The sequence below is a fragment of the Homo sapiens genome, chromosome 1, assembly GCF_000001405.40.
Source record: "Homo sapiens chromosome 1, GRCh38.p14 Primary Assembly".
NCBI lineage: Eukaryota > Metazoa > Chordata > Mammalia > Primates > Hominidae > Homo > Homo sapiens.
In genome coordinates, this window is record NC_000001.11 from 27767202 (window position 1) to 27886981 (window position 119780).

Genomic DNA, 119780 nt, shown 5'->3' on the forward strand with positions numbered 1-119780 from the left:
GTGTGTCTCTGTGTGTGTGTATAAAATTGGCATACACAAAAATAACCCTCAGTGCACAATGAGTTTTGACAAGTATATGCAGCTGTGTAATCACCACCATAATCAAGACATGGAACATATTCATCAACCCCAAAAGTTCCCTTGAGTCCTTTGGTGCCCTTCCCTCCACACCAGCCTTTATGCAACCACTAATCTGATTTATATTCCTATAGCTTTGCCTTTTCAAGAATGTCATGTAGCCAGGTGCGGTGGCTCACGCCTATAATCCCAGCACTTTGGGAGGCCAAGGTGGGCGGATCACGTGAGGCCAGGAGTTGAAGACCAGCCTGACCAACATGGCGAAACCCCATCTCTACTAAAAATACAAAATGAGCCAGGCATGGTGGCACATGCCTGTAATCCCAGCTACTCGGGAGGCTGAGGCAGGAGAATCGCTTGAGCTTGGGAGGCAGAGGTTGCCGTGAGCCGAGATTATGCCATTGCACTCCAGCCTGGGCGACAAGAGTGAAACTCCATCTCAAAAAAAAAAGAGAATGTCATATAAATAAAATCATATAGGATATGGCCTTTTACGTCTGACTTTTTTCACTTAGCGTATGTGTTTGAGATTCATCCGTGTTTTTGCATGTCTCAGTAATTTATTCCATGTCTCAGTAGTTTCTTTTTATAGCTGAATAGTTTTCCACTGTATGGATGTACCACAGTTTATCTCTTCAGCAGTTGATGGACACTTGAGCTGCTTCCAGTTTTTGGTTATTACGAATAAAGCTGCCGTAAACATTTGCATACAGGTCTTTTAATAGAAATGTGTTTTTATTATTCTTGGGTAAATATATAGCAGTGGAGCTGCTGAATTGCTGGGTTGTATGGTAAATTTATTCTTAACTGTATACGAGACTGTAAAACTATTTTCCAAAGTGACTGTACCATTTTGCATCCCCACCAGCAATATATGATGAGTGCTAATTTTAATACAGTATTATTTGCAACCTAAGTGAATTTCCCCATTAACTCCTCCCTACCAGTCCCCAGGAAGCTCACCATACTGATAGTAATAGTGATACTTCATGATCTTGGCTTATTGCAACCTCTGCCTCCCGGGTGCAAGCCATCCTCCCACCTCAGCCTCCCGAGTAGCTGGGATTACAGGCCTGTGCCACCATGCCCAGCTAATTTTTGTATTTTTTGTAGAGACAGGGTTTCACCATGTTGTCCAGGGTAGTCTTGATCTCCTGAGCTCAAGTGATCCATCCTTTTGGCCTCCCAAAGTGCTGGGATTGCAGACATGAGCCACTGCACTTGGCCCTATTCTGACTTTTAATAACATAGATTTAATTTGGCCAGTTTTGAACTTAATAAAGATGAAATGATACAGATTGTACTCATTTTATGTCTAGCTTCCTCTTCTCCTTTTTTTTTTTTTTTTTTTTTTTTTTTTTAAGAGACAGGGTCTCGCTGTGTCGCCCAGGCTGGAGTGCAGTGGTGCAATCATAGCTCACTGCAGCCTTGACCTCCTGGCCTCAAGGATCCTCTCACCTTGATCTCTCAGGTAGCTAGGACTACAGGTGTGCACCACTGTGCCTAGCTAATTTGTGTCTGGCTTCTTTAGCTATGCATTGTTGGGAAGAGGTCACCTATGTTGTTCACACAGCAGTAGGCCATTTATTTTTGTGCTTTATAATATCTGTTTATACAAACCTCTGTTGATGGATATTCGAGTTGTTTACAGTTTGGAACTAGTAAAAATAAATACTGCTATGAACTTCATAATAACACCAAATTGGAAACAATGCAAACATCCATCAATAAGAGAATGGATAATCAAACTGTAAGTATATTTATATGAGGAAATACTAATGAGTAATAAAAAAAGACCAAACTACTGATATATGTGACATCATGGATAAATCTCAAAAACATTGTGTTAATTGAAAAAAGCCAAACACTAAAGAATATATAAAGTATGAAGTCCAAGAGCAGACAAAGCTAATCTGTAGTGACAAAAATCAGAAAGTAAAGTCCAGGTGCAGTGTGGCTCATGCCTGTAATCCCAGCACTTTGAGAGGCTGAGCCAGGCGGATCATTTGAGAGGCCGAGGCGGGTGGATCATTCGAGACCAGCCTGACTAACATGGTGAAACCCTGTCTCCACTAAAAATACAAAACAAATTAGCTGGACATGGTGGCGCATGCCCATATTCACAGCTACTTGGGAGGATGAGGCAGGAGAATTGCTTGAATCACGAGGTGGAGGTTGCAGTGAGCCAAGATCGTGCCACTGCACTCCAGCCTGGGCGACAGAGTGAGACTCCATCTCAAAAAAAAAAAAAAATCAGTAAGTAACTTCCAGTGATGAGGGAAATGGATTAAAAAGGAGCATAAGTCAAGGAAACTTTCTGGGGTGATGATAAAAATGTTTTATCTCTTGATTTGGGTGTGGCAGTTACATGGATGTGTACAAGTGTCAAAATCCATTGAGCTGAACACTTACTATCTGTGCATTCGATTGTATATCAATTATAACTCAATAAAAATTAAATGTAAGGGCTGGGTGTCATAGCTCACTCCTGTAATCCCAGCACTTTGGGAGGCCGAGGTGGGTGAATTGCTTGAGCCCAGGAGTTTGAGACCAGCCTGGGCAACATGGCAAGACCACATCTCAACAAAAAAATACAAAAATTAGCCAGGTGTGGTGGTGCGTGCCTGTAGTCCCAGCTACTTGGAGGCCTGAGGTAGGAAGATGGCTTGAGCCAGGGAGATTGAGGCTGCAGTGAGTCGAGATCACGCCACTGCACTCCAGCCTGTCTCCGAAAAAAAAAAACAAAAAGTAAATAAGTATAGAAAAATGCTGCTTGGTCCTAAAAATGCTCCTATGAACTATACCTGATTTTTGGAACACGCATAGTTGGGTATATAGTTAGGAGTAGAATTGCTGGGTCAGAAGGTGCATGGGAATCCTGGCTCTGTCACTTAACAGCTGTATGACATTAGGCAAGTACCCAGAATCTCTAGTTTCTTTATCCGTACCAAGGAGCTAATATCGCCTTGATGGGTGCAAACCCATGAAGACTACTTTCGTTAATTAACAAAAGTATGTAGAGCTGAGAGACATTTTCTCTAAAGCCATAGATTTTTAGAAAATTTGTTGCTCAAATTATCAGTAAGAATGGAATATATCACTCTTACCTGGAGGATCAGTTACTTTGATGCAGAAGAGCAGCCTCAATTTCTAACGCAGGTGCAGAGCTTCAGATAAGGGGTTTCCAGACACAACATTCCACATTTATCTTGGCATCATGGTTTCCAAGGAAACAGGATCTTGTTAGCTGGGGCCTGATGATAATCCCTTTACACATAGCCTGGTGTGTTTGGGGGCTATCAAAACACTGCTTCTTTAAAAATTTATCTACATTTCTTTCCCCCAAATCCTGGAATAACTCACTGTCTTCCTGTGTTTTGTGACATGCTCCATGATTCTTTTGGTGTGCAGTTTCCCTTGCAGCAGCAAGTTAATAAACTTAACTTTGTCTGACTACAGGTGGTCTTTATCAGATGGGCTTTATCTTGGAGATTACTGATAACGTACACAAAATGTGTTCATACTGCCTGGCACCTAACAGGCATTTAAGCAATGATAAAATTATTATTTTTATTATTCATGTGTTAATTCAATAAATGTTTGTTTGACATCCAGTATTTGCAAGGCACAGATTTACTGCTATGAGAGATGCTCACTGCAACCTCTGCCTCCCTGGCTTAAGCTACACTCCTGCCTCAGCCTCCCGAGTAGCTGGGACTACAGGCTCAGGCCACTATGCCCAGCTAATTTTTGTATTTTTGGTAGAGATAGGGTTTTGCCATTTTGCCCAGGCTGGTCTCGAACTCCTGAGCTCAAGCAATGATCAGCCTGCCTCAGCCTCCCAAAGTGCTGGAATTCCAGTTGTGAGCCACCGCGCCCAGCCTAAAAACCACTTTTATTTTACATGGAGAAAGAAAACAATATTTTTAATTCCTAAAAGAAAAATATCTTTACTGAACTTCACTTTAAATAGTGTCAAATGTAAATGAAAAAAATCATCAGTACTATTATATAGGTAAAAAAGTGCAATTTACATGACTTGCTTAAGATTTGACATAAAACTACAGATTCTAAGAAACGGTAAGGTTTTATAATAATAACCAAAACAGGCTGGGTGCGGTGGCTCACGCCTGTAATCCCAACACTTTGGGAAGCCGAGGCGGGTGGATCACCTGAGGTCAGGAGTTCGAGACCAGCCTGGCCAACATGGTCAAACCCCATCTCTACTAAAAATACAAAAAGTACCCGGGCGTGGTGGTACACGCCTGTAATCCCAGCTACTCGGGAGGCTGAGGCAGGAGAATCGCTTGAACCCAGGAGGCGGAGGTTGCATTGAGCCGAGATTGCGCCATTGCACTCCAGCCTGGGCAACAGAGCAAGATTCTGTCTCAAAAATAAAATAAAATAAAATAACCAAAATAAGAGTCCCCAAATGTCATCCGTCTCTTTCTAGAGACAGGGAAAAAAAATGCTCTCATAAATTCTCCAACGAAAAATAGAGATAGTCACCCTTAAAAAATCCTAAGGCTGGTGGGTGGATTGCTTGAGCCCAGGAGTTTGAGACCAGCCTGGACAACATGGCCAAACCCCAACACTACAAAAAATATAAAAATTAGCTGGGCGTGGTGGCGCACGCCTGTAATCCTAGCTACTCAGAGGTTAGGTGGTAGGACCTCCTGAGCCCAGGAGAAGGAGGATGCAGTGAGCAGAGATCGCGCCACTGCACTCCAACCTGCGTGACAGAGCGGGACCCTGTCTCAAAAAAAATAAAATAAAGAAAAAATCCTAAGGCCATATACAGGCTCATTCACTTTGGGTCTCCTTTCATCCAGGCAAGCAGCTTTCTGTCTTTGCATTTTCCAAAGACTACAAAGCAGGCTGGGGTGGGGTGGGGTGGGGTGTAGAACACAGGAAACGCAGCCAGTTCCCCTTCACTTCTCACTATCTTGATCTCCTCCCAAACCAAAATCCTATGTCTTTCCTTTTAACATAGGCTTACAAAAATGCAGTTTTCTGTGGGAACATTGAGGTCATGCATTCCAAATTACTTAAGGGAACGATTTTTAAATTTTAGGAATCTAGTTCTCCAAGATATCCCGGCTTGGGATATAGATGAACGAGCTATTTGGGAGAGATTTAGACGAGAATGAATTTTAGAGAAGTAGCGAGGTGAGGAGAGAGTCAGCTTAGCGTTTGGGTTTTGCAGTCAAATTTCAGCAAGGCGAACTAACCTCGCTGGTCTTAATTTTCTCATCGGTAAGAGGGAAAATAATAATGCTTACTTTGATGAATTACTTTACTTCAACATTTAAAAAACCGACTCTCCGTTATCTATTCTAATGATAAAAATATAGATAGAGCATCGTCCCCTGCTGTGAAAAATCTTATGAACAAGTGAATTGCGGTGAGGATTCACATAGTATGTGCTCAATAAACATTATTTTATTGTTTAGATTAGAAGAGGGGTGGAGGGAGAAATGAAAGTGGTTTGGAAACCCCAAACACTACCAAAGCCCTGGGGATGGAAGTAGAGAGGAATTTCGGGTTACGATTTGGTTCCGGGTCTGAGTTTCAACGTTGAATTCTCCCATATTTGGGCCTGAATTCTCAGAACAGAATAGGATGTAAGGGCTGAGATCATCTGGTACAGTTTTATGCAAATCGAAAATTCTTGCCTCTTGTCACTGTGCCCTGGCGAGAAACAACACCTCCACCCAAGCTCATCCAATCTCAGCCCCAACTAGGTGACGTCATCTCCCCGCCCTGCATCCCCAAGCCTCGGGGAGTCCTGTCTCTAAGCTACAGTCCCAGCTCCAGTCCCAGCTCCAGTCCCAGCGGCGCCTGCGCACTTTGGACCGGGGCGGGGAGGACGCGTGCGCGCCGCGTGAGGGCGGGGCTAGTGCGCACGCAGCCTTAGCTCCTTCCCCGCCCTTGCTCTTCCCAGTTTCTCCGTCAGCCTGCGGGTCCCGGCTGGCGGCTGCTTCCGGTAGGAGAGCGGTGTAGAGCGAGCAGGTCTCAGCTCCTCGTCATGTCATACGGTCCCTTAGACATGTACCGGAACCCGGGGCCCTCGGGGCCCCAGCTCCGGGACTTCAGCAGCATCATCCAGACGTGCAGCGGCAACATCCAGCGGATCAGCCAAGCCAGTGAGCCGGGGTACCGAGCTGGGGGGCGGGAGCTGTCCCGGGGACAGGCCTGGGTGAGGCTGCCGGGACGCAGGGCCCGGCTGGGGCTACGGCCGAGGCCACACCTGGGGCTGTCTCGGGCTGTCCACCCTGGGGGCGGTGGGCTGCCATCCCCCAATCTGTCAGGCCCGGGTTGCCCGAGGGTCCCCGGCCCCAGCTGAAGCTTGAGCTGCTTCTCTGGAGTTCTGCCCCCACGGTGCTGGGACCAAAACAGCCGACTTGACAGCCCGAGGGTGGGAAGGGGAGTGTGTGTCACCTCGAGAGCTGTGAGTGCGTTGACTTGGCGCAGTGGTCAGCCGAGTTTCTCCTGTCACCCACCTTCCTCCCCACCCACCTCGCTTTCCTCTTAGACCAGTTTGGATGGGGTTGTTTACTGATTTAGCCTTTAGGTTTACATTCTGCTCAGCCCCTGGCTCCTCGGAAATCAGCAACTTTCAATTAAGGGAAGTGGAGAGTGCATGTGTTTGGGTGACTTCATACACAGTTCTTCCTGTAATGAATTCGGAAATCAGACACAATGACTGGTATTTGAAAGGTGGGATGACTTCATTTTAATAAAGAGAATTCACCAACAGCATTTCAATTTACATTATTTTGTCTTTTGTAACAAATAATTGGGGTGTATTTTTGGATTTCAGGCAGATGAGGCTTTTGTTTTCCTTCCCTACTTAGCTGCTCTTGAACAAATCTGGTACACAGGGAAGCTAAGACACTTAGCCACAACCACATAGCAAGTAAGGCATGGTAGAGTTGTTGGTGGAATTCAGAATGCTATTGCTTGTCTTAAAACTCCCTCCTCCCCATTAGGGTCTGAGTGAAACTGTAGCTGAATGAGTCAAATACAGGGTGTTTCTTGTGCTTGAAAATCATCTTGGAGCCTTATAAACAGGAGATCAGCAGCAGCTTTACTTGGAAAGAATGGTGGTCATCATCCTTGTTGTTTATTATTGTTTTGTGAGCTTGGCGTACTCTGTTAATAGGTAGAACTAGTTAGTCCTGAATTACAATTATATTCTATATTTTAAAGAGTGTCACTTTGCTTTCGTTTTTAAACTTTTAAAAATTTTTCTTTTTTGTAGAGATGAAGTCTTGCTATGTTGGCCAGGCTGGTCTCAAACCCCTGGGCACAAGCACTTCTCCCACTTTAGCCTCCCAAAGTGCTGGGATTACAGGCGTGAGCCACTGTGCCTAGCCTAATTTTTTTGATTTAAAATATTTTTAATTTATTTTTTCGAGACAGAGTCTACTTCTGTCACCCAGGCAGAATGCAGTGATCTGAGTGAAGTGGTACAATCCTAGCTCACTATAACCTTGAATTCCTGATCAGCTTGCTGAGTAGCAAGGACTACAAGGATGCATCTACCGTGCCAGGCTAATTTTTAAATTTTTTGTAGGGATGGGGTCTCACTATGTTGCCCAGGCTCACTTTGCTTTTAAATCTAAATGTATATTGTAGAATTTGAGAAGTAGAAAGTTTCTGATCAAAAGGGATTGAGACTCTGGAAGTGAAAGGAAGAATATGTGGCCTGTTAAAATCCAGAAGTAAAAAAAATTAATATGACCACTGGTTAGAAAGTATAGTACTGTTTGTTCCAGTTTCCTTTTGTGAAGGAGCTGTAATACAGGTTAGATCAGAAAATTCTAGTTCAAGGCTGAAATTTTCTTGTTGAAGCTAAATCTAATTTTAATATCTATTTGCGAAATATTCATTCAACATGTATCCATCTATCCATCTTCGTGTGTATTTTATATATATATAAAACCAGAATACTCCCAAAGGTAGATCCGACATACAGTTTTAAATTTAAATTTAAATTTTTATTTTGAGACAGGGTCTCACTCTGTCACCCAGGCTGGTATGCAGTGGCATGATCTCAGCTCACTGCAGCCTCAACCTCCCTGGCTCAAGCAGTCCTCCTGCCTCAGCCCTACAAGTAGCTGGGACTACAGGTGTGCACCACCACGCCCGGCTAATTTTTATATTTTTTGTAGAGATGGAGTTTCACCATGTTGTCCAGTCTGGTCTTGAACTCCTGTGCTCAAGTGATCCACCCACCTTGGCCTCCGAATAGGCCAGGATTACAGGCATGAATCATCATGCCTGGCCTTCAACATATATTTATTTGAGTATGTAGTAAGTATAAGAACTGGCATGGATCTTTCAACAGGGAACCTGCAGAGTTCATAACCAAAATATAAAGTTGAAAGGGATTGGTGCTATAGAAGACATATAAATAACATGCAGGTATTCTGGGAAGAGAGAGATTGTTTTTAATTGAGAAGGCATTATGGCATTTGAGTTATGTCTGGAAAGAGGATGGAAAGATTTGGACCTTCGAAGGTAAAGAGGAGAAGAGCATTCCAGGAGGGAATAAAATGAACAGGCATCATAGTGGGGAAGCATAGAGTATATCTAGAAGAGTAATTTAATTTGGCTAGAGTGGTGGATTCCAGAAAGTAGTGGGAAAAAAGGATTGAAAGGTAAATTGTGGCCCAAACATGAAGGATGTTAAATGCTAAGCTAAGGGGCTTGGATTTAGTTATTTAGGAAAGTGCGAATTGAATTCAAAGGGAGAGACTGGAATCAGAGATACCAGTTAGGGCTGTGAAAATGAAAAGAAAGGAAAGGATAGGAGAGGTTTCCTTGGTGATAGAATTGGTAAGATTTAGCTATTGATTGGGCATTGGGCCTCAGGGGATCATTTAAGTCAACTGTTAGTAATATTAATAGCTAACATTTGAGTACATACTGTGTTCCAGGCAGTATGAAAAGTGCTTTACATACATTATCTTATTTTATAACAACTCTGAAGCACCAGTATCATTTCCATGTTATGTATTAGGAAACAAACTAAGAAAGGTTAAATAGTTGCCCTGCTAACAAATGACAATATCTGAATTTGAAACTAGGTCTCTTATGACCAGCAATTTGTCTTTTTATTACTTTTTATTAATATTACAGTTCTGGGCTGTGCTCAGTGGCTCACACCTGTAATCCCAGCACTTTAGGAGGCCAAAGAGGGAGGATTACTTGAGGCCAGGAGTTTGACACTAGCCTGGACAACATAGTGAGACCCCATCTCTACAAAAAAAAAGTTAAAAATTAGCCAGACATGGTAGCATGTGCCTGTAGTCCTAGCTACTCAGGAGGCTGAGGCTGGAGAATCTCTTGAGCCCAGGAGTTGGAGGCTGCAGTGAGCTGTGATTATGCCACTGTACTGCAGCCTGGGTGGCAGATCAATACTTTGTCTCTAAATAAATAAATTAAAAATAAATAAATCAATAACAGTGCTATAGCAGTTAACACTTCAGGTTTACAAGTATGCAAATAACTTGTTTTTTCACTCTCCAGAGGACACTCTGTGGGGGAAATACCTGAAGCCGTGGTGCTTTCTCTTCTCGTGGTGTGTTCATCTCCTCTGCCAGATTGTTAGCTCCTTTGAGTCAAGGGACATGACTTATTCATCTTTATATTTCCAGTACTTATCTCAGTCCCAAACATATGAAAGATTCATTGATCCACTATGCAACAAATATTCCTGGAGCACCTGCTGTGTGCTGGGGTGAAGCAGAACAAGAGATAAAATCCCTCCCCTGATTGTGTGTATATGTGTGTTTCTGTGTGCGGGGGGAGTATGTATACACACATACGTACATACACATATAAATAATGTCAAGTAATAATAAATGCTATGAAGAAAAAGCAGGGTAAGTGGGTAGAGAGTCAGGGAAGAGGGAGGGTGGGTGCATTATTTTAGTTGATCAAGGAAGGCATCTCTGAGGAGCTGACATTTGAGTGAGTAGACATGTGAATGAAATGAGCAAGAGCTGTGTGAGTAGCTGGGAAAGGCATTCTAGGTAGAGGGCAAGAGCAAGGACTTTGATGTGTTCAAAGAAGAGCAAGGAGGCTAGTTTGGCTGGAGTACCGTTAGAAAAGGGAGGCAGAATAGGAAAAGAGGCCAGAGAGGTAACCAGGGATCACATTATATAGGATCTTGATGCATAATAAATTGTATCAAATTGATTTGAATGAATGAGGCATTTCTACCATTTTGGAACTCTTCCTGCCTCTTTCCCCTTGTACTGTGTAGTACATACCATATCCTATGACCCTAGGCAGTGTGAGTTGAGATTCTTCCAGGCCGGACACGGTGACTCACGCCTGTAATCCCAGCACTTTGGGAGGCTGAGGCAGGCGGATCACAAGGTCAGGAGTTTGAGACCAGCCTGGCCAATATGGTGAAACCCTGTCTTTACTAAAAATACAAAAAAATTAGCCAGGCGTGATGGTGCACGCCTGTAATCCCAGCTACTTGGGAGGCTGAGGCAGGAGAATTGCTTGAATCCGGGAGGCGGAGGTTGCGGTGAGCCGAGATTGCGCCACTGCACTCTGGCCTGGATGACAGAGCGAGACTCAGTCTCAAAAAAAAAAGAAAAAAGAAAGAAATTCTTCCTTTGGAATTGTTTGGTGAGAAATGGGAAATCTGAAATTGATGGGATGACGTTGCATCTACTCAGTTATCAAGCTAGTGCCTATCCCCAAACCTCTCCAAGAGGCCAGCACACCCAAATATACCCTTAGAATATGAGCTCTCAGACATATATATTACCCACACACCCATACAGCCCTGCAAGGACTTGTACCCATTAAAAGTCTGAGAGCATAGTTATTCTTTTTTCTAAACTGTTCAGCCACAGATGTGGGGTTGGAATTGCTGAGCACATCAGCCTGAGATAAGGCAGCTCACTGCGTGGGTTGTTACAGGTACAGCTAAGGTTGACTGCCTGGTACAAGTGGTGATTATCAGTATGTGTTGGGTACAGAAGAAAAATATTTGACTTACTGTGGAACAAAGTGTCTGGGCAAGTATTGCTGAGGCAGATATAGCTGAAAACCTATTAGCCTCAAAGTTAACTCTGAAGGGATTAAAGAACAGCATTTCTGACTGGGCGAGGTGTCTCACGCCTGTAATCCCAGCACTTTGGGAGGCCGAGGCGATCGGATCACCTGAGGTCAGGCATTCGAGACCAGCCTGGCCAACATGGCGAAACCCTGCCTCTACTAAAAATCAAAAAGTAAGCCGGGTGTGATGGCAGGCGACTGTAGTCCTAGCTGCTCGGGAGGCTGAGGTAGGAGAATCGCCTGAACTGGGGAGGTGCAGGTTGCAGTAAACCAAGACCAAGATCGCTCCACTGCACTCCAGCCTGGGCAACAGAGCGAGATTCCATCTCAGGAAAAAAAAAAAAAAAAGAACAGCATTTCTGTTCTTTATGTTGCTAATTGATGTGATCTTGTTTACTAACAAAATAAGAAGAGTGGAGGTCTCACTCTGTCACCCAGGCTGGAATGCAGTGTGCAATCGTAGTCCACTGTAACCTCAAACTCTTGGGCTTTAGCGATCCTCTTACTTGAGTCTCCCAAATAGCTAGGACTACAGGCATATGCCACTGCGCCTGGCAAGTTGTAAAAGTTTTTTAGAGACGGGGGTCTCGCTGTGTTGCCCAGGCTGGTCTTGAATTCCTGACCTCAAACCATCCTCCCACCTCAGTCTCCCAAAGCAAGAAGAGTTGAACATTTAAAATTGATTATTATGAAATCCTTGGGGTTCCACTTTCAAAGTTATTTTCATGTTTGCCCCTTATTTTTTATGTTTCTTTGCTATCCTCTTAAGTATTCATCAGCTCAACATCTGTATTTCAACAGCATATTCATAGTGTCTCTGATTATGGTCTTGCCCCATTCTAGTTTATACTGATGGTGCTATCAGCACTATGTCTAAAGTCCTGTTTTTATTATACTGCTCACTTCCTCAAGAGCCTAAAGTGGCTCTCTGTTGTCTATTGAATCAGATGGTTTTTTTTGTTTTTGTTTTTTTTTGTTTTTTTTTGAGCCAAGTCTCACTCTGTCGCCCAGGCTGGAGTGCCATGGCGCAATCTTGGCTCACTGTAACATCCACCTCCTGGGTTCAAGCAGTTCTCCTGCCTCAGCCTCCCGAGTTGCTGGGATTACAGGACCTGCCACCACGCCCAGCTAATTTTTGTATTTTTATAGAGACAGGGTTTCACCATGTTAGCCAGGCTGGTCTCGAACTCCTGACCTCAGATGATCCACCTGCCTCGGCCTCCGAAAGTGCTGGGATTACAGGCATGAGCCACCGTGCCTGGCCTGAATCAGATCTTAATATTTCACCTTGCTTTCACTCCCTGCGATCTTAACCCAAATTAGCCATATTTTCTACTCTTCCTTACTCTTTGCTAGGAAGGCTATTTTCTTTATGTTTCTCAACTCTATCTTTCAGTTTATATTTTGCTCATTTGGTTCCTCCTTTTTTTTTTTAGAGAAAGAGAGTTTCGCTGTTGTTAACAGCCCAGGCTGCAATGCAGTGGTGCGATCTCGGCTCACCACAACCTCTGCCTCCCAGGTTCAAGCGATCCTCCAGCCTCAGCCTCCCGAGTAGCTGGGATTACAGGCGTGTACCACCACGCCCGGCTAATTTTGTATTTTTAGTAGACACAGGGTTTCTCCATGTTGGTCAGGCTAGTCTTGAACTCCTGACCTCAGGTGATCCGCCCGCCTTGGCCTCCCAAAGTGCTGGGATTACAAGCATGAGTCACTGCGTCCGCCCTTTGGTTCCTCCTTTTTTTAGTATCTTTTCTCTCCCTACCTCATTGGCTATCTAAATTATACAAATCCTCTCAGTTGTGCATAAGTCCTGCTGATAGCAATTAAGTTTTTCTTTGCTTGTTTTTTTTTTTTTTTTTTGAGACGGAGTCTTGCTCTGTTTCCCAGGCTGGAGTGCAGTGGGGCGATCAGGCTCATTGCAACTTCCGCCTCCCAGATTCAAGCAATTCTCCTGCCTCAGCCTCCCCAGTAGCTGGGATTACAGGCGTGCACCACATGCCCGACTAATTTTTGTATTTTTAGTAGAGACAGGGTTTCACCATGTTGGCCAGGCTGGTCTTGAACTCCTGACCTCAGGTGATCTGCCTGCCTTGCCCTCCCAGAGTGCTGGGATTACAGGCGCCCAGCCTTCCTTTGCTTTTGAAAGACAAAGTGAAGTCAGAAAGATCATGGACTCTCCGGGGTCAGCAGATCTGTGACTGAATCCCTCCCCTTCCATGTATTAACCTCGAGCAGGTTATTTTCCCTGCCGTGTGTAACCCCATTTATAAAATGAGTGAAATTATTAAAAGGGGATGTTTGAGGCTGGGCACAGTGGCTCACACCTGTAATCCCAGCACTTGGGGAGGCTGAGGCGAGTGGATCTCTTGAGCTCAGAAATTTGAGACCAGCCTGGGCAACTTGGCGAAACCCTGGCTCTACCAAAAATACAAAAATTAGCTGGGTGTGGTGGCACACACCTGTAGTCCCAGCTACTTGGGAGGCTGAGATGGGCAAATCGCTGATCGCTTGAGCCTGGGAAGCAGAGGTAGCAGTGAGCCGAGATCACGTCACTGCACTCCAGTCTGGGTGACAGAGTGAGACCCTGTCTCAAAAAAAAAAAGGGGGGATGTTTGAAAGTGTCTGGTATACTGCCTGCCTGGCACATAGCAGGCGTTCAATAAATGGTGACATTATTATTATTTTTATTATTTTGAGATGGAGTCTTGCTCTGTCACTCAGGCTGGAGTACAGTGGCGCAATCTCAGCTCACTGCAACCTCTGCCTCCCGGGGTTAAGCAATTCTCATGCCTCAGCCTCCTGAGTAGCTGGGATTACAGGCTCATGCCACCACGCCCAGCTAATTTTTGTATTTTTAGTAGAGACAGGGTTTCACCATGTTGACCAAGCTGGTCTCGAACTCCTGACGTCAGGCGATTTGCCCACTGCAGCCTCCCAAAGTGCTGGGATTATAGGTGTGAGCCACCACGACCAGCCCCAGTGGTGACATTATTAATACTTGTTGAATCCCTTGCCCTGCAATAGTTTAATAGTTAGGTAGGCAGGCTCAGGAGTCATATTGCCAGGATTTGAATCCTAGATCTGCTTCTTACTAGCTGTGTAAACACATTGCTTTACCTATTTCTCAGTTTCCTTATTGTTAAAATGGAGTTAATAATACCTATTTCATAGGGTTGTGATGATTAAATGAGATAATTCATCTACAGTCCCTGCTACATAGTAAGTGCTTAAGAAATGTTAGCTCTCATTTTGGTGTATTTCCTTTGAATTTATAATACAAGCAATTTTCCCTCACAGTTTAGCACGCACTTATATTATATATTCTTTAATTAATTCAAGCTTTTTGATATTGTCACCCCAAGCAGAGAGATCACTGTTAGTTTTGTGGAGACCATGCATTATACATTTGTCTTTAGTCACAGTGCCTGGAACAACAATGCATATATAGTTGGCATTCAATATGTACTTAATTGATTTTATTACTGCTAAGTACATTTTTCTTGGTCTTGAGTTTGATAATAATAGCTATCTTTAATTGAGTGCTTTTATGTGCCATTGTTCTAAATTTAGCTTCGTATCATCTCATTTCATCCTCACAACAACCATATGAAGATTCTCTTATTCTCATTTTTAAGGCAAAGAAACTAAGGCATAGAGGAGTGGAGCCTTTTACTCAAGATCACTTTGCTTGGAAGTAGCGGGACCACGACAAGCATAGGCATAAGCAGTGGTTTTTTGTTTTTTGTTGTTTTGAGAAAGGGTCTTGCTCTGTCACCCAGGATGTGCCAGTAGTACAGTGGTACCGTCATAGGTCACTGCAACCTTGAACTCAAGGGATCCCCCCACCTCCACCTTCCGAGTAGCTAGGACTACAGGCACGCACCACCACGTCCAAGTAATTTTTTAATTTTTTGTAGAGACGGGCTCACTTTGTTGCCCAGGCTGGTGTCAAACTCCTGGGTTCAAGTGATCCTCCCACCTTGGCCTCCCAAAGTGCTGGGGTTACAAACTTGAACCACCATGCCTGGCCATATAGGCGGTCTTAATTCAGAGCTATGCTCTTAACCATTGCATATTCTGAAACTGGTATGGTTAAAGGAAAATTATACCTTTGATATTTAGTATCCATTTTCACTTTAGTCTAGAACTTTACTGTTATGGTACAGTGGCTATTTTTTAAAGTCAGGTTGATGGACACGGTGACTCACACCTGTAATTCCAGCACTTTGGGAGGGCAGGGTGGGCAGATCGCCTCAGGTCAGGAGTTCGAGACCAGCCTCGCTAACATGGTGAAACCCTGTTTACTAAAAATATACAAATTAGCCCGGCATGGTGGTGGGCACCTGTAATCCCAGCTACTTGGGAAGCTGAGACAGGAGAATCACTTGAACCCAGGAGGTGGAGGTTGCAGTGAGCTGAGACCGTGCCATTGCACTCCAACCTGGGCAAAGAGAGCAAAGCTCTGTCTCAAAAAAATGAAACATTTTTTAAAAAAGGTAATTTTCATTGTAGTGATATAAAAACAGAATGTAAACCTAATTTTCAGAGTAAAACACTGAGATGACTTCATTTTCATAATCACCACATAGGCTATCATTTTCTCATTTGGTGTAAATAATGTTTTTTTGTTGTTGAATTTGTTTAAAATACTGACTTAGAGCATTCGATCCTGTCAAATGAAGAGAAATCTTTTTCCCACCTCTGATGATAGTTACTTTCAATATAATTTGACTTTGATTTGACTTTGCTTTGGATGAAGGTTCATTTGGAGATTCAGATTCTGCCGATATCAGCTTAAAGTACAAAAAGAATTTTCAGTTTAGAGTAGTTCCTAGTGTGGATGTTAGCTGTAATGTATAACAAATTGATTTGCTTCATACTCTTTTAAAAGTTTTAGCCAGGATATGCTTTTTTAAAATGAGAGGTCAGCGATAGGAGAAATTGAGTCCTAGTTGTTTGTTTTTTGTTTTTGTTTTTGTTTTTTTGAGATGGAGTCGCGCTCTGTTGCCGAGGCTGGAGTGCAGTGGCACGATCTCAGCTTACTGCAACCTCCGCTCCCGGGTTCAAGCAATTCTTCTGCCTCAGCCTTCTGAGTAGCTGAGACTATAGGCATGTGCCATCATGCCTGGCTAATTTTTGTATTTTTAGTAGAGATGGGGTTTCTCCATGTTGGCCAGCCTTGTCTCAAAACTCCTGACCTCAGGTGATCCACCCACCTTGGCCTACCATAGTGCTGGGATTACAGGTGTGAGCCACCACGCCCAGCTGAGTCCTAGTTTTAAAAAGAACAAAATTGCTTACACAGAACTGAAGGACTTGTCTTTACCTTTGGCCTAGTCATCTGGTTTCTAGGATTATGTAACATTTCATAGGAAATACCCAATTATTTTCCTTCAAAAAGTTGTAGCACATCAGTCTAACATAAAACCTTCATTTAGTAGAATGCTTGGAAAAGGAGTTTTCTCATTAACCAAGTTAGCCAGAAGATTCAACTCATCCTGGTAAAAATATTTCCAAAAAGCATCACTTGGCCAAGCGTGGTGGCTCATGCCTATAATCCCAGCACTTTGGGAGGCTGAGGCAGGCAGATCATCTGAGGTCGGGAGTTTGAGACCAGGCTGACCAACATGGAGAAACCCCATCTCTACTAAAAATAGAAAAAATTAGCCGGGCATGGTGGCACATGCCTATAATCTCAGCTACTCGGGAGGCTGAGGCAGGAGAATCGCTTGAACCTGGGAGGCAGAGGTTGCGGTGAGCTGAGATCACACCATTGCACTCCAGCCTGGGCAACAAGAGCGAAACTCTGTCTCAAAAAAAAAAAAGTGTCACTTTACTTTTTAAATTTTTATTCATTTGTCTATTTATTTTGAGACAGAGTCTTGCTCTGTTGCTTAGGCTGGAGTGCAGTGGCATGATCATAGCTCACTGCAGCCTCAAACTTCTGGGCTTGAGCGATCCTCTTCTCTCAGCCTCTTGAGTAGCCAGGACTACAAGCATGCGCCACCATGCTTGGCTAATTTTTAAATTTTTTGTAGAGGCAGTTTTCACTATGTTGCCCAGGCTGGTCTTGAACCCCTGACCTCAAGTGATCTGCCCACCTTGGCCTCCCAAATTGTTGGGATTGTAGGTGTGAGCCACTGTGCCTGGCCTCACTTTTCTTTTTGATATTTTAAGTATGCTCAAGGGCAAATAAATGTATCTGTAAACACGTTATTCCTTTGTGTGCTTTAGGTTTACTGAAAGATACATCTCTTAGATGTAAAATACATGAGTCATTGAGTTACTAGTTTTGAACAAATCCCTGATGTTGGTGATTATAGAGGGCAATATACAAAAAGTCCTGCTTCTCTGGGTTCCAGTAAACTACGACACTGTTGTCCTTATGATTTGAGTTTTAGGGTATCTGATACCTGAGTCTTGCTGGAAACTTTAAAGAAAATATCTTAATATTTAGGAATTTAGAAAGTGTTAAGGCTTAGATTAATTCTGGTGCTTAGCTAGCAAATGACCCTATAATATTCCCAACACCCCCACTTCCTCAACCCCTCCCTATCTTTCCACCCCCCAAATTTAGGTCATCCCAACAAAGGAAATCAGAAAAGTCTAGATGAAGAAGAGTTCTCCACTGAGAATATGCAGAGAACAGCTGATTATTAATTGATTTTTTCATATTCTATAAAATTCCCATAGCTCTGTAGCTTATTTAATAAATTTTGATAGATGATTAATAACTTGATACTTTGGCATACTTCTAAAGTTTCTAAGGAATGCTCTACTTTTTAAAGACACTCAATAAGAAAAGACCTATTTCCTTGACTTTTTTTGTCAGATCTACGTTTACATGTTATCATATATTCAACCATTTTCTGGATGGGTGTGTGTGTGTTGGGAGGAGTTATACATACACAAAAATGAGTAGAATGCAGTCCCTGCCTTCTAGAGGGATATAGTCAGTCCAGTCCTGTTTGTACCTTGCATTTATGAAGTTAAGAAAGTCACAGGTGGAACCTTTCTAAGCCAAACTTTCGGGTTGCAAAAGTACTCCTTGGTTACACAGCATAATTCTTTGACTGGAGCTATTTCACTGTTATTGAATTTTGGAATTGAGCAGTGGTGGGAGTACTTAGAGATCATTTAGTTCTTACATAGTTGTAAGGATTTAATGAGATAAAATAAAAACCTTACACAAATAGTTTAAGTATTCAGTAAATGTCAGTGAAATCTGAATATCATCTATAATTGGTGAAAAAGAGACCCAGTCAAATGAAATGACTTGCTTAGTGCCCTGCATCTAGTTAGTCGTCAAGTCTGGCTTAGATTTCAGGCCTCATTATTCCTAGCTTATATTCTTCATTCATATCTTCTGCCTCAAAGAGCTTGCCAGAATGGAAAAGGGAGGCTAACTCAATTAATCAGTAATTGATTATGTATCACCTGGGTGCCTGGCACTCTGCTGAACTCTAGTGAGTACAGAGGAGTGTTCCCATAGGTGCCAGGGAGCTGGAGAAGGGAGCAGGTTAGAGGAAGGACATCAGCCTATCTGGAGCAGAGACCTATTAACTTAGGTATCAGATAAGTAGGGTGGGGCTAAGTGGAACACTGGGAAATCTAGGCCTGCCCTGTGTGACTACATTCTTTTTCCTGTAAGAGTCAGCCTTTTGAGAGACTGTAATGTGGCACATTCCACTGCAGTTAGCCCTGGGTTTAAATTCTGGTTGTAATGACACTCTGTTCAAAACCTACCAGTGATTTCCCACTTCATTAAAATTCAAAGTCCTCATAATTGTTTGCAAGGCCCTATACAATCTGGGTCCCTACTACCTCCTTGGCCACCTCTCTGCTGTCTCTTGCTCACTCTGCTCTAGCCACCCTGGCCTCCATCACATCAAGTACCCTTGCTTTGGGGACTTTGTACTGATTACTCTCTTCTCCTAGAATGCTTCTCCCCAAGATAGCTGTGTGGCTTGATCTTTCACTTTGGATCTCAGCTCAGTGTCACCTTATCAGAGAGGTCTCTCTGACCACTCTATATAACTAGTATCCTCTGCCCACCACTGTCACTTCAGCTCTTAACTGAATTTATTTCTTTTTATACTCTGACCACTCTGTATAACTAGTATCCTCTGCCCACCGCTGTCACCTCAGCTTTTACCTGAATTTATTTCTCTTTATACCATTTTTCACTACCTGATATGTTTATTGTCTATCTCTTTTCCTTAGAAGACTCTCGAAGGCAAGTGTCTTCTAGGACATGGAATAGTGTAGAGTAGATACTCTACTCTGAATGAATGAATGAATGAATGAGTTCTGTAACTCTCAGGAGCCTCATTGTGCTCATATGCAACAATGGAATAATAATACTTACTTAAAGGATTGTTGGAGTCAAATAAGTTAATGCTTGTCAAGCCCAGTGTCTAGTACCTCATAGTAGATGCTCAGTAAATGAAAATTCATGCCCTCTTTCATAAATTATTTTTATGGCTGTCCAGTTAATAGCTTTAGTTGTATCCTGATTCCCATTTGACTTAGATAAGAAGGACATACCACATGTTAGTGATGAAGAAAAGTGGTTGTCACACATAATGCTATCTTAGCAGAATGCAGTAATTATAGTGCTTATAATTGGAACCATGGAACCACTGAGCTATAGTGGTTCCTCACTTAGTAGAATAGATATCTTTTAGAGAAGTCTTGTCAAAAGGCAAAATTTGAATTAAGTGAATCCTATATTTCTGTTATAAAACTGGAATCACATTTTTGTTAGGAAAATATGGTCTCAAAATAAGATGAAATCATAATCTGAAGTGCTACCAGCCTATATATACTTGACTCGGGAAATGTTTGCTTTGTATCCCCAACAATGCAGTAATTTTGGCTAGGGAGAAATAACGTGTACTTACTACTAAGGACTGAGTTGTTCCATTTCTGTTTAGGAATAGAAGCACCCAGCAATAAGTTAGAAGATTTTTGCCTAATCGTTGCTTCTTATCAGATTTAGGGACTACTGGCCGGGTGCAGTGGCTCAACCCTGCAATCCCAGCACTTTGGGAGGCCGAGGCGGGTGGATTACCTGAGGTCAGGAGTTTGAGACCAGCCTGACCAACATGGTGAAACCCCATCTCTACTAAAAATACAAAAATTAGCCAGGCGTGGTGGCACACGCCTGTAATCCCAGCTACTCGGGAGGCTGAGGCAGGAGAATTGGTTGAGCCTGGGAGTCGGAGGTTGCAGTGAGCCGAGATCATGCCACTGCACTCCAGCCTGGCCGACAGAGTGAGACTCTGTATCAAAAAAAAAAAAGATTTAGGGACTATTAGCATGTCATTGGTATTGTAAGGTAACTGGTACTCAATACATTTTAGCTTACTTTTTTACTGATCTTGGTGACCAAATTAGGGACAAGATTATGACTGTGTCCCCCAAATATTGTTATTTTAAAGAGTACCATTACCAAAAAGTAAATTTGGAACAATTAATTTTTAAATTTCAAAATTCTAATAAGTGAAGGTTCTTTCTTGTTGGACATGGGAGCATTATATGTATACTGTTTCTATAATATTCACAAATTATACAATATACATTGGTCTCCTCATTTTCTTCCACTGAACTAGTCATTTAGCAGGCTGGTGTTTCACAAGTGAAACTGGCATTAATCCAGAGAGGATAGAAAGGGCTCTCACAAAGAAAGCTGAATGGCTGGAAGAGCCTTATACTTATTGTGTTATGTGATTTCTTGAAGTTCTGTTGAAACTTGATGGTAAGTGTGTTACTTCTGGGCAATGAGTACTCTATTCATATGTTCTGTACTCCAGCTACTTGTAATAGAAGACAGTGAATGCTCTTGGAAAACAAGCAAGCAAACAAGAAATCATATAACTAACTTCCAACCTCTATGAATGAATAAATCTCCCCCACCCTCCCCAGTAACCAGAAAAAGAAAATAGAAAGCAAGGCATAAAATAAATGAAGGGCTCTATTGTTGCAGAAATCAGTAAGGGACAGGAGTGTTCAGAGTCCCAGGCAGGCTGGCGTTAGAGTGTTCCTCCTTATTGATAGATGATCAGTTCCTCTGGACCTCTGCTTTCTTGGTCTAGGATAGGAGTTAAACATCCAGGATTCAAACATGACCATTCCTAGTCTTAGCAAATATCTAGGAAAAGGTAGAGAAGGCTGAACAAAACCATATGTTTGACTGTATTATGGTATAGACAGCACAGTTGAAAGAACATAGCCATTGGAATCTGATGTACTGGGCATTGAATTTTTGCTCTGCTACTTATTAATTGTGTATGCTTGTATAAGATACTTAATCTCTCTAAATACACTTCCTTACCTGCAAAATGGAAGTATATCTACTAAGGCCAGGCGTGGTGGCTCACGACTGTAATCCCAGGACTTTGGGAGGCCGAGGCGAGTGGATCACAAGGTCAGGAAATCCAGACCATCCTGGCTAACATGGTGAAAACCCGTCTCTACTAATAATACAAAAAAATTAATCGGGCGTGGTGGCAGGCGCCTGTAGTCCCAGCTACTCAGGAGGCTGAGGCAGGAGAATGGCATGAACCCAGGAGGCGGAGCTTGCGTGAGCTGAGATCGTGCCACTGCACTCCAGCCTGGGTGACAGAGTGAGACTCCATCTCAAAAAAAAAAAATAAATAAATAAAAAAGTACATCTACTGGAGATTGCTGTTGTGAAAATTAATAACAGAGTGTATACAAAGCTCTTAGTATATAGTGCCTGGCACTTAGAGGTGCTCAATTGGTGGTAACCCATTATTAGTAATAAGTATACATTGTCTTTCCAAAAATGTTTGCTATAGAAAAATTATTGTATTTGACTTGATTTTTTTTTTATTGTTGCAAATTGATATCTGGCCTAGAGGCCCTTCTAAAGGTGTTGAAATTTTTAACCATTGCAATAGGAGATCTAGGAAAACTAGCAAATTTTAGGGGGATGATAAAACTACCACCTTCTACTTTGTGACACAGTTACTCTATAGGAGAAAGGTGAACCTTGTAATTAGTTTTTGGAGGAATGTGTGTGTCAAGGTTTTGATCATAGCATGGTCTCTATTAGTTGCATGTATTAATACTTATTCTGAATGGGAAGAGACCAGGAATCTTAGAAGTAGGGTACTCATGATGAATGTATTTTTCTTTTAAATAAATCTTTTTCTTCCTATCTCCCCAGCTGCTCAGATAAAGAATTTGATGAGCCAGCTAGGAACTAAGCAGGACTCAAGCAAGCTACAGGAAAATCTGTGAGTAACTTCCTGACAAGGTTGGGTTTTGTGAGGGCCATTTGAGGACACAGTGTCCTTGCCAGACAGCAGCTTAGGTTTCAGGTCTGGGAAGTCAGAATGAGAGGCAGTGGGTCATGAGATAAGAGCTGGATCTAAAAGAGGGGCGGGGCAACAAAGTATATTAATGGATTGTAATTTCCGTTGCCTTTCAAAGTCTTTGAACTCTGGTTCTTTCTCCTCTTGGGCAGTTTAGCAGAACAATTTAGGGAAGTAGAAAAGGGAATTCGTACCACTATTAAACTATATTCTGCTCACAACTCTGCCTAAATGAGCTTCCTTGTTGGCGTAGGACTCCTCATGATCTAGTCTAACTGGATTTCCAGCTACAGTCAGCCTTCCATATCCATAGGTTCTGCACCTGTGGGTTCAACCAACCACAGATAGAAAATATTCAGAAAAAAAAAGGAAGGTCTCTACTGAAGATGTACAGACTTTTTTCCTTGTCATTACTGAAACAATATAGTAGAACAATTATTTACATAGTATTTACATTGTATTGTGTCTGGAGTTAGTTCCTTCTGGTGGGTTCTTGGTCTTGCTGACTTCAACAATGAAGCCGTGGACCTTCGTGGTGAGTGTTACAGCTCTTTAAGGTGGTGCGGACCCAAAGAGTGAGCAGCAGCAAGATTTACTGTGAAGAGCAAAACAACAAAGCTTCCACAGCGTGGAAGAGGATCTGAGCAGGTTGCTGCTGCTGGCTGGCGTGGCCAGCTTTTATTCCCTTATTTGTCCCCACCCATGTCCTGCTGATTGGTCCATTTTACAGAGCACTGATTGGTCCATTTTACAAACCTCTAGCTAGCCACAGATTGCTGATTGGTGCATTTTACAATCCTAGCTACAGAGTGCTGATTGGTGCATTTTACAATCCTCCTGTGAGACAGAAAATTTCTCAGAGTCCTCACCCAACCCAGAAGTCCAGCTGGCTTCACCTCTAAGTATTAAGTAATGTAATCTAGAGATGATTTAAAGTATATGGAAGGGGGTGCTGGGTGCAGTGACTCATGCCTGTAATCCCAGCACTTTGGGAGGCTGAGGCGGGCAGATCACCTGAGGTCAGGAGTTCAAGACCAGCCTGGCCAACATGATGAAACCCTGTCTCTACTAATAATACAAAAATCAGCTGGATGTGTGGCAGGCACCTGTAATCCCAGCTACTCAGGAGGCTGAGGCAGGAAAATAGCTTGAACCCAGGAGGCGGAGGTTGCGGTGAGCCAAGATCGCACCATTGCACTCCAGCCTAGGCAACAAGAGTGAAACTCTGTCTCAAAAAAATAAAAATAAAAATAAAAAATAAAGTATATGGGCCGGGTGTGGTGGCTCACACCTGTAATCCCAGCGCTTTGGGAGGCTGAGGTGGGCAGATCACCCGAGGTCGGGAGTTCAAGACCAGCCTGACCAACATGGTGAAACTCCATCTCTACTAAAAATACAAAAATTAGCTGGGCATGGTGGCGCGTGCCTGTAATCCCGGCTACTTGGGAGGCTGAGGTAGGAGAATCACTTGAACCTGGGAGGCGGAGGTTGCAGTGAGCTGAGATTGTGCCATTGCACTCCAGCCTGGGTGACAAGAGCGAAACTCCGTCTCAAAATAAATAAATAAATAAAGTATATGGAAGGATATGCATAGGTTCTAGGCAAATGTTACACAATTTTATATTAAGGACTTGGCAGGAGGCCTGGAACCAATCCCCCGTGGATACTGAGGGACTACTGCATATGTAATCAGAATGGCCCAAGGGGAGCCTGAGGGAGAGAATAGTAGACTGATAGTAGGGACTCCTGATTCTTTTTATCACATCCTTTTCTGCTCCATTTCTGCTTTTAGTGCTATTCTTCATCTTTAAAATGTTCTGAGCAAGCCGGGAGCAGTGGCTCACGCCTGTAATCCCAGCACTCTGGGAGGCCGAGGTGGGTGGGTCACGAGGTCAGGAGATCGAGACCATCCTGGCTAACACGGTGAAACCCTGTCTCTACTAAAAATACAAAAAATTAGCCAGGCGTGGTGGCACGTGCCTGTAGTCCCAGCTACTTGGGAGGCTGAGGCAGGGGAATCGCTTGAACCTGGGAGGCGGAGGTTGCAGTGAGCTGAGATCACATCACTGCACTCCAGCCTAGGTGACAGAGCAAGACTCTGTCTCAAAAAAATAAAATACAAAAATTAGCTGTGCGTGGTGGCTTGCGCCTGTAGTCACAGCTGCTTGGGAGGCTGAGGCAGGAGAATCACTTGAACCCGGGAGGCGAAGGTTGGAGTGAGCCAAGATCGCGCCACAGCACTCCGGCCTGGCGACAGAGCAAGACTCCATCTCAAAAAATATATATATATAATATAAATATAGTATATAAATATATATAAAATATAAATATAGTATATAAATATATCTATAATATATATAAAATATAAATATAGTATATAAATATAAAATATATAGTATATAAATATATAATATATATCTATATATGTATATATCTATATATGTGTATCTATATATGTATATACATATATATGTATCTATATATGTATATACATATATATGTATCTATATATATGTATATACATATATATGTATCTATATATATGTAGATACATATATATGTATCTATATATATGTAGATACATATATATGTATCTATATATATGTAGATACATATATATGTATCTATATATATGTAGATACATATATATGTATATATATATCAAGCAATATTTTTTGTTTCCTACCCTAGACAGTGTGAGGTAAGAGAATGACTATTATTGTGAGCTTTTTCCAGGGAAATGTGAAATATCTCTGGATATTTTCTACTGCCTGGGATGTTCAAGCCACTGATTGGGTACCTCTTGCTTTTGACTCCTTTTTTTTAAATCCTGGAGGCCCATTTGCAGTACAGAAAAACCATTAATAATTAGTGTGGTGTGTTAGCCCATTTGGGCTACTATAACAAAATACCATAAACTGAGTAGTTTATAAACAACAACTTTATTTCCATGATCTAATCACCCTCCAAAGGACCCCATCTCCTAATATTATCACCTCGGGAATTAGGATTTCAACATATGAATTTTGCAGGGACACTAACATTCAGATCATAGCATGTGGTTTCACTGTCGTCTCAGAAAGCCTTTGTAGAAATGGCTGGATAGTAGAGGAAACCACAAATGAAAAGAGTACTTTTTGTATTTCTACTACTTTAAGTTCCACTTAATATACTACATATTCTTTCCTCTTCAATTCCCCTTCCTCCCTACTCCTTTTGTATTTTTAACAGGTAAGGCTTCTTTGTTTTGGAGGGAAGAGCCAGAAACTCAGGTATAAAGAGCAGGTAGGAAGCCAAGGATAAGGCTAGAAAAGAGCCAGCTTTTTAAAGCAAGAGCATGGGATTAGATGTTTGGAGGTTGTTCCCTAGGGTAGGTAGGAAGCTACGCTTTTAATGCACATTTCATCTAACTGTCTGTGCCTAGATTCTAGTCAGTGGACTGTGGCAGTCAACTCCTGGACAATAAGAGAGTTCAGTATGTTTAAACTACTTGATTTAGGTGTGGGCGGCAATTGTTCTTTTTATATTTTTATCAGAACTGCTGATATGCTTTTCTTCTCTTCCCAAAGAGTTAAAATTCCCGATCTGTGCTTTCTTCAGCAGGCTATTGAAGCAGATTCTTTCTGCTCAGTGAAGATACCTTGAAGTGGGTTTGCCTGGGTAATATTTCTGGAATTTTGTTGTGAACCTGGGCATCTAGGGACTCATTTCTTCAAATGGCCCTTCATTCCCTACGTTATGAGACACTCTGAGAACAAAGTGGTTCTGTGTATAACCCTCTCAAGAAGTGACAACATCCTGAAACATATCTTTTCTCTCTTAGGCAACAGTTACAACACTCCACAAATCAGCTCGCCAAGGAAACAAATGAATTGCTGAAAGAATTAGGGTCCTTGCCCCTTCCCTTATCTACTTCAGAACAGGTTGGTATTTTCTGTTTTGTTTATTAATAGGAAAGGACTTTGTGTTAGTAGAAAGGCAGTGTGTAGAACAAAAAAAAAATAAGTTGGCCTTTGGTGCTAGATAGATAGACCTCCTCTGCACCTCAGTTTCTTATCCATCAAGTGGGGGATATGTGACTGTTGGGGCAATAGAAAGAATGTACACACCAGATGTGGCAAAGTGTCTGCGTCTGGTAGGTAATCAATATGTGGTGGCTGCTGCTATTATTAACATTATTAATATATTAATAAAATGGAGTTAACTGAAGAGAAATCTCAACATTTGCATCTCTTTGGGGTTTGGCTAGCAGTTTTATGTTTGTAGGCTTCCTCCTTTCTCCTAGTTTTTTTTTTTTTTAATTATTATTATTTTTATTGTTGTTGTCGTTTTGGAGACAGGGTCTCCCTCTGTCACCTACGGTAGAGCGCAGTGTTGAAATCATAGCTCACTGCAGCCTCCCACTTCTGGGCTCAAGCAGTCCCCTCCCCTCAGCCTCCTGAGTAGCTGCAACTACAGGCATGTGCCACCACACCCAGCTAATTTTAACAATTTTTTTGTACAGACATGGTCTTGCTTTGTTTCCCATGCTGGTATTGAACTTGTGACTTCAAGCAATCCTCCCACCTCAGCCTCCCAAAGTGTTGGGATTACAGGCGTGAGCCCCATGCCCAGGGTTCCTAGTTTGTTTTGTATCCATTATCTTTACATTTTAATGAAACATCTTTCTTTCATGTTTTGCAGTTACCTTCATGTTCTGTCATGAGTTATTCACAGGTCTCACTCAGGTTAAGGAACTGCTCAGGGAAAAAGGGTTCTCTTTTCAAGTCATTTTCTTCAGTGGCCATTTAAATCCTTTAGAAACACACAATTTTTACTGAGATTCATTGTTCCCTTAATATGCCACATTCCTGAAGTCAGATGTGCCCCTCCTTCATTGTGGCTTGACTTGTCATTCATGATCTACCTCAGGTCTCCAGTAAAAAAAACTTTCTCCGTCTACCTTCCTATTATGATCCTGTTTTGCTTTTAGCTTCTATACCATTCGTGGGGGCACTTAACTTGTATTGCTTTTTAAATTTTATTTTATTTTTGAGATAGGGTATTACTCTGTCACCCAGGCTGAGTGCAGTGGCAATCATAGCTCACTGCAACCTTGAACTCCTGGGCTCAAGGGATCCTCCCAACTCAGCCTCCTGAGTAGCTGGAACCACAAGTGCGCACCACCACACGCAGCTAAATTTTTAAATTTTTTGTAGAGATGAGGTCTTGCTATGTTTTCCAGGCTAGTCTCAAACTCCTGGGCTCAAGTGATCCTCCTTTCTTGGCCTTGCAAAGTACTGGGATTATAGACATGAGCCACTGTGCCTGACCTTTATATCGTTTTTTATGATTGAACGTTTTAAATGATAATGTCCTATATCTGATGGCTCTGAAGACAAAGCCTTTCAACTTCCCTGTCGTGGGTTGTTTTTCAAAGTATGGGTTGTGGCTAGTGGAACATGAAGTCATTTTAGTGTATTGAGATCAGCATTTTAAAAAACTTAGAGTAGAAGTATCAGAGTCTATATTATGTAATAATGGTAAATATTGTTATATGGAACTGTTGTTTCATACATACATATGTGTATGTATGGATGGATCATGATGTCAAATTCTTTTTTTTTTTTAATTTGAGACAGAGTCTTGCTCTGTCGCCCAGGCTGGAGTGCAGTGGGATAATCTTGGCTTACTGCAACCTCCGCCTCCCAGGTTCAAGCGATTCTCCTGCCTCAGCTTCCCAAGTTGCTGGGATTGCAGGCACCCACTACCACGCTCGGCTAATTTTTGTATTTTTAGTAGAGATGGGGTTTTGCCATGTTGGCCAGGCTGGTTTCAAACTCCTGACCTCAGGTGATCTGCCCAGCTAGACCTCCCAAAGTGCTGGGATTACAGGCCTGAGCCACCACACCTGGCCCATGTTGTCAAATTCTTATTGTAAATCTCTGTCAAAAAAAAATTGAAAATCACTAGTTTAACCTGATAAACTGTTCCATGTAGCATATCTGGAGTTTTGGCCCCCACTTGCAGAAGAGAGAGGAGGACAAGATGCTTTGTCATCCTGCTACAAAGTAGTTACCCTTTGGTTGTCTATATACGGGCTGTTTATTCTAATTATTACTCATGCTGATGTTTCAGTTATGGGCCATTTCCCCCTTGCCATCCAATATCTCCAAACTGCTGCCAAGTTACCCATTTCTTCCTCCTAACCATGCACTTAGGGAATACACACTTGTAGACAGTTTTCATAGTAACAAAAAAGGAGTTGAAGGGTCTAATGCAGAGTAGTGAAAGTATTTAAGAGTTAAGTAGTAGCCTAAGCAAAATATAAATAGAAAATCAAATCTGCTACCAAAACAAAATTCATCAAACATCTTCTAAAACCAAATAGAAGTTATTTTTGGATTATGCATGCTGTTGTTCCTTTCCATTATCTTGGATCATTAAGAACACGAACTAGATCTACAAACATACTCTCTCTGGTGAAATATAATTCCTTGATTCCCCTCCTCTTGTTATGCTCTGTATCCTTTTGTCTTTCTACTCTTTTCTCATCTAATTAATCTTAGCCCCATCACCCGTCTTTTCATTACTATCTTATACATCAAACCATACTCCTACTTTCAGTTTTTTTCCATACTTATATACTATCATCAATGATCTAGTTACCCAGTCCAGTGGCTTTTGAGGTTTTTTGTTCGTTTGTTTGAGACAGGGTCTCACTCAGTTATCCGGGCTGAGGCGCAGTGGAGTGGCGCAGTCGTGGCTCGCTGTATCACTGTAGCCTCAACCTCCCAGGCTCAAGTGATCCTCCCACCTTAGCTTCTCGAGTAGCTAGGACCACAGGCATGTGCCACCACACCAAGCTACTTTTTAAATGTTTTATAGAGACAGAGTCTTGCTATGTTGCCCAGGCTGGTCTCAAACTCCTGGGCTCAAGCAATCCTCTCTCCTCAGCCTCCCAAAGTGCTGGAATTACAGGCATGAACTGCCATACCAGGCCCTTTGTAAAGAGTTTTTTTTTTTTTTTTGGGACAGAGTTTCGCTCTTGTTGCCCAGGCTGGACTGCGCAAATGGTGCAATCTCGGCTCACCACAACTTCCACCTCCCAGGTTCAAGCAATTCTCCTGCCTCAGCCTCCCGAGTAGCTGGGATTATAGGCATGTGCCACCATGCCCAGCTAATTTTGTATTTTTAGTAGAGATGGGGTTTCTCCATGTTGGTCAGGCTGGTCTTGAACTCCCGACCTCAGGTGATCTGCCAGCCTTGGCCTCCCAAAGTGCTGGGATTACAGGCATGAGCCACCGCACCTGGCCATAAAGAGTTTTTATTCACTTTTTTTTTTTGAGACACAGTTTCACTGTGTCACCCAGGCTGGAGTGCAGTGGCGTGATCTGCACTCCAACCAGATCAGTGGCATGATCTGCACTCCAGTGAGCAAAGGCTCACTGCAACCTTTGTCTCCCAGGTTCGAGCAATTCTCCTGCCTCAGACTCCCAAGTAGCAGGGACTACAGACGCACACCACCACGCTAATTTTTGTATTATTAGCAGAGACAGGGTTTTGCCACGTTGGCCAGGTTGGTCTTGAATTCCTGACCTCAAGTGATCCGCCTGCCTCGGCCTTCCAAAGTTCTGGGATTGCAGGTGTGAGCTACCATGCCTGGCCTATTCACTTTTTTTCTGTTTCCTTTGATCCTCTTGCCTATCCCGTCTGCCCTGAAACTTTCTTCTTGCCATGATTCTCTTTCATTGTGTCCCCCAACTCTGGAGATCCCCAGGTTGAGTCAGCCTCCTTCCCGGACTTCATATCCTCCTAAGAGTGGGCATGCCCCAAGGTTGTGCCATTGATCCTCGAATTATTTCACTGTATGCTTTCTCCTTAGGAGTCACCTGCTTTTATGACCTCCCTTTCACCTTTATGATCATGACCTCAGATCTTTTTCCAATCTAACCCCTTCACCTCTAAGTGCGTGGCCCATATCTTCAATTCATGTTCTGACATCTCCTCCTGAAATAAACTACCTTCATATAAAACTTGTCTTATACTGAGTTTCTCATGTTTCTCCCAAACCCCTTAACTAAGTTCATTGACAATACTTAACATCACAGAAAAGTTTGTGCCTTTTGACCTAATATTCTCACTCATGCTAATTAGCCCTAAGGGGAAAAAAAATTCTGAAGGTAAACACACACACACACACACACACACACACACACAGAGTCTATATACTCTGGAGCCAAATTTCCTGGATTTAAATCCATCTTTGTCACTTACTGTGTGATCCTGGGCAAATTACATAGCCTCTGTGGTGCTTTGGTTTTCTGATGTGTAAAGTTGGGACTATAATAATGCCTAATTTATAGGTCATTGTATAGATAAATGAATTATTATGTAAAGCACTTACAGTAGTACTGGTACAATTTAAGCACTATATAAATATTAGCCATTACATTGGGGCTTACTTTATAATATTTAATAACTGTGAAAAATCTAGAAGGATTATTTACATAAAATTTAGGTCAACTTGATGGAATATATGTAAGCGATTAAAGATCATGGCCGGGCACAGTGGTTCACACCTGTAATCCCAGAACTTTGGGAGGCTGAGGCGGGTGGATTGCTTGAGTACAGGAGTTTGAGACCCAGCCCGGGCAACATCTCTACAAAAATTAGCCAGGCACGGTGGCTCATGCCTATAATCCCAGCACTTTGGGAGGCCGAGGTGGGCGGATCACCTGAGGTCAGGAGTTTGAGACCAGCCTGACCAACATGGCAAAACCCCATCTCTACTAAAAATACAAAAATTAGCCAGGCGTGATGGTGGCCACCTATAATCCCAACTACTCGGGAGACTGAGGCAGGAGAATTGCTTGAACCCAGGAGGCGGAGGTTGCAGTGAGCTGAGATTGTGCCATTGCACTCCAGCCGGGGTGACAGAGCGAGACTCCCTCTCAAAAAAAAAAAAAAAAAAAATCGCGCCACTGCACTGCAGCCTGGGTGACAGAGCGAGACTCCATCTCAAAAAAAGAAAAAAAAAAAAACTCGTGCCACTGCACTCCAGACTGGACGACAGAGCGAGACTCCGTCTCAAAAAAAAAAAAAAAAAAAAAAAATTAGCCAGGCATCGTGGTACACATCTGTAGTCCCAGCTACTCAGGTGGCTGAGGTGAGAGGATCATTTGAGTCTGGGAGGTTGGGGCTGCAGTGAGCTGAGATCACACCACTGCACCCCAGCTTGGGTGACAGAGCAAGACCCTGTCTCAAAAAAAAAAAAAACAAAAACATAATTGTGAAGAGTATGGTAACATGGAAAATGTTTATGATGTATTTAAAAGTTATGATAATATTTTTGCACGGTAAGGTTAGGGAATGATGTCCTCCCCGTTATTGTTATAATTTTGTTTATGCAAAAATAAAAATCTCAGAAGAAAAGGGTTGCTCATCTAAATTTGCTTTTAGTATTACCATCACTCTTCCAGGTTTGAAATTTCAGTCATTCTTGACTTTATCTCTCTTTCCCCACCACCAGTCAAAATGTTTCTTAAATTCATTTCTTTATGATTTTATTACTGATACTGTGTCCTCCTAACCTTAAACCTAGACTATTGAATTAGTGTTCTGTTTGACTTGTTTCTTTTTTCCATTCCACCTTTGTGTAAACGGTGACCCAGGTCTCATCACAGACTAATTTTTCTAAGTTACTATTTTGTACCCATGATGTTTCTTGCTCAAAAATCTTCATTGCTCTTTGTTCTTTAGAGGTTGAACCCCAAACTCATTAGCTTGTTTTTTTTTTTGTTTTTTTTTTTGAGACAGAACCTGGCTCTTTTGCTCAGTCTGGAGTGCAGTGGCGCGATCTCAGCTCACTGCAACCTCCACCTTCCAGGTTTAAGCAGTTCTCCTGCCTCAGCCTCCCAAGTGGCAAAGGACTACAGGCGCACGCCACCACGCCTGGCTAATTTTTTGTATTTTTAGTAGAGACATGGTTTCACCATGTTAGCCAGATGGTCTCCATCTCCTGGCCTCGTGATCTGCCTGCCTCATCCTCCCAATAGCTTGGCGTTTTGTTTTGTTTTTTGAGACGGAGTTTCACATGTGTTGCCCAGGCTGGAGTGCAATGGCACGATCTCAGCTCACTGCAACCTCCACCTCCTGGTTCAAGCAATTCTCCTGCCTCAGCCTCTCAAGTAGCTGGGATTACAGGTGCCTGCCACCATGTCTAGGTAATTTTTTCTATTTTTAGTAGTGATGGGGTTTCACCATGTTGGCCAGGACGGTCTTGAATAATTCCTGCCCTCAAGTGATCCACCCACCTTGCCTTCCAAAGTGCTGGGATTACAGGCATGCGCTACTGCGCCCGGCCTAGCTTGGCATTTAAAACCTGCTGTGGTTGGCCCCTTTCTTAACTTTCCAATTTTGTATTTTAGCTACTCTCATTACTAAACGTGTAGTTCCAACCAAACAGTCTGTCTAGAGATCCTCTTCAAGTTCTGCCACCATGCCTTTGCTCACACTATTCTCTTGCTTGGATTTGCCTTACCCCTTCTTTCTGCTTATTCATGCCTTCCTCTTACTTCACTGTCCACCTTCTCTTGAGGCCTTTCTTGGCCGCTTGAGTTCTTACTGATTATTCCTGCCCTCTGAACTCCTGTAGTACCAATTGGATATAGCAGTTATTTATAATAACTTTGTTACTTGTCTGTCTATATCCTTTATTTACAAATAGACAGCTGTTTGAGGTCAGGGGTGAGTTTTTACTTCTGTGTTCATAGAACAGGACAATGCTGTCAGTATGTGGTGTGTGTGTGTGTGTGTGTGTGTGTGTGTGTGTGTGTGTGTGTTTTGTTTTGTTTTTTCAGACAGAGTTTCACTCTATTGCTGAGGCTGGAGTACATGGCATGATTTCAACTCACTGCAGCCTCAACCTTCCAGGGTCAAATGATCCTCCTGCCCCAGCCTCTGAGTAGCTGATGTGTACCACCACGCCCGGCTAATTTTTTTATTTTTTGTAGAGATAGGATTTTGTCATGTTGCTCAGGCTGGTCTTGAACTCCTAGGCTCAAGTGATCCTCCTGCCTCAGCCTCCCAAAATACTAGGACTATAGGCATAAGCCACTGTGCTCAACCTCAGCATATGTTTTTTGAGACATAGAAGTAACAAGCTTAGTAGAGGTAGTCTGTAGATAAATGAAGTACTTACCAAGTCTCAAAGATTTTAAACCACTAAAAGCCTGTGAAATGCTTCTATAGTTTACAGGGAAGCTGTGAATTCAATATAGATGAATAGGGTTTTAACATTTTAGCTAAAACCCATCTCTGTTTGGATTCAACTGGAGTCCAGAGGTATTTATTCTCTTTTATATTCTCCAGGGCACCAAAATTCTGAATTGCAGTTCTTTGGAGATTACTTTAGAAGTTAAATACAGGCTGGGCACAGTGACTCACGCCTGTAATCCCAGCACTTTGGGAGGCCGAGGCGGGCAGATCACCTGAGGTGAGGAGTTCTACAATAGCCCGGCCAACATGGCGAAACCCCATCTGTACTAAAAATACAATAAAAAATTAGCCAGGTATGGTGGTGGGTGCCTGTAATCCCAGCTCCTCAGGAGGCTGAGGCACAAGAATCGCTTGAACACGGGCGGCAGAGGTTGGCAGTGAGCTGAGATCATGCCACTGCGCTCCAGCCTGGGCGACAGAGCAAGACTCCGTCTCAATAAAAAGAAAAAAAAAAAAAGAAGAAGAAGTTAAATGCAACCCAGTTCCAGGTTTGTCAGAATGAAAGAAGAAAAATTCTGACTTGGTCTATAGTATTAACCAGGGACTTGAGCTAGCAAAGAGCAAATTTATTAATTTAAAGAAGAGACTATTTCATAATAATTTTCCTAGTTGGAAATCTTTAAGGGGTATAATTTTACTTTTAAGGGAAATTAAAACCAAATGATTCTGGGTTAATATGAAATCTCAAGTTCTTGCTTGATTTCCTTAGCGCCAGCAGAGACTTCAGAAGGAACGCCTCATGAATGACTTCTCTGCAGCCTTAAACAATTTCCAGGCTGTGCAGAGAAGGGTATCTGAAAAGGAAAAGGAGAGTATTGCCAGAGCAAGAGCTGGATCTCGTCTTTCTGTAAGTTGATTCCCAAAAGAAGACCTTTGCAATATCAGAATGTTCTTTTCCAAGTTTGTGGGTTTTTTTCTTTTTCTCTTTGACCAATAAACATGTAAGTTAGCTGCTGTGAAAATGGCAGGTTGGTGTAACCTATGTAAAAAACATATATGCATGTGATCAAAGCCTAGAAAGGAATCTGAATGAAGGTTAAGAGATATAGGAGGAAGAACTATGTCTAATTTTCTTTTTCATTTTGATATATTGGTTTTAACGTTAAAAACTTGAAAATAAAAATAATGAATCTGTTTCCTGGAATATAACAGGCTAGTTTATTTGGACTAGCCCTCTGTTTTTGAAAAGGATTTTCAAATACTGGATTTTAAAAATCCAACTTCTCAAAAGTATCAAAGATTATGAAAATATTAAGGTAAAGCCTGAGAGGTCAGCAGAATACTGAAACTGCTTTTGCATTGAATGTCTTTACTGAAGGCAAACTTGAACTTCAGTTTTGATATCCTCATGGCATGGGGAGGATAAAAGTCAAAGCCAAAGGTCCATGCAAGAGAGAGAATATAAAAGAAGGTACAACTCAAATTAAACTGGGCCCTAAGAGACTATATCCTTAGAACATTAAGTCAAAAGTAAGCTCTTCTATCCCCCGGCAGATTACAGAAAGATTGCATTAGCACTGAACTGAGCAGATGGAGGAGGAGGGCAGGAGGGAGGAGAAATCTAGACAAGGTTACCACAAAGTAACCTTCTTCAGGCAGATTTTCTGCTCAAATTCATCCTACCTGAATGGTTCAGTGGTCCTGGACTGGGAGAGCCACCTATGTGTGGGATAGAAGCAAACACAAATTCCTTCTGTAGAAAGACACCTTTATCCTAGCCCTGAAATAATACTCTCAAATAATTTTTCTAGGGCAGTAAGTACCAGTCACTAAAAATAACCATGTGTGCAAAGAAACAAATTACTCTGAACAAGAATTAGTAGAAACAACAATGAAGTGAAATATACCTACAAAGACTTTTTATATTAGAATTATAAGACAACTATACTTATTGTGTTTAAAGACATAAAAGGCTGAAAACCTCTGCAGGAAACTACACAAAGATTTGAAAAAGTGTCAAAAGAATTTCTAAAATGGAAAGATATAATATAGAAATTTAAAAACTTAGTGGATGGGTGGTTTAACTAAAAAATTGGTTAGAATATATTATCCAGCATGTAGCATAGGGGGTTAAGAGGTTAAATACGGAAGAAAGATTATGAAAAATGGAGAATGGAGAGAAAAGATCTAACGTAGTTTTAACTGGAGTTATAGAGTGAGAATAGGGCAAACATAGAACAGAGGTGATATTTGAAGAAATAATGAGTGATAATATTCTAGAACTGATTAAAAACACTAGCCTGCAGTTTCAAGAAGCCTAACAAATCCCAAGCAGGATAAATAAAATCTCTAATCTAGATACATCAAAGACAAACTTCAGACCAGAGACAAAGAGAAAAATCATAAAGATAGCTAGAGAAACATTAGAATACCTTCAAAGATACAATAGTTAGATTGACAGTTGACTTCTCAACAACAGTGGAAGCCAGTAGAGTGCTATCTTGAATGTTGATGAAGGACAATAACTGCCTACCTAGGATTCTAAACCCAGTGAAAATATATGTCAGAATGAGGGCTAATTAAAGACATTTTCAATCAAAAGAGAGTTTTCTGTCAGCACATCTTATTGAAGGAAATTCTAAATAATGTATTTCAGATGGAAGGAAAGTGATCTCAGATGGAAAGTCTGAAAAGCAGAAAGAAATGAAGAACAAAAAAAGTGGTAAAGATGTGAAAAGACTAGTCACAGGGAGAAGACATTGCTATATATATTTAATAGCAAAGGACTAGCATTTAGAATATATAAAGAATTCGGCCAGGCGTGGTGGCTCACACCTGTAATCCCAGCACTTTGGGAGGCCAAGGTGGGCAGATCACGAGGTCAGGAGTTCAAGACCAGCCTGGCCAACATGGTGAAACCCTGTCTCTACTAAAAATACAAAATTAGCTGGGCGTGGTAGCGCGTGCCTGTAATCCCAGCTACTCTGGAGGCTGAGGCAGGAGAATCGCTTGAACCAGGGAGACAGAGGTTGCAGTGAGCTGAGATTGTGCCCCTGTGCTCCAGCCTGGGCGACACAACAAGATTGTATCTCAAAAAACAAAAAACAAAACAAAAAAAACCCCAGAATTCCCATGAATCAATATGAAAAAGAAAGATACAACTCAATAGAACAAAAGTTGTCAAACTTTTTAATCTCAGGAACCCATTACACTCTTAAAAATCATTAAATTCTGTGGCCGGGCGCAGTGGCTCATGCCTGTAATCCCAGCACTTTGGGAGGCCGAGGCGGGTGGATCACCTGAGGTCAGGAGTTCAAGACCAGCCTGGCCAACATGGAGAAACCCTGTCTCTATTAAAAAATACAAAATTAGCCGCGCATGGTGGCGCATGCCTGTAATCCCAGCTACTTGGGAGGCTGAGGCAGGAGAATCACTTGAACCTGGGAGGTGGAGGTTGCAGTGAGCCGAGATTGCACCATTGCACTCCAGCCTGGGCAAAAAGAGTGAAATTCCGTCTCAAAAAAAAATATCATTAAGTTATCTTCTTGAATCTTAAAAAAAAAAAAAATTACTAAGGACCTGTATTAGTCTGTTCTCACTCTGCTATAAAGAACTGCCCGAAGCTGGGCGTGGTGGCTCACGCCTGTAATCCCAGCACTTTGGGAGGCTGAGGCGGGCAGATCACAGGGTCAGGAGTTCAAGACCAGCCTGGCCAACATGGTGAAACCCCATCGCTACTAAAAATATAAAAAATTAGCCGGGCATGGTGGCAGGTGCCTATAATCCCAGCTACTCAGGACGCTGAGGCAGGAGACTCGCTTCAACCCGGGAGGCGGAGATTGCCATGAGCTGAGACCGCACCGCTGCACTCCAGCCTGGGCAACAGAGTGAGACTCCATCTCAAAAAAAAAAAAAGGAAGAAAGAACTGCCAGAGACTGGGTAATTTACTTTAATTTATATTGAAGTATTTAATTTATATAGGAAAGGGGTTTTGTTGACTCACATTTCCACATGTCTGGGAGGCCTCAGGAAACTTACAGTCATGGTAGAAGACACCTCTTCACAGGACCGCAGGAGAGAGAATGAGTGCGGAGAGAAGGGGAAAGCCCCTTATAAAACCATCAGATGTTGTGAGAACTCAGTCACTATCACGAGAACAACAAGGGGAAAACTGTCCCCATGCTTCAGTTTTGTCCATCTGGTCTCGCCCTTGACACGTGGGGATTATTACAATTCAAGGTGAGATTTGGGTGGGGACACAGAGCCAAACCATATCAGACCCCAAAGAAGTTTTGTTTATATGAGTCATATCTATTGATGTATACTGTATTAGAAATTAAAACTGAGAAAAATTTTAGATGTTTGTTTATTCATTTACAAATAATACACTTATTACATATTAACATGAATATAAATTAGATTTTTTATGCACATGGGGAAAGAAGGAATTAAATTAGATTTTTCATTTTAAAAAATTGTGTTTCCAAGAAAAAAAATTAGTGGGCAGAGTAGCATTATTTTCATTTTTGCAAATTTTTTTTATTTTAATGTCTGGCTTACCAGAAGGCAGCTAGATTTTCATAGCTGCTTTTGTTTTTTAACCTCCATACTAAAGATGTAAATGATTTATATAACACCATTACAGTATTAGAATATTCTGAATTTGACTATTTACTTACTTTTACCAGTGAATGTTATACTTTCATATGTTTTCATGTTACTAATTATTATGCTTTTCATTCAGCTTGAAGAACTCCCTTTAGCACTTCTTGTGAGGCAGGTGTAGTGGTGATGAACTCTCTCAGCTTTTTTCGTCTAGGATTATATCTGCTTCTGTATTCAGTCTATTATGATAGATTGTTCTGGTTGAAGTATCTGAAGAAAATCCAAGCTAGCAGAAATATACAATTGGAAAAGGAATATTTTTATAACCTTGTTGATACTCTTCTTTGATACTACATCAAAACTTGACAAAAGTTAGTTGCATTGTACAATCTAAAACCATTATAATGACTTCATACTCTGTTACATTAACATCTGTTGGTCTATATTATACTTTGATTGGATCTTTTATCCATGCATGATTTTTATAGCATCATGTATTTATCATTTGGATAGTATTGGTTCCCTGAGTTATGCAGCTCTTCCAAATGTCGATACATTTCATTTTACAATATAAAAAAATACATATTTCCATCAGTTTCACCAGAAAAGTATTTAAATATTGGGAAACTCTTACAATGGTAGATACAAGTCTTCCGAAATTTTATTTTTATTTTTACTTGAAAGCTACATTTTTGTCATTGGCAACAAACACCCTCTGTTGTTTTCCTTGAAGTGACAGGCTCATACTTCTTTTCAACAAGTTGTCTGCCAAATACCCATCTGAAAAGTTTATATGTATACGTTTATGAAAGTTTTAAAGCTTTTAAATAAGTTTTTAGTAAGTTCTTATAAAACTATATTGAATAAGTAAAAATGGTATTCCCTAAAAAAAGTGGCTAGTTCAGCCTGCAGTTCCATTACACAAGTGCTTTTCCTAGAGACAGACATTGTATTTCTTTATGCAGCAGAAGTACTTTATGTGCACTTCCCATTTCACAATACAGAATAGTAGAAAGATATGTATTGAGGGGTCAAGGTTTAATTAATAATTTGTATGGCTTCAAGAATACATTGGCTTTTAAAATACGGTGAGTGTGTGGTGATGAAGAATACAATAATACTAGTGCAATTCGGTGCCACTGCCTTCAGCCATTTTATCTATCTGTATTAGTCCATTTTCACACTGCTATAAAGATACTACCTGAGACTGGATACTTTATAAATAAAAGAGGTTTAATTGACTCACAGTTCTGCGTGGCTGGATAGGCCTCAGGAAACTTACAACCATGGTAGAAAGCTAAGGGGAGGCAAGGCATGTCTTACATGGTGGCAGGAGAAAGAGAAAGAGAGTGCAGGGGAAATACCAGACACTTACCAAACAACCGGATCTCATGAGAACTCCCTCACTAACACGTGAACACTAACACCCCCATGATCCAATCACTTCCCACCAGGTCCCTCCCTTCGCACGTTGGGATTACAATTCGAGACGAGATTTGAGTGGGGACATAGAGCCAAACCATATCACTACCATTGCCTTTTTTTAATTTTTAATTTTTGTGGGCACATGGTAGGTGTATATATTTATGAGGTACATGAGATACTTTCATATAGTCATGTAATGTGTAATAATTACACCATGGTAAATGGGGTGTCTATCCCCTCAAGCATTTATCCTTTATGTTACAGACAATTCAATTATACTCTTTTAGTTATTTTTGAATATATAATTAAATTATTATTGACGATAGTCACCCATTTGTGCTATCAAATACTAGGTCCTATTCATTCTTCCTATTTTTTGTGCCCATTAACCATCCCCACTTCCCCGCCACCAGTCCCCCACCATTGCTTTTGCTCCGTCCTGTTGATATTTACACTCATGGAGCAAATAAACACGTTAGTATTATTTTGAGTAATGGTCAAACAAATGAAAAGGTACTCAGCTTCTTTAGTAATGGTGAAATTACAGATTAAAATAACAATGAAATACTATTTCATGCCCACCAGGAGGGCAGAAGTTTAAAATTCTGTGAACACTGGGAGTTGTCATTATGGATATGATGCAACAGGAACTTTTTTATCTGGCCGGTGGTATAAGTTAGAACAACTACTTTGGAAAACATTTTGGCTGTATCTTCAGAACACATGCAGACCTTGTGATCCAGCAATTCTACCCTAGAGAAACCTGTATGTGTTATACCAGGATGTATGTACAAGAATGTGCATAGCAGCATTGTTTGTAGTAGTCAAAAATTGGAAACATCCAGATGTCTGTCAACTGTAGAATGGATAAATTGTGTTATGTTCATATACTATAATATCATACAGCAAAGAAAATGATTGAACCACAGTTACATTCAGTATCAGAGATGGATCTGGCATAATCTGGAATGATTCAAAAAAAGCACTAAAGAATATAAACAGTATAATTCCATTTATGTAAAGTTCAAAAACAGGCAAAATGATATTGAATAAGAATATAGCTCACTATTCTTAAAATGCAAGAAAATGATTTTCACAAAGTCAAGATAATAGATACTTTAAAAGGGAGGGATGGAGTTGTGATTGGAGAAGGGCACATGAGTAGGCTTTTAGGACTCTGGCAATGTTATTTCTTGATCTGGGGAAAAAGATAAAGTAAAAAGAAAAAAACAAACCAAAAACCCACAGTGTTCCTCTGAGTGGATAGAAATTTGAAATTCTTTTCATTTTGCTTGTCCTGTATTGCTATTATAAAAAGGGTAAGCTTTTTAAAAATGAAAATACATTGATTTTTACCATTTTTGCTTTGTTTTTTATTTATTTATTTATTTATTTATTTATTTATTTATTTATTTATTCTGAGAGGGAGTCTCACTCTGTCACTCAGGCTGTAGTGCAGTGGCACGATCTTGGCTCACTGCAACCTCTGCCTTCTAGGTTCAAGCAATTCTCCTGCCTTAGCCTCTCGAGTAGCTGGGATTACAGGCACCCACCACCATGCCTGGCTAATTTTTGTATTTTAGTAGAGACGGGGTTTCACCATGTTGGCCAGGCTGGTCACAAACTCCTGACCTCAAAGTGATCTGCCCACCTCGGCCTCTCAAAGTGCTGGGATTGGGATTACAGGCATGAGCCACCGCACCCAGCCTGTTTTTAAATTATAAAAGTAATACATCCATTAGACTGATTTTTTAATAATAATGATATTTATTCTTACAGCTTGATTATAAAGCATACTTTTTCCTCATCAAACAGTAACACCTGAAAGATTCGATTGCTAGTCTTTCACCAAATGCCAAAAATCCTGGTGAATTCTCTTTTAAAGTAGCACTATATGCTTGCCTAACTTTCTTAATTCAATAGTATTAGATAAATTACCATTGGAAAGACTATTTTTCAAAAACGTTATTATATGCCAAAGAGGAGACTATGATAAATCAGAGTTATTGTAAGAATTAAACAAAATAATATACAGAATAATAGTTCCCAATAAGTTCTGTTAAATCAAAATCTGCCACGATTTGAAGCAGCCTTCTTGAAAATAAAGGTTAGTGGGCTGGGCGCTGTGGCTCACGCCTGTAATCCCAACACTTTGGGAGGCCGAGGCAGGCGGATCACGAGGTCAGGAGTTTGAGAGCAGCCTGGCCAATATGGTGAAACCCCGTCTCTACTAAAAATACAAAAATTAGCTGGGCGTGGTGGCGTGCACCTGTAGTCCCAGCTACTCAGGAGGCTGAGGCAGAAGAATCGCTTGAACCTGGGAGGCAGAGGTGGTAGTGCAGCCGAGATCGTGCCACTCGATCCAGCCTCGGGACCAGAGTAAGATTCCATCTCAAAAAAAAAAAAAGAAAAGAAAAGAAAGGTTAGTTTATGTGTGTTTATGCCAAATCCCATCTCTCCAGAGTTTAATATATATTGATAATAGATTGATTAGCAACGTTCTCAAAGATCTCATATACTCTTTTTTTTTTTTTTTTTTGAGATGGAGTCTTGCTCTGTTGTCCAGGCTGGAGTGCAGTGGCGCAATCTCAGCTTACTGCAGCCTCCGCCTCCCTGATTCAATTCTCCTACCTTAGCCTCCTGAGTAGCTGGGACTACAGGTGCCCGCCACCACGTCCAGCTAATTTTTTTTGTATTTTTAGTAGAGACGGGGTTTCACCATATTGGCCAGGCTGGTCTTGAACTCCTGACCTTGTGATCTGCCCACCTCAGCCTCCCAAAGTGCTGGGATTACAGGCGTGAGCCACTGCGCCCGGCCAGATCTCATATACTTTTGACCACACATCAGTAAAAATCAAAAAAACCTTAGGAGAAAAAAAGGTAACACCATTTACATTAGACTGATTTTTGAAGTGAATCTGCTTTAGTGCCTACTGTGCTATGTCCATTTAAAAAATTTTTACATGTTCTGAAATTTTGTATTCTTGCAAGTTTATCTACCTCCCCCTAAATTTTAAAATATTTTATTGTTGTTATTTTTATTTTTAGCCCTTTCTCCTACGCATATTATTCTCCACCCTGTTCAGTATGGTTTCTGTTCAGGACTCAAACTGGAATGCAGATTTTCTTCAACCACTTTACACCCACTTCTTAGTTGAGACAGATTGCCAGAGTCCTATGTAATCTTACAGATTCTGTGGGTGTCAAAGGATGTTGCTTCTTTATACTGTGCTAAGGAAGCCCTTGTTTTGTGTGTCTGTGATGTGTTTCTGGATGACAGCAGCAATAATACCATCTACTTTCTAGGCAGAAGAGAGGCAAAGAGAGGAGCAGCTGGTCTCATTTGACAGGTAATAGAATTATTCATACAACCTGCTGGATAGTTGAGATGGGAATCTATCTCGTTATATTTTAATTTTAAAAATCAATGAAAAAATAGAGGGCAAAAATAAGGGGGCACCTGGAGTGGATAACATAATCCACAGAATAAAATTAAAAAGGCAAAACCATGGGCTTTTCCAAGCTCTTTGAGTTATTGGAAGGAGTAATTTCAAGGTGAATAAAAACTTCCAAGAAACCATTGATGTCTATGTGTTAAGCAGAGAGCTTGACTCCCTAGGAATAAGTATGAACCTACATGTCTACAGATTAGGAAGTCTAAGTCATCTTACCTCTAATGCAGATTTAAACCCATCAGAGTTCTTGGGTCTCTACTCATTTATAAAATGGAAGCAACTCATCCTTCTAGGAGTATTAAGAGGGAAACCAGACAATTTGTATCTGAATGATGTTCTTAACTTCTCCAAACTAATCACATGGAAGTGTATTTGTGGTATTAGTTCAGAACTTGATATGTTTTAGCATAGATACACATCCATCCCTCCCCACTACACTATGAGCACCTCAAAGGCTTGGGGACTCTGTCTTACTTAGTTTTGTATCTCTAGCACGAAGAGGACGTTATTTAAACATTGTAGGGGTGAAGTATGATTTATGATACTGATGGGAAAACACATAATAATGGAAAATTTCAAAGTGTTTTATATCTAGTATAATAAGTAATATGTTTTCCTTTTAAATGCTTGAAAATAAAGAGGCGTTGGGGCATGGTGGCTCAAGCCTGTAATCCCAGCACTTTGGGAGGCCGAGGCGGGTGGATCACCTGAGGTCAGGAGTTCGAGACCAGCCTGGCCAACATGGTGAAACCCCATCTCTACTAAAATACAAAAATGAGCTGAGTGTAGAGGCAGGTGCCTATAATCCCCACTACTCTCGAGGCTGAGGCAGGAGAATCTCTTGAACCCGGGGGGCGGAGTGAAGTAAGCGCCACTTCACTCCGGCCTGGATGAAAGAGCGAAACTCCGTCTCAAAAAAAAAAAAAAAAGCCAGGCATGGTGGCTCAAGCCTGTAATCACAGCACTTTGGCAGGTTGAGGCAGGAGGATAGCTTAAAGCCAGGAGTTTGAGACCAGCCTGGGCAACAAAGCAAGACCCCCATTTCTAAAAAGAATTTTTTAAAAAGTGTTATAACATTTCACTAGCTTTCTGTTAAGAGGGTTTTTTATGGATTGTTTTTTAATAGAGATGAGGGTTTTGCTATGTTAGCCAGGTTGGTCTTGAACTCCTGGCCTCAAGCAGTCCTCCTGCCTCGGCCTCCCAAAGTGCTAGGATTACAGGCATGAGCCACCGCGCCTGGCCTGTTAAGAGGTATTTAACCCAAAGCATAACCCCAAGGAAATTTTGGAAAACTAGGAGATGTGATTCTGTTGAACTAACTGGCAAAGCACTGATAGGTCACTTAGCTTGCTCTTCTCCACCCACTTAGTACTGAAGGTACTAATGCAGCTTGCACTTTGAGAGTGCCCTGGAAGATGATGGTGCAACATAATTCAATGAGTTCAAATCTCTGGCTACTTTCCTTGTCTGGCAAGCCCCAGTGAGATTACAGAGTATACCCCTAAATGGAAACAGCCAGGAGTCCCATCCGTCATAATTCTGCCACATGTCAGCTTTGCCCATGGAAGCTGAGTCTTTGTTTTCCTGATATCATCAGCTCTTTGCTTCTGGATATGAAGAATGTGGCCCTCCAAGACTTTATTGATAGCAGAGGACTGGAGCCCTGGTAATGTCTTTGCATAGGTTCTGCTGGCAGTAGAGATGTTGGAGATATGTCTTGTTATGCCTTTGAGAGGAGAAATCACCTAGTGTGCCTGTTTCCCTGCAGCCATGAGGAGTGGAACCAGATGCAGAGCCAGGAGGATGAGGTGGCCATCACTGAGCAGGATTTGGAACTTATTAAAGAAAGAGAAACGGCAATTCGGCAGCTGGAGGTGAGAGCCACGTCATGTTTTTTGTTTGACTCAGTGTGTCTGCAGGTATCTGAACTCCTTAGTTCACTTTAATTCTCTTAGTGATTATGAAAAGGCATAAAATGTGTCATTGTGTGATTTGTATTTTTTCTGTCTCAGTGTAATCATGGTGGGTTTGAACTACCGGTTTTTTTTGTTTTTTTTTTTATCTTGGATGGAATTTCGCTCTTGTTGCCCAGGCTGGAGTGCAGTGGTGTGATCTTGGCTCACTGCAACCTCTGCCTCCTGGGTTCGAGCGATTCTCCTGCCTCAGACTCTCGAGTAGCTGGGATTACAGGCATGTGCCACCACGCCCAGCTAATTTTGTATTTTTAGTAGAGACGGGGTTTCTCCATGTTGGTCAGGCTGGTCTTGAACTCACGACCTCAGGTGATCCACCCTCATCGGCCTCCCAAAGTGCTGGGATTACAGGCGTGAGTCACCGCTCCTGGCATGAACTACTGTTATAATGGCATTGGCCTTGGTGCCCAGGAGTACTCAAATCCTTTCCTCAATCACCACATCTTATACGGATCACCACATCTTATTTCTCCTGGAGAAATGTACATGGAGAACAGAACAAGGCAGACAGATATTTTATTGCTCATTAGAACTTTGACCTCAAATCTCAATGCCAACCTCCGGGTTAGGCAGGACTCCATGGAGAGCCCCTTTGCTTAGTCTGAAGAGCCCAGAATAAAGGCAGGCCAAAAGTCTTGCTCCATTTTTGTATATCCTAAAGTCTAATCCCAAGTTGTACATCTTATCCCTTCAGTGAGTCAGAGAAATAGGAACAGTTTTTGAGGTGGAGGTTGAGGGAGAAGTCTGTAGGCCTTTCTTACCTAACTGAGCTTTCAACTTTAATTTTGCACAGTGACTAATAAAATATCCTTTTTTTTTTTTTTCCGAGACTAAGTCTTGCTCTGTCGCCCAGGCAGGAGTGCAATGACACTATCTCAGCTTACTGCAGCCTCCCTCTCCTGGGTTCAAGTGATTCTCCTGCCTCAGCCTCCTGAATAGCCGAGACTACCAGTACGCACCACCACACTCGGCTAATTTTTGTATTTTTAGTAGAGACAGGGTTTTGCCATTTTGGCCAGGCTGGTCTTGAACTTCTGACCTCAAGTGATCTGCCTGCTTCAGCCTCCCAAAGTGCTGGGATTACTGGCATGAACCACTGTGCCCAGCTAAAATATCCTTAAACCTGAGTTTTCTCCAGTTTAGTTTTCTCCGAAGGTAGAAGGCTGCCATTGCTGGGATCAGGGGAGGAGAAAAGGAGAGAGGGAAATTTTGAGCTCTTCCTTGGCCTCCATCTGTAGCAGTGGTTCTGAACTGTGAGTGCACATGAGGATCACCTGGAGAAGATTTTTTTTTAATGCCCCAGCTCTCATCCACCACTAATTACCTGATGGGATAATGTGAAATTCCTGTTTATTATATGTTAAAAATGGGCAAATATCCATTATTTTATATGGTTCAAACTAATAAATCATAATTTCTGGGCGTGAGGCCCTGGGCATGGGTATTTTTTTAAAAAGTTCCCCCAGGTGATTATAATATGCAGCCAGGGTTGAGACCCACTGCCCTAAAGGCCATCAATGTCTGTTTTTATCTATTTATTATTTATTTTTTGAGTCAGAGTCTTACTCTGTCACCCAGGCAGGAGTGCAGTGGCGCGTTCTTGGCTCACTGCAACCTCCACTTCCTGGGTTCAAGCGATTCTCCTGCCTCAGCCTCCTGAGTAGCAAAGATTATAGGTGCCCGCCACCACTCCTGGCTAATTTTTGTATTTTTAGTAGAGACGAGGTTTTGCCATTTTGGCCAGGCTGGTCTTGTCTGTTTTTAGATGGGATAGTTTATCCTTAAGTTATGATTATTTTATTGCCTTCAAAAATGTCATATCTTTACTCTTTTTCACCTACTGCTACTACTAATTGAATTAATTGTCTAACATTAGAAATATGGCTAAGTGCAATGGCTCATGCCTGTAATCCCGGCAAGTTGGAGGCTGAGGCAGGATGATTGCTTGAGCCCAGGAATTCAAGACAGCCTGGGCAGTGTAGCAAGACCTTACCTCTACAAAAAATAAAAAATTAACCGGGTGCTGTAACATGTACCTGTGGTCCCAGCTACTCAGGAGCCTGAGGCAGAAGATCACTTGAGCCCAGGAGATCAAGGCTGCAGTGAGCCATGATCGTGCCACTGCAATCCAGCCTGGGCAACAGAGCAAGACTCTGTCTCAAATAATAATAATAATCCTTCCTTCAAAGAAAAATTACTAGCCGGGCGCGGTGGCTCATGCCTGTAATCCCAGCACTTTGGGAGGCTGAGGCGAGTGGCTCACCTGAGGTCTGGAGTTCAAGACCAGCCTGACCAACATGGTAAAACCCCGTGTCTACTAAAAACACAAAAAATTAGCCGGGTGTGGTGGTGCATGCCTGTAATTCCAGCTACTGGGGAGGCTGAGGCAGGAGAAGTGCTTGAACCTGGGAGGCGGAGGTTGCAGTGAGCAATTGCACTCCAGCCTGGCAACAGAGCGAGACTCTGTCTCAAAAAAAAAAAAAAAAATACAGTTGGCCCTCGATATATTTAGGTTTCACATCCTCAGACTCAAGCAACCGTGGAGTGAAAATATTTAAAAAAAACTAAAAAATAATACAACAATAAAAAATAATACAAATGTAAAAACCAATACAGTGTAACAGTATTTTATATAACACATTGTATTAGTTCAGTACATTACTAATACAATGTAAGTGCTATGTAAAATAGTAATGTAGTATAAAATAGTAATGTAACATTATATAAGTAATATAGAGATGATTTAGAATATAGGAGAGAATGGGCACAAGTTATATGCAAATACTATGCCATTTTATATCAGTGACTTAGAGGGAGGGAGTCCTGGAACCAATCCCCCACGGATACCAAGGGACGAATGTACCGTTATAGCAAAGTGGAGTGAGACATATGGAGCTAAGGAAAGAAATGTAATGGATGCCAGGGTATAATGGATCATTTCATATTCAACAGAGGAAAGTCCAAATTCCTTAGCCTAGGTTCAATTTTCGTATCTAGTAATTTCCAAACTCTGACATACACATTCTATGTTATGGCAAAGCTAGGTTATTTGCTCTTTAACTGAGTTGCCTTTCTGTTCATATGACCTCTCCTTTGCTTTAAGGCACAACTCATGTCTTACCTCTTCTGCAGAGTCTTCCTTTTCTCCACACCTTTCTATACCATTAATTCAGCCATTTCCTATATAGTACTCTTCCTTCTTATTTATTTTATTGTGCACTTATTCCCCACGTCCACCCCAGTTAGCTGTATTCACAGCAACTAGCAGACTACCCCAACTATGGTAGACTCTTAGCAAGTGATTGAAATGCTGACAAGACTTGCTTTAGCAGATAGTCCACTATAGTAGACTCTTAGCAAGTGATTGAAATGCTTGCCAGGTTATGATTCCAATAACCCTTCAAACCTGGAAGGGAATTGCCCTCAAATTTCCATAGGGTCATGCCCCATATGAGCACCCCTTTAATAAGACAGGTTTCCATTGTCTTTCTTCTGCCTGATCATGAGTCAGAAAAACTCAAATATAGGCCAGACGTGGTGGTTCACACCTGTAATCCCAGCACTTTGGGAGGCCGAGGCAGGCGGATCAGTTGAGGTCAGGAATTCGAGACCAGCCTGGCCAATGTGGTGAAACTCTGTCTCTACTAAAAATACAAAAATTAGGGCCGGGCACAGTACAAGCTCACGCCTGTAATCCCAGCACTTTGGGAGGCCAAAGTGGGTGGATCACCTGAGGTCAGGAGTTCGAGACCAGCCTGACCAACATGGTGAAACCCCATCTCTACTAAATATAAAGAATTAGCCAGGCATGGTGGTACATCCTGTAATCCCAGGTACCTGGGAGGCTGAGGCAGGAGAATTGCTTGAACCCAGGAGGCGGAAGTTGCAGTGAGCCGAGATTGCACCATTGCACTCCAGCCTAGCAACAAGAGTGAAACTCTACCTCAGAAAAAAAAAATAGCCGGGCGTGGTGGTGCACGACTGTAATCCCATCTACTGGGGAGGATGAGGCAGGAGAATCACTCAAACCCAGGGGATGGAGGTTGCAGGGAGTTGAGATTGTGCCACTGCACTCCAGCCTGGATGACAGAGCAAGACTCTGTCTCAAAAAAAACAAGTAATAAATAAAAATAAATAAAAAGAAAGAAGGGACGGAGGCTGGGCGCGGTGGATCATGCCTGTAATCCCAGCATTTTGGGAGGCCGAGGCAGGCGGATCAGGAAGGAAGGGAGGGAGGGAGGGATAGAGAGAGAAGGGAGGGAGGGAGGGAGGCCAGGCACAGTGACTCATGCCTGTAATCCCAGCACTTTGGGAGGCCAAGGCAGTGGATCACGATGTCAGGAGTTCAAGACCAGCCTGGCCAACATGGTGAAACCCCGTCTCTACTAAAAATAAAAAATTATCCGGGCGTGGTGGCATGGGCCTGTAATCCCAGCTACTCAGGAGGCTGAGGCAGGTGAATTGCTTGAATCCGGGAGGTGGAGGTTGCAGTGAGACGAGATTGTGCCACTGCACTCCAGCCTGGGTGACAGAGCAAGACTCTGTCTCAAAAAAAAAAGAAAGAGAAAGGAAGGAAAGAGAGAGGAGAAAGAAGGAAGGGAGGGAGGGAAAAAAGGAAGGAAGGGGAGGGAGGAAGGAAAGGAAAGGGAAGGGAGAGAGAGAGAAGGAAGGAAAGAGAGGGAGGGAGGAAGGAAGGAAGGAAAGAAGGAAGGAAAGAAAAGGAAGAAAAAAGAAAGGGAGGGAGAGAAGGAGGGAGGGAGGGAGAAAGACCCAAATATAGGGGATTTTGCCAATGTTAAATTCTTCCACTGCTGTTAGGAAAACAAGCTGCAGTTCAGCCCACTGAGCTGATTTGTGTTTACCTTCTTTGATCAGAGCAGTAAATAGGTTGTAGTCCATTCACTTTGGAACTGCTATCCACAGACCATCAGCTTTTTGTCAGTCAGTTGGGAGTTACCATAGGGCATTGTCCAGTGATGACAGAATCCAGCAACTCCTCACACAGTTCCAGAGTCAATCCCAGGGGAAAAGAGGCTCCTTACTTGTAGCTCCTCCTTGCATTCCTCAGATAGCATGATCTTGTATAAACATTTAAATTCTGTAGTCCAAAGTCCCAGTGGTTGTCATCGGGAGGCACTCAACAGGCTTTTGTCACAAGGCCTAGCAGTCTCCACATAGGGCTATCACACCAAGAATTTGTCTATATCAGCACTCCAGCCTTCTGCTGTACTGTTTGGACTTGGGCGCTCTTACTGGTTCTCATGTAGCATGTCCCATTAATGTTGCTTGAAGAGTGAGTTTATGTGCCTTCTGTTTTACAATATTGGGTAGGCAGCAATAGATTATTTTCTGTTTATGGAGAAAGCATGCTTTGTAGAGCCTTAAAAACACACGTGTTAATAGCTAAAACTTTAGGTACGTGAGGGAAACAAATCTTCTAACATGTTGCTTAATGTTAGTTAATTGTTTTTTGTCTTCCTTAGGCTGACATTTTGGATGTCAATCAGATATTTAAAGATTTGGCCATGATGATCCATGACCAGGGTGATCTGATTGGTATGTATTATTGATACCTTTAACCTCAAGGTGAGTTGATAGTATTTGGCATGCATCTGTAATCCCAGCTACTCAGAAGGCTGAGGCTGAAGCACCATCTAGGAGTTTGAAGCCAACCTGGGCAACATAATGAGAATTTGTCTCTTAAAAAAGAAAGAAAGAAAGAAAAAGGAGTTAGGCTAGGCGTGGTGGCTCAGGCCTGTAATCCCAGCACTTTGGGAAGCCCAAGCGGGCAGATCATGAGGTCAGGAGATGGAGACCATCCTGGCTCACACGGTGAAACCCGTCTCTACTAAAAATACAAAAAATTAGCTACGCCTGGTGGCATGCACCTGTAGTCCCAGCTACTCGGGAGGCTGAGGCAGGAGAATCCCTTGAACCCAGGAGGTGGAGGTTGCAGTGAGCCGAGATTGCGCCACTGTATTCCAGCCTGGGTGACAGAATGAGACTTCGTCTCAATTAAAAAAAAAAAAAAAATGGAGTTAGTCATATCAGCTATAGAGTTAAAGTATGTTTAGGAATGCCGTTTTAAAAATTACCAAATTTATTTTTCGTAGCAATTTTTTTATGTTATCAAATGTAGAAGTTAAATGAGGCCTCATGAATACTCAGTCCCATTGACTTCTTTGTACATCTTTGTTTAGAGAAATAGCTCTCAGCTTCCCAGCTTTTATCTCAACAAACTTGCAAAATTATGGGGTTAGTAACCCTTTTTTTTTTTTTGAGACGGAGTTTTGCTGTTGTTGCCCAGGCTGGAGTGCGATGGTGCGATCTTGGCTCACCACAACCTCCGCCTCCTGGGTTCAAACAATTCTGCTGCCTCAGCCTCCCGAGTAGCTGGGATTACAAGCATGTGCCACCACGCCCGCTAATTTTGTAGTTTTAGTAGAGACGGGGTTTCTCCATGTTGGTCAGGCTGGTCTTGAACTCTCGACCTCAGGTGATCTGCCCGCCTTGGCCTCCCAGGTGGTGGGATTACAGGCGTGAGCCACCACGCCTGGCCAGTAACTCTTTTTTTTAAAGCTTTCTATGTGGAAATAATTTCGAGTTTATTAAAAGTTGCAAAAATAGGCTGGGCATGGTTGCTCACGCTTGTAATCCCAGCACTTTGGGAGGCTGAGGTGGGAGGATCACTTGAAGCCAGGAGTTCAAGACTAGCCTAGGCAACATAGTAAGACCCTGTCTTTACCAAAAAATTAGCCAGGCATAGTAACATGCACCTGTAGTCCTAGCTACTCAGGAGGCTGAGGTGGGAAGATCACTTGAACCCAGGAGTTGGAGGCTACGGTGAACTATTATTGTACCACTGCACTCCAGTCTAGGTGACAGAGTGAGATCCCGTCTCTTAAAAAAAAAAAAAAAAAAAAGGTAGCAAAAATAAAAATATTATAAGGACCTTCTTTATACCCTTTACCCAGATTTACCTCTTGTTAACATTCTACCCCATTTGCTTTATTATGTATTCTTTCTCTCTTTCTCTATGTGTATCTACATAATTTTTTATGAATCATTTATGGGTAAGTTAAATACTTCATAGCCCCCAAAAATTCATTGTTTTTTCTCCAAAGAAAAGGCTAGTCTCTTACCAAGGTAGTAACTCGATTTCATGGCTGGATAGTTTGGATAGTGGTAGTGAAACCAGGACATGTAACATCAGAAATCTGTTCAATTTGCAGTCTTAAAACATCTGAGTGTGTTAAAACATCCTCTGTCCTTCCTTTTGCAGATAGCATAGAAGCCAATGTGGAAAGCTCAGAGGTGCACGTCGAAAGAGCCACTGAACAGTTACAGCGAGCTGCTTACTATCAGGTAAAAGCGGGTACCAAAGAAAGTCACTCTGTGTTGCAGACTTTTTAGGCCATCAGAGTACATTGACATATTGAGAACAGCTACAGCCTTTGCTTAGGTTTAAGCTAAAGGAAAGTAGTCATAATTGCAGTCCCAGTTCCATTTTTATTATTTTCCTTTGCAGATAGATCTACAAAAAATAATCACACCTTGAATAAACTTATCAGAAGGCTAGTAACTGCAAAGCTAACCCTATACACTAATATGATACCTAAATCTGCTATGAGGCTGTTTTATATCCCGAACAGCTGAATGTATTTCAATTAGGATAGTAAGAAGTACAGTTAAAGTAGAAGACTTCATAGATTCTTTATGTTGAGTGTTGCCATAGAGGATGGACATAGAATCAACTTCGACTGCTATTTATATATGAATAAATAAGGATAATCATTCTGGAACTGTTCCTGTAAAGTGAAATCCTTCTACATGTTAGTTGAAACTCTGGTTTTTTTACTTATCCAAGTCTTTATCTCAGTGTACAAATAATGTGAATGAAGTCTTTCTCACTTCCCTTCAATTTGGTGTTGCATGGCTTTTTAGAAATAAATAGCATTTCATGTCCTTCGCCCACTTTTTGATGGGGTTGTTTGTTTTTTTCTTGTAAATTTGTTTGAGTTCATTGTAGATTCTGGATGTTAGCCCTTTGTCAGATGAGCAGGTTGCGAAAATCTTCTCCCATTTTATAGGTTGCCTGTTCACTCTGATGGTAGTTTCTTTTGCTGTGCAGAAGCTCTTTAGTTTAATTAGATCCCATTTGTCAGTTTTGGCTTTTGTTGCCATTGCTTTTGGTGTTTTAGACATGAAGTCCTTGCCCATCCTATGTCCTGAATGGTAATCAGTGTGGCGATTCCTCAGGGATCTAGAACTAGAAATACCATTTGACCCAGCCATCCCATTACTGGGTATATACCCAAAGGACTATAAATCATGCTGCTATAAAGACACATGCACACGTATGTTTATTGCGGCATTATTCACAATAGCAAAGACTTGGAACCAACCCAAATGTCCAACAGTGATAGACTGGATTAAGAAAATGTGGCACATATACACCATGGAATACTATGCAGCCATAAAAAACGATGAGTTCGTGTCCTTTGTAGGGACATGGATGAAATTGGAAATCATCATTCTCAGTAAACTATTGCAAGAACAAAAAACCAAACACTGCATATTCTCACTCATAGGTGGGAATTGAACAATGAGAACACATGGACACAGGAAGGGGAACATCACACTCTGGGGACTGTTGTGGGGTGGGGGGAGGGATAGCATTGGGAGATATACCTAATGCTAGATGACGAGTTAGTGGGTGCAGCACACCAGCATGGCACATGTATACATATGTAACTAACCTGCACATTGTGCACATGTACCCTAAAACTTAACGTATAATTAAAAAAAAAAAAAAGAAGAAATAGCATTTCAGTTGTTTTCCGTGTTCCTGGGATAGCTGTATTTTACCTGGGAGTGCTCGTAAAGAAATTCGTATTTAATAATAGTGTTTCCTTTAAAAACTAGGTGATTAATTTAGTGTCCAACAGTAAAGGAATAATTAAGTAAATTATATACATCCACTCATTGTTGCATATGGGAATTAAGAGATGTTTCTGAAGAGTTTAAACAGAAAAATGTTTATACTAAACATTAAGTGAGGAAAAACATCAAACATCATACAATGTGATCCAGTTATGTCAAATAATATACATAGATAACAAATCAGAAAGAAATACAAAAATGTTGACGGTATTATCTATGGGTGATTTTTTTTTCTCCCTCCGCTTGCTGTATTTTTTTTTTTACAATGAACATAACAGTTTTATACGTATTATAAAATGTTATTAAAATACACATGCACAAATAACTTATTTTATTGCAAATAATGCCTGGCAGCACAGGTATAGTTCCTTTGCAAAATTGTATGTGGGGACTTGGAATTAAAACTTTGAAACCTATACTACTCGGCTGGGTGCGGTGGCCCACGCCTGTAATCCCAGCCCTTTGGGAAGCCGAGGCAGGTAGATCACTTGAGGTCAGGAGTTCGAGATCAGCCTGGCCAACACTGGTGAAACCCCGTCTCTACTAAAAATACAAAAACTAGCTGGGCATAGTGGCACACGCCTGTAATTCCAGCTGCTCAGGAGGCTGAGACATTAGAATCACTTGAACCTGGAAGGTGGAGGTTTCAGTTAGCCAAGATCGCACCACGGCACTCCAGCCTGGGTGACGGAGTGAGACTCTGTCTCAAGAAAAAAAAAAACACCAAACAAACAAAAAACACTTGCACTACTACCTAGTGCTGCTGACTTAAGATTTCTGGGAAAGTCTGTGCATAATTTTGCATGGATAGAGTTAATCTTTAATTACAAGGAGGCAGATTTATGAAGCATTCTTAGAGTCTTACACATACAAATTTTACTTGTTTCATGAGTATCTTGTTTACATATTTCTTTCCTCAGAAAAAATCTCGCAAGAAGATGTGTATCCTGGTGCTTGTCCTGTCAGTGATTATTCTAATCTTGGGACTTATTATCTGGCTAGTTTATAAAACGAAGTGATTGCCTCCGATCGTTCTCCCGCTGAGCTGTTTTCAAGGGCAAGTGCTTGTTGAAGTCTTGCCAGAACAAACTGATCACAAGAAGACAGCATATATCAGAACGTCCTGTAATCATTTAGTTAGAAACTAACTACTAACTAGTCTTTGGAATTCGTGACCTATGGAGACAGTAATTATCAATTTATTGATTCTATTGATTTCTCAAATTAGGAATTAACTTATGTGGATTTTGCTTCCTCTTGTATTCTGATTGCCCTTCATCCCAAGTGTTTACTGAAAATTCCATTCTAGATATTCTTGTTTTGACAAATGACACTACAGTCTCGTAATATTGTCTTTTATGTATATACAAAATTTACCTTTTTACTAGCATCTGAGATAGAGTTACTTTCTGGTACCCAGTATATTGGAGTCTGTCAGAAACTCTATAATAGGCCACCAGTTTTTATTATTTAACATTTTTATTTGAATTTCTAAGAAGCCTATTCTCTATCTATTTTGAAAGATTTTGGCACTATATTTAATTGGAAGGTAAAATATTGTACATGTGATCCAGAGTAAATGAGAAGTCTCTATCTGAGCTGGTCAGTTACTGGAGTACATGTTACTAATCTGGGTTTAAAGTTTACTTCATTATCTGCTAGTGTCATCCACAGCAGTTCATCCTCATCCACACTAAGCCATCCTGTTAGCTTTTAAAGGAAGTTAATTTAATTAACATTAATATACTCTATGGGCTCCCTCTCCCACCTGTCTGCATAGAAAGGCAGAATTAGACATAGCATGCTTTGGAAAAGCAAATAGGAATTGTTGGGAATGATTTAATCTTGTTGTTGTTGTTGTTGTTGTTCACTTGTGGTTCTACATTCCTGGTGAATGATGAATGTTGCTGTCAAAGGGCTGCCCCCTACCTTATAAGGGTTGCTGGGCATTTGAAGGCAGGAAGATTTTTAAAGATAGATTGAGGTTGGTTTAAAATTATTCCTGTAAACCAACAATAAAGCAAAGAAGAGGTTCATTTTTGTAAATAACACTGGTTTCAAATAGTGATGTTAGACTTAACCTAATTTATAAACAAGAGATTAATATCTCCATGCATAGTTTTAGACAAAAAAAGATGTTTCAATAAAATTACTGTCTTGTAATATAAATGTTGTCCACTTCCCTTTTCCACAGGCCTAGAACAGTTAAAGGGAACATAATTTGTTTAGGCTCCCACATAAATGTGAATCTGGCCAACAACTTTGGTTCATCCTTTAGTGAATTAGAGGATTTGGCTACCCTGAGTATATTTATATTCATTTCTTCTGTTCTCCTTCTGTTATTATACTTAATCTTCTAAACTAAACTAATGTGAACAGTAGGGAAGCAAGGGCCCAAATGCATAAGTTTCTTTGCACTGTTGCACTTACTTAATACAAATAAATGTTTTTTAAAGCTTTTGTAGTATGTTTTTATGAGTTAACATCCTAATGTGGTAGGTATTAGGTAATGTGCTGTCATGAGAAAAATTGAGACTTCCAAGAAAACTGGACACCAGGTGAGGGTTGGTTTGGAGACGGAATAGGTGTAGCTGCCTTTCCTTGAAAAACAGTGTGTAGAGATGGCTGAGTGCAATGGCTCACACTTGTAATCCCAACACTTTGGAAGGCTGAGGCGGGAGGATCAGTATATCGGTACGTCTGAGCCCAAGAGTTCAAGATCAGCCTGGGCAGTATAGCAAGACCCCATCTCCATTTTTTTTTTAATGATTTTTTAATTAAAAAAAAGAACAACAGGATAGAGCTGTTGGGGTGGCACAGTGGCCCAAAGAGCAGCTTCAGAGATAATTCCTTGGTTCTATGATCCCTGTTTAACTCCAAATTACAGTCGGACTTGGATACATCATTTGTAACATTGTAGGAAAGAAAAAAGTCTTGGTTGTGAAAAACGATTTGCATTTGGGTAAAATAAAGTGACCATGCTTTTGTTCTGTAATACTGTGTGACCTGTGGTTGTTGTAATGGTGATCATGGAGAGCAAATATGAACTTGGCCTGGATTTTAAATGGCCTAGAATTTGTGGTAGTTGCCAAAGAGGTTCTCCTAGGTGGTCTTAATAAACCTATTCACAGAATTCTCCTTATCTGTGCCTTGATTATCATTGGGAGCATCACAATCTAGGACAGCAGTTTTTAACATGGCTTCACATTAGAAACTAAAAAAATACAGTGCCCACTTTGGCAGCACGTATATAAAATGGGAACAATAGAGAGAAGATTAGCATGGCCCCTGCACCAGGATGACTTGCAAATTCATGAATTCTCTCTCTCTGTCTCTCTCTCTGTGTGTATGTATATATATACTTTTTTTTTTTTTTTTTTTTTTGAGACAGGGTTTCACGCTGTCGCCCAGGCTGGAGTGCCGTGGCACAATCTCAGCTCACTGCAACCTCCACCTCCTGGGTTCAAGCAATTCTCATGCTTCAGCCTCCCAAGTATCTGGGATTACAGGTGCTCACCACAATGCCTGACTCATTTTTTAAAATATATTTTTAGTAGAGATGGGGTTGTACCATGTTAGCCAGGCTGGTCTGGAACTCCTGACCTCAAGTGATCCGCCCACCTCGGCTTCCCAAAGTGCTGCAATTACAGGCCTGAGCCACTGGCGCCTGGCCGAAGTGCTCTATATTTTTAAAAAAATATTCTCTGTGCTCCTCTTCTTGCTAAAAAATAAAAAATAAATACTGATACCTCAGTCCCACAACTCCAAGATTTTAATTTAGTCTGGAGTATATATAGCTTGGGCATAGGGATTTTTAAAGGCCCCAGGTAATTCTTACCTGTAACTGTGGTTGAGAAGCATTGGTTTGGATGTCAGAAACTAGACTGGGGTACAAAAGACCTTAGCTGTGCCGTTAACTTGCTGAGGGTATTTGAAAAAGTCACTTATGGCTGGGCGCGGTGGCTCATGCCTGTAATCCCAGCACTTTGGGAGGCTGAGGCGGGTGGATCACGAGGTCAGAAGTTAAAGACCAGTCTGGCCAACATGGTGAAACCCCATCTCTACTAAAAATACAAAAATTAGCCAGGCATAGTGGCACACACCTGTAATCCCAGCTACTTGGGAGGCTGAGGCAAGAGAATTGCTTGAACCCAGGAGGTGGAGGTTGCAGTAAGCCAAGATCATGCCACTGCACTCTAGGTCTGGGCAACAGAGCAAGACTCTTGTCTCGGGGGAAAAAAGAAAAAGTAACTTAACCTTTAGGCCCCAAGTTTTCTTGGTAGCTCTTTTCCAGCTACGAAATTTTCTGATTATAAGGACCCACGGCAGTTTAGTGTGAACATACAAATTGTATTTTTACCTCTATCTTCCTTTCATTTTCTCATCTCCTTTTCTTTTTTTTTTTTTTTTTTTTTTTTTTTTTGAGATGGAGTCTCGCTCTGTTGCCCAAGCTGGAGTGCAGTGGCGTGACTCGGCTCACTGCAAGCTCCACCTCCTGGGTTCACGCCATTCTCCTGCCTCAGCCTCCCGAGTAGCTGGGACTACAGGCGTCCGCCACCATGCCCAGCTAATTTTTTGTATTTTTAGTAGAGGCAGGGTTTCACCGTGTTTGTTAGGATGGTCTTGATCTCCTGGCCTCGTGATCCACCTGCCTCGGCTTCCCAAAGTGCTGGGATTACAGGCGTGAGCCATCATCCCCTTTTCTACTTCCTTTATGAAATATCCTAGCAGTACTGGGTAGATCTAGCATTCTCTCTTCCAATGAGTTATTAATAAAACTATGGGCTGGGCGCAGTGGCTCACGGCTATAATCCCAGCACTTTGAGAGGCCGAGGCGGGTGGATCACTTGAGGCCAGGAGTTCAAGACCAGCCTGGACAACATGGTGAAACTCTGCCTCTACTAAAATTATAAAAATTAGCCAGGCATGGTGGCGCACGCCTGTAATCTCAGCTACTCAGGAGGCTGAGGCATGAGCTTTGCTTGAACCCAGGAGGTGGGGGGTTGCATTGAGCCAAGATAGCACCACTGCACTCCAGCCTGGGCAACAGAGGCTCTGTCTCAAAAAAAAAAAAAAAAAAAAAAAGAAAAAAGAAAAATAAAAAACTATGATACTGTATAAGGTATAAGGTAAAGTAGAAATGTTACTGTGGCTACTTAATCTGGGAATGTTCCAGAATAAGAACTTGCTAGATGCTAGACAGATACTCCCAGGGGAGTGTGTGTGTGTGTGTGTGTGTGTGTGTGTGTGTGTGTGTGTTTTGCTAAGGGGTAGGGATGGGAGGGTTCACCCACCGCAGTGCAAAATATCAAAATGAAATTACTGTTCAGTCTATGCAAAGTAAAACATTCTGAGCCACCTCTATTAAGTGTTTTTGTTTTTTTTTTTTCTATTCAGAGACTGTCCTCAGTCATGGGAACTCAGCTTTTGCTTTTGGTCACTAATTGCAGACCAGAGCCCACCTCAGATCTCAGTCCATCCTGTTCCCTAAGTCTGGGAATCACCTGCTGCTTCCCCGCTTTTCAAAGCATAGTTAGGGCCGGGCACAGTGACTCATGCCTGTAATCCTAGCACTTTGGGAGACAGAGGCGGGTGGATCACCTGAGGTCAGGAGTTCGAGACCAGCCTGGCCAAGGTGGTGAAACCCTGTCTCTACTAACAATACAAAAACTAGGCCGGATATGGTGGTTCGTGCCTGTAATCCCAGCATAATCCTAGCACTTTGGGAGGCTGAGGCAGGTGGATCATCTGAGGTCAGGAGTTTGAGACCAGCCTGGCCAACATGATGAAACCCTGTCTCTACTAAAAATAGAAAAATTAGCTGGGCATGGTAGCGGGCACCTGGAATCCGAGTTACTCGGGAGGCTGAGGCAGGAGAATCGCTTAAACCCGAGAGGTGGAGGTTGCAGTGAGACAAGTTTGTGTCATTGCACTCCAGCCTGGGCGACAAGAGCGAAACTCCATCTCAGAAAGAAAAAAATGATAAAATAATAAGAATACAAAAATCAGTCAGGTGTGGTGGTGTGTGCCTGTAATCCCAGCTACTCGGGAGGCTGAGGCAGGAGAATCACTTGAACCTGGCGGGTGGAGGTTGCAGTAAGCTGAAATCACACCATTGCACTCCAGCCTGGGAGACAAAAGCAAGACTTTTTCTGGCAGGGCACAGTGGCTCACACCTGTAATCCCAGCACTTTGGGAAGCTGAGGCAGGCGGATCACCTGAAGTCGGGAGTTCGAGACCAGCCTCACCAACATGGTGCAACCCCGTGTATGGTGGCACATGCCTGTAATCCCAGCTACTTGGGAAGGTGAGACAGGAGAATTGCTTGGACCTGGGAGGTGGAGGCTGCAGTGAGCCGAAATCCTGCCACTGCCCTCCAGCCTAGGTGACAGAATAAGATTCGTCTCAAAACATAATAATTTAAAAACTTTTTAAAGTTTTCTGACCTCAATATTCTTCTAATGTCTTTAGATCTTATTCTAAGGAAATCTATCAAAGGCCAACATACTAATCTCTTTATTGAGATACCAAAATCCAAAGGCAGCTAGTACATCAGTCTATTTTAAAAGGTTAAGGACCTAGATTGCTGCCCTCTAGTTTGCTGGTCTATACTGACATCATTGGTGCCCAAACAAAGAGCATTTTGCTTTATGAGGGCCTAGGTAAGCATAAGGTGCCACGTGTGAATATCTACTGTGCTAGAAACAGAACATGGCCAAGGAGTAAAGAATTAGAAAGGTAAGATGTAGCTTTTAGGTTTCCTGGGTCTATAGTCAGCAATAGAAGGATCACACAAGCTGAGAAGTTGAAATACAAAGTTGCCATAAGATACTATCAGGTCACTGCTAACTGCAAATGGCTTCAACACCATGTTATGCCTAAAAGGAGCATAGAACCTCAAAGGCCCACACAATTTCTGTAGGTAAAAGTATCTTCTTCTTTTCTGTTAGACTCAAAAACTTTTGGGACTAATTCCTTCTAAAAAATCATGCCCTGTATTCAGAAGAGAGGGACATAGGATTATTTCTGTTTTCTTGAAACCAAGTTTAGAATTTGAATTTTTCCAATCAGCCTAGTCTTACTTTGGAATCACAAGGCTGAAAAGGAGGATATTAACAGGCCATTTGATAAGTGATCTGATTAGTCGCCATCCTTGCTGGATAAGTTTATTGTGCTTTAAAGGCCAGAGGAAAAGGTGTTTCTCCAGTCTACCTAAGAGTTGATAATCTTAAAATCCAAGTTAATGTTATATTGCAGTTACTTTTTTGATCTTCTCACTCCTTCTAAGTTATATTGCAGTTAAATCTTGAGGGCTGGAGACTTCATCAAGGGCAAAAATCTTTTGAATAGGCTGATTTTCTACAGAACCAGTAGCATGGAAGCAAGAAAAGAACTACTTTCATCATAGATTCCTCAACTTGCTGAGCAGTGCCTCTTTCTGGATGAACAGGAACTTAGCAATTGATTTATTTAAAAAAGGAAAAACTGGTCAGATAATCCTCCCAACGCGTCTACAAAAGTGAAAAAGAGGGGCATCAGTTGCATGCTAATAATAAATATAATTATACCAACATCAAAGTGTAAGAGAGAATAGTGACTCATGAGCATGGCCTTCGGCATCATATAGGTTTAGGTTTTTGATCCCACTCCACTTGTTCTAGGGTGAAGCTGGGTAACTCAATCTCTCTAAGCCTCTCCTCTGGAATTATAATAATACCTAACTCAAGAGTATTGTCAGGATTAAGTGAGATGATCCATATAAAATACATACTTGCCCAGGTAACTGCTGAACAGACAATGCCATTAAAACCAGAGGCCCTCCCGTCCAGGAGGGAGGTGGGGGGGGGGTCAGCCCCCGCCCGGCCAGCCGCCCCATCCAGGAGGTGAGGGGCGCCTCTGCCCGGCCGCCCCTACTGGGAAGTGAGGAGCCCCTCTGCCCGGCCACCACCCCATCTGGGAGGTGTACCCAACAGCTCATTGAGAACGGGCCATGATGACAATGGCGGTTTTGTGGAATAGAAAAGGGGGAAAGGTGGGGAAAAGATTGAGAAATCGGATGGTTGCTGTGTCTGTGTACAAAGAAGTAGACATGGGAGACTTTTCATTTTGTTCTGTACTAAGAAAAATTCTTCTGCCTTGGGATCCTGTTGATCTATGACCTTACCCCCAACCCTGTGCTCTCTCCACTCAGGGTTAAATGGATAAAGGGCAGTGCAAGATGTGCTTTGTTAAACAGATGCTTGAAGGCAGCATGCTCATTAAGAGTCATCACCACTCCCTAATCTCAAGTACCCAGGGACACAAACACTGCGGAAGGCCACAGGGTCCTCTGCCTAGGAAAACCAGAGACCTTTGTTCACTTGTTTATCTGCTGACCTTCCCTCCACTATTGTCCTATGACCCTGCCAAATCCCCCTCTGCGAGAAACACCCAAGAATGATCAATAAAAAAATAAAAAATAAAAAACCAGAGGCCCTGCTAATGGTCTCTTAAAACCAGCTGGTGATCTAGGGCAAGCGAGCAATCCTTATGCTTCCTTGCCCTATAACCAAAAGCAAAAAATCCTTTTTAAAAAAATTAACCATTTGAGCCAAGCACAGTGATGATTTGGACCCCTGCTTTCTGACTGGACCTGCTCCTGGCTCCTGCTTGTCCAGAGTTTTCATAAACAGACTAGGTGACCCCTAATGCAGATTCCCTGACAATCTACAGGCCTAAACGTGAATTAGAAAAAAGTGAGTAGGGTGCCACTTTTTGGAGAAGGGCTGAAGAGAAACAATAATCACTCCAATCTCCGAGTTTTGCCCTTTAGCTTCTCCGCTTTGAGGGCAAAAGGCTGACGGTCTTAACCTAAACTCTGGAGGAGGATGTAGTCCCCAGATTTTTTCTTTCTTTACTTTTTTTTTTTTTTTTTTTGAGACGGAGTCTCGCTCTGTTGCCCAGGCTGGAGTGCAATGGCGCGATCTCGGCTCACTGCAACCTCTGCCTCCCGAGTGCAAGCGATTCTCCTGCCTTAGCCTCCCAAGTAGCTGGGATTACAGGCATGTGCCACTACACTCGACTAATTTTTGTATTTTTAGTAGAGACGGGGTTTCACCATGTTGGTCAGGCTGGTCTCAAACTCCCGACCTCAAGTGATCCGCCCGCCTCAGCCTCCGAAAGTGCTGGGATTACAGACGTGAGCCATCGCGCACGGCTTAGTCCCAAGATTTTAGAGCCAAGAAGCGTTTGCAGGAGGACGTAGGGAAAGACTGACTCCCCTCCCTACAAAGCCCCTTTTCCTTTGACACCTCCTGGCCAAGGAAAACCCTAACCACTGGAGACTTCCAGAGACGGCCAACTCGCACAAACGCTGAAAAAAAAAAAATCCCAAAAGCTCCTCTGTCCCCACTAGAAGCACCGCCCCCCGTACGGGCGTGCGTGAGCGTGCGTACGCACAGGCTGCTGGGATGCCGCTTTTCCCTTCTCGGTCTTCCAGTTTCCCGGCGTGCTTAGGGCGCGCCAAATGGGAGGGGGAGACGCAAGATGGCGGCAGCCGCGAACTCCGGCTCTAGCCTCCCGCTGTTCGACTGCCCAACCTGGTGAGTGGCGGGGCGGCCAGGGCTAGAGTGGCCCGGCCGGAGCTAGCCTGGGCTGGAAGGGCGGCTCTTTTTTTACTTTTCTGCTGCGAGCCGAACGGCTCAGAAACCCCGGAATGGTTGAGGAAAAACTGTTTGCTGCACCGGGCCGGGCGACGTGTTGAAGAACCGAGAGCCTGGAGCCCAGGCCCAGGAACTGAAGAAACCCGGGGTTGGGGGCTCAAAGGCGCTCACTTAGGCAGCCCCTTTGAGCGATTAGCCAGTCGCCGGAGCGCTTCGAGGCCTTGGCCCGAACTTACGCCCAACTCTTGACTGAGTGCCTGGTGCTCTCGTGGAGCATCGCATCTGGCCCCTTCCTGTACGTCCCGAGCGCGCTCGAGCCAGCCCCGGCCCCAACCCTACCTCCAAGCCCCGCATCCCTCTGTGGTTGCTGCATCCCTCGTGCGGCACTTGTCTGTCTGCCACAGAGAATACGAGGGTAGGTTAGCGCCATCCCTGCCCTCAGGGAGCTCCCAGTCTGTGGCACTAGTAGGCATTAGTAATGGTTGGCATGAACCCTTTTTATCCCTTCGAAAGTTCTTGGGAATAATGAAATAATTTAATTTGGTCTTTGAGTAGGGTACAAGTTGAATAAATATGAATTACCTTACAAGGAAACGCTTCTGAATTAAGAGTTTTTTTCTGCTGTAGCTCATCGCAGTGTATTGTTTGTTGCTTGTCTCTGTCTCCCGTTGTATTGCCATCCTCAAGGGCAAAGACTGCATCTTTGTATTCCCAGCTCCTAGGCCTGAGTCAGGCACATAGTAGGAATTCAGAAAGTATGTTTTGGATGTAACATTCCTCCTTTTTCCTGGACAAAATGGCCTTTTGTCCGGTGCATTGTCCTTTCCATAGAGGAGGGGTTGGGGCAGGATTGTGAGATGACTGTGTTGAATCTTCAGTTAGCTAGACAAGGATACGTTTTTTCATGTGCAAATCTAAAGGTTCTAGTGAGGTGGTTCTTTTTTCTAACTTCAAATTAGCAAACCCAAAAAGCAAGCAAATGTGTGGCTATTTTCTGGATCGCTTTGCACTTTTGTAGTAGTTGCTTCAGTCTACAAATTCTGTATCCATTTTGATCCCTCGCTGTATTGATTTCAAATTTGGGCCGAGATAGCAAACATAGTTAGAAAGCACTGTTTTTGAGATCACCTACCCTTTCCTTAGGATCTGGTAGGTACCAGGCACCGTTAGGTGCTTTGACATATGAGTCTCCCTTGAATGGTATGGCTGTAGGATATAGAGGAAACGTCCCCTAATCATGCTGTTGTAGAAAGACCTGTTTCAAGGGTAACATATTCATTTGGTACCTGGTTTCATGGGGCATGATTTTGAATTGCCCTAGTTCCCTAATTATGCACCTCTGATTTGGTTTCAGAGCTCAGGACAGTACTCTTTGCTTACTCTGTGATGAGACTAATCTTGATGAGCCCCAAACAGCAACTAATTTATTCGGTCTTTATATGATATTGGAGTAGGGGTGGATTTCAGATTCAAACTCCAGGTGACTAGACCACCCCAGCTATCGTACTTGCACTCTCTATGCAGTTCTTTCTCTGAGGTGAAGATCCAGTGTTAAAATATAGGTTTCTTGGTGCTGCTCTAAATACAGATCTACTAAAATCTGTTGCAGAGCAATTGAATCACTAGGGAAGTAAGTGTCAAACGTAGAATGGAGCTGTAATAACAGTGAAGTGGATGACATTTCTGCTTGAACATGAACTAATTATAGGCTGGTAGGAGAGCTGCAATGTTGAATGGGACAATGGTTGTAAATAGCATTTATAAACCCATCCTGAAAATGCTTTTTTCTATTTTTATTTTTCAGGGCAGGTAAGCCCCCTCCCGGTTTACATCTGGATGTAGTCAAAGGAGACAAACTAATTGAGGTATGGAAATACATGTCTTACTTTTTTGGCTGCCACACTAAAGATTTTTGCCAGTGACTCACTTTTCCACCCCCTCTCCTGTGCTTTGTTTTCCAGCAATGCTACTTTCTTTCATCCTGATTTTTTTTTTCTGTTAAAAGCACATGGTGACATCACACATTTAAAGCTTATGTCTACCACAGACACTCAATTTTTTGTGACTTCTCTCAAATGAAGGGTTTTAATAGGTCATGGGTCCTGTGGGCCCCAGTCAAACTGGAAGCCCTGTTAGCTTGGTTAATTCCCTCTCCCTGAGTACATGGAGTTGTGTAAACCGTGCAAGGTATGCAGTAACTGAAGAAAGTGAATGATATATATTGAGTTTAACTTCTAAGTTAATTTTAAGACATTCAGGCCCAACTCCTTATAAGAAGTATGGTAAACTAAGACATTTACTCAAAAAGATAATGGAATTGTGGTGAAATTCATTAATTGATTCTTTCAAAACATGTATTGAGTGTTTACTATGTGCCAGTTACTGTGCTTGGCATACAGATTGCAGCAGTAAGCAAAACCAACATAATTTCTGTCCTCAAGTCATCCAGTGGGAGAGACAGAATCACACCAAAAAATTACATAATTATATTTGAATTAAGTACTATAAAAGTTTAGCAGAATTCCAGCTTTTATACAAGCCTCTAGAGAGAACACCACATAGGAGTTCAAGAGAACATGAGTTTTTATTAGCTATTAGTTTGCGTAAATTTTTTATAATCCTTACGGTATTATTTATTTACCAAGAGATGGATATTAAGCCCACTATGACCATGTAGCTGTGAGTCTCCCATATTAGACCAATTTTATATTTGCTTGCTCAGCTAGAATTTAGGTTCAAGGCCCCATTATTGAATGCAGTTTTTTCATTGTGGTTTTTTGGTATTTAATAAAAATGTTGCAGTTCCACGGTTGCTAGATTGAAAAGCTATCTGAGATCTTTTGAAGGTTACTCTGTAAATATATTGTTGTCACTTTTGAGATGTTGTAGAGATAACCAGGTATTTTGCAAAGTATTAAGGCATGCACGAGTTTTAATGATTTCTCCTGTTATGAATACATCATGGACTCAGCCAGTCACAGAGAGCCCCTTTGTCATGGGTTCTTCTCTCTTAAAGATTTAAAACCTCAAGATTATTCAAAGAAATAATTTAGCTAAAATATCTGTAAAACCTTTTTTGCTATAGATTGTTCCACAGTTACAAAATATTTGTTGCTGAATAGCACAAAGCTTGAAGACATATAGGGATCTGTTTTATTACTAGAATTTAGCAAATCTTTAGTTTGCAACAGGAAGAAACAGACAGGGTTGCCTAGTCTTAATGATAACATCACATTCCTTTGTGGAATAATTGGTATTACATTTTCAAAACACTCTAACTTGCCAGACACTCCTCTGATCATTGGTGTCTATTAGCTGATAACGTTCTCTTTCGATGTTGTTAAGTGTGCTGAGTTGCCACAAAGTTGTCAAGTTACAATCCTTAGACATCACTGTATTCTTGAGAGGCGTAGACCTGAGATGTGCTTATTTTTAGATTTAAACTTGATCAGCACTTGATACTAACCGAGCTGTCTATATCCTAGCCTTGTGTCAAAGGCTTGTGATGTGTTGTGATAGCTGGGTTTAAGAAGTGCAATATTAAAACAAAAGCCATGAGTCTTTTAAGCCCAGTGTGTAAAGATACACTCTGAGTTATAACTCAGAGGCACAACTGGATAGCAGTACTGGCCATAGCTAGTCAAGAAGCTACGGCTTTAGTGACTGTTGAAAGCCAGTGCATTATTTCATTCACTTGGACAGAAGCAGCACATTGTTCAACATCTAACACATTTCCTTGGTTCTAAGACATACTGTTTTCTGTTAAAATTCCATACATTTTGGCCAGGTGCGGTGGCGGCTCACACCTGGCCTCCCAGCACTTTGGGAGGCCGAGGCGGGCAGATCACCTGAGGTCAGGAGTTCAAGACCAGGCTGGCCAGCATGGCAAAACCCCGTCTCTACTAAAAGTAAAAAAATTAGCCAGGTGCAGTGGCACACCCCTATAATCCCAGCTACTTGGGAGGCTGAGGCAGGAGAATCGCTTGAACCCAGGAGGCAGAGTTTGCAGTGAGTGGAGATTGCACCACTGCACTGCAGCCTAGGCAACAAAGCAAGACTCCATCTCAAAAAAAAAATTCATTCATTTTAACATTTCTGTAATTGGGGTGCCTTTAATACTGAATGTGTACATTTAATTTGGAGGCACTCTTTTTTTTTCCTCTCAAAGAAATCCCTAAATCTCTAGTATGTCTTTTGGCACCCTAGATTCATAGAAATTTAGTCATTGTTATTTTAGAACCCAAGAGCTGGTGGTCTTTCATGTTCCTTCAGCACAATCTGTGAGCACTGTGGTTAGCAAATTTAAGTTTGTGACAGCATAATCCATGTGCATATAAATATGAATGAGAAGTGCAATGAGATTCAGCCCAAATAACTATTACCTAGAGAGAACAAGTTGTTGAAATTTCTGGGCTCTCTCTTAATCCTGAAATAATGTCTTATTTTTAACTCAAGTCTTAAAAACCTTGGGTCAAAGCAGACATGAAGGTGACTGACTGAGCTGTCAGGCTGTTGTTGAATCTTGGTTCTCCATAGTAGTGTGGGCCCAGAACAAGCTCTTCCAGCAGCAGATGGGCACTGCCAGATAGGGTTTCCCAGAGGTGACCCACATATCCAAGCTAGCCTGAATTAATTGAACCTTAAGGCTGAGCTTGAAAGAAACTGGCTAAGTGATTGTTTAAGGAAAAGAGTGTGACCCACAGTACTTATTCTCTCCTTAAAATATTCCTTGCCATATGGTGCATTTTTTGATGTAAGTAGAATGAAGAAAATATATAATGTGGTTAAAACAGCTTAGACTCTGAAGCCAGACAAATCTGAATTTCTAACCCGGCCCACAAGTATCTAACTGTGTGAACTTGAGTATGTTAATTTCTTTATGCCTCAATTTTGTCATTTATAAAAATAGGAAGAGAATAGTATTACCCACCTCATAGGGTGGTTGTGAGGATGAAATGATATAATGTAAAACTCATAGCATAGTGTGTGGCATAGAAGCGCCTAGCAGTTGTTACTGTAATCAGTGCTGAAATTGTGCTTGCATGAGGTGTATCTTTTGGTTTTGTAAGGGGATAATAGCAGCCCATTGTGAGTTAAAGGACTTAGCCAGGAATGAAATATAAGCTTCTTGATTCCCAGCCGGGTACTAACTTGACTATACTCTACTCAGCTTTATGCTATATTTTCTCAGGGATTTTAGGACTATAGTGTGAAATGTGAACTAGCGTTTAATGAGACCTCATGTTTAAAGGAAAAACACAACATACCCAAATGAGAGTTATTCCTCAAGTGCTCCCACTGGATTACTAGACCACTAGCACTGGAAGAAGCTTTAGCAATAATTCATCTAGAGTCCTTCATCTATAACAGTCCAGTTTATAACCGATCTGTGGCAAAGGCTTTACTGATCCAGGATTAAAAGAAATATAAGGACAGGTATAGCAAGTTTTTTATTTTTATTTTTTTGTTTGTTTTTGTTTTCGAGATAGAGTCTTGCTCTGTCGCCCAGGCTGGAGTGCAGTGGCCGATCTCGGCTCACTGCAAGCTCTGCCTCCCGGGCTCATGCCATTCTCCTGCCTCAGCCTCCCGAGTAGCTGGGACTACAGGCACCTGCCACCACGCCCGGCTAATTTTTTTTTTGTATTTTTAGTAGAGACGGGGTTTCACTGTGTTAGCCAGGATGGTTTTGATCTCCTGACCTTGTGATCCGCCTGCCTCGGCCTCCCAAAGTGCTGGGATTACAGGTTTGAGCCACCGCACCCGGCCAGCAAGTTTTTTATAAAGCTAAATTTAGCTCAGGTCTAGCACGGTGGCTAACACCGGTAATCCCAGCACTTTGGGAGGTTGAGGCTGGCCATTCACCTGAGGTGAGGAGTTCGAGACCAGCCTGGGCAACATGGTGAAACTTGTTTGTTTTGAGACTGTCTCAAAAACAAACAAAAATACTTTGGGACTATGGCAGCATGATTAGAATAGAAATAGGTGTTTACACTTCATTCCTTTCCCAAATATACATTTGAATGTTTATTTTCTGAGAAGCAATCTTATTACAATTTTTTTCGGTTTCACTAGGCTAAAAGCAATCTTGTTACCTTATAGACATGCATTGTGCTTCTTGTTTCCTAATTGATCTAAAATTAAGATCCAACAGAACCTTTTTTCAGAAGACAGCCACTCTTCATACAATTGTTGATCTCAGGCCAGGCACGGTGGCTCACCCCTGTAATCCCAGCACTTTGGGAGTCTGAGGCGGGTGGATCATGAGGTCAGGAGATCAAGACCATCCTGGCTAACACGGTGAAACCCTGTCTCTTCTAAAAATACAAAAAATTAGCTGGGCGTGGTGGCACACGCCTGTAGTCCCAGCTACTCGGGAGGCTGAGGCAGGAGAATGGTGTGAACCCGGGAGGCAGAGCTTGTAGTGAGCCGAGATCACGCCACTGCACTCCAGCCTGGGTGACAGAGACTCGTCTCAAAAAAAAAAAAGAGTTGTTACTGTCTTGAGGGCAGGCCACTTATATCTAATAGAATTAAGAAAAGTTGGGCCGGGCGCAGCGGTTGGCTCATGCTTGTAATCCCAGCACTTTGGGAGGCTGAGGAGGGCAGATCACGAGGTCAGGAGAACGAAACCATCCTGGCTAACACGGTGAAACCCCTACTAAAAATACAAAAAATTAGCTGGGCGTGGTGGCGGGCGCCTGTAATCCCAGCTATTTGGGAGGCTGAGACAGGAGAATCTCTTGAACCCGGGAGGCGGAGGTTGCAGTGAGCCGAGATCGCACCACTGCACTCCAGACTGGGCGACAGAGCGAGACTTAGTCTCAAAAAAAAAAAAAAGAAGTTGGCCAGCCATGGTGGCTCACACCTGTAATCCCAGCACTTTAGGAGGCTGAGGTGGGCAGATCATGAGGTCAGGAGTTCAAGACCAACCTGGCCAGTATGATGAAACCCTGTCTTTACTAAAAAATACAAAAAGTAGGCCAGGCTCGGTGGCTCACGCCTGTAATCCCAGCACTTTGGGAGGCCGAGATGGGCGGATCATAAGGTCGGGAGTTCGAGACCAGCCTGGCCAACATGGTAAAACCCCGTCTCTACTAAAGATACAAAAAATTAGCCGGGCATGGTGGCGCGTGCCTGTAATCCCAGCTACTTGGGAGGCTGAGGCAGGAGAATTGCTTGAACGCAGGAGTTGGAGGTTGCAGTGAGCCAAGATTGCACCATTGCACTCCAACCTGGGTGACAGGGTGGGACTCCATCTCAAAAAAAAAAAAAAAAAAAATTAGCTGAACGTGGTGGTGCACGCCTGTAGTCCCAGCTCCTTGGGAGGCTGAGGCAGGAGAATTGTTTGAACCCAGGAGGCAGAGGTTACAGTGAGCCAAGATCATGCAACTGTACTCCAGCCTGGGCAACAGAGTGAGACTCCATCTCAGAAACAAAAAAGAGAAAGAAAAGTTATTTTCATACCAACACTAGACAAACACTACATTGAGGAGATGAATTACCATCCATTCTCCAAAAAATGTTATTTTAGTAAATTATTCTGAGTACTTTATGTTGAAGAATAATGGGAGATATTTTTTTCTCCTTGGAAAGGATTTATTTTTCTTTTTTTGATGCAAGGAGATGGAGTTTTTACTCAATCTAATGGAAAGGAATTTTATCTACTCAAGATTCTCTATTTGGGAGAGTTTTTGGTAAATGCTGTTGAAACAAGATTTAAGTAATATTTAATTTAATATTTATTTAGAAACTGATTATTGATGAGAAGAAGTATTACTTATTTGGGAGAAACCCTGATTTGTGTGACTTTACCATTGACCACCAGTCTTGCTCTCGGGTCCATGCTGCACTTGTCTACCACAAGCATCTGAAGAGAGTTTTCCTGATAGATCTCAACAGTAGTAAGTAACTCCCTCCCAATTCACATGTTACCTTTAGGCAATATGAAAATACTCTTTGGGTTCTTTAGTTTGGAAATTACGTTTTATGGAAAAAGTTAATGTTTGGTTTTTAAATCCACCCTTCTCTATTTCTGTGATTTTTCTATTTTCCTGAGATAATTGCTAACTGACTGTGGAGAGAAGAGGGGTTTGGGGAGCACTGTCCTGGAGGAATCAATAAGCAAACATAAGCTGGATGTGGGGGCTCACATCTGTAGCTACTCAGGAAGCTGAGGCGGGAGGATCACTTGAGCCCAGGAGTTCAAGACTGCAGTGAGCTATGATCACACCACTGCACTCCAGTCCGGGTGACAGAACAAGACCCCATCTCTTAAAAACAAACAACCAAAAAAGAGCTGGGTGCAGTGGCTCACTCCTGTAATCCCAGCACTTTGGGAGGCCGAGGTGGGCGAATCATTTGAGGCCAGGAGTTTGAGACCAGCCTGGCCAATATGGTGAAACCTCGCCTCTACCAAAAATACAAAAATTAGCTGGGTGTGGCGGCGGGTGCCTGTAATTCCAGCTTCTTGGGAGGCTGAGGCAGGAGAACCGCTTGAACCCAGGAGTGGAAGGATTCAGTGAGCTGAGATGGTGCCACTGCACTCTAGCCTGGGCAACACAGCAAGATTCTGTCTCAAAAAAATAAAGAAAAGGAAAAAGGCACCCAGGAACTAGGGACCATGTGTGTTCAAGTGTTTATAGGACCATAATAAATTGTGATTCTGTTTCAGCAGAAGCCATGATTAGCTCCATTGATGTAATAGAGCAGCAACATAGGGCATTTTAAGAATGATTGTCTTGAGGAAAATTTCATTATTCTGGTTCTTTATCCCATCTCTGTTTTGCTTTGACTGTGAATAATACCAGTTTTAATTCCATAAGCAAGGCCAGGCATGGTGACTCACACCTGTAATCCCAGCACTTTGGGAGGCCGATGTCAGTGAATCTCTCAAGCCCAGGAGTTCAAGACCAGCATGAGCAATGTAATGAGACCCGCGTCTCTACAAAAAAATACAAAAAGTAGCCCTGTATTGTGGAGTGCGCTATGGTCTCAGCTGCTTGGGAGGCTTAAGTGGGAGGATCGTTTGAGCCCAGGAGGTGGAGGTTGCAGCGAGCCATTATCGCATGACTGTACTCCAGTCTGGGTGACGAAGCAAGCCCTACCTCAAAAAAATAAAAATAAAATACTCCATAAGTATTAATTAATTGAAGTATCCATAAGCATACACCAATTAATAAGAGTTTAAACTTCGCCTAAGATAATCCACAGAAATGCAATTGAGATTTAACTGCATGGGGCCCTGAAGTTTGTTCATTTTGCCCGTGTGTGAATACAGTGTAAAATGTAAAGGGTCCTGCTTCCTGGGCATATCATGTTGGACTCCACCACTCTCCTACTACCATACGCAGAAACATACACTCACACATCACCCTAATCTGCTTATATAAGGGTCTTGGAGAGCTTTGTCTCGCAAATACTTATCTTTTCTCTCCCATTTTATAACATGCAGAATGCCAACAGGGGAAAATATTCAGAATCTATAGTAGGATTTTGGCTTGCTTTGGCATTGATATTGCACCTGTTTCAGCCAAGCTCTTTCTTGTCCTGGGGAAAACCTAAGCATAACTGCCACCAGGCCAGCAATTTCTATATTCTTTTGACTTGGAGCTGGAGAGGGAAAACTACAGTGATGTCCAGCTCCTGCTTTGGGAGGCGTGGCTTCTGCTGGGTTGGAGCCATTCTTATTTGACCCAGAATGGAGCCAAGCCTGTATGGCAGCAGAGAACGGTCAGTGGTATTTGTTATCTGGGGGAACAACAGGTCTGAGGATATAAGAAACCCACCGAGGAGATTCAAGGCTCAGTGAGGGAGTTTCCTTCTCACTGTAACACATGATGGATGTGGTGGACCCAGTGCCATTTTCATTTTTTAAAAAGCTGGAGTTTCTGACCATGATCCTGACTATGGCATTTTTAAAATAAATTAAAAACAGACAAAAAAGCAAAACTGATGTGCTGGGGGGAAGCTGACCTGATAAGAGAGTTGGCGATCATACTCTTCCTTCTAAAACTCAGGTTGTTTTTGTTTTCCCCCTTACGTTTCTGATTTGGTTATTCCCAGCACACGGCACTTTCTTGGGTCACATTCGGTTGGAACCTCACAAGCCTCAGCAAATTCCCATCGATTCCACGGTCTCATTTGGCGCATCCACAAGGGCATACACTCTGCGCGAGAAGCCTCAGACATTGCCATCGGCTGTGAAAGGAGATGAGAAGATGGGTGGAGAGGATGATGAACTCAAGGGCTTACTGGGGCTTCCAGAGGAGGAAACTGAGCTTGATGTAATTCCCTGTTTATGTCATTGTTTTGTCTTTGGGGACCCTGGTTTTTGGAGTATACAGCTGTTCTATGTAGCTGGAAATGCCAGTGACTTAGCAGCAGGGGGTTCTCTTGAGTCCAGTAATGGGCCTTTGGCAATCTGGTGTGGCCAGCTGTGACAGCTCTCGGAGAGCCACATTGTATGGATTTGGTTGTGTATCACCAGGCCTAACAAGGAGGCTGAGTCCCAGCCACTAGTCTCCTTGAGCTGTTTTGTGCACCTTCACTGGCTGTTAGAAGCTAAGACTGGAAGCTACATTTCTCTGTCCCTTGACTGCTTAGAGCTAATGCTGTCCAATATGGTAGCCACTAACAATATTTCAAGTATTATGTAGTCACATATGGCTAGTGGCTGCTATGTTGGCTAGTGCAAAGAGAGAATGTTTTCATCCTCACAGAAAGTTCTGTCAGACAGCACTGGCTTAGAGAGACTGACATTTTCATTCATTCATGTAGCTTTTTTTGGTGCTATCTGAACAGTCCAGGAATCTTCTGAATAGAGCCAGACTGCTTTTGTTCTTCCATGGGCCTCGCTGTCCTGAGGGCCATGAATTTTATAAGATTTAATTTTAAGGTGCTAGAAGTTTTCCTTTTTTGAAACTGACCCCAGTAGTTTGGTGTGGCTATAGTCCTTTACATAGCTGTCACTGCACTGGTGTGATTGGTCTGTTCAAATAGACCAAATGCAATCATGTCCTTAACCACCCACCTGCATTTACTATTCCTGTACACCAAGGCAGTTTCCTGGCTCTTAGGAAGAAAAGCACGATAGAAATTGTACAACTTAGGCCGGGCACAGTGGCTCATGTTTGTAACCCCAGCACTTCGGGAGGCCGAGGTGGGCGGATCACCTGAGGTCAGGAGTTCGAGACCAGCCTGGCCAACATGGAGAAACCCCATCTCTACTAAAAATACAAAAAATTAGCTGGGTGTGGTGGTGCATGCCTGTAATCCCAGCTACTCAGGAGGCTGAGGCAGGAGAGTCACTTGCACCTGGGAGGTGGAGGTTGTGGTGAGCCAAGATCGCGCAGTTGCACTCCAGCCTGGGCAACAAGAGCGAAACTCCGTCTCAAAAAAAAAAAAAAAAAAGAGAAATTTTACAATTAAGAAGTCGTTTTGTTTTGAAGAAGTGGCTTCATAGCCAGGGACCTTGCTGTTGCCCATTTCCCCTTTAGGCCACCTTATCCAGGCTGCTGCTATACTTCCATGGCTTTTAGTTCAGTATGTTAGGTACTCCCTGGATCTTCATTCTTAAGACATTTAGAATATCTCAAACTTGTGGTTTGTACCAGAAAGGAATAATTTCAGTGGATTGGGAAGAGGCAAGCAACAGAGCTAAGGCCAAGTTAATTATTGAGATAGTTATGAATAGAATTGGGGCCAGACACAGGATGGGGCATGACAAAATATTAACGCCAAAAATTAAGTGCACTAGCAGTGTCCTTAATTTTGAAGGAGAAAGCTACTAGGAAGGAAGCAGCCAGTTGTCCTTTTTCATCTCAATTTTGTTACTTAAAAACAATTCTTGGCGTTCCTTCCAGCCACATTTCCTTTTAATTCTCAGCTTATTGTGGGCATGAAGACATGATAGCCTTTCTTCAGCAACAACAAAAAACACAACTCAAGGATATTTGCACAGATGACCTGTTCTCAGCTCAAGGCCCTTTACCTCTTGAATATCACTGCCCCACTAGTCAATGAGGATGTTCCACATTCTTTCTAATGAGACTTGAGACTTGTTAGTATTCGTAGTCTCGGGACAGTATGAATCTTCTCTAAATGCAGAAGTGTCTCAACTCCCTTTGGAGGTCAAGATTAGCCCCTCATGCCTTCCTCACCTTTATTTAGTATGATTTTCTCCATCAGATTCCCTTTGTACTGACTGCTGTCTTTCCTGTATGAACCCTGGCTTAGAACCTGACAGAGTTCAACACTGCCCACAACAAGCGGATTTCTACCCTTACCATTGAGGAGGGAAATCTGGACATTCAAAGACCAAAGAGGAAGAGGAAGAACTCACGGGTGACATTCAGTGAGGATGATGAGATCATCAACCCAGGTGAGGTATCTTGCTAGTTTATTCTGATGAAAAAGCTGTGGTTGGCCCGGGCGCGGTGGCTCACGCCTGTAGTCCTAGCACTTTGGGAGGCCGAGGAGGGTGGATCACTTAAGGTCAAGAGTTCAAGACTAGCCTGGCCAACAAGGTGAAACCCCATCTCTATTAAAAAAAATACAAAAATTAGCTGGGCATGGTGGTGTTCGCCTGTAGTCCCAGCTACTTGGGAGGTTAAGGCAGGAGAATTGCTTGAACCCAGGAGGCAGAAGCTGCAGTGAGCCGGGATTGTGCCATTGCACTCCTGCCTAGGTGACAAAAAAAAAAGAAAGAAAAAGCTGTGGTTGGTCAGGCATAGTGGCTCATGCCTATAATCCCAGCACTTTGGAAGGTTGAAGTTGGTGGATTGCTTGAGGCCAGGATTTCAAGACCAGGGTGGCCAACATGGCAGAACCCTGTCTCTACAAAAAATAAAAAAATCAGCCAGGCATGGTGGCACACACCTGCAGTCCCAGCTACTCAGGAAGCTGAGGCAGGAGAATCGCTTAAACCTGGGAGGCAGAGGTTGCAGTGAGCCGAGGTTGTGCCACTGCACTCCCACCTGGGTGACAGAGTGAGACTGTCTCCAAAAAAGAGTTTCCAGGGTTGGACCTAGAAATTTATATGTTTTTTAATTTTTCTTTTTTGTGTGTGTGTGAGACACGATCTCATTCTGTCGCCCAGGCTAGAGTGCAGTGGCACAGTCACGGCTCACTACAGCCTTGACCACCCAGGCTCAGGTGATCCTCCCACCTCAACCTCCTGAGTATCTGGGACAACAGGTGCACGTCACCACGCTCAGCTAATTGTCATATGTTTTGTAGAAATGGGGTTTCATCATGTTGCCCAGGCTGGTCTTGACCTCCTGGGCTTAAGCGATCCTCCTGCCTCAGTCTCCCAAAGCACTGGGATTACAGGCATGAGTCCCCATGCCTGGCTGAAATTTTTATTTTTTATTTTTTATTTTTATTTATTTATTTTTTGAGACGGAGTCTCGTTCTGTCACCCAGGCTGGAGTGCAGTGACGCAATCTCGGCTCATGCAACCTCTGCCTCCTGGGTTCAAGTGATTCTCCTGCCTCAGCCTCCCAAGTAGCTGGAATTATAGGCTTCTGCCACCACACCTGGCTAATTTTTTTGTATTTTTAGTAGAGACGGGGTTTCACCATGTTGGCCAGGCTGGTTTTGAACTCCTGACCTCAGGTGATCTGCCCTCAACCTCCCAAAGTGCTAGGATTACAGGCGTGAGCTACCGCGCCCAGCCCAAAATTTATATTTTTTAATGAGCTCCTGTTTGTACAACAGCCAGCAATTTGGGAACCACTGGACTAGACAAATTTCTTTTTTTTTTTTTTTTTTTTTTTTGAGACAGAGTCTCGCTCTGTCACCCAGGCTGGAGTGCTGGAGTGCAGTGGCACGATCTCAGTTCACTGCAACCTCCGCCTCCTGGGTTCACGCCATTTTCCTGCCTCAGCCTCCCGAGTAGCTGGGACTACAGGCGCCCGCCACCATGCCCGACTAATTTTTTTTTTTTTTTTTTTTTTTTTTTTTTAGTAGAGACGGGGTTTCACCGTGTTAGGCAGGATGGTCTCGATCTCCTGACCTCGTGATCCGCCCGCCTCGGCCTCCTAAAGTGCTGGGATTACAGGCGTGAGCCACCATGCCCGGCCTGACAAATTTCTTAAGTCTCTTTCAGGAGTGAGGATCTGATCTGCTCTGTTTTTCTCACTGAAAATTAGTGCCCTCGGCCGGGCACGGTGGCTCACCCCTATAATCCCAGCACTTTGGGAGGCCGAGGTGGGCGGATCACGAGATCAGGAGATCAAGACCATGCTGGCTAACACGGTGAAACCCCATCTCTACTAAAAATATAAAAAATTAGCTGGGTGTGGTGGCGGGCGCCTGTAGTCCCAGCTACTTGGGAGGTTGAGGCAGGAGAATGGCGTGAACCCAGGAGGCGGAGCTTGCAGTGAGCCGAGATGGTGCCACTGCACTCCAGCCTGGGCGACAGAGCAAGACTCCGTTTCAAAAAAAAAAAAGAAAGAAAGAAAATTAGTGCCCTCGAGCTTTCTTAGGGAAATGTGTTCAGGCAGTATAGCATAGTGGTTAAGAGCACAGGCTCTGAAACCGGAGGGGCCATGAGAGAAGTTTGGGATACCTTTTTAGAGACATTGTCTCTTTCTTAATCAGCTTGGATATTTTTGTCCTTTCTCGTCTATATAGAAGCCATTTGTTCATTGAGCATAGATTGATGGTGAATATAATACCAGAGTGTCCTCTTTAAAGGCATGGATCCTAATATGTGAAAAAATCCAGACTTAAAGCAAATAAACCAGGGGCTAATTATAATTACTCAAATTAAATAGTGATTCTTTGTTTTCCAAAGGGATTTCTGGGAGTTTTTCTTTCTTTCTTTCTTTCTTTTTTTTTTTTTTTTTTTTTTTTGAGACGGAGTCTCCTTCTGTCGCCCAGGCTGGAGTGCAGTGGCGTGATCTCGGCTCACTGCAAGCTCCACCTCCCGGGTTCACGCCATTCTCCTGCCTCAGCGTCCCGAGTAGCTGGGACTACAGGTGCACGCCACCACACCCAGCTAATTTTTTGTATTTTTTAGTAGAGACGGAGTTTCACCATGTTAGCCAGGATGGTTTCGACCTCCTGACCTCATGATCTGCCCACCTCGGCCTCCCAAAGTGCTGGGATTACAGGCGTGAGCCACCGCACCCGGCCAGGAGTGTTTCTTTCAATAACAAGCAACCTCATTGAAAATAAGATGACAACATCTATTAGGGAAATGATTCCTTCTCTATCACTATATTAAGTTAACTGGGGCTTGGAGTAGTTTTCTCTAGTAGTGGTACATAAGTTGGTGCCTCTGCATGTTTCCACTCACATTCAACCTTCAGTGAGAAAACTCCACCATCCTTGGTGATCCAGCCCAGTCATCCCCTCTGTGCTCCAGAAACACTGTTGTGCACTTCTCTTGAAGCACCTCTGTGTTGTAGCCTATCTGGCTCTGTGACTGTGAATTCAAGGGTGGGACAGTATCTTGCTCTTCATTTCCCGTGTAGACGGGGGCATCAGAGCCTTTAGTGCAAGTCTTGCTTATATACAGTTCAGGCCGTTCAAGTCAAAAGGCCAGGTTCAGTTTGAAGCCCTGGCTTTGAAACCAAAATCCGTTTTTTTGCTAATAAGCAGGCATTAGCAAGGCATTTGATATGTGACCTCTTGACATGTCATTGTTTTGTCACTGATATGGAACTGATAATGTCTACTCTTCTTTTCTTTCCCCTCAAAAGAGGGAGTTATACAGAATGGGAAAGAACTTGGGGGAGGGCAGCACAGCACAGTGGTGCAGATCACAGGCCTGTTTTGAACTACTTGGACTCAAGTCCTGGCTCCTGTACTCTCCACCAGAGCAACTGGGCCAGTCCCTTTGCTCCTCCAAGCCTCAGTTTGCTTTCTCATCTACTAAATGTTGATTGTGGTAGTACCTACATCACAGGGTCTTTGTGAGGATTTAGCACAATGCCCAGCACCCAGGAAGCACTCTCTGTGTTTTACAATTTTAATATGAGTTGTTGTGATGGTTTGTTTGCAGTGACTCCTGTGCCCTTATTCCTCCCAGTAAAGTACCAACCCAACCCTGCCCTCTTCTCTTTTTGCAGAGGATGTGGATCCCTCAGTTGGTCGATTCAGGAACATGGTGCAAACTGCAGTGGTCCCAGTCAAGGTAGGAAGCACATGAAATGCCATACAGTCTGTGTTTTAAAACCTGCTCTTTAGGCCAGGCGCGTTGGCTTATGCCTGTAATCCAAGCACTTTGGGAGGCTGAGGCAGGCAGATCAAGAGGTCAAGAAATCGAGGCCAGGCACAGTGGCTCACACTTGTAATCCCAGCACTTTGGGAGGCCAAGGCAGGCAGATCACCTGAGGTCAGGAGTTCGAGACCAACCTGGCCAACATGGTGAAACCCTGTCTCTACTAAAAATACAAAAATTAGCCAGGCGTGGTGGTAGGTCTCTGTAATCCCAGCTACTCAGGAGGCTGAGGCAGGAGAATCGCTTGAACCTGGGAGGCGGAGGTTGCAGTGAGCTGAGGTCGCACCATTGCACTCCAGCCTGGGCAACAGAGCAAGACTCTGTCTCAAAAAAAAAAAAAAAAGAGATTGAGACCATCCTGGCCAACATGTTGAAACCCTGTCTCTACTAAAAATACAAAAATTAGCTGGGTGTGGTGGCGCATTCCTGTAGTCTCAGCTAACTGGGAGGTTGAGGTGGGAGAATCGCTGGAACCGGGGAGGTGGAAGTTGCAGTGAGCTGAGATGGTGCCACTGCACTCCAGCCTGGTGACAGAGCGAGACTCCATCTCAAAAAAAAAATAACCTGCTCTTTATGTGCTGTTGAGTGAGTGCTTAATTTTAAAATACATACCATGCTCCTCTCCCATTTCTCATTCTGTGGAAATGAAATCTATGTTTAGGGAATCCTGGAGTACCACAGAAAGGCTGTAGATAACTAGCCAGCTTGATGTTTCATGTAAATAATGTGCAATATGAATCTGTAAATTCATTTTCCAGAGGGGTGCAGAGAGAGGCCCACCTTCTTTTGGCCTTTCTCTTCGGACTCAAAGTAAGCTATTAGGTGGAGGAGATGCATTATTGCAATACCACACAGTTTGCCATGCCTTTATTTTATGAGTGGCAATGGCACAGATAGGAATGTCAGCCCAGATGTGGATTAAATTTAAAGATAAGTATGTTGGCTGGGTGCGGTGGCTCACGCCTGTAATCCCAGCACTTTGGGAGGCCGAGGTGGGCAGATTACAAGGTCAGGAGATCGAGACCATCCTGGCGAACACGGTGAAACCCCGTCGCTACTGAAAATACAAAAAAAAATTAGTTGGGCGTGGTGGTGGGCGCCTATAGTCCCAGCTACTCAGGAGGCTGAGGCAGGAGAATGGCGTGAACCCGGGGGGCAGAGCTTGCAGTGAGCCGAGATCACACCACTGCACTCCAGCCTGGTCGTCAGCGAGACTCCATCTAAATAAAAAAGATTGTATGTTGAAGAACCAAGGGGTAGAAGTTACAGAGATGCTCCGATCGTTCAGCATGTGGAAGAACTATCAGATAGCTAGAACTGTCCAAACAGCAACAAACTTCCCCTTAAGAGTAGTGAGATCCCTGTTAATATTCAGAAGGTGATTAGAAAATGCTGGTTAGAGATGATATAGAAAGTTTTACTTTTTATAAAAAAAAAATCTCTAAAATATATTAGACTAAGTAAGATCTGTCAGAGTTCCTGCTTAGACTTTGTTTAATCCAAAAGGAGTATAGGATTGAGCAGGATGTTTCATGAGCTTTAGTCTAGTATGGAAAAGTAGATGTTTTTCTGTGGGATTCCATAATGCCCCTTGAGCTTTTTTGTTTGTTTGTTATTCCTTTGGAATGTTTTCTTGTCATTAAAGTACAAAATCAACAGGTGTATAGTTTTATGTCAATTTTATTGCAGTATAATTTACATATAATAAAATCTACACATTTACGTATATAGTTTTGGCAAATATATGTGTAACCACCACCATAATCAAGATAGAGAAGATTTCTCTCACTCCAAAAAGTTGCCTCGTAGCCCTTTGCAGCAGCCCACTCCCAGGCCCAGGCAGCCAGTAAATATTTTCTTCACTGTAGATTGGTTTTGCTCTCAGATTAATGTTTAAAAATTGGACACCAGGTCGGGCGTGCTGGGTCACGCCTGTAATCCCAGCACTTTGGGAGGCCGAGGCGGGCTGATCACCTGAGGTCCGGAGTTCAAGACCAGCCTGACCAACATGGAGAAACCCTGTCTCTACTAAAAATACAAAATTAGCCAGGCGTGGTGGCGCATGCCTGTAATCCCAGCTACTCCGGAGGCTGAGGCAGGAGAATGGCTTGAACCCGGGAGGCAGAAGTTGCTGTGAGCTGAGATCGAGCCATTACACTCCAGCCTGGGCAACAAGAGTGAAACTCTGTCTCAAAAAAAAAAAAAAAAAAAAATTGCACACCAAACATGGACATACCACATTTTTTCCCCCTCAAAAAAGGGTAAAATATCTATTGCCATCTTTTATCATTTCCATTTCCTAAAAGGGATTTTTTTAAAAATGTTTTTTATTTTTGAGACAGAGTCTTACTCTGTCACCCAGGCTGCAGTGCAGTGGCACCATCTCAGCTCATTGCAAACTCTGCCTCAAGTGATTCTTGTGCCTCAGCCTCCCGAGTAGCTGTGATTACAGGCACCTGCCACCACGCCTGGCTAATTTTTGTATTTTTAGTAGAGATGGGGTTTTGCCATGTTGGCCAGGCTGGTCTCAAACTCCTGATCTCATGTGTTCCTCCTAAAAGGGCATTTTAATATGAAATAAGAAAGTGAGCTATGTAACTTTAGGATAAATTAAATTGATATGTTTTACTTTATGTAAAACTCACAACACCATCCTTGGCTGATGTAGGATGGTGAAAACTTTGTTATGGAGCAGTGTTTGGGAACCATCGTAGATGACTGGAAAGGTCTCTTCAAACCGTAAGATTTCAACATCATGAAATAGGTTGTCTGGAAAGGAGAACAGGCTAGAAGTTAGGAATCTTTCCCAAAAGCCATTTTTTTAAGGCTGGAATAGAAAAAGCTAACCACTCTTGGGCCTCACCTCTTGTCTTCTCTCTCCAATCTCTCCCCTCTCCTCATCGTGAACTGTAGAAGAAGCGTGTGGAGGGCCCTGGCTCCCTGGGCCTGGAGGAATCAGGGAGCAGGCGCATGCAGAACTTTGCCTTCAGCGGAGGACTCTACGGGGGCCTGCCCCCCACACACAGTGAAGCAGGCTCCCAGCCACATGGCATCCATGGGACAGCACTCATCGGTGGCTTGCCCATGCCATACCCAAACCTTGCCCCTGATGTGGACTTGACTCCTGTTGTGCCGTCAGCAGTGAACATGAACCCTGCACCAAACCCTGCAGTCTATAACCCTGAAGCTGTAAATGAACCCAAGAAGAAGAAATATGCAAAAGAGGCTTGGCCAGGCAAGAAGCCCACACCTTCCTTGCTGATTTGATATTTTTGGTCATGGAGAAGGGTGGGATTGGGTGGGAATGGGGTGGAAGGGTGATGGGGAGCTAATGAACTAGGGAGAAAAACTTTCCATGTGTGCGGTATCGTCTTTCAGAATGTCTCCTGGCATCCTAACCATGTAATATGACAATTGGGGGTGGGGTTGAAATAGCCCATAAAGACCTGTCTTCACAACACTTGCATTGTAGAGAAAGGCTTCTTATATCCTTTTCAATAGACTGCCCTGGCTCTTTCCTAGGCCTTCCACTACCTCCTTTCTTTCTCCCACTTTCTAGGATCATTTTTATGTAAAGTCACATATCCCAGGCCCTCAGGTTGAATCCAGAGCTGTAGAGGTTACAGTAGCATCACCAGCCTTGGGGGTCCAGAGCCTAATTTATATTCACTATCCTTCCAAGTCCCGGGTAGCAGAAGGGTTGCCATAGATCTCAGTTTGATCAAAAAGAAGGCTTAGAATTCTGCAGTTAAGCTGAGGTTTAAACTAAAAAATGTTTCCTTGGGTCAGTGGTTTTGAGGTCCAGTAGCTAGGCTTTTCTCTTTTGTCCTTCCTGTTGGAATGAAAACATTTCGATTTTCCTTCATCTGTGACTGGTGCCATAGACACAGGTTTATAGTTTTAACTTACAGTATTGTTTGAAATTTACCTGTTTTTCTTGTCAAACCTGAGCACTCCTCCTGCTGAAGTTTCTTATTTAATTCCAGAGTACTGTCCTCTACTCTAAGGCATTACTTTTAAGTGTATTATGAAGGCAGTTTTCAAAGGATATGACCAGTTGGGGTAATTCAAATTAAAAAGGAAAAGATTTGTTTGGAAGTAACTGGTGTCTCTAAGAGGAATTTTTAGATGTCAGTTTGGAGGCTCTTTCCCCCCTCAATTGAGAGCTCTTGTTATTCAGAGCTCCAAGACTAGACCTGGCTAACAAACATAGGAGACAAAGTTAGGAAACATTGATACAAGCTTTGTACAGAGATTTGTACATTTGTGTAATAGGCCTTTTCATGCTTTATGTGTAGCTTTTTACCTGTAACCTTTATTACATTGTAAATTAAACGTAACTTTTGTCATTTGGGTGCAGGCTGTGAATTTGTCTCTCAGTCACTGATTGCCACTGCCATCTGGAAATGTTTGCTAAAGGCACAGTCACTGGGCTTGGGAGGCAATGCTCCATCCCCATTATATTACAAATAAAGATGCCCTAAATGAGTGTGGAAATTCTAATGAGAGAATGTAGTCCCCAGACTGAAGCCTCACAAAGCAGCGTTGGTTCGGAAGTGCTTGGTGCCCTTCATCAGGAGACCTCATGACGGGAGACGGGGCTTTAGGGCGTTTGCATAAGCCCTATCACCCACCCTGCAGTTAGAGCTCTGTGCATTTGAGCCATAGCTTGGTGACACAGGAGCAAACGGAAGCTAAAGGTAAGTAAGTTTAGGAGGGATTTCAGCAAGAATTTGAATTGAAGGAATATGCCTGCATACGGAATCTCATTTGCAGTAAGTATACTGTGTTTGTGAGACTTACATGTGGCTTTGAGATGAAGATGCCAGCTAGGTTCCAGATCCTTGGGTCAAGTGCAGACTCGTAGGAGGAGCAACCTTCTGAAGAACAGAAATTCATAACATCAGCTGTGCAAAGAGTTGACTTCCCCACAGGGTCTGTAAAAATGAGTGTCTCCCTCTCCCCCTCCCCCTCCCCCTCCCCCTCTCCCTCTCCCCACGGTCTCCCTCTCATGCGGAGCGGAAGCTGGACTGTACTGCTGCCATCTCGGCTCACTGCAGCCTCCCTGCCTGATTCTCCTGCCTCAGTCTGCCGAATGCCTGCGATTGCAGGCACGCGCCGCCACGCCTGACTGGTTTTGGTGGAGACGGGGTTTCGCTGTGTTGGCCGGGCCGGTCTCCAGCCCCTAACCGCGAGTGATCCGCCAACCTCGGCCTCCCGAGGTGCCGGGATTGCAGACGGAGTCTCGTTCACTCAGTGCTCAATGGTGCCCAGGCTGGAGTGCAGTGGCGTGATCTCGGCTCACTACAACCTACACCTCCCAGCCGCCTGCCTTGGCCTCCCAAAGTGCCGAGATTGCAGCCTCTGCCCGGCCGCCACCCCGTCTGGGAAGTGAGGAGTGTCTCTGCCTGGCCGCCCATCGTCTGGGATGTGAGGAGCCCCTCTGCCTGGCTGCCCAGTCTGGAAAGTGAGGAGCGTCTCTGCCCGGCCGCCATCCCATCTAGGAAGTGAGGAGCGCCTCTTCCCAGCCGCCATCACATCTAGGAAGTGAGGAGCCTCTCTGCCCGGCCGCCTATCGTCTGAGATGTGGGGAGCGCCTCTGCCCGGCCGAGACCCCGTCTGGGAGGTGAGGAGCGTCTCTGCCCGGCCGCCCCGTCTGAGAAGTGAGGAGACCCTCTGCCTGGCAACCACCCCGTCTGAGAAGTGAGGAGCCCCTCCGCCCGGCAGCCACCCCATCTGGGAAGTGAGGAGCGTCTCCGCCCGGCAGCCACCCCGTCTGGGAGGGAGGTGGGGGGGGTCAGCCCCCCGCCCGGCCAGCCGCCTCATCCGGGAGGGAGGTGGGGGGTCAGCCCCCCCGCCCGGCCAGCCGTGCCGTCCAGGAGGGAGGTGGGGGGGTCAGCCCCCCGCCCGGCCAGCCGCCCCGTCCGGGAGGTGAGGGGCGCCTCTGCCCGGCCGCCCCTACTGGGAAGTGAGGAGCCCCTCAGCCCGGCCAGCCACCCCGTCCGGGAGGGAGATGGGGGGGTCAGCCCCCCCACCCGGCCAGCCGCCCCGTCCGGGAGGGAGGTGGGGGGGTCAGCCCCCCGCCTGGCCAGCCGCCCCGTCCAGGAGGGAGGTGGGGGGGTCAGCGCCCCGCCCGGCCAGCCGCCCCGTCTGGGAGGTGAGGGGTGCCTCTGCCCGGCCGCCCCTACTGGGAAGTGAGGAGCCCCTCTGCCCGGCCAGCCGCCCCATCCGGGAGGGAGGTGGGGGGGTCAGCCCCCCCGCCCGGCCAGCCGCCCTGTCCGGGAGGGAGGTGGGGGGGTCAGCCCTCCGCCCGGCCAGCCGCCCCGTCTGGGAGTTGAGGGGCGCCTCTGCCCGGCCGCCCCTACTGGGAAGTGAGGAGCCCCTCTGCCCGGCCAGCCGCCCCGTCCGGGAGGGAGGTGGGGGGGTCGGCCCCCCGCCCGGCCAGCCGCCCCATCCGGGAGGGAGGTGGGGGGGTCAGCCCCCCGCCCGGCCAGCTGCCCTGTCCAGGAGGGAGGTGGGGGTGTCAGCCCCACGCCCGGCCAGCCGCCTCGTCCGGGAGGGAGGTGGGGGGGTCAGCCCCACGCCCGGCCAGCCGCCTCGTCCGGGAGGGAGGTGGGGGGGTCAGCCCCCCCGCCCGGCCAGCCGCCCTGTCCGGGAGGGAGGTGGGGGGGTCAGCCCCACGCCCGGCCAGCCGCCTCGTCCGGGAGGGAGGTGGGGGGGTCAGCCCCCCCGCCCGGCCAGCCGCCTCGTCCGGGAGGGAGGTGGGGGGGTCAGCCCCACGCCCGGCCAGCCGCCTCGTCCGGGAGGGAGGTGGGGGGGTCAGCCCCCCCGCCCGGCCAGCCGCCCTGTCCGGGAGGGAGGTGGGGGGGTCAGCCCTCCGCCCGGCCAGCCGCCCCGTCTGGGAGTTGAGGGGCGCCTCTGCCCGGCCGCCCCTACTGGGAAGTGAGGAGCCCCTCTGCCCGGCCAGCCGCCCCGTCCGGGAGGGAGGTGGGGGGGTCGGCCCCCCGCCCGGCCAGCCGCCCCATCCGGGAGGGAGGTGGGGGGGTCAGCCCCCCGCCCGGCCAGCTGCCCTGTCCAGGAGGGAGGTGGGGGTGTCAGCCCCACGCCCGGCCAGCCGCCTCGTCCGGGAGGGAGGTGGGGGGGTCAGCCCCCCACCCAGCCAGCCGCCCCGTCCGGGAGGGAGGTGGGGGGGGTCAGCCCCCCTGCCCGGCCAGTGGCCCCGTCCGGGAGGTGAGGGGCGCCTCTGCCCGGCCGCCCCTACTGGGAAGTGAGGAGCCCCTCTGCCCGGCCAGCCGCCCCGTCCGGGAGGGAGGTGGGGGTGGTCAGCCCCCCCCGCCCGGCCAGCCGCCCCGTCCGGGAGGTGAGGGGCGCCTCTGCCCAGCCACCACCCCGTCTGGGAGGTGTGCCCAACAGCTCATTGAGAACGGGCCAGGATGACAATGGCGGCTTTGTGGAATAGAAAGGCGGGAAAGGCGGGGAAAAGATTGAGAAATCGGATGGTTGCCGTGTCTGTGTAGAAAGAAGTAGACATGGGAGACTTTTCATTTTGTTCTGCACTAAGAAAAATTCCTCTGTCTTGGGATCCTGTTGATCTGTGACCTTACCCCCAACCCTGTGCTCTCTGAAACATGTGCTGTGTCCACTCAGGGTTAAATGGATTAAGGGCGGTGCAAGATGTGCTTTGTTAAACAGATGCTTGAAGGCAGCATGCTCGTTAAGAGTCATCACCAATCCCTAATCTCAAGTAATCAGGGACACAAACACTGCGGAAGGCCGCAGGGTCCTCTGCCTAGGAAAACCAGAGACCTTTGTTCACTTGTTTATCTGCTGACCTTCCCTCCACTATTGTCCCATGACCCTGCCAAATCCCCCTCTGTGAGAAACACCCAAGAATTATCAATAAAAAAATAAATTAAAAAAAAAAAAAAAAAAATGAGTGTCCTCATCAGGACAATACCTTCCTCTCGTTTTAGTGAAGATGGTACTGTTGGTAGTGGTGAACAATCACTAAGCACCTGCCTACCTACCTACCATGTATCCATTTACAGCACGTCATCTAATTCTCATAGCCCCAAGAGGAATTCTGTTTTTATCCCCATTTTATAGATGAGAAAACTGAGACTGAGACTAAACAAACTTCCCTATGAGCCCCCTGTACTGAAGACAGGATTGAAACTCTAGTCTGAATCCAGAGTTTAAGGTGGGGATATGCTTGGTCCATAGGTGGCACACCCTTTAGTTTTTGTATTTTTAGTGGAGACGGGGTTTCACCATGTTGGCCGGGCTGGTCTCGAACTTCGGCCCTCAGGTGATCCAACTGCCTTGGCCTCCCAGAGTGCTGGGATTACAGGCGTGAGCCACCGAGTCTGGCCTGTTTTGTAGTTCTTTAAAAGATGTCCAAACTGAACAACTTACTGGAAGTGTGTTAAAGTATGTTAGATATAGCTGAGATGAAGTCCTTCCTGATGAGAAGGTTATGCCATGCATTTTTTTTCTTTTTCTTTTTTTTTTTTTTTGAGACAGAGTCTTGCTCTGTCACCCAGGCTGGAGCACAGTGGCACGGTCTCGACTCACTGCAACCTCCGCCTCCCAGGTTCAAGCAATTCTCCTGCCTCAGCCTCCTAAGTACCTGGGATTACAGGTACGCACCACCACGTCTGGCTAATTTTTGTATTTTTAGTAGAGATGGGGTTTCACTGTATTGGCCAGGCTGGTCTTAAACTCCTGACCTCGTGATCCGCCTGCGTCGGCCTCCCAAAGTGCTGGGATTACAGGCGTGAGCCACTGAGCCACCATGCATTCTTGCTTTCAGAATCTGAGTTGCAGAGTGAAACTTGGATTGGCATTTCAAAGAAGGCACAACAGAATATACATACCTGCAAGGATTTTTTTTTTTTTTTTTTTTTTTTTTTTGAGACAAAAGTCTCACTCTGTCCCCCAGGCTGAAGTGCAGTGGTGCGATCTCGGCTCACTGCAACCTCCGCTTCCTGGTTCAAGCGACTCTCCTGCCTCAACCTCCCGAGTAGCTGGGACTACAGGCACCAGCCACCATGCCCAGCTAATTTTTGTGTTTTTAGTAGAGGTGGGGTTTTGCCATGTTGGCCAGGCTGGTCTCAAACTCCTGACCTCAGGTGATCTGCCTGCCTCAGCCTCCCAAAGTGCTGGGATTACAGGCGTGAGCCATGGCCCCCGGCTGATATTTCATGTACTTTAAGGGCCCGGTTAAGCGGAAGCAGAACTGGGGAGGCATGTATGTGTGGAAACCTGGCTTAGCTGGCGCCATACTTCTGATTCCAATTATGTTTTAGGTGCCCTCAGAGATGAGCACTCCAAGATGGGGCTCAACTGCCTGTTACCCTAATTAGCTCTGGATGACAATACAGATGGATGAGCCCCTTCTGTTCACTCCCAGGATCAGCAGTGGCCTCATACTCATGTGAGCACAGTGCTGCTGAGGGACACAGCCTGTCCCTATCTTGGGACACAGGCCCACCCCGGATGAGAATTGACTGCTGGTTTCCCCGAAATCCTGTGCCTACTGGTGGGCCACCTGCTGAGAAGGGAAGGGAGACCCATGTTCCCCTCCCCGGGGGGGAGACGGTGGCAAATCCTGTGGAGAAAGACATCTACTGACTGAACGGCCCGTTCCCCAGGGGATCCTGGCCCAGGATCAGCTGTTTGATGACCGTTTGCCTAAAATATGCCCACTACTAAATATAGGTCAGAATTTCAGAGTCAAAAGAGACCTGGGAGGTTCTGTCTAGACCCTTCATTTTGCAAATGAGCAAACTATGGCAGTGAGGACTTGCTTCATTCAACTTGGATGGATCAGACGTCTATGACTTGGGCCTATGGAAGTGCACCACCCCTGCTACCCCAGCTACTACAAGAGGCTCACCTAGAGGGAGACAGCCAGGCACTCAGATGCTGTCTAGACCCTTGACAGCTCGAGTGGAAGGATGGAGCCGGCGAGAATAGCAATAGGAATTTATTACCTGAGGCATGTGGACCATGGTTTTCCCAGCAGAGGGGCCACCATGAGAGGGGTGTGGAAAGAGGACATGGGATGGGGGTGGCTGGTGAGTGGGAGCGGGGAGGAGAGCCTACCCTATAAGCTTTGCTAGGGAATTACCAGGAAGGCACTGAAGGATATTTTTCTTAAAAAAAAAAAAAAAAAAAAAAAAAGACATGCTCAGGTAGATGTTTTGGAAAATGCAGAGAAACTGACATCACACACACCCTCACCTAGAGCAGGGGAGGCTTCCTTGGGAAGGTCTCAGCACGGGCAGTGAATGGTCAGGTTCAGATGATAGAAAATCCATGGGGTAGCAGGTGAATAAGGGGTCCCTGGCCTCTCATGAATCTCTCCACGCAGGGAGACAAGCAGGTGTTCTAGTGCTCTCTTTCTCACAGCTTAGCAGATCTAGAGAAAAGTCCAGGTGTTTCAAGAAGACTGAAGACGGCTGGGCTCAGTGGCTCACACCTGTAATGCCAGCACTTTGGGAGGCCAAGGCGGGCGGATCACCTGAGGTTAGGAGTTCGAGACTAGCCTGGCCAACATGGCGAAACCCCCATCTCTACTAAAAATACAAAAATTACCCGGGCATGGTGGCGCACACCTGTAATGCCAGCTACTCGGGAGGCAGAGGTTGCAGTGAGCAAGATCGTGCCACTGCACTCCAGCCTGGGTGACACTGCGAGACTCTATCACACACACACACAAAAAAGACTGAAGAGAGAGTTCTCCGTTAGTTCTGCCTGTGGGAGGGGAGGGGGGGCTTCAAAGAGCATGACATTGGATGTCTCCACGTGGTGGAGGGGAGGGTGCTCCACGCAGGGGCTACTGTGGGAGCACAGATGGGGCAGAGTGGACTAAAGTCTGGCATATGCCGGGGTGGAGGGAAGGTCCTTGAATGCCTGTGGAGTTTGGATGTTCTCTGTGGAGAGGGAATAAAACCATTGCCTGTTCCCTGGAGGGAATTGGATGCTGAAGCTTCTACCTTTAACAGGGGCATGGGTGCAGTTCCAGCCTCTGCCAGCAGGCTGGGCCCTGTGCCCACTTTTGAAAGACCTTCAGGGCTGTGGGGCATGAGATGAGAGAGGGAGGGAAGATAATCTGGCTCACTGCCGGGCACTTTATGTGACTTACCTCCTTAATTCCCCCGGGCACAGCCCTGAGAGGAGGTTGGCAGTGTCTGCATTTTACAGATGGGGAACTTGAGGCTCAGGGTACACAGACCCAGGTCACAGCCCTGGCAAGCCATGCAGTGGGGATTCTAGCCCGGCCCTGAGGTTTTGGAGCAGGGACGGTGCAGGGGAGTCTCCAGCCCAGGCTCCTCCCCTGCTCTTTCCACATCTGTGACAGGCTCTGGATTTTGTTCCCTGAGTTTTTTTCCTTCTCGAGTTCCTGTCCCCTCTGTCTCTATCTCTGTCCCCTTTGTGGTATGTGGGGCTTCAAGTACTACTGAGTCTCCACAGCTGTGCCAGGTTGGGCCTGGGCAGCTCCCCATAGAGGCTGGCGCCCATAGCCAGGGGCAGGGTTACCAGCAGGAAGTGCACCCCTGAGCCCCTCACCGCGGCTCCCAGCCTGCCTGCCTCGGTGGCCCCCACATCCCCGCCTCCCCAATCAAGGCATCTGCTCCCACTGTGCCCCATCCTGTTGGCAGCAGTCCTCCCTCTCCTTTGGGTCACTGGCAGCAGCATCCAGACTCACCATTACTGTCCTCTCCTTCATGGAAAATTAAGCAAACCCTCTTGATTCCACTCCCCGCCAGCTGCCCCAGCCGCCCTCCCATTTCTCTGCTCCACTTTCTGTCCCTAGTTCCTCTCCTCCATTTGCTGTTGAACCTACTCCAGGCAGGCTCTTCCCCCAACACTCGCTCCCTCCACAGTTGGTCATGTTTGCTTCTCTGCGGCCCCTCATTTCCCTCTGAGTGAGAGCCAGCCTCACCCTGCCCTGCACGCCGTCACCCTCCCGTCACCTCTCTGCTTCCCCTTGCTCGCTCCCCTATAGCCCATGGGCTTCTGGCTGCTCCTTCCACCCTCAGGGCACATGCCTGCCCTGCCCCTGTGGCTGGGCCTCTCTCCCAGGCATCAGCAGGGCTCCCTCGCTCCCTGTCCCTACGTTGAGAAAGAGAAAAGCAGGCCCTGACCTCCTGGAGCCCGCCTGGAGCCCAGCGGGGCTTCGGTATTCTCCAGCTGAACCTAAATGACTTCACAGGACATCAGCAACAGACAAACCACCTGGGACCACGATGGATCACGACACAAACAGGGCCACTCCACAGTCATGTCTGAGCACAAATAAAACATGAACAATGTCCAAGCCACAAAAAGGACCAATCATCCCTGCAGTGGGTGTTGACCTGTAGGCCCTAAAACATTCATCCAGGACCTCAGAATGTCACAGTTGAAGTAGGATCTTTGCAAGTGTAATTAAGGTAAGGATCTTCAGATGAGATCGTCCTGCATTAGGATGGGCCCTAATCCAGGAATGACCTAATAGGAGACAGAAAAGGAGGCCGGGAGTGGTGGCTCACGCCTGTAATCCCAGCACTTTGGGAGGCCTAGGCGGGTGGATCACGAGGTCAGGAGTTTGAGACCAGCCTGGCCAACATGGTGAAACCCTGTCTCTACTAAAGATACAAAACAATTAGCCGGGCATGGTGGTGTGCGCCTGTAATCCCAACTACTTGGGACGCTGACGCAAGAGAATTGCTTGAACCCAGGAGGCAGAGGTTGTAGTGAGCCAAGATCACACCACTGCATTCCAGCCTGGGCGACAGGGAAGACTCCATCTCAAAAAAAAAACAAAAAAAACAAACAAACAAAAAAAAAAACTGGAAAAGGAGAAGACGGGGACACAGAAGGAAAGGCCATGGGAAGATGTGGAGGTTAGAATGATCTGTCTACAAGCCAAGGAGCACGAGGATTGCCTCAGAGCTTTCAGAAGGAACCAACCCTACAACACTTTGATTTCTGGCCTCCAGAACTGTGAGAGGATACATTTATGTTGCTTTAACCTGCCAAGTTTGTAGTCATTTGTTACAGCGGACCCAGAAACGAATACAATCCCCCTGTCCTGGCTCATAGGAGACGCTGTTGCTTCTTACTGATCACAGCTCTAGCTTTGGTCTAGTCTTGCCTCCCTCTAGATAAAATGTATTAATGTCCTCAGCCATAGAAATACCCTTGCTTCTGCACAGCATCCAATCCAGAGTGAAGCCCTGCTTTCTTTTTTCTTTCTTTGAGATGGAGTCTCACTGTCACCCAGGCTGAAGTACAGTGGCATGATCTCAGCCCACTGCAACCTCCACCTCTCAGGTTCTAGTAGTTCTCTTGCCTCAGCCTCTAGAGTAGCTGGGATTACAGGCACGCACCCCCATGCCTAGCTACTTTTTGTATTTTTATTAGAGACGGTGTTTTACCATGTTGGCCAGGCTGGTCTTGAACTTCTGACCTCAAGTGATCCACCCTCCTCAACGTCCCAAAGTGCTGGGATTACAGGCGTGAGCCACCATGCCCAGCCCGAAGCCCTGCTTTCTTAAGCACTCAAAAGTCATCTAACCCAAATCCTGTAAGTCCTTTCTAACACAGCTTACTGAGTTGCCCCACAGTTTCCCATGGCATGTGCTATCCCTATGATAGCACATAGTCACGAACCCAACTTACTCAGATGCCCCTCTGTTCCTGGGAGTCTGTGGCTGGAGGGCATTGACAACGTCTTGGCCCCAAGGCTAACATCTCAATGAGGCCAACCCTCCTCACTCCCAACCCCTTATCCCCGACCTCCCACTTGCTCCACTGTTCCCACAGCACCATCCCCTCTACCACACACCACCCTACGGTGGTATCGTTTACTTATTGACTGCATATTGTTTATGGTCTGCCTTTCCCCTCCCCTCACTTGAGTGTAAGCTCCACTAGGGGCAGGGGCTGTTGTCTGTTTTGATTCCCAGTGTATTCAAAATGGCTGGAACAGCCTAGCACATCGCTGGCACGCCATAAAAATTTGTTGAATGAATGAATCGATGTTGGGACAGGAGCAAACCAAGGAAGCGCCTAACCAGCCTGGCCACCAGAAGGCTTCGCTGGAAAAGGGCTGTCAGGGCTGGGATCTGAGGGATAAATAAAGGTTATCCAAGCACAAGAGTTGGGAGGAGAGGCCGGGCGCAGTGGCTCACACCTGTATCCCAGCACTTTGGGAGGCCGAGGTGGGTGGATCACTTGAGGTCAGAAATTCAAGACCAGCCTGGCCAACATGGTGAAACCCCGCCTCTACTAAAAATACAAAAAATAAATAAGAAAGAGTGGGAGGAGTATTCCAGCCATGTGCAAAAGGCTGGGGAAGCGAGGAGGTGTTTCAGGATTGAGGAAATGCAAGTGCTTTGATGTGGCCGGAGAGAATGTTCTGGAAAAGGAAGGCAAGCGATGAGGCTGGAATGTTGTCAGAGGCCAGGACACGAAAGACCACGTCATCAGGAGCTCAGACTTCACCTGAGGGCCATGGGGAGTCCTGGAAGTGTTGAAGCAGGAGGTGATATGTCAGAGCTGCATTTAGGAAGAGCAGAGGGGCCGGACATTGTGGCTCACACCTGTATCCCAGCACTTTGGGAGGTCGAGGCAGGAGGATCGCTTGAATCCAGGAGTTCGAGACCAGCCTGGGCAACCTGGCAAAACCCATCTCTACCAAAAATACAAAAATTAACCAGTCTAATAACCCAGTCTCTAAATAAATAAATATACAAATAAATAAATATATAGGTATTTTTTGTTTTAATAATAATTGTAATTTCCAATATGTTGTGCAAGGAGATCAGAGAGGAAAATCATATTAATTTGATATTTGTGGAAGAATTTGTGCAAATTGTATTTAGTGCCACCACAATGTGAGGATGAAATTTTTTTTTTAAGGAAGAGCAGATGGGAGGGAGGGGACAGTCCCGGGGAGGTGAGGCTGGAGGTGGGAAGACTAGCAGTGAGATGGTCTCAGGGCAAGACAATGTGGCCTGGACCACGCTGGAGAGTCTAGGGAGAAGGAAGAAGACCCAAGGTGCCTCTGGGGACTCTGGCTGGGCATCCAGGGTTTAGAGGTGTCATTCACTGTGGAGGGGAACACAGGAGAGGGGCAGGTTATGGGGAAGGTGCTGAGATTGAGGCCCTTTATGCCGTAGAAATCAGGGCAGATGTGTGCACACCTGGAGCTCAAGACTGGCCTGGACACAGGCTTGGAAGCGGGACAGGGTGAGGCCACATCCCCCACATCGGGGAGGATGATTCTGAGGACTTCTACTTACAAAACTGTAAGAAGAGGGGGCTCAGGTGGCAGGGTTTCAGGGAAGGGCAGAGGGTGGCCCACTCCCCACCTCTCCTCCTCTCTCTGTCCTCTGGGCGGTCTCTAGGTCTCCACTGGCCCCTGCAGCCCCCAGTGGCTGGAATCACTCCCTTGGAGAGAGACCTCTAAACTGACTGCTCCAGGCTTCCTTAGAAAGCAGGGAGGAGGCCCCCCGCACAGATGGCTGCAGCAGTAGCCCCTCTGGAACCCAGCACCCACCTGGAGGGGATGACAGCATGGACCTGGGACTCAGGCCCTAGTTATTCTGGTAAGGCTCAGGACTGGGCCTGAGGCATGTCGCAGTTCACATGGTCCCAGCAGGGCTGCAAGCAAGTCCAGCATAGCCTGCTGGGCTCCTTTCCCCGCACATGGCCCCTCAACAACCCCCACCTTGGACCCTGAGCAGAGCGAGAAGCACCTTGCCCAGACAGGAGAGATGAGCCCCTTCACCTAGACCCCACGGGCTTCGCCCCTCACTCCATTCTGCCTCCTACCTGCCTCTCTTCTCAGCCTTCCAGGCTGGGTTTCCATCCTCTCCTCTGAGCAACCTCACCAGCCTCCTAACTGCCCCTCCCTGCCCTGCCAAGCCATCTTCACACCTAATGCAGTTCACACCACATCACTCATTTGAATCAATCAAGAACTCTTCCCCAAAGAGCAAACTCCTTACTGAGGCCTCTGGGGTCCCGCATGCCTGGCTGCTCTCTGCCTCCTACTCGAAATCTCTTTCAGTTCCCCAGTATGCTCTCCTCTGTTCTTCCCTCTCGCTCTGTGTCCCACTCACCCTTGACTCACCCATGACTTCCTCTGGGCATGCTTCCCTAGTCCTCAAGCTGTGGAAAGAAGATCTGCTTGAGCAATCCTCACACCCTATGTCCTGCCTGTGTGAGTGCTGGGAGGACACTCACCACTGTTTCCTGGCAACCCCACAATGTGCCCTAAACAGCAGGCCAGCAGCATGGACAGAGTTGAATTGAAATGCATTAAGAAGCTCCTTCTTCCTTTCCTCTCCAGGTCCTTGGATCCTGCCCCATTAGGTGGGCAGGTATTATTACCCTCTGCTGTGGTTTGAATGTGTCCTCCAAATTTCAGGTGTTGGAAACTTAATCCCCAAATTCTTATGTTGATGGCATTTGGAAGTGGAGCCTTTGGGAGGTATTTAGGATTAGATCAGGTCATCAGGGTGGGGCCCCCATGGTCACCCTGGTGGCTTTACAAGAAGAGGAAGAGACGCCTGAGTTGACAGGCTCTTCCCTCTCACCATGTGATGCCCTCTGCCATGTTATGATGCAGTGAGAAGGTCCTCACAAGCTGCAGCCCCTCAGCCTTGGACTTCCCAGCCTCCAAAACTGTAAGAAATAATTTTTTTTTTTTTTTTTGGAGACAGAGTTTCACTCTTGTTGCCCAGGCTGGAGTGCAATGGCACAATCTCAGCTCACTACAACCTCTGCCTCCTGGGTTCAAGCGATTCTCCTGCCTCAGCCTTCCGAGTAGCTGGGATTACAGGCATAAGCCATCACACCCAGCTAATTTGTGTATTTTTGGTAGCGACGGGGTTTCACCATGTTGGCCAGGCTGGTCTCGAACTCCTGACCTCAGGTGATCCACCCGCCTTGGCCTCTTAAAGTGCTGGGATTACAGGCATGAGCCACCGTGCCTGGCCAGAAATAAATTTATTTTCTTTGTAAATTATCCAGTCAGCAGCATTCTATTACAGTAACAGGAAACAGACTAAGACACCCTCCTCTTCCTCCCAGCTAGAAGGAGCAACCAAAATCCAGAGGCTGTCCCTTCATCTGTGCTACCCACATGGCCTCAACCTTGAACCCAGTGACACAGTGGGGCCACCAAACTGAAGTCATGTTTCAACAAAATTCTCAAACCCTTAGGGCAAGTAAGAGCAGCAAGGAGATACAAGCAGGGAGTTCGTATGGGGAGGGCTCCAGAGGCCCCATGAGAAAGGGAACTTCCCCAGGCCTTCCTCTTCTGAGGAGCACTGTGGGTGTGGGGTTCCACCCTGACTAAACCCTGGTTCAGTCTTTTCCTGGCTGGGGGACTTCGGGCACACAGTTTAACCTCTCTAGGTGCAGTTTTTTCCTATATATAAAATGGAAAGAACCAGATAAACCCGCATTTCAGGGTTGCTGTGAACTTAATGAGCCAGCCAGTTACAGCTCCCCTTCCCAGAGTCCCAGGCCTTCCCATTGCCTCTGCATGTGTGAAGATTCAACTCTGGGCCGGGCGTGGTGGCTCATACCTGTAATCTCAGCATTTTCGGAGACTGAGGCAAGCGGATCACCTGAGGTCAGGAGTTCAAGACCAGCCTGACCAACATGGAGAAACCCCGTCTCTACTAGAAATACAAAATTAGCCAGGTGTGGTGGTGCATGCCTGTAATCCCAGCTACTCGGGAGGCTGAGGCAGTAGAATTGCTTGAATCCGGGAGGCGGAGGTGGTGGTGAGCGGAGATAGTACCACTGCACTCCAGCCTGGGCAACAACAGTAAAACTCCGTCTCCAAAAAAAAAAAAAAGGACTGCAAAACCATGGAACCAATGCTTCCAAATTTGCGGGGAACATTGTTTCAACCGGGAACTCAATACCAGCCAGACCACTGCTGAAGAATAAACAATGCTACACTTTGGGTTTAGGGTTAGAAGCAGTCTTTAAAAAAAAATGTGGTAAAATACACGTAACATAAAATTAACCATCTTGGCCGGGTGTGGTGGTTCACCCCTGTAATCCCAGCACTTTGGGAGGCCGAGGCAGGCAGATCACCTGAGGTTAGGAATTCAAGACCAGCCTGGCCAACATGGCAAGACCCCGTCTCTACTAGAAATACACAAAGTAGCTGGGCATAGTGGCGGGTACCTGTAATCCCAGCTACTCAGGTGGCTGAGGCAGGAGGATTGCTTGAACACGGGAGGCAGAGGTAGCAGTGAGCCGAGATCGCATCACTGCACTCCAGCCTGGGTGACAGAGCAAGACTGTCTCAAAAAAAAAAAAATTGCCATCTTAACAGTTAAAAAAAAATTCATGACACAGTCCTCAGGAGACCTTGAGAAATGTGCCCTTAATCTTTTTTTTTTTTTTTTTTTTTTGAGACGGAGTCTCGCTCTGTTGCCCAGACTGGAGTGCAGTGGCTTGATCTTGGCTCACTGCAAGCTCCGCCCCCCGGGCTCATGCCGTTCTCCTGCCTCAGCCTCCCGAGTAGCTGGGACTACAGGCGCCCGCCACCATGCCCAGCTAATTTTTTTGTATTTTTAGTAGAGATGGGGTTTCATGTGTTAGCCAGGATGGTCTCGATCTCCTGACCTCGTGATCCCCCTGCCTCGGCCTCCCAAAGTGCTGGGATTACAGGTTTGAGCCACCGCGCCTGGCCCTTAATCATTTTTAAGTGTATAATTCAGTCGTGTTAAGTATGTTCACATTGTGCAAACAACCAATCTCTAGGACATTTGCATCTTGCAAAACTGAAACTCTTCACCCATTAAACAACAACTCCCAAATTCCCCGTTCCCCCAGTGGCTGGGGAAAAGCCACCCTTTGACTTTCTTCTTTTTTTGTTTTGCTGAGACGGAGTTTTGCTCTGTCGCCTGGGCTGGAGTGAAGTGGCTTGATCTCAGCCCACTGCGACCTCTGCCTCCCAGGTTCAAGAGATTCTCCTGCCTCAGCCTCCCAAGTAGCTGAGATTACAGGCACCCGCTACCATGCCCAGCTAATTTTTGTATTTTTAGTAGAGACCGGGTTTCACCATGTTGACCAGGCTGGTCTTGAACCCCTGACCTCAGGTGATCCACCCGCCTCAGCCTCCCAAAGTGTTGAGATTACAGGCGTGAGCCACTGCACCAGGCCTCCCTTTGACTTTCTATGAATTTCACGACTCTAGGTTCCTCATCTGAGTGGAATCATACAGTGTTTGTCGTTTCGTGATGGGCCTATTTCACTGAGCGTAATGTCCAGAAGTTTCCTCCATATTGTGGCGTGTGTCATAGTTTTATACCTTTTTAAGGCTGAATAATATTCATTGTATGGGCCGGGCATGGTGGTTCATGCCTGTAATCCCAGCACTTTGGGAGGTTGAGGCTGGAGGATTGTTGGAGCCCAGGAGTTCAAGACCAGCCTGGGCAACATAGCAAAATTCCTTCTCTATAAAAAAAGGTTTAAAAATTAGCTGGGCATGGGCCGGGCATGGTGGCTCATGCCTGTAATCCCAGCACTTTGGGAGGCCGCAGTGGGTGGATCACGAGGTCAGGAGATCGAGACCATCCTGGCTAACACGGTGAAACCCCATCTCTACTAAAAAACACAAAAAATTAGCCGGGCGTGGTGACAGGCGCCTGTAGTCCCAGCTACTCAGGAGGCTGAGGCAGGAGAATGGCGTGAACCCAGGAGGCAGAGCTTGCAGTGAGCCGAGATCGCGCCACTGCACTCCAGCCTGGGCGACAGAGTGAGACTCTGTCTCAAATTAAAAAAAAAAAAAAAAAAAATTAGCTGGGCATGGTGGCATGCACCAGGCTTAGGTGGGAGGATTGCTTAAGCCTGGGAGGTTGAGGCTGCAGTGAGCCGTGATTGCACTACTGCACTCCAGCCTGGGTGACAGTGTTGCTGGATTTATAAGGAATCAGAGAGATCTATGGGGTTCAGGAGGATATTTGTTAATTATTTAGGTGCACCGGCCCAGTCAGATTAACATGCAAAGGACTGAGCCTTGAACAAAGAGTTAAGTTACCTTTTAAGCATTTCGTGGGGCGGGGGGAGAACTGTGCAGGCGGAAGCATACTACAGAAGCGAGAAACAAAGGCAGTTATTTAATCAATTGAGACACGTATTACATCATTTCTTATTTTTCAAGGAAAAACACGTTTTGTGACTTGAGTTTATCTGCCTAGTGACCTTGCAGCTGCACATCTAGAGAAACAGGGTTGTCACAATGTCTGGGAAAGGGACAGATAAGACTCACTAGCCACAGAAACACAGGCAGTTAATTTTTAAAGGACTCCAGCTCTTTCTCTTCCTCGGGGGAACTGGGTTTTCTTACATACAACTGAGTTTCTGCTTACACACTCCTTAATTTCTTTTAATTAAGGGTTTTGCGCTGGTGTGGTGGCTCATGCCTGTAATCCAAGCACTTTGGGAGGCCGAGGCGGGTGGATCACCTGAGGTTGGAAGTTCAAGACCAGCCTGACCAACACAGAGAAACCCCATCTCTACTAAAAATACAGAATTAGCCAGGCATGGTGGCTCATGCCTGTAATCCCAGCTACTCGGGAGGCTGAGGCAGGAAAATTGCTTGAACCTGGGAGGCGGAGGTTGCAGTGAGCCAAGATCGCACCATTGCACTCCAGCCTGGGCAACAAGAGTGAAACTCCATCTCGAAAAAAAAGAAAACAAAAGAAAAAAGCCAAGAGGGGAGTCGAACTAATTTTCCACCACACAGGAGCATGAGCCAGCCCTCTGAGGCTTTACAAGCAGACACGCCTGCCTCCTTAAAGATATGCTGAGCATTGGCCGGGTGCAGTGGCTTACGCCTGTAATCCCAGCATTTTGGGAGGCCGAGGCAGGTGGATCACCTGAGGTCAGGAGTTCGAGACCAGCCTTCCCAACATGGCGAAACCCTGTCTCTAGTAAAAATACAAAAAAATTAGCTGGGCGTGGTGGGCACGTCTGTAATCCCAGCTACTCGAGAGGCTGAGGCAGAAGAATCACTTGAACCCAGGAGGCGGAGGTTGCAGTGAGCCAAGATCACACCAGTGCACTCCAGCCTGGGTGACAAGAGCGAGACTCCATCTCAAAAAAAAAAAAAAAAAGATATGCTGAGCATCTTTTCCCGAAAGTGACCTATTTTACTCCTGTGAAAACCTGCACTGGGGGGAGAACCCCTCCCCCATGATCTCCACAGTTGTCTCAGAGGGGCCATGCAGGGTCTGTTCATGTTGTTTTTGTTAATATGAAAGTAATTCAAGGGCAGAGGGGGCAAAATAGCCAGACCCTGTCTCTAAAAAACATTTAAAAATTAAAAATAAGACAAGGCTCCAGACTGGAAGAAAAAAATTTCTTTTAAGTACTCAAACTGTGTTCTGGAAAATCCAGAAAACAGTTACAAGACAAGACATGCCCTTTTGCCACCGTCGCGCCTGGGAACTGTGAGCATTTCTGCAGGAGACCTGTGGGCTGCTGTGGTGCCGTCTTTGTATTGTGGTCATTGCGGAAGGGCGCCATGAAGCCATTGGGCCAGCTGGTGGATCTTGCTCTCCCAGTGAGGGAGCAACTCGAGGACAACTTCGGGACCCACAGGCCAGGCGTGTATCTGCTCTGGTGGGCAGCCTGGGTGCCTGGAGTATCACTGAGTGGCAAACTGCTTGGCAGCATCACACGGTAGGGACACTGGTAACTTCCAGCCAGCATGCGGAGGGCTTCCAGCCCTTCTGCAGGCTCAGGGATGTGCTGGGCCTCCATCCCTCGCCCTCAGAGCACAGGCATTCTCCCTGTCCCTGCCACACTGCCCTTGACCCTGCTGGCTGCTGGGATGTTTCCCACCGCTTTGGGTGAGTGGGCCACGCCGGTGGGTGTTGAAGTGGATGGCAGGACACCTTAACAACCGCTGCCCAGTGCTGTGTCAGTGTTAGGCCCTTACCTTCCTCTACAGTGGGAGGAAACACGGGAGGAGAGGGAGGACCCCACATCCTGCCTGGCAAGTTGCTGAAAAACACCAAGTCACGTGACACATCATATACCGGAGTGTGTGGTGCCACACAGCAGGCACGGGTCTGACCCCATCCTGTCACCCTGCCGCTGTGGCCAGCTGCCTCCTGCACTGTCCAAAGGAGGTCCTGAGCCATCCACCTTCAGAGTCCAAAAGCTGACAGAGATGGGTTGATGAAATGAGGAACTTCTGTTCCCGGTGGCTGGAGGCATCCTCCTCACAGCTGGTGGGGGCGGGGGGACTTCCTTTCTGCCCCTGTCCTACTGTGGGAATCTGAGCTTCTTTCTCTGCCCCATTCAGCTCTTGAGGAGCCAAGGACAGATCCCCAGGCTGGTGCTCCCAACCTGGGGAAGTGAAAAGGGCTTGGGCCGTGACCACCTGCAGGTTCGGTTCAGATTTTAGTTCCTCCATTACACGGGCAACCGCAAGGAAGTCAGGTTCCCATTGAGTGTCTTATTTCCTCAAATAGAATGCAGAGTGTTGGGAGAAATAAAGAAGATGAGAACTCTTGTCAGAGGCACAGGAGGTCTTGGGAAAGAACAATATCATGTAATGATTGTAGATATGGGGTACTGGGCATGTCCCCATGTGCCTGGGTTACACTAACATTTTTACCAACACCTGTCTCCTGCCAGCCTTGGTTGTAAAGAGGGAGAGGAGACTGAGACTCAGAGAGGGTATGGGACTTGCCCAAGGTCACACAGCTAAGAAGTAGTGGAGCCAGGGTTTGAGCCCAGCTCTGTCTATCTCCAAAGCCCATCCTCTACTGAAATTCTAGACATAACTGGGCTGAGCAGAAATCCAGCAAACTTCCACAATCTGCTTAAGCACCTGGGAAAGAAGTGAAGAACGGTCATTTTCTCTGGCCTGCAGGAGGAGCCTAGCAGAGCCGGGTTAAAATCCCAGTGTCTCCACTTGGCATAACCTTAGGCAAGACCCTTCACTTTTGTGAAGCCTGACCCAGGAGGTTGGGGGCTACAGTGAGCTGTGTGTGCAGCACTGCACTCCAGCCTGGGTGACAGAATGAGACCGCCCACCCCTCTCAAAAAAAAAAAAAAAAAAAAAAAAACTAGAAAGAAACACAACAAAATATTAGTAGTTAGTGTAAGTATTTTGGGTGGTGGGTAAAGAATGCCTGCTTTTTATTAATCAAATGTTCTTTAGTTAGAATTTATTCATTGTATTTTAAACTTCTGTTATTATCTTTGATTAAAAGTCTTTTGTTACTTTTATAGTGACAAAAAAACTAAATATGGCATTTTGCACAATACCTATATCATCTTATTCAATCCTCACAATCTGCTGAGATATAATTCTTTCTCCTATTTTATTATTTTTTTATTTTTTTAGAGACAGGTTCTCACTCTGTTGCCTAGGCTGGGGCTGGAGTGCAGTGGCATGATCATAGCTCACTGCAGTCTCGACCTCCCAGGCTCAAGCCACCCTCCTGCCTCAGTCTCCTGAGTAGCTGAGAGTGCAGGTGCATGCCACCATGCCTGGATATTTTATTTATTTACTTATTTATTTATTTATTTTTGAGATGGAGTCTTGCTCTGTTACCCAGGCTGGAGTAAAGTGGCGTGATCTCGGCTCACTGCAACCTCTGCCCCCCCGGGTTCAAGCGATTCTCCTGCCTCAGCCTCCCGAGTAGCTGGGATTACAGGCACGCACCACCACACCCAGCTAATTTTTTTTTTTTTTTGAGACAGAGTTTTGCTCTTGTTACCCAAGCTGGAGTGTAATGATGCAATTTCGGCTCACTGCAAACTCCACATCCCGGGTTCAAGCGATTCTCCTGCCTCAGCCTCCTGAGTAGATAGGATTACAGGCACGTGCCACCACGCCCAGCTACTTTTGTATTTTTAGTAGAGCCGGGGTTTCTCCCTGTTGGTCAGGCTGGTCTCGAACTCCTGACCTCAGGTGATCTGTCCAACTTGGCCTCCCAAAGTACTGGGATTACAGGCGTGAGTCATTGTGCCCAGTAATTTTTTTGTATTTTTAGTAGAGACAGGGTTTTGCCATATTGGCCAGGCTGGTCTTGAACTCCTGACTTCAGGAGATCTGCCCGCCTCACCCTCCCAAAGTGCTAGGATTATAGGCGTGAGCCACCGCGCCTGGCCTTATTTTATTTTATTCTTTTTTTTAAGAGACAGGGTCTTGCTAGTTTGCCCAGGGTGGTCTAGGACTCCTGGTCTCAAGTGATCCTCCTGCCTCAGTCTCCCAAAGTGCTGGGATTACAGGCCACACCCAGCCTCTTCTCCCTGTTTTTTTGTTTTTGTTTTTGTTTTTTGAGACGGAGTTTTGCTCTTGTTGCCCAAGCTGGAGTGCAATGGTACAATCTCGGCTCACTGCAACCTCTGCCTCCCAGGTTCAAGCGATTCTCCTGCCTCAGCCTCCCGAGTAGCTGGGATTAGAGGTGTGTGCCACCACGTCTGGCTAGGTTTTTTTGTATTTTTAGTAGAAACGGGTTTTCACCATGTTAGTCTGGTCTCAAACTCCTGACCTCAGGTGATCCACCCGCCTCGGCCTCCCAAAGTGCTGGGATTATAGGCGTGAGCCATTGCGCCCGGCCCTCTTCTCCCTGTTTTAGAGAGTAAGAAACTGAGGTTCACACAATCAAAGTGATTTGCCTAACGTCATACAACGAGCAAGAGGAGACCTGGGATTTGAACCTATGTTGGTCTGACTCCTGAGGGACAGGGAAATGGAAAAGGCTTATCCCGAGCCTGTGGGGTCAGGATAAGTGGTTGGTCCGGCTTCTAAGCAGATTTCTCTTTAGCCTTAGGAAGAATTTTTAACTAGAATTGGTGAGGCCCGGCGTGGTGGCTCACAGGTGGATCACACCTGTGATCCCAGCACTTTGGGAGGCCGAGGTGGGAGGATCACTTGAGTCCAGGAGTTCGAGGCCAACGTAGACAATAATTATCGAAAGAGTATGGGAGTTCTGGAGAGGTAATGAGATCCCCTTCACCAGGAGGTTTCCGATAGAGGACCATGGAGTGTCCTGGAGGGACATTCGGGAGCCCTGACACTACATCTCCCTCCTCAAACCCAAAGGGCAGAGGCATGTCCCTCCTATGAGACGCAGAACAAGTCGGGCCGCGTCCCCTTTTTCTAACTGGGAGCACTGCTGAGGGGGCGTCTGGGACTTCTTCATCTTCATCATCGCCCCTTCCCCATAGGGTACTGCAGGGGGCGGGGGGCGGGGCTTCGGCGGGGCGGGGCTGCAGGGCTCCCGCGGGCTGGCGGGGCGGCTTCGGCGTGCGGGGCGGGGCATCGGCGGGGCGGGGCTGCAGGGCTCCCGGGGACCGCCCGCCCGCCCCTCAGTCTGAGCCCAGAGAGCCGCGGGGACCATGGAGCCGGTGCCGCTGCAGGACTTCGTGCGCGCCTTGGACCCCGCCTCCCTCCCGCGCGTGCTGCGGGTCTGCTCGGGGGTCTACTTCGAGGGTGAGCGGGGGCTGGAACCCCTCCGAGCACTCCCTTGGTGTGGGGCGGGGGCAGAGACCCGGAGAAGACGTTAGCAATCCGGGGAAACTGCCCCTGGGTTCAAATCCCGACACTGCCACTGGCCAAGCTGTGTGATTTGGGGCCGCACTCAACCTCTTTGGACCTCGGCTTTTGCTTTCGTGGAACGGGGACCGCTGACCTGCCCCGCAGGGTAGTGATGAAAAGTCAGTGGGTTGAGGCGCGGGAGGTGGATGCAGCCGGGCCACTCCTAGGTGGCCCCGCGGTGCGCATGGGACAGAGCTCCGACCGCGCCGGGACGCAGCATTAGGCCGCTGGTGGTCGTGGCTGCGTCTTGATTCTGAAGTGCAGGGTCAGTCTTCCCGTCTGTGTCCTCCCACTCCTCCCCCGGCCCTCCTCTACACTGCCTTCCTTCAGTCCCTGCGTCCACCTTGGCCTTCTGTTTGACCATGGGCAGTACTTGATTTGATCAGCTCTTCAGTTCTCAGCTTAAATGGCGCTTCCTCCCGGAAGCCTTCCTGGCTCTCTGCTCCTTGCACGCCCCCGTACATCTGCCGTCTGCCCGCAGCGGCCTGGTTCACAGGGATGGGCACACAGCAGGCGCACAGTCACTAGTCATTGCCTGAAGGAGCAAGCGGTGAGGGAATAACAGACAGTGGAGGGCAGGGTAAGACAGCACAGTGGATGGGTGGCCAGTGCTGCTCTGTGGGCAGGGAGGACCCGTGGGCCACCGAGTAGGGGAGATGGAGGTGGAGGAGAGAGATGCTGTGTGGGGGTGCGGGTTCCTTCCTTAGAGAGCGAACTGAGGCTTGAAGGCCCTGCCCCATCCTGTTCCCTGGCTGCAGAAAAACGCTCTGTCGCAGCAGCTTCCAGCAGAGTGTTTGAGGTCCCAAGTGGGGTCCTAGACCAAGGAGGTCCCTCATGAAGGGTCCCGCAGGGGGCCACCACCTCGCAGTGGGTCTCTCCAGGTCTGCTTGGGAATCTGGCAGATCTGGGTTCAAATTCTGACTCTACCTCCAGGGGCTTTCTGCAGGAAGGCGCCTGGGATCTGTTTGCTCTTCCCCCAGCCCAGGACCAAGCGTCTTCGTCCTCCCAGCACCCTTTGCCTGCTGGTGTTACAACACCTGTTTCCTCATCCTGCCTGACGCGGGATGGTGGAAATGGTGGAAGTCAGAGTGATGGTGACTAGAGAAGGCCCTGACAGGGTGTGGGTGTGCGGATGGGGTGAGTGCGGAGGACAGATGGCCATGCCAATAGGGGCAGGCGTCTACAGGGCACTCAGAAGGGGCTGGCTGCGTGGTTGGTTAGGAGCACTGGCTCTGGAGGCAAACACCCTGGGTTCAACCTAGGTTTTTTTTTTTTTTTTTGAGACAGAGTCTGGCTCTGTTGCCCAGGCTGGAGTGCAGTGGCACGATACAGCTCACTGCGGCCTCGACCTCCTGGGCTCAAGTGATCCTCCCACCTCAGCTTCCTGAGAGGCTGGGACCACAGGCACGCACCAGGACAACGTCCAGCTAATTTTTGTATTTTTTGTAAAGATGGGGTTTTGTCATTTTGCCCAGGCCGGTCTCAAACCCCTGGACTCAAGTGATCTGCCTGCCTCGGCCTCCCAAAGTGTTAGGATTACAGGCATGAGCCACCACACCAGGCCCTGTTTTTTGTTTAATAGAACATAGGTTGTGTGTGATAGCTCATGCTTATAATCTCAACACTTTGGGAGGCTGAGGTGGGAAGATTGCTTGAGCCTAGGAGTTCGAGATCAGCCCTGGCAACATGGTGAGACATCATGTCTACAAAAAATTTTAAAATAAAAAATTGCAGGGTGTGGTGGCTCATGCTTGTAATCCCAGCACTTTGGGAGGCTGAGGCAGGAGGATCACTTGAACTCAGGGGTTCAAGACCAACCTGGGTAACATACTGAGACCGTGTCTCTACACAAAATAAAAAAATTAGTCAGGTGTGATGGTGCATGCCTGTAGTCTCAGCAACTCAGGAGGCTGAGGTGGGAGGATTGCTTGAGCCTGGGAGGTTGAGGTTGCAGTGAGCTATGATTGCACCACTGCACTCCAGTCTGGGCGACAGTGAGACTCTGTCTCGAAAAAAAGGACGAGGTCTGTGTTGCCCAGGCTGGTCTTGAATTCCTGTCCTCAAGCAGTCCTCCCACTTTAGCCTCCCAAAGTGTTGGGATTACAAGCGTGAGCCACCGCACCCAGCCATAACTTCCAGTTCTGCCTCCTATTACCTGATCATCATGTACAACCTACTCAGCCCCTGAGAGGCTGTTTCTTTTTCTTCTTCTTCTTTTTTTTTTTTGAGATGGAGTCTCCCTCTGTCACCCAGGCTGGAGTGCAGTAGCCTGATTTCAGCTCACTGCAACCTCCACCTCCTGGGTTCAAGCAATTCTCCTGCCTCAGCCTCCTGAGTAGCTGGGATTACAGGTGCCAACCTCCACACTGGGCTAATTTTTGTATTTTTAGTAGAGACGGGGTTTCACCATGTTGGCCAGGCTGATCTCGAACTCCTGATCTCAGGTGATCCCCCTGTCTTGGCCTCCCAAAGTGCTGGGATTACAGGCATGAGCCACCATTCCTGGCCAGCTGTTTCATTATTTAGGAAATTGAAACTGCCTGTCTCCGCAAGAGCAGTCATGGGTCTTAAACACAATGACGCATCAGTAGCCCTTGGCACAGTGCCGGGTATCTGTAGTACCACAGCTGCTGTTCTCACCAGTCTGGAAGGCCCATGCTCTGACATTGTAAACAGACTGTGGTTTATGACTGGTGGGCATTTTCCTGGCAGTACGTGGGGAGGTTTTCATCAGTTTCTCAGGGCTGATGTTGGAGCTGCCCTGTGGGTGGGGCTGGGTTCAGGTGGCCTCAAGGTCCTGCCACGTAGTCTGTTGTCCTCCATTAGCTGGATGGAGAGACTGTGCACTCGTGTGTGCGTGAGAGATCTTTATTGAGCAACTTCTGTGTTCTCGACACCACTTACACACTTTAATTAATTAATTTATTTTTATTTATTATTTTTTTTTTGAGACGGAGTCTCACTCTGTCACCCAGGCTGGAGTGAAGTGGCGTGATCTCGGCTCACTGCAAGCTCCGCCTCCCGGGTTCACGCCATTCTCCTGCCTCAGCCTCCCGAGTAGCTGGAACTACAGGTGCCCGCCACCATGCCTGGCTAATTTTTTTTGTATTTTTAGTAGAGTCGGGGTTTCCCTGTGTTAGCCAGGATGGTCTCGATCTCCTGATCTCGTGATCCACCCACCTTGGCCCCCCAAAGTGCTGGGATTACAGGCGTGAGCCACCGCGCCCAACCCTCACTTACACACTTTAAACCAGGAAAGCAGAACTTTGCCCATTGGGCCTCACTCTGTCAGTGCCCCTCTATTTTCCAGGGTGCTAGGAGGGCTGGGTACCGGCCCTGGCTCCGGGTGATCTCCAGGGAGCCACTGACCCCTCTCTGAGCCTGATTTTGTAGCTGTACACTAAGGGAATCCCAACTCCCTTAGTGTACAGCTACAAAATCAGGCTCAGAGAGGGGGATTCACTGGGTTATTTACTGATTTGTGGACTTACCACATACTCAGAGGCCAAGCCCTGTGCTGGCTGCAGTGATGTTGAGATGGATCAGCCCTGCCTGTGAACTCAGTGGAGGAGGCACGGGGATGTGAAAAAGGCCAGAGAAGTGTGCCACAGCGGGGTGCACCGATGCCAGGAGGGGCAAGGACAGCTGAGGACGACTGAACCTGTGGGCATGAGGCAGGAACGACAGAGCAGGGCATGCCAGGCAGCAGGCACCATGTGCAAAGGCATGGCAGAGCAGAGCTTGTTGGGCACCAGGGCACAGGCTGCCCAGCACTTGGCCCTTGTCCAATGGGGAAATGGAGTCCTTGTCTCCGCAGGCTCCATCTATGAGATCTCTGGGAATGAGTGCTGCCTCTCCACGGGGGACCTGATCAAGGTCACCCAGGTCCGCCTCCAGAAGGTGGTCTGTGAGAACCCGAAGACCAGCCAGACCATGGAGCTCGCCCCCAACTTCCAGGGTAAGGTGGGCACCTCTGCCTCCCCATGTGCCCTGGCACTCTCCTGGCACACCCGCAGGCTGCTCGTGGGCTTGCCACGTCCAGCAGTCACTCCCTCCCCTCGGGGTTTGCTCCCGAGGCCCTCACATTCACCACAACCCAGCCTCAAGGGTGGGGATGTCCTCAGAGGGTCGGCAATGCCCTGGACTCAGAGAGGTTGCACCCTCTCCCTCTCAGTCTCTGGTCACACCTGCCTCTGTTCCAAGCCCTGTCCAGGTGCCTGTCTCTGAGTTCACTCACACATTCACTCCCCAAACATCTGCAGACACCCATGTGTGCCAGGCTCCGTGTGGCGGGCTGTGGGTATGGGGGTCAGGATGAATCAGGTGCCACCCTCTCCAGTGGGGAGCTTCTGGGATGACAGTGAGAGGAGGCCAACAGTAAAAGGAGTCATAAGCTTTAGAGAGGGGTCTGAGCAACAGTAACCTGCCTCAGGATCTGTGAGGGCTTCTTGGAGGAGGTGGCATCTGAACCAGAAGAAAGATCCCAGCCACAGGGAGTAGCATGTGCACATTTGGTGCTCAGGAAACCCCAAGGAGCTCAATTCTTATTATTTTTTTTTATTTTTACTTTTTGGAGATGGAGTCTCGCTCTGTCACCCAAGCTGGAGTGCAGTGGCGTGATCTGGACTCACTGCAAGCTCTGCCTCCCGGGTTCCCACCATTCTACTGCCTCAGCCTCCCGAGTAGCTGGGACTACAGGCGCCCGCCACCACACCCAGCTAATTTTTTTTGTATTTTTAGTAGAGACAAAGTTTCACCGTGTTAACCAGGATGATCTCGATCTCCTGACCTCGTGATCTGCCCGCCTTGGCCTCCCAAAGTGCTGGGATTACAGGCATGAGCCACCATGCCCGGCCAGAGCTCAATTATTTTAAGAGGCATGTAGTGTGGTGGGCCATGGCCTGGACCCTGAAGCCAGTGGCCTGGAATTGAATCCCAGTGGCCTTGGGCAAGCTAGGCAGGTTCCTCTCTGGGCCTCTCTGGGACCTCCCTGGGCCTCAGTTTCCTCTTCTGTAATGAGGGCGATTAGGCTTGATATGAGGATGAAATGAGCTGATATGTATACAGCACTTAGAAGGGGGCCTGGGACAGGCTGGGTGCAGTGGCTGGTGGCTCATGCCTGTGATCCCAGCTCTTTGGGAGGCTGAGGCGGGTGGATCACCTGAGGTCAGGAGTTCAAGACCAGCCCGGCCAACATGGTGAAACCCCATCTCTGCTAAAAATACAAAAATTAGCTAGGGGTGGTGGGGGGCACCTGTAATCCCAGCTATTCAGGAGGCTGAGGCATGAGAATCACTTGAACCTGGGAGGTGGAGGTTGCAGCCTGTGCAATAGAGAGAGACTCTGTCTCTCAAAAAAAAAAAAAAAAAAAGTGGGGAGGGGGCACCTGGTACAAAGCAGGCACACTCTGAGGACTGGCTGTTATGTGACTGCCTGCCAGATGCGGGAAAGTGTGGCTTCCAGGTTAGGGGCAAGTTGTGTGGGGAGCCGCAGGAGCCACACCACCTGGGGGCTATGTGGTGTGCTGACACTGTTTGTTCTTTATTTCGAAGGCAATGAGGAGCCAGTGAGGGTTTTTTGTTTCATTTTTAGTAGAGACAGGGTCTTGCTATGTTCTCCAGCCTGGTCTCACTCAAACTCTTGGGTTCATGTGATCCTCCTGCCTCGGCCTCCCAAAGTGTTGGCATTACAGGCGTGAGCCAGTGTGCCCAGCCAAAAACGGCCTCAGGTTTCCTTTTTTCTTTCCCCCGTCAAGTGTTAAACATTTGTTACATGTGTTTCTCTCCCTCTCCATACATACACACACACGAATGTATTACTATATGTGTATATATGGATGTGTTTTTTCTGAACCATTTGAGAGTAAATTGCAGACATGTTCCCTTTTACATCTATATATTACCCCTAAATATTATAGTATCTCCCCAAAACAAGGACATTCATTCACATGGTTCAATGATCAAATTCAGGAAACTTAATTTTGGTACAGTACTACTGCCTAATCCATGGGCTGTATTTGAATTCCAGCAACTATCCTCATAATATGCTTTATAGCAGTTTTTCCCCTCAATCCAGAGTCCAGTCCTAGATCACACATCATATTCAGTTGTCCTGTTTCTTCATTCTCCTTCAGACTGGAACAGTTCCTCTGCCTTTGTCTTGACATTGACATTTTGAAGCATCTGGACCAGTACTTATGTAGAATATCCCTCAGTCCCAGCTTGTGCAGTGTTTCCTCGATTAGCTTCAGGTTGTGGGTTTGGGGCAGGAAAAGCTTGCTTCCCAAAAGCGGTATCATGTCTGGAAGCGAGGTATTTAGGCCAGCTGCTGGCGGAATGGGTGGGGGCTGGAGGGAGGGGGTGCAGGGACAGTCGGGCAGTCACTATTGGCAGCCAGGATGCAGGGGTAAAGTGGGTGGTCTGAGGTGGCTCTGGCCAGCAGCTCCTGGGATGTTCGTTTGGGAGAGAGGGACGGCAGGTTTTGGATGAGTGGGATCGGACCTGTGGAGAGGCATCTGGAGGAAAGGCTAAGATGGCAGTTAGAGGCAGGTAGGGTCAGGAGCTTGGAGAGTGTGGAAGTCTAGTGTGTCTGTCAGGGAATGTGTCCCTCTTCCATTCTCTGTGTCTCTGGTGACAAGTCTCTCTCGGTTCCTACTTCCTGTCTCTCCCTGTCCCTTCATGCACTGCCACTTTCTGCCCTGTGTCCCTCAGCCCTGCAGCCCAGATGTCCAGATGCAAATCTGTCATTGACACCTGTCCCTGGGGGATTCTGGCTGGGTCATCTGCAGGGCCAGACTGGGGTCTGGACCTGACAAAGGCCTGCCCCACCCTGACACCCCACAGTGACCTGCCTGCTCTCTGCTGTCCCCCACAGGCTACTTCACCCCCCTCAACACCCCACAGAGCTATGAAACCCTGGAGGAGCTGGTCTCTGCCACAACTCAGAGCTCCAAGCAGCTGCCCACTTGCTTCATGTCGACCCACAGGATTGTCACAGAGGGCAGGGTGGTGACTGAGGACCAGCTCCTCATGCTTGAGGCTGTGGTGATGCACCTCGGGATCCGCTCTGCCCGCTGTGTCCTGGGCATGGAGGGTCAGCAGGTCATCCTGCACCTGCCCCTATCCCAGAAGGGGCCCTTCTGGACATGGGAGCCTAGTGCCCCTCGAACTCTGCTCCAGGTCCTACAGGATCCAGCCCTGAAAGACCTCGTCCTCACCTGCCCCACCCTGCCCTGGCATTCCCTGATCCTGCGGCCCCAGTATGAGATCCAAGCCATCATGCACAGTGAGTTGCCTGGGCAGATGGATGCGCGCTGCTGGGGGAGAGAAAGAGGGTTGCCCCTGGGAGCTGCTCTGATGGAAGACACCCCCACCCCATCCCTGAGGATCAGCTGGAACTTCAGGTTGCTCCCTCTGTATTACACTGAAGTTATTCTTTTTTTTTGAGATGGAGTTTCGCTCTTGTTGCCCAAGCTGGAGTGCAATGGTGTGATCTTGGCTCACCCTCCAGAGTCAAGCGATTCTCCTGCCTCAGCCTCCCGAGTAGCTGGGATTACAGGCGTGCACCACCATGCCCGGCTAATTTTTTGTATTTTTAGTAGAAACGGAGTGTCACCATGTTAGCGAGGCAGGTCTTGAACTCCTGACCTCAGGTGGTCCACCCGCCTTGGCCTCCCAAAGTGCTGGGATTACAGGCGTGAGCCACCGTTCCTGGCCAGTTATTCTTATTGATGCTCAAATTATCTCGGCTACGCCAGGTGCAGTGGCTCACGCATGTAATACCAGCACTTTGGAGGATCGCTTGATCTCAGGTGTTCCAGACCAGACTAGGCAACATAGCAAGACCCCCATCTCTACAAAAATTTTTTTAAAAAATTAGCTAGGCTTAGTGCTTGTAGTAGCAGCTACTCTGGAGGCTGAGGCAGGAGGATCACTTGAGCCCAGGAGTTCAAGGTTGTAGTGAGCTATGATCACACCCTTGCACTCCAGCCTGGGCAACAGGGCGAGACCTCATCTCTCTCTTTTTTGAAGCAGAGTCTTGCTCTGTCACCCAGGCTGGAGTACAATGGTTGATCTCAGCTCACTGCAACCTCCATCTCCCAGGTTCAAGCGATTCTCTTGCCTCAGCCTCCCTAGTAGTTGGGATTATAGGCGCCCGCCACCATGCCCAGATAATTTTTTTGTATATTTAGTAGAGACAGGGTTTCGCCATATCGGCCAGGCTGGTCTGGAACTCCTGACCTCAGGTGATCTGCCCACCTCGGCCTCCCAGAGTGCTGGGATTACAGGCGTGAGCCACCGAGCACAGCCTAAAAATAATAATTTTAAAATTTATTTTTCTTTTTTCTTAATACTTGGAGGAAAAAAAATAAAAATAGTAATTTTTTTAAGAAGGTTGGGGCCAAGCACAGTGGCTCACGCCTGTAATCCTAGAACTTTGGGAGGCCGAGGCAGGTGGATCACGAGGTCAGGAGATCAAGACCATCCTGGCTAACATGGTGAAACCCCGTCTCTACTAAAAATACAAAAAAATTAGCCGGGTGTGGTGGCGGGCACCTGTAGTCCCAGCTACTTGGGAGGCTGAGGCAGGAGAATGGCGTGAACCCAGGGGCTAGAGCTTGCAGTGAGCCAAGATCGCACCACTGCACTCCAGCCTGAGCGACAAGAGCGAGACTCCATCTCAAAAAAAAAAAGAAGGTTGAAGGGAAAGCATGTGTGGGAATGTGGCGTAGTGTAAATTGGAAGATTCTGATTGGAAAGAAAAGATGGCAGCGGGGGCCGGGCGTGGTGGCTCATGCCTGTAATCCCAGCACTTTGGGAGGCCAAGGTGGGAGGATCACCTGAGGACAGGAGTTCGAGACCAGCCTGGCCAACATGGTGAAACCCCATCTCTACTAAAACTACAAAAATTAGCTGGGCATGGTGGCGGGCGCCTGTAATCCCAGCTACTCGGGAGGCTGAGGTGGAAGAACTGCTTGAATCTGGGAGGTGGAGGTTGCAGTGAGCCGAGACTGTGCCATTGCATTCCAGCCTGTGCGACAAGGGCACTCCATCTCGAGTGAAACTCCATCTCAAAAAAAAAAAAAGAAAGAAAAGACAGCAGCGGGAGGGAGGCCAGCCGGCCCAGCCAATGCTCTATGCCTGGGGTGGGGGCCACTCCTGGGGTGGCATGCAGTGCCACTGAGCTGCCCCTCTCCACAGTGCGCAGGACCATTGTCAAGATCCCTTCTACCCTGGAGGTCGACGTGGAGGACGTCACCGCCTCCTCCCGGCACGTCCACTTTATCAAACCGCTGCTGCTGAGCGAGGTCCTGGCCTGGGAAGGCCCTTTCCCCCTGTCCATGGAGATCCTGGAGGTTCCTGAGGGCCGCCCCATCTTCCTCAGCCCGTGGGTGGGCTCCTTGCAAAAAGGCCAGAGGCTTTGCGTCTATGGCCTAGCCTCACCACCCTGGCGGGTCCTGGCCTCAAGCAAGGGCCGCAAGGTGCCCAGGCACTTCCTGGTGTCAGGGGGCTACCAAGGCAAGCTGCGGCGGCGGCCAAGGGAGTTCCCCACGGCCTATGACCTCCTAGGTGCTTTCCAGCCAGGCCGGCCACTCCGGGTGGTGGCCACAAAGGACTGTGAGGGCGAGAGGGAGGAGAATCCCGAGTTCACGTCCCTGGCTGTGGGTGACCGGCTGGAGGTGCTGGGGCCTGGCCAGGCCCATGGGGCCCAGGGCAGTGACGTGGATGTCTTGGTTTGTCAGCGGCTGAGTGACCAGGCTGGGGAGGATGAGGAGGAAGAGTGCAAAGAGGAGGCAGAGAGCCCAGAGCGGGTCCTGCTGCCCTTCCACTTCCCTGGCAGTTTCGTGGAGGAGATGAGTGACAGCCGGCGCTACAGCCTGGCAGATCTGACTGCCCAGTTTTCACTGCCTTGTGAGGTCAAGGTGGTGGCCAAGGACACCAGCCACCCCACTGACCCTCTGACCTCCTTCCTGGGCCTGCGGCTGGAGGAGAAGATCACAGAGCCATTCTTGGTGGTGAGCCTAGACTCTGAGCCTGGGATGTGCTTTGAGATCCCTCCCCGGTGGCTGGACCTGACTGTTGTGAAGGCCAAGGGGCAGCCAGACTTGCCAGAGGGGTCTCTCCCCATAGCCACAGTGGAGGAGCTGACAGACACCTTCTATTATCGTCTTCGGAAGTTACCAGCCTGTGAGATCCAAGCCCCCCCACCCAGGCCCCCTAAAAATCAGGGCCTCAGCAAGCAGAGGAGACACAGCAGTGAGGGAGGCGTCAAGGTACTAGTATAATCCCAGAGGGCACGGAGGGGTCACCTATTGGGATCACTGCTTCTTTGTCATGTCTGCCTGTCATGTTTCTCTTGCAACTGTGTAAACTTGTAGTTTATAAACTTGCACACTTTGCACCCATTATTCTCATTCCACCTCACAATTAATCCTGAGGTTGGCATGATTATCAGTATCTTATGATTGAGAAAACAAGGACTTGGAGACCCTAAGACTTGCCCAGGGTCCCTGTTAATAAGTGGGAGGACTGAACTTGGCCATGGACAGTCTAACTCCAAGTTCATGGTGCTTTCCTCTCTCCACTACTGCTGCCTTCACTCCCTAGTTCGAGCCTCATCATTTTTCTCCTAAACTACTTCAGCAGGCTCTTACAAAAGCTGTCAGAAAGGCCTCCTAACTCCTTTCTTAGTCATTGATGGACCTCAGCTCCATCTTCTGGAACCTTCTGTGGCTGCCCATCATCATGGGATGATGCAAACCCCTTAACATGGCATCCAGGGTCCTTTATAAGCTGACTTGTCGCACCTCCCCGACCCATCTTCCTCCACTCACTCTGCTGTCCACGCTCCAGCGAGAGAAATGCCCGCAGCTCCCTCATGGCGCCGGGACTCCTGCTCCAGAGCCCCACACCCAGGCCTTCTGCCAGCAGTGTTCTTCCTCCTTCAGGCTCACAGGCAAGGTGGGACTCGGATTTCTCACTCAGCAGCGGTGGTCCTGCCTCCTCTTCTGTGCTCCCACTGCACGCTCTACGTAGCTCAGGACAGGTTGTTTTTAGTGAGTCCTACCTGAGTCTCTGGCTGAAAAGAGTTCTGTCGGGGCAGGGACCTTACCTGCTCCAAGGCCAGAGAGGACCTGCTAAACGGGGCCAAACAGAATCACAGATGAGCGGGAGAGAGCCAGGCATGGGGTCAGAAAGACTAAGTTTACGTTCCGGTTCACTTACTCTGCCTGTGCTGGGTACTCCTCCGAGCGTCCTTTTTCTCACCAGTAGACCTGTGATATCCTCTGCAGCTGCTTTCTGTGACCTGCTTACTCTGTGGCAGGCCCCTGATATGCTTTGTCCCAACCAATTCTCACAGTGCTTCTGAGTTACACACCGGTGTCCTGCTTCACAGTTGAGAAGGTGAGAGGCACAGAGAGGTCAAATAGTTTACCTGAGATCACACAGCCAACAAGTGGCAGGGCCAGAGCTTGCAATTGGGTCTGACCACACAGCCTGAGCTTCTAACTACCGTGGTCTGCTGAGAACGGGAGGGGATGAGACAGATCAAAAGTCCTTTACTATCCCCAGCTCTTGTTTTGGGATCTTGGGTGACTCGTATTTAATCACGTGTGGTAGGCAGCAGGTGGCAGTGGAAATTACAAGATGACTCCTGAGTGGTCTCAGCCCCAGCAGGGGCTTTTATCTGTGGCGTGAGCGTGGGAAGTCATTTTCTGACAATGGCTGGACTGAAACATCCGAAACACAGGCCTTGTGCCAGTGCTGAAAAGGGTACTTTCCAGAACCGACAGACCTTAGCCCGTGTCTTGGCTCCCAGTGGAGGGACTCTGGGCCCGGTCACTGCTGTCGCCCTGGAACCACAACTTTTCCCCTCTGTGCGTTGGAATCTTGGTGCTGATCAGGGAGCTGTGCCGCACACTCTGTAAAGCGTGGTGGGGCGCCAAGACCTCTGCCTCTACAGGTCACAGGCGTGGCTCTGGGTCCAAACCTTGGCCCTGCTGTGGATCCCCGTGTGACCTTTGACAAGGCACACTTTCTCTCCTACATAAACTGGGAATTGAAACCACTCAGAGGGTAACTTGAGGATTAAAGAGCAGACGTCATGTAGCATCTGGCACATGGGGGAACGCAATGGAAGTCCTCTTTCTTCTGGGCCACCTCAGCTCAGGCGTCGTCACAAGGCTTTGTGGCTCCTTTCTTACGGTATCCCCACTTTGCTTTTTTCCCCTTCAGCAAGAGAATTAAAGGACATTGACCAAATTCCTAAGTGGAAAATCCCAGGAACACCCTGTCTCCAACCCCCAACCCTATCCTCATTTTCTACCCTGATCCCTTTCTCCCTTGCCAGAGAATATTTCACATGCATGTAGCAAAAACACCAGGGGTCTTGAGAGGTCATAGCCTGAAAAGGAAGTAGAGAGAGAAGCAGAGGAAGTGACACTTAACGTGAATGACCGTTTTTCATGGACTCTGCTTCCCCATTTCTTGAGACCCTGATGATTTCTGCTTTTTCTCCCAAAGTCTTCTCAAGTCTTAGGATTGCAGCAACACGCTCGGCTGCCCAAACCCAAGGCGAAGACCTTGCCAGAGTTCATCAAGGATGGCTCCAGTACGTACAGCAAGATTCCTGCCCACAGGAAGGGCCACAGGCCCGCTAAGCCCCAAAGGCAGGATCTAGGTGAGTCCCTGTGGGCGCTGCTCACCCTTGTCCTTGTGTCTCCCCTCCCTACCTTGCTGCTTCCTTTGCCTCTGGTGGCCCTGTCCAGGGACAGACCCTTCTATGGTCCCAGTTTGATGGACAGGCCTCTATGGGGTGGGCTCAGGTAGAAAGGTTCCTACTGTCTTTCCCATGGGCTCTAGGGCTTTGGCAAGGAAAATGAGTTCAGTCCCCAACATACTACCCTCCCTGCAGCATACAGGAAAATGAAAGGGTTGCAAAGTGTTGAGACAGAACAAATCGTGGTTTCTAGGCTAGCAAAGACCGTAGGGCATCCAGGCCACCTCTTTCCCTGCACAGATGAGGAAACTGCCCTACAGAAGGGAAGGAACTTGCCTAACGCTAAAGATCCTCATTGACTCGGACTCTTTTGCAGATGATGATGAACATGATTATGAAGAAATACTTGAGCAATTTCAGAAAACCATCTAAGTGCTGGAGGAACCACGCTTCCTAACTGCTGCTTCTCAGGGAATCCGACACCAGCCAACCATTTTAAGCCTCTAAAAGACCTCGGGCAAGTCTCACAGAAACTGAGCTGCAGACGGGGAGTAGCTTTGTGGAAACTGATTTGATGGACACTGCACCAGCTTCCTTCAGGTTCTAGATTCTTGCTACTTAGGGCGGGCTGGTTTGGACCTAACATCTCGCACGTGACTCCCTCAGCCTCAGAGCCTTGGGATGCAGAGCAGCTGGCAGGGTTCCTCTCAATCCTGCAACCCCAGCTGTCCCACCGGTGGATGCAGAGGGGAATCCGAGGCCATCAACCTTGGTGACAGCAGCGCAGTGCCAATGCTGATCACACTGCATGGGAGATTTTGTTAACGTCTGCCACCCCCACTCTCACCCCCAAGCTCTAAGCCCCCGGGAGGCCTGGACTGTCTTCCTCATCTCTGTAGCACCAAGCCTGATAGATCTGTATATGGTAAACAGGGGTTTAACCACATGTGGTTAACATGGATTAATGTGGGAACTTGGCTTCAAGAACACAACCTTAGGACCTTGGGCCCCAAAAGCTGGTGGTGAAATGAGGAGGAGCCAATTTAAGAAGACCCTTATGGAGACCTGAGGCTGCAGAAACTGGTAGGTTTCATCAGGTGGTTAAAGTCGTCAAAGTTGTAAGTGACTAACCAAGATTATTTCATTTTAAAACCATAGAATAAAAATGACACCTGAGCTTCTCTATGAATGAGAACGGTATCATTTATTAAATTCTGACTGCGTGCCAGGCACTTACAAACCATATCCAAATCCTCAACTTTCCAGAATGCCTGATTTTAAAGATTAGGGAACAGGCTGCATGGTCAAGTACCTTAGGACGCTGACAAGTTGCAGTTAAGGGTGAGGACCTGGAAAGTATGAGACTGGGTTAGGATCCCAGCTTGCTACCTACCAGCCAGGGCTATGAGCAAGTTATTTTAACCTAAGTTTCAGTTTTTTGACATGTCAGATGAAACTATAGTTACTACCCCAGAAGACTGACTGTTTTAA

General features: G+C 45.9%; 3 protein-coding genes, 1 long non-coding RNA gene, 1 other non-coding gene and 1 pseudogene across 15 annotated transcripts, besides 23 other annotated features; 5 read left to right on the top strand and 1 right to left on the bottom strand.

The window, feature by feature from the left end:
• Positions 5738-5887: an enhancer, noted in NCBI's record as "active region_569". NCBI's record gives its function as "activates an Ori minimal core promoter by ATAC-STARR-seq in GM12878 lymphoblastoid cells {active_cell/tissue: GM12878}" and the evidence as "EXISTENCE:reporter gene assay evidence [ECO:0000049][PMID:35858748]".
• Positions 5738-6855: a biological region, named in NCBI's record as "H3K27ac hESC enhancers GRCh37_chr1:28099566-28100066 and GRCh37_chr1:28100067-28100567".
• Positions 5854-6354: an enhancer, noted in NCBI's record as "H3K27ac hESC enhancer chr1:28099566-28100066 (GRCh37/hg19 assembly coordinates)". NCBI's record gives its function as "activates a minimal SCP1, AML or CMV promoter by ChIP-STARR-seq in primed H9 embryonic stem cells {active_cell/tissue: H9 hESC(primed)}" and the evidence as "EXISTENCE:reporter gene assay evidence [ECO:0000049][PMID:30033119]".
• Positions 6008-6157: an enhancer, noted in NCBI's record as "active region_570". NCBI's record gives its function as "activates an Ori minimal core promoter by ATAC-STARR-seq in GM12878 lymphoblastoid cells {active_cell/tissue: GM12878}" and the evidence as "EXISTENCE:reporter gene assay evidence [ECO:0000049][PMID:35858748]".
• STX12 (syntaxin 12) lies at positions 6018-57242 on the top strand. The gene is made up of 9 exons (NM_177424.3): positions 6018-6224; positions 22361-22430; positions 26332-26431; positions 34477-34614; positions 43045-43088; positions 44962-45067; positions 50650-50722; positions 52449-52531; positions 55030-57242. The coding sequence occupies exons 1-9, from the start codon at positions 6107-6109 to the stop codon at positions 55126-55128; spliced, it is 831 nt and encodes a 276-aa protein (NP_803173.1). The 5' UTR covers positions 6018-6106; the 3' UTR covers positions 55129-57242.
• Positions 6268-6477: a silencer, noted in NCBI's record as "silent region_529". NCBI's record gives its function as "represses an Ori minimal core promoter by ATAC-STARR-seq in GM12878 lymphoblastoid cells {active_cell/tissue: GM12878}" and the evidence as "EXISTENCE:reporter gene assay evidence [ECO:0000049][PMID:35858748]".
• Positions 6355-6855: an enhancer, noted in NCBI's record as "H3K27ac hESC enhancer chr1:28100067-28100567 (GRCh37/hg19 assembly coordinates)". NCBI's record gives its function as "activates a minimal SCP1, AML or CMV promoter by ChIP-STARR-seq in primed H9 embryonic stem cells {active_cell/tissue: H9 hESC(primed)}" and the evidence as "EXISTENCE:reporter gene assay evidence [ECO:0000049][PMID:30033119]".
• Positions 39990-40513: an enhancer, noted in NCBI's record as "NANOG hESC enhancer chr1:28133702-28134225 (GRCh37/hg19 assembly coordinates)". NCBI's record gives its function as "activates a minimal SCP1, AML or CMV promoter by ChIP-STARR-seq in naive H9 embryonic stem cells {active_cell/tissue: H9 hESC(naive)}" and the evidence as "EXISTENCE:reporter gene assay evidence [ECO:0000049][PMID:30033119]".
• On the top strand, positions 57337-57442 carry RNU6-1245P (RNA, U6 small nuclear 1245, pseudogene; annotated as a pseudogene).
• On the bottom strand, positions 60610-64582 carry LOC124903885 (uncharacterized). Its single transcript, XR_007065562.1, has 2 exons — positions 63548-64582; positions 60610-61620 (listed from the first exon to the last, which is right to left on the bottom strand). It is a non-coding gene; the product is annotated as an uncharacterized LOC124903885 (long non-coding RNA).
• Positions 63060-63845: an enhancer, noted in NCBI's record as "NANOG-H3K27ac-H3K4me1 hESC enhancer chr1:28156772-28157557 (GRCh37/hg19 assembly coordinates)". NCBI's record gives its function as "activates a minimal SCP1, AML or CMV promoter by ChIP-STARR-seq in primed H9 embryonic stem cells {active_cell/tissue: H9 hESC(primed)}" and the evidence as "EXISTENCE:reporter gene assay evidence [ECO:0000049][PMID:30033119]".
• Positions 63060-63888: a biological region, named in NCBI's record as "NANOG-H3K27ac-H3K4me1 hESC enhancer GRCh37_chr1:28156772-28157557".
• Positions 63509-63588: a silencer, noted in NCBI's record as "silent region_530". NCBI's record gives its function as "represses an Ori minimal core promoter by ATAC-STARR-seq in GM12878 lymphoblastoid cells {active_cell/tissue: GM12878}" and the evidence as "EXISTENCE:reporter gene assay evidence [ECO:0000049][PMID:35858748]".
• On the top strand, positions 63581-84475 carry PPP1R8 (protein phosphatase 1 regulatory subunit 8). 3 transcript variants are annotated; one of them, NM_138558.3, is made up of 7 exons: positions 63581-64045; positions 65555-65615; positions 71498-71651; positions 73813-74033; positions 75985-76129; positions 79827-79891; positions 82892-84475. In NM_138558.3, exons 4-7 carry the CDS (start codon positions 73968-73970, stop codon positions 83243-83245), a joined length of 630 nt encoding a protein of 209 aa, NP_612568.1. In that variant the 5' UTR covers positions 63581-64045; positions 65555-65615; positions 71498-71651; positions 73813-73967; the 3' UTR covers positions 83246-84475. The 3 variants fall into 3 exon arrangements, with proteins under 3 accessions (NP_612568.1, NP_054829.2, NP_002704.1); NM_014110.5 differs by having other exon boundaries at positions 63581-63690; NM_002713.4 differs by lacking the exon at positions 73813-74033 and having other exon boundaries at positions 63581-64165.
• Positions 63719-63888: an enhancer, noted in NCBI's record as "active region_571". NCBI's record gives its function as "activates an Ori minimal core promoter by ATAC-STARR-seq in GM12878 lymphoblastoid cells {active_cell/tissue: GM12878}" and the evidence as "EXISTENCE:reporter gene assay evidence [ECO:0000049][PMID:35858748]".
• Positions 63846-64630: an enhancer, noted in NCBI's record as "NANOG-H3K27ac-H3K4me1 hESC enhancer chr1:28157558-28158342 (GRCh37/hg19 assembly coordinates)". NCBI's record gives its function as "activates a minimal SCP1, AML or CMV promoter by ChIP-STARR-seq in naive H9 embryonic stem cells {active_cell/tissue: H9 hESC(naive)}" and the evidence as "EXISTENCE:reporter gene assay evidence [ECO:0000049][PMID:30033119]".
• SCARNA1 (small Cajal body-specific RNA 1) lies at positions 67200-67365 on the top strand. Its single transcript, NR_002997.1, has one exon.
• Positions 89337-89631: an enhancer, noted in NCBI's record as "tiled region #12814; K562 Activating DNase matched - State 8:EnhW". NCBI's record gives its function as "activates a minimal TATA promoter and a strong SV40 promoter by Sharpr-MPRA in K562 cells {active_cell/tissue: K562}" and the evidence as "EXISTENCE:reporter gene assay evidence [ECO:0000049][PMID:27701403]".
• Positions 95947-96006: an enhancer, noted in NCBI's record as "active region_572". NCBI's record gives its function as "activates an Ori minimal core promoter by ATAC-STARR-seq in GM12878 lymphoblastoid cells {active_cell/tissue: GM12878}" and the evidence as "EXISTENCE:reporter gene assay evidence [ECO:0000049][PMID:35858748]".
• Positions 96027-96106: an enhancer, noted in NCBI's record as "active region_573". NCBI's record gives its function as "activates an Ori minimal core promoter by ATAC-STARR-seq in GM12878 lymphoblastoid cells {active_cell/tissue: GM12878}" and the evidence as "EXISTENCE:reporter gene assay evidence [ECO:0000049][PMID:35858748]".
• Positions 96447-96556: an enhancer, noted in NCBI's record as "active region_574". NCBI's record gives its function as "activates an Ori minimal core promoter by ATAC-STARR-seq in GM12878 lymphoblastoid cells {active_cell/tissue: GM12878}" and the evidence as "EXISTENCE:reporter gene assay evidence [ECO:0000049][PMID:35858748]".
• Positions 99912-100433: a transcriptional cis regulatory region, noted in NCBI's record as "candidate enhancer chr1.3986 targeted for multiplex CRISPR interference". NCBI's record gives its function as "positively regulates THEMIS2 gene expression with high confidence in K562 cells {active_cell/tissue: K562}" and the evidence as "EXISTENCE:mutant phenotype evidence [ECO:0000015][PMID:30612741]".
• Positions 102468-102517: an enhancer, noted in NCBI's record as "active region_575". NCBI's record gives its function as "activates an Ori minimal core promoter by ATAC-STARR-seq in GM12878 lymphoblastoid cells {active_cell/tissue: GM12878}" and the evidence as "EXISTENCE:reporter gene assay evidence [ECO:0000049][PMID:35858748]".
• Positions 105191-105460: a silencer, noted in NCBI's record as "silent region_531". NCBI's record gives its function as "represses an Ori minimal core promoter by ATAC-STARR-seq in GM12878 lymphoblastoid cells {active_cell/tissue: GM12878}" and the evidence as "EXISTENCE:reporter gene assay evidence [ECO:0000049][PMID:35858748]".
• On the top strand, positions 105343-119474 carry THEMIS2 (thymocyte selection associated family member 2). Of its 9 annotated transcripts, none has more exons than NM_001286113.2 (7): positions 105343-105464; positions 109387-109527; positions 112443-112853; positions 114770-114924; positions 115312-115842; positions 118094-118250; positions 118666-119474. In NM_001286113.2, exons 1-7 carry the CDS (start codon positions 105371-105373, stop codon positions 118719-118721), a joined length of 1545 nt encoding a protein of 514 aa, NP_001273042.1. In that variant the 5' UTR covers positions 105343-105370; the 3' UTR covers positions 118722-119474. The 9 variants fall into 9 exon arrangements, with proteins under 9 accessions (NP_001273042.1, XP_006711113.1, NP_001099026.1 ...); XM_006711050.2 differs by having other exon boundaries at positions 114770-114876; NM_001105556.3 differs by having other exon boundaries at positions 114770-115842.
• Positions 112437-112937: an enhancer, noted in NCBI's record as "H3K4me1 hESC enhancer chr1:28206149-28206649 (GRCh37/hg19 assembly coordinates)". NCBI's record gives its function as "activates a minimal SCP1, AML or CMV promoter by ChIP-STARR-seq in primed H9 embryonic stem cells {active_cell/tissue: H9 hESC(primed)}" and the evidence as "EXISTENCE:reporter gene assay evidence [ECO:0000049][PMID:30033119]".
• Positions 115224-115333: an enhancer, noted in NCBI's record as "active region_576". NCBI's record gives its function as "activates an Ori minimal core promoter by ATAC-STARR-seq in GM12878 lymphoblastoid cells {active_cell/tissue: GM12878}" and the evidence as "EXISTENCE:reporter gene assay evidence [ECO:0000049][PMID:35858748]".
• Positions 116394-116443: an enhancer, noted in NCBI's record as "active region_577". NCBI's record gives its function as "activates an Ori minimal core promoter by ATAC-STARR-seq in GM12878 lymphoblastoid cells {active_cell/tissue: GM12878}" and the evidence as "EXISTENCE:reporter gene assay evidence [ECO:0000049][PMID:35858748]".
• Positions 117644-117693: an enhancer, noted in NCBI's record as "active region_578". NCBI's record gives its function as "activates an Ori minimal core promoter by ATAC-STARR-seq in GM12878 lymphoblastoid cells {active_cell/tissue: GM12878}" and the evidence as "EXISTENCE:reporter gene assay evidence [ECO:0000049][PMID:35858748]".
• Positions 119475-119780: the final 306 nt, after the last annotated feature.

Coding starts and splice junctions, on each gene's coding strand:
- THEMIS2 (NM_001105556.3), top strand. CDS start 105,371: ATGGAGCCGGTGCCGCTGCAGGACTTCGTGCGCGCCTTGGACCCCGCC. Junction 105,465..109,386: donor CTCGGGGGTCTACTTCGAGG/GTGAGCGGGGGC, acceptor TTGTCTCCGCAG/GCTCCATCTATGAGATCTCT. Junction 115,843..118,093: donor GCAGTGAGGGAGGCGTCAAG/GTACTAGTATAA, acceptor TTTCTCCCAAAG/TCTTCTCAAGTCTTAGGATT.
- PPP1R8 (NM_014110.5), top strand. CDS start 63,635: ATGGCGGCAGCCGCGAACTCCGGCTCTAGCCTCCCGCTGTTCGACTGC. Junction 74,034..75,984: donor AGGAGGAAACTGAGCTTGAT/GTAATTCCCTGT, acceptor ACCCTGGCTTAG/AACCTGACAGAGTTCAACAC. Junction 79,892..82,891: donor CTGCAGTGGTCCCAGTCAAG/GTAGGAAGCACA, acceptor CGTGAACTGTAG/AAGAAGCGTGTGGAGGGCCC.
- STX12 (NM_177424.3), top strand. CDS start 6,107: ATGTCATACGGTCCCTTAGACATGTACCGGAACCCGGGGCCCTCGGGG. Junction 43,089..44,961: donor CAGCTGGTCTCATTTGACAG/GTAATAGAATTA, acceptor GTTTCCCTGCAG/CCATGAGGAGTGGAACCAGA. Junction 45,068..50,649: donor CGGCAATTCGGCAGCTGGAG/GTGAGAGCCACG, acceptor TGTCTTCCTTAG/GCTGACATTTTGGATGTCAA.